Source organism: Mytilus trossulus, chromosome 9 (genome assembly GCF_036588685.1).
Source record: "Mytilus trossulus isolate FHL-02 chromosome 9, PNRI_Mtr1.1.1.hap1, whole genome shotgun sequence".
Lineage (NCBI taxonomy): Eukaryota > Metazoa > Mollusca > Bivalvia > Mytilida > Mytilidae > Mytilus > Mytilus trossulus.
The window spans coordinates 27,001,779-27,145,957 of NC_086381.1; the positions used below are offsets into that span (position 1 = coordinate 27,001,779).

The window sequence follows — 144,179 nt, forward strand, 5'->3', positions numbered from 1 at the left end:
TGTCTTAAGGAGCTACACTCGATAAATTACGCATCTTTCAAAATCCAGGGTCTGTCCCCTAAAGATCACAGAACTTTGAACAGTACAGTATATCTGAGCTAAATAATGCACACCTTTGCTGTGCATTATCCAGATTATAGCACAGTAAGAACAAAAAGATTTTACCAATGGCATGTGTTAATTTATAAAACCAAACAGTCAGGTGTTTTAATTTTTAACAGGGTTTCCAAAACCACGAACTGATGGTATCCCGTAAACTGTCAAAAATTTAAAAAAAAGTTTACTTAAGAAAACTTATACGAGAACACGGAAATCCCTGCATTGTATTATGCCGGAACATTATCAAACTCGCTAGTTGAGTGTTATTTTGAAGGTCAGATGTGCATAAAATATCAACTTCCTTTTTCACTTCAAACAAATAAACTAAAGAAAATGTTGGGGGAAATTTTTATACTAATTACATGGATTCCTAATGTGTACTTTTCTGCAACAGGTTTGTATATAGTAATAACAGTTGAATATTAATTATTGTTATTTTAAAAGACTTTCAAGTGTGCATGCTGAATCCATGTAAACACAATTTAGAACAAAATGAATTTTGTTTCACGGAGATGTTAGAAATTGAAAACAATCAGAAATATGTCTTACTTTTGCGACATGACGAATAAGAAAATAATGGTAATGCTCCAACGCGCTTAATCGTTGTATATACATGATTTATGTATATTTATACTGTTACGCTAATGAAACGTATCCTTTTTTAGATTGAAAAAAAAAAGAAAAGACATGTTTAAGTCAAATACTCTGTTTGAAATTGTTTTTGTGAGAGTAAAATTAAATAGTTGTAAACTTAAAAATTGTGACGATGCTTCTCTGTCTAGATTTATTTTCACTTCATATACTGTAGGGGATGTGTATATCAGAAATAAATACTAAAAATTCCAAAGATACAAAGTACACATAATCTTAATCTTTTTCCTCTTGCAAAAATTTATAATATTGAACATTTTTCTCTTAACCCTGTTTTTTTCCATTCGAAACTTATGCGTGCATTACAAGAATTAGTCTCACTTACTCTACGACGAGTTTATTTACAACCACTGGGTCTATGCCACTGCTGCTGGAGATTTTATTCCTCGGTAGTATCACCAGCCTAGTAGTCAGCACTTCTGTATTAAAATGAGTTATCATTGATATGGTCATAATTCTTAAATCAATGTTGCAAAACTTAGAATTTAAAAAAAAATAAAGGCCTTTCTACATCAGGAATATATTACCGTAGCTGTATTTGGCAAAACTCTAAGGATTTTTTGGTCCTTGGCAACGGCAACAACTTAATTATCAGTACTCTTAAACTAGTACAGGCATATGCCGAATATGGCGGGGTTAAAATGTTTGTTTGCTTACCACCTTCCCGTACGTACGACAATGATGTACCAGAATACCATTAGAACAAACTGTAAAATGACTTGATTATTAGAACGGCACGAAGATCAAAGAAACTAAAAGAAAACAACTACTATATATGGGCGCAAAAGACGCACAGTACCGATATAATATTTGCATGATTACTGAAACCTAGTCTCAAATTCAGCAACTACAAAAATGTAATTATGAATGAATTCCAAACAGGTAAGCTTGCCTATTATTTTGATTAACATCTAGGAATTACATATGACGGTTGGTTGAGAACAACGCCTCAAGTTTTATGGAATGGAATGAGCGTTAAACTTCTGTGTAGCAACATTTCAACAGGACCTGCGTATTGATTATATTCTCAAGTTGACACGGTATTCCATAGGTTGCGTTTTGTATCATGATAAACATGAAAGAGGATTCAAAATTTGAAAATAAATGATCTTTTCTACGTTCAACGGACGCCATCACAAGCGTTTTGACTGTTATTTTATTATAATATATTTAAATCACCATAATAGTTGTTTTTAACGATATGTTTTCTACCACGAATTTTCCGACTGATGGGTCTTATGTATACGAGAAGCTTGCCTAAAATCCCAAACTATGATTGTGGTAAAGTTTACGTGTATTTACAAATACGTATACTTGATTCAGGTATGTTTTCCTAGACTATATGACCAACTCAGTAGTTAGCTCTTTCGTGTGGATTTAAAATATCATTGATACGGTCGTTTATTTTGATAGTTTGATTATTCATAAATTGTGAGAATATTTCAAAAAGTCGAAACAAAAAGTTTTTTTTACCACATATATATATATAGACTTAGTCGTTTTTGTTACAACTTTGCGAACGTTTTATTTGCTATGGAATGCTCTTCAACTCTTTGTTGAAATTTCGTTAAGGAGACGTTATAGCCACTAAGGCTATGACAGTATTTAGATCCTTTGTGTTGACTTAAGATATTGAAAGGGGCAAGGGGGTCCCAATAACAGCAAAACAGCAAATTGATTTGGCTCATAACAGATAACAAGGAATTAAAATGGACAAAAACAGATAACAGTAAATGAAATATTAAAATAATTCGGTCATTGAAAAATCAGTATTTCTTATTACGGATATAAGATCATATAATCCTTTGTAATGCATTCCATTTTCTATGACTATGTTTTTAGTATAAATTTATTTATCTAAATGTGTTTAAATCACTTTATAATACTTTTTATACGCTTGTTTACGGAACGTATTTATGGTATACTGTTGTCCGCGTGTTGTCAACATGTCGGACATTAACTCAAAAACTCTTTAACCAATTTGCATTAAATTTTGGTAAATTGTTTAAATCTATTGAAGTGAGCTCCCTTTTTTTATATAAGTTTTAGATTTTAAGTTTCTGGGTAATGGGTTTTTATTCAATAAAATTGGTGGTTTTTTTTCAGTTTTCTGATAGATCTTATTTTAAAAAATGCTTTCTTAAAGCAAGGAATTTTGGTTAAGTGTTTATATCTATCAACATGAGGTCATTTTCAATTTTTATAAATTTTAGATTTTACGTTTCCGAGTTAACGGGTTTTATTTATTAAAAAGGGGGGATCTTCCAGTTTTCAGACATTAACGTCATTAACACAAAAATGTTTTCAGCAGTTCTAAATTGAAACTTTGCTGAAATGTTTATATCTATTGTTGTAAACTCCCTTTTGATTTTTATTAATTTAAGATTTTATGTTATTGAGTTAAGGGATTTTATTCATTAGAAAAAGATGGTATTTTCTAGTTTTAAAAAAAAACTCAAAAATTCTTTCAGCAGTTCTCATGAAACGTTGGTGTATTATTTATATATATTGACTGAGGCTCCCTTTGTTGCTAATAAGAAAGAGTTTGAATATTCTGACTTTTTCTAAATGACCATTTAATAAGATGTGTGGATTTTTCCTAATAAGACTATGAGGCAAAGTGGTTTATAGGGTAGAAAAATCAAAAGCACCAATTATAAGCATGCAATTTATCAAGTACTTCAAACAAATTTTTACACTCTAAAATCAATTTATTCCACTATTTTCAAAGGCCTTATTTGAACAGTTTTTTATCAGCTGAGGTTTTTGATTGTACCAAGTGTTCTAGTAAGTAGAATTCATAGTTTAGTAGGGAAACAATGGCTTGAAACGAAATAAATCTTTGTTTGAAATGAGTTATGTGTAGCTTCGGACCCAAGTACATGGTTGGAATTTTCATTGTACAATGCGTTTGGTTCTGCTAGACTCAGCTCTGTAAATTTTTTCACAGACTATGTTTCATATTATATAAAAGGTTAAGTGGTTGTTAGGACCTAGTCCTTAATTGAGATCCTTGTCAGATATTCCTTGCCATATGTTTACCTTTCTGTCATATTGAGAATTGTGTTAGTATGGAAAACAAAGAACATTATTCTCATACAAAAAATTAAGATAATTCTACATGTTCTAAATACACATTCATAAAAATTTGATTTGTCCTGGAACTCACTTTTGTGATGGGTATATGTTAATGGAATCCTCTGAATATGGAGACCCCAATGTCCAATGATCTTCAATTTATACCAAATATTGACTGTCAAATGATTTGCTAACATTCCAGTTTTCAATAACAGTTAACAGCAAATACATTACCACAATAACAGATAACAAAAACTAAAAGCCCAATAACAGCTAACAAAGAATAAGACAATAACAGCTAACAGCAAATATATAGATAAATATGTTTAAACTAACCCCTTCCCCCCCCTCAGATATCATTGATACATTATTTTTTGTAGACAAACTTTTTATATCAAATTAAAAAATAATTAGTTGAACTTCGGGTTTTGACCCACTTCTAATCAAACAATTAAAACTGATTTACAAAATGTATCTTGAGACATACAATATAACTGAATGATTAACCAAGTCCGTTCACGTTATAAATCACAATAGTCCTGGGTGTACGTAAATCTTTATTACAGTGTCATAACTGTGATATAATTGTAATTGTAAACAAAATCGGTTAAAATCATCACTCAGCAATGCAGAATTTCAATTTTGTAATTAGTATGTGTAATGTAAGGGTATCTAAATTGCACCAATTTTGACAGTTTGTTAACCTACGTTTCTTTATTCTTCAGACAACAGTTTTCATTGGGTGTTTATTTTGTAGATGTATCATTATTTACTATATGGTTTCAACGATTTAATTTTGAATTCATATGGAATCATAGAAACATTGGTCTGAACTGACCTCCAAACCATCAATTATTCTGCAATGAGGAGTACCAACAAATGGAAGTTTTTAACTACCTTGACTGGCTATACAGCCCTTGTACGGTTGGTGAGGAGTACCCAAATTGCATCCATGCTTGAATTCGCATCGTTTAAAGTCAGATCGCAGAGCTTTTGTTTCATTTCTTCAAATATTTTGATAAGTTGGATGTAAGTCCATGTTTGTCTTTAATATGTTTACGAAATGGATACTTGTAACATATTGTATTTGCTCATTTTAAAAAGATGATGTTTTGATGACGTCGCATGGAGATGTTTCCGTACATATTGCTTTTTCAGTAAACACTTCATCTGTATATACCCTGAACGTTTTGTGTATATCTAAATACGTTTACCTATGTTGAAAGACGTGCAGAGTATCAAATCATTAAAATACAAATTGTGTAGTCTAAAGGAAACCTTGAACGATTTAACCAGTTAACCTTTAGTGAATGAACGATCTTCAACACGAAGCCTTGCGCACACCGAACAGAAAGCTTTAAAGGGCCCCAAAAAATTACTGATGTAAAACACATCAAACGGGATGACAAATCTATATAAAAAACGAGTAACACTCATGATACACATCAACAAACAACAACTACTGGACATTAGATTCCTGAATAAGGATAGGTGCAAACAGTATCAAGTCACTTCTTTAAATACTTGGGCTTATAGAGAACTAACATATACACACGAAAAAAAGTATTGCAACACCTTGATTTTTTAAAACTTGAAAAAATCAGCCCTTTTCTTTGGATGGAATATGATAAAATATGAGTAAAATAATATTAAAACATAGTTATGATAGTATTGGCATTTCAACGAACAAAAAAATGTATGAAAAAAAATGACTTACTTAACCACAATTTTAATAACAAAATAAAGTGTTTTTGTACAAAAAAATACATTTTACAACTTTTACTGTTGTCGAACTTTACAATGTCAGACTTTGAAAAAAAAATCTTAAGATGATTGTTCACATCATGGTTGGTCTTTATACGCCAAAGAAATTAGTACTTTGTGCGCAGCCTCCATTCAAACGGATAACCGCGTCTTAACGTCTTCTGATTCCTGCCATAAATTGACTAATTTGTTTTTATGGTAGTATCAACAATTTCCGATGAAGGGTATTGTTTATTTCATGACGTGTTTGAACTGGGATGTCATTCCGCGCACTTTACGCCCAATAGTGTCCATATATGCTCGATATGGTTCAAATCCGGGCTACGATCGGGTCAAGAAAGATAAACCGAATTCCATTGGAACAATGAATCTTCATCCACGGTGCTAATTTCGAACTTTGGCAAACTCTACACTTCATTTGAAACGATCAACTTTGTGTCTGCTCGTAGACAAAGGTCCTCGGTATGGTCTTTTCGCACGATAACCAGTAGTGATGAGTCGATCTCGAACAGTTTTTGTTAAAAAGCTCCTGTATGCCAATCACTCTCTTTTTTATGATTGTATTTTATGCAATGGGTTTCCTTCTGACCAACCTTCATTATGCTTGGTTTTCCCTAGCAGATGGTATAGGGGGTCTTCTTGATCTTTGAAGGCCTTGAACATCGTTTATTGCCTGATTCTTATTCTCAAAACGATTTATAGTGGAATGGTGATGACCAACACTACTTGCGGTTGTCACAGCGACATACCTGCTTTTCTCATGCTGATAATCTGCCATGTTACTGCAGTTACGAGGACCCATTACAAGGTGACAGTCATATAACTTTATAAACTTGGTTATGTAAAGTGTTAAAAACAATGAGGATAAAAACATATGTTTTGCTGTTTACGGGTACAGTAGCTGCATGTGCAGATAAGAACTTATCGAGTCGTTATTTATTGATTAAACCCTGGTGATATTTGAATAATGTTTAACTAGTTCTATTTTAGCAAATTATATAAAAAAAATATAAAGAGTGGTTTTTTTTTATTTCAAGTTCAATTTTGTGTTAATACTTTTTTCCATGTGTATATATTGGGAGCGTTGTTGTGATTAAAACTTTAGCACTTCCCATTTTGGTTAAAGTTATGACTGTCCTTTCTACCCCCCAGATTGGGTTTTGAAGGAGATTCAAAATATATTTTTCAGTTTTTTATTGAAAGGAAAAAAAACAGATAAAGTTAAAAGAACAGTGGTTAAGTCCGGACATTATGATGGCGGTCTTAAGATGCCTAATATTTACTATTTTTGTTAAAGTGTAAAAATGTTCGGCTGTATAAATAACAAGCCCCTAAAAAGTACTCTCCTTGGAAAGATTTACTGCTGAGTTATATACAAAAAAAATGTTTTTTTTTTCAAAAATAGTCAATCCCTTTTGGCATGATATTCTGGTATATTTTTCAAAATTGAAAGAAAAGTTGAAAGTTGAAAACAATACCGATATTCTGGCCCAGTTCATACGGCTAAATCCAAACATCAAAATGGATGGAAGATGATTTCAAAGGGTAAATTTATTGAAAATTTTTATCAATGATCTGGTGTCAGATAATAATACATTATTCTCATATGAAGAATTTGTGAAAAGTATTATATCAATACTAATTTGTAGAGTTTTATTTTATTTTAAGTGCTATTCCAAATAGATAGAAAGAAGGCTAGAAGGTAGTTTTAAACTTGATAATATTGAAAATAATTTAGTAGATAAAGTTTAAAAAAGAACCAAAATCGTGTAATTTTTTCTATAATTTATTTCAGGAGGACAATAAAGTATTATCACTATCTTCCCGTGACTAATGGGAAATTCACTTAAATATACAGATTGAAGACTGGAATGCTCTTTATTCCATGCCCTTCATTATAACCAGAAATTCGTTTTACCAGATTTTCAATATAAAATTGTTCATAGGATTTTACCATGGTTTTCCATTATAGATTGGATTAGAAATTATGACATCTTCTTGCCTTTTAGTGCAAAAGAGGTCATTTTAGGTGTGTCTGAGGATTTTGGCAACAGTAAAACAGTTAATAATATCTTGTTGTTACTTAAATACTATATATACAAGTGTAGATGTAAGAACATACTGCCCACAAAAAATGGTGTGATAGAATATTTAAAGTATTGAATTAAAATAGAAGAATACTCTTTATGTTTTCTTACCCCTACACAGAAAACAAAAATGGATCAGAAGTGGCAATTGTTAGAAGCAGCATTTAATTAACAAAATCAATTGTTATATTTGTATCTTATTATACCATTATGTTTTAATCGATCTTACAAGTGTTAATTAACTTTTTATACTTTTTGTCTAATACTGTATTATTTAATTTCACGTGTTTCATTTTGAAAAATAAAATTACTACATAAAAAAGTTGCTAACAATTGCAGCAACATTAAACGTTTAAATAGTACCAAACCCTTTTCCCTTAACTGAAACAATAGTGTAACATCACATAATAAAAAGACACACGAAGGAAAATCAATTGAGATGACTCCTGAACCCCTATTTTGACGAATTCCTTTATTATGTCTGTTTAATTGACGCATCATTGTAAATATAACTGAATTTGATGAGACTATAATCAAAGTGAGAGACTTAGCGCTTTAAACCCAGGTTTTATCCACCGTGTGTATCCACTACATTTGAAAATGCCTGTACCAAGTCAGGAATATGACAGTTCTTGTCCATTCGTTTTTTATGTGTTTTGTCATTTGATTTTGCCATGTGATTATGGACTTTCCGATTGGATCTTTCTCTGAGTTCAGTTTTTTTTTTTTTGTGATTTTACTTTTCACTCAATCAAAAAAAAGTAGTAACACAAATGAACATACACTGAACGAAAAATTTGATCTATGATGCAATGTAAATACAAAATTAATAAAACAAAAATAAGGAATGAGTTATTAAAGTAAAAGTATTATACCGCTGTGAAATGTTGAACGCTACAGATAGAAAAATTACAACTTTGAAAAAATATATCACTTTTATTTCATATTTTTTTTCAGAATATTTAGATACTGGTTTTCACGTTCATCATAAGGGATGTTTTCGTGATGTTGAACACAGAATCTTCTGTTCTGATTTATTTTTGCCGAATAAATATTGAGTCTCTTTTTGTAGACGTTGCTGCAACGCTAGGAAGCACAGTGACTTTGACTTGTAAATATGAAGGGTATATATTATGGATGAAAACAGACAGTAGTGGAAAATGGTTAAGCCTTTCAGACAATAGAAAATATGGTGGATTATGGGGAACCATTCTAACCATTAAACACGTTGATATAAATGATGCAGGAGTTTATCGTTGTTCTTCAACGGATCGCATTGTTTTCGAGGAATATGGTTCCAATATAACAGTTACGTTACCAGGTACATCACGTATATTTGATTATATAAAACATCAAAAAAGATCTTTCATTTAACACTCCAAAACCGAATACATACTTTTTAGGCGAGTGTCATTTTTGAAACAGACGTCTAGTTAATAACTTTTTTTATTATTATTTAACAACAAATTACACTTTCTGCTGTTAACAATATACCTCACAAGGCCCGCATACCAGTGAAGAGTCCCTGTTTGTTAATACCAGAAATCCAGGCTTGCTTTTTGGTAAGCATCATTATATTAAATCAACATTAGGATTATAATCTAACAGCTAAGTTGTAAAATTATCAGCTATGAAGTTATAAACAAGTAAATATCAGCGAGACTTATTTGTTTACCTATATATATTATAAAAAAGAAAAAGTACTATATAATATATATATCATCTAGCAATAAATGACTTTTGAGTATTGTTTCCTAAAATTTTCCATATTTTCTCCGTTTAGATTAAATGAAAGAGTAATGATTTTACTTTGATTTTTACCCAGTCGTAACAAACTCGTACGATGCTGTTTTTGTAAAATTGACGTTTATTTTAAAAATTACTTGAAAATTATAAAATTACGACAACTTTTTCAAACAAAGAAGTGAGACTTATCTCTTTTTTTAAGCAGAATGATTAGGTGATTAGATTCTAAAAGTATCGAAAACATTATATACAACAATAAGTTCGCATAGTTGCATTCCTTCTAAATATTTGACATTTAAAAGAAAAATTTCATAATCCTGACCTTTTCAGGTCTACAATTTCATTTTCATTAAATATTTTTGAACTCTATCCGTTTTAGATCACACAAAATTACTGATCAGTTATCATATTTTTAAGGCTTTATCTCAACATTTCAGAAAATCACGAATTCATTTCGAAATGTAGGTAAAATTACTATAGTTTCCCAAAATTCCTTATCTACTTCGTTATCGTTTTTTTTACTGTGTTTGTTAGTCGATTTCCGCGAACTTATGAGTGCCATTAAAGTAGGGTAATTAATCATATTAAACTTAATTGGAGCTTACATAAATATAAAATCGTCCGAAATTAACATATAAATAAACTAAAACATATGTTGTTTATTTCTGTCGAATTAACCCCTTTCTAAAATAAGGAATCGTATCGGAAAATTTTAGAGTTTTTTCCCAAGCCGTATCGAACTTTTACAGTCGAGTTGAAATAAACCCTTCTTATGCTAAAACTATCGATTGATTAGCACAGCTGCATAGTGTGTCGGGTTTTTACTACATTTAAGCTATGTAGTTCAACACTTACAGGAAGATGCAGTTTTCGTTCTAGTTTTAGTTTTCAGTGCAAAAACGCTAAAAATGAAGTTACAGAAACATAATTGATGAGTATGAAAAATTGAAACATATGAAAGTACAAAATATAATTAGGTCTGCAATGAAAGCAATAAGAGCACAACTTATCGTCTTTTGTTTTGTCAGGACAAAGTCTTGTCGTCAAAGTCAGAGGTTTAGCGCTTTAAAACCAGGTTTAATCCACCATTTTCTACATTTGAAAATGCCTGTACAAAGTCAGGAATATGACAATTCTTTTTTTTTATATGGTTTGTCATTTGATTTTGCCATGTGATTATGGATTCATTTTCCTCTTAGTTCAGTATTTTTGGATTTTTTTGTTTGCGTACCATAATTACAAATTCTACTAATCCAGTCTCTTCGTATATCAACGATGGCATATAGATCTACAACCAACTGTATTGTTTGTATTTTTTGTAAAGTATTAAGCATATAAGCAAGTCAAACAACTTCATACATGTTGGGTATCCTATGAGAAGAGAGCTCAAGCTGTATCGAGTGTTGCTACACATTTCTCCTACAATCATCTGATTTACAAAATATTTCTTGAAAATTTTACTATTAAAGCTTTAAACCAACGAGCTTACATCACTAAATATTAGAAAAAAAAATAAAATAAGAAAGTAGAGAGCTATTTAATTCTGAACATGAAACATCTATTCTAACATTTTTGCAACGATTAAAGAAGACTTTACTGTACACAAAAAGGTGTTATTGTTAACAACTTTACTTGATACGTTTACCGGACTTAATTTGTGTCTAACGATTGCCGAGAAACACATCGGCTTATGCCTGTCCCAAATCAGGAGCATGTCATTCAGTGGTTGTCGTTTGTTTATGTGTTACATATTTATTTTTCGTTTATTTTGTGTACATGAATAAGGCCGTTAGTTTTTCTCGTTTGAATTGATTTACATTTTCATTACGTGATCATTTATAGATGACTATAGCGATATGGGCTACGACGATCATTGCTGAAGGCCGTATGGAAACCTATAGTAACTGTTGTTAATTTCTGTGTATTTTGGTCTCTTGTGGAGAGTTATCTCACAGGCATTTATACCACATCTTCTTTTTTTATATTCAACAAAAACTAAAAAAATATTTCGGTCACTTTATAGTAATACAGCCTCAGCAAGGCCAAGGTATCTGTAACCCACTTAGTTTCATTTCCCTTAAGTATGTTTTCCTGGAAATTTAGTACAGCATCATTTTAACTTTAACTGATAAATAAATCGTCTTCGTAACAGCAGCTTAAATCTGTACATGATTCGTCAGTAAACAGTAAACTCGATTTGGTCAAGTTTGACTTATAAGTACAATTTATACATTTGGATGGTTGAGGACTTAATGTTGACTTAATTTTGCAAACTTACTGTACGTTGGGTTGTTGTATCTTTTAGGTTTACCTAACATCTGAATGTATTCGTATATTTCATAATTATGATAGCAGTTCTTTTTATCTAAATAAAAATTAAATTGAGATTTGTTCTGTTCAAGGTGCAAGCAATTAAAAATATATGAATTTCTGTATTCAGTTTCTTTATTCAAAATGAATAATCAATATAAGTTTAATTTTAGTCAATGGATATTCGTGGAACTATTGTTCTGTAACGTGTGGTGATGGCAAAAGATTTAGACACAGTATTTGCAATAACCCTCCTCCATCTGGTGGTGGATCAATATGTAGTGGAACGACTCAACAGGCCCACAATTGTTTTATACACGGATGTCCAGGTAATATAATTAATGTTCATAGGGTACTGAGACGAATATACCTAAACTTGGTCACAATCATCATTATAGTATTTAGTTTGGAAACTGTGTCGATGACCGCGCTTGCCAAACAACACAACCGACACGGCTAAAAATAGAACATACATTGTAGATGTAAAATGCAGTTTTTTACTTAGATCTCTAAAACTAAAGCATTTAGAGCAAACCTATGTATTAATGTGTATCGGGTTTTAATCTATCGGTCCTAATTCTGACGAATCAGACAATCCATTGTTTGGTTGCTTGCCCTGAATTGGTAAATTTAAGGAAATTTTGCAGTTTTTGGTTATTATCTTGAATATTATTATAGATAGAGATAAACTGTAAACCACTATAATGTTTAGAAAAGTAAGATCTTCAAATAAGTCAACATAATGATTATAAAGACGTGATATCGATTTGTAATGTTTAAAGAGAAAATGACTTTGACATATTCAAATTTCTGTGTTTAGTAAGTGCATTTTTAATAAATAATGAACATCAATTTAAATTTTAGTTAATGGATATTTTGGAGAATGGAGAGAGTGGGACCATTGTTCAGTGACATGTGGAGGTGGTCAAAGGTTTAGACACAGGACTTGTAATAATCCTCCTCCATCTCGTGGTGCATCAATATGTAGTGGTGCCACTCAGCAGGCCGATATATGTTTAATAAATAAATGTCCACGTAATATAAGAAGCGTAAGCAAGGTATACACTGAGTGCCAAACAGGAATGCAACAACTAGGTATATTTCAAAATTGAAACCATCATATAGTAGAAAATATACCAGTCGTTTAAAGATTAAGCATTCTAAAAAAAACAAGCAATATGTTCACCTTTTCTATCTCAATTATCTGTTAAAGTTCACCTACCCTGAAAAATCAATTAAATTTAATCATTTGATGACTTAAAAAAAAATGTCAAATTTTGCAGGAGGTTACAGGAAATTTTAAAATTTGTAATGATCAGTTTCAAACATTATGTCGATATTGGCATCCAAAAATGGACAGTATGCTGAATTCCTAATTTTTTCGGCATCAACTGGTAAAGACTTTTTTGTAATAATTATCTCTACTAGCCATGGTTACAATCCATACCCTTCTTTTCCACCCTTAGCAGAGACATTGAATATATGTAATATTATTGCTGCGTCATCTATCGGTATATACATGCTAGTATATGAGAAAAACATGATTATGTATTTGAGACAAATAAATGCAAAAAAATATATTTTACTATAAATAATTTGAATCTTTTACTATAAATAATAAATTTGTAGACATATTCCGGGATACCATATTGAAAGAATAGTATGTCGCCATAAAGGGACAAGATATAACTCTAGAATGTAAAATAAAGACGGAACCTCTAAATAGAGATTTATACTGGCTAAAAGGTTCAACTATGCTGAGGCTGTATAGGATTGAAAAATACAGTGGTGGATCTCTATCCAAACCGACACTAACTATCAAGAAAATTGACAGAAATGATGCCGGATATTACACATGTAAATTGGAAAATGTGTTCGGAAATTTTGCGGATGTTGTTGAACTGAAAGTTCTATGTTAGTCGAAATTATAAAACTTAATGAGTCACATTGAGTTTCCAAACATATATCATAGTATAGACTATACTTTATCATACTGTTTCAATCAAAAATCAAATAACAATTGAAAGTTCAATGATTTTCATAAACTGTTGGGTATGTTTTGAGGTTAGAAATGCATTATCATATTAGCATTGAATAGCCAGTGGAATAAGGAAACAATTAATATTTTGGCAATAGGTTTATCCGAATAAAAGTTCACGAGTGACGACAATATAATCAAAACCAGATAAGCATTTATTGCTATGTTTGAAAAATTTGTAAAACATTGTGAGAGTAAAATTAAACAGACAGAAGAGGAAAACAATCCTAGTTTTAAATTAAAATTCTTACTTTTTGATTAAAGGCTGCGAGTCTTACCCAATTTTTCCAGTCACTTGGCGTCCGTTGTCCGTCGTCGTATCTGCCCTGAAATTTTCAGATGAATCGGACAACCGGTTGTTAGGTTGCTGCCCCTGAATTTTAAGGAATTTTTGACGTTTTGGGTTATCATCTCGAATATTATTATAGATAGATAAACTGTAAACAGTAATAATGTTCAGCAAAGTAAGATTTACAAATATATTAACATGACCAACATTGTCAGTTTACCACTTAAGGATTGTTTGCCCTTTATAGTCATTTTTTAGTAATTTTTTTGTAATCTTTTACAAAAATCTTCTCCTCTGAAACTACTGGGTCAAATTTATCAAAACTTCGCCACAATCATTATAATGGTATCTTGTTTAAAAACGTGTGCGGTGATCCAGCCAACCAATCAAGATGACCGCCATGGCTAAAAATAGAATATAGGGGTATAGTATATATATAAACCGGAGTGAAAATATGATACAAGTTCAAACGAAAAATATAAACGAGTCTAAATTGAAAACTACGTTCAAACCTATGATATCGTTATAAATACACACAGTTAATACCAATTTATTTAGAATTTTTTGTCATTTCTAAAATGCAACTTGATGAATATAGAAATAAACGAACTTGCATACATATACAATTATGCAGACTTTTCAGATATGGCAAAAAAGAATCCAGGATTTTCGTCGACCTATTTTTGTCCATTTAAAAAAAATTGCAATAGTTTCTAATCTCATAGGTACCAGTCTTGTATTACAACTCCAACTTCCGGTGCATGTCAAAACATGGAAGAAAACAAAATAGTGCATTTTTTCTGAATTTTTTTATGAACTAATTTTTTCTGTTTGATTATAGGTTTATGCTGAATTTAAACATATATAAAGACATTAAAAAAAATCTTCAACCCTGGAAAGTAGTAGGATATAATGTTCACTGAAGTGCCTTGTAAAAATAGCAAACAGAAAGTAGAAAAAAATGTTTTGAATTCAGGATTGCGTAACTTTTTATTCTTAGTGGCAAGACCCCCTTTTTTTCAATTAAATCACAATTTCACATTAATACATACATGATATAAACATGTTTTTTTCTATGTAGCATTTTTCATTTTTTTTATTTTCAAAGATCAGCTGTTTTGCATGTAAGCCTATGGAGCAGTCAATTACAAGACTGCAACCTATAGTCACCGTTATTTATGGTACTGATGGCATCAATTGCAACCCTTCTATAGACCGGACATTATTTGGACACATTTTATCATTCCAATCATGCTGCCCTCATTATATCAAAATATTAAAAAAAAAACGTAAAGAATGAATGGGTAAACTATACTAAAATATTGAGTTAAGTATGCACTTATTTCTTAATTTTTCCACTCTTTCCCTCTAGTTGTATAAAGATTGCAAAAATAAAACATTACAGCGATGTTATTTCTTTATTCAAATACAGGGAAAAATACTAGATGACATAAACATCTTCAAATTCATATATATTGAAAACAACTATATTCAAATACGAAATGAGTGTCGTGTTAGTGCAAAGTTCTGTAGTTTTAGAACTATGCTGTCATACTTAAATGCAGTATCTCAAAGTATTTTGAAATTTTCTTACTATGTGCTATGTACATGAAACATATTTCAGCTGTTCACGTTGATGGCCCAGTAAACATAAATATAAGGGCAAATGATACTGTAACGTTACAATGTGTTGTCACTGGGGGTAACAGGGTAGCATGGCGGCGAAACAATCAGATCATTGATACGACAAGTGGTGCGAGATACAGTGGAGTATAAACACTCCATCACTAACGATCTCAAATGTAACCAGGTACCACTCTGGGAACTACACCTGTGAAACATCTTACGATCTTGTAAAAGTCACCAGCAAGAAAACAATTCAGTTATTTGTGAAAGGCAATAAAGTGCTTTTTACCAAATGATGTTTATATGCTAACGGATTTGATTACAAATTTGCATTCCTCATATTGAATAGGATGCTCATATAATTTTGTTTCATGGGACTTCAGTCATTCACAAAAAATATTATAATAAAAAATTAAGCAGTAAAGGATAAATGGTTTTTTTTTTTTGTATCTGAAATGTGGGTGCATGCATGAACACCAAAACAAAGTAGTATACTTAGCCTGTATAACGAAGTGAAAATCATTTTTTTCATACTCCATATGTTTATCAACCATCAGATACTATCCAAGTTTCTACTGGTGATACTATGCAACTAACATGTGTTTACGAGTCATACCCGGAACCTTCCACCGTATTCTGGAAAAGAGATGGTGAAAAGATGAATGAATCAGTTTCAAAATATAACGGAAGTACAGTTAAAGAACCATCTTTAACTATTTATAACACAGAACTATTAGATGCAGGCACTTATGTATGTGTCGTAGTCAATGAAATAGGAACTGGGTACAGTAGCGAAATTCAATTAAAAATAAAAGGCAAGATATCAAAGAATTCAGATACTTTTTTTAATTAGAATGATTTTAGAAAGACGTTTTTATTATTGACATAGTGTTTACTATTGATTAAGACTATTTATGATGACACAGGTCAAACTTTAAATTAGCTGTCTACACACAAAACATCTAATGAATAGCACATAGTGCCCAGAAATGAATGAGGACCCGGACACGTACAAGAAGTCAGAACTTAAATGATCTTGTGTGTAAAGGAGTAATATAATGAGTAAAGTTATCATAGTTAACAAATGATAGATCTATTATGTAAATACTACGAGATAAAACAGTCATGTCTTGACGTAACTGTTTATTTAGAAATTTTCAAATTTTGACACCTAAGACTTTGAATGGCGGAATGAGAGTTTTAGATGTCGGCATTTCGGCCATTACATTTGAGGGAATTTCGAATTTGGCCTTTATTTGCGCTATAATTTAACCTTTTGGTTTTTTATCCAAGAAATAATGCTTTCGAAAAATTTCTATCATATCGCCCTTCATTTATACTTTTGAGAATAAGTGGGGTTTCTTCCTTATCCCTACTTTATTATGTTTTGCGATGTTGTACAATGAACTTCAAACTGAGCTGTTCCTTTAGTTGCGTTTTTCGAGATATCAGTTGTCAAGTAGCCAGTAGGTTCAATTTTAAATGATACATTTCTATTTGGAAATTTTAAGTGACATTCAAAATGTTTAATTTAATAACGAAAAATTGCGTTTCATCTGGCAAAAGTTAATCTTAAAACGACTAAAATAACACAAGTACCAACAGTAGAATTACTAAAGGCAAACACATGTATCAACAAAACTACATATATGTAGGTGAGCCTGAACGTACTTGGTGAAACTTTTTCGGGAAATTGACATCAAGTTGTGTTTACCAAGAATACTGAACTTCTTTTTATTTGTGCATCGACTAGCTAAAACATTTAAAAGAACTGCAAAGTTTTTGAAAAATCTAGTATAATTATGCAATTTCTTTATGTGTATTCAATACTGGAAATATCTGTCGTATTTAAATTTAGATAAAAATATGGTGTTGGTCCTTAAGCAAATAAGGCGTTTTATTTGAACTGTGTCGATTTTACAGTTGCTACATTTATATAATGTCAATTTAGTGGCCGCAGAGTTAAAATTGCATTAATTGATAAAGCGATGCATAGGACCACATTGGTTATTCATGTTCATGTCCAAGTAAAGGAATAGTTTTCTTTTTTGAAATATAGATAAACAACCGAAGTTTGCAGATAAAGTACCTGTTATTGTTGGTACCAGTGTTGCTGTATTGTTCTTGATATTGTGTACAGTCATTGTGGTTATAAGGTAAGGACTGGTAATTCATAAAGAGAAAAAGGTAGTTTTAACTATGTTAACGGTGAATTATTTGTAGCTTATGGAAACACATCAACTATAAAAGATAAATAACTGAACAACATAAACACTGAACTGCAACTAAAACCATCGTCAACATTCATAGTATCGAACTTTTACAAATTTATACAAATGGCTATATTAACTTGAACTTTAACATTGATTATAGGTATCAATGAAATACAATTGAGTAAGTAAAACCAACATATCACTAACAAAAAAGGGACTTATGTATATAATAAATGTCTTAGTCAAATTTTCAAACTATCAGATTGACTCTCTCTGATGACCTGCTAACAAAACAAAAACAGTAAACGAGTAGATAACTCCAATATGAAAAACTATTCGGTTAGAAAGGGTCAGTTTTAAGAGCACAATAACATTTTGAAGCATGTACAAAATATTTTATCGACATGGTGCGAAGCAAAAAGAAATATTTTAGAAACAAAATCGGTGAACAAAATGATAATCATAACAACAGCAAAATGTCTTCCACCATGAAGAACCTAATGATGAGTTACATATTTCGTAACATGTATTTGTTAATTCCTTTTATGGTATAATTTAATCAAACAAACTAACTAGTTACTTTTATAAGTGTAGAATTGGAATCCTAAGAGGGGCACTGTCTACGAGATGTATAAAAAAAAATCTAATATTTTTATTTTGTTTGCTCAATCAATAATGAAATGCAAATAGTGAGCTGGACGATTTAGAAATGAGGCTCCTGATGAACGACTTTGCACTTTCTGTGATGACGGATCTGTTGAAGATGAAAAACATTTCTTGTTGTACTGTAAAGCTTACCATAATTTAAGACAATTATTATTTGAATCATTGAACCTTTATAGTCATTTTATTGATAATAGAACATTTGCTAATTTAATGACACTTCATTAAAGACAAACTGCTAAATATTTAAATATATTTTTCTGTGAAAGAAAGGAACTTCTTTATAAGTAACAATGTCATTGCGTATTACAAATTTGATCATTAGGTTTAAAGTGACTTATAGGTCCATCGGGCCGGGTGTAAATTTATTTAACTACTGTATTCTTATTATGTAATATTATATTTACTACACATGTCACTATAATAAATGATATACTTACTTACTTACTTACTAATTAGCTTTTAGCTTTTAGCAGGCAGTGCGGTTCAATTTTGTCAAAATAAGCTAAAAAAAAATCATTATGAATTATTTACTTACAAGTGAATAATTCGACTTCATTGAATCCGTATTCAAGTGAACTTCATATAACCCCTTGGCTTGAGATGGATAACACGTGAATTGTATGTGTAAAGATATTTAAAAGAAAATAATGTCAACATTGAAAGTGAAACGAAGATAAATCATTTGATTGACTGATTCGATACACAAAAAATCATTCTTATAAAGGGAAAAACGAGGATTAACATTTAAATTTCATCTATAATAGGAAATTAGATAGACCTAGAATAATCCAACAGCACGAGTTTGCTTAATCTATTTATATCTTTATGTATGTTGACATCGCTTATAAGCTCATTGCATGACTGTAGAGGTCAACTCGATAATTAGTTAGATGGCGTCTGGACTAAAATACACACGACAAGATGCTTCGTTTGTTATGCTCGTGTTCTTATAATTATTTATTTTAGAATTTTAATAGTTTGGATAAATGTTTTACATTGTTATAAATCAAATATGAGAATTTGATTAAAATCTGTAAACATGTATTTGACAGCTAGTGCCCCTTTAAAAAATTGCGAGAAAGAATCAATATATATGTCAAGCAATTCATGCGACCAAAATATCATGAACGTGTTTTATTTTTATTGATAATAGGAGACGCGTTAGGAAAAGACAAGAATCAAACTACGAAACAAATGAGATGACAAATGGTAAGATTCACGTTTGTTGCTGAATTAGAAAAAGAATGTAATCTATATAATTACAAACATTAATATAAATATCAAAACACTGAATATATTATTGAAATAAATAGTTATATGTATAATTACTTATACAATTTATGTAGATAAAACATTAGACAAAAATATCAACAACCTAATAAACAAACATAACTACCACCTAAAAAACAAAAAAATAACAAACATAAAAGAATAATAATAAGGAAATGTTGTTGCAATGTCATTTACACAATTATACAATTAAGACCAAAAGGGGAAAGATGAGAAGTATGGCAGTTATGACAACAACGTGACTGTATATATAACTATGAGCAGAATATCATAAGCCTTTGACTTACCTCACTTTTTTTTTTTTTTTATCTCAGCGGAAACTCATGCGTACGGTAAAACGGACACTTATCATGAATATTGCAATTCCGCCATAAAGCAAACCCTGGCAACGAACAATGTAAGTATACAAAGTATAATTAATCTCTAGCATTACCTTAACGAAATCAAAATATGCATCAAATAGTATATATTGTCGACTATATTACAAATGAATAATGATAATAAAGATAAACAAATTTTTCACATATCAATAGAACTGTTTACCACATGACAAAGCTCATATTTACGAAAAAACGATTTCCAGTTCAAATAGTCAGTTTTGTTGGGAAAAAAATAGTTCATACGTATTTCTAAAAACAATTGTTTAGAATACGTTTTTGTCTCACAAAAAGGCCATACAAGCTACTTCCGGTTTCAGAAAGTCAGGTCCCTTTTCATATAAAACTTTTTTCGCAATGTTTATCAAAATATACGGTTAAGAAGAAGATGATTAAAGTGACTTTGCCATATATCAGTTTAAAACTTTCAGTAAAGGTCAAAATATGGAAATATACGTTTTACCTTGATCTAAAATTCAAGTTAATAGATGATGGATCTCAATAAGAAAATACCCTAGGTCTCTTTTATCTATGGTATAGGCATTATAATGTTAAACAATTTATTTCAACATTTTATGTGTGGAAAAAACCTATGAAAATTCTCTTAAGAACAAAATATATTTAACATGTTGAAGTTGCAACTGTTCGTAATCAACAATCTAACAAAGTCTTTTATCAAACCTTTTACACTTTCTCATAGAAAGCAATTAAACCACAAAACAATTAACGTACATGTAATTTGACTTTTGAAATTGAACTCTCAACCTTTTAATTCAACCAGTATCTATAATAATCAGACCCTAGGTCTCTATCAGTTACACTTCGTGAACTTCGATCAAATATCCCGTATTTCTTTTTTTTTTTTTTTTACATCTATTAAATAATATTCGACTATACAATTAAAAGATATCACTGTTAGGTGAAACGTATAGCCAATTTTACATGATTTGTTTATTGCTAACTCAGATTCATCACCAAAACCACTTTACATATGACGTTATGTTGGAATTATTCCTAACGTTATTGAAATATCTAAACTTTGTTACTTTACAGGATACTCCTTTGCAAGAAGGGGATGTTTTGCTTGAAAGATATAATGTTTCTGAATTAACAAAACGAATAGGTGACGCAGATTTACTTAAAGCTAAAATGAGAGAAGAATTTATGGTGAGTTTCACAGAAACAATAGCAAAACTTGAAACTACGAAAGAATAGGATGGATATTTTCAGAATTTGTCCATCAGATATTTCAGATCTATCACAAGTTATTGATGATTTTGGTATAAAAGTTATTCATTGGAAGTAGTATGTGATGCTTCTTCATGTTGTCCTACAGAAGTAACATAATAATGGCTGAATAGTGCTGTACGATTCCAACCACCAAACTTTCAACCCTTGTATCTTGCTTGCTACTTTGCAATAAAGCTGTTGAAAAAGTATCACGCCCGTCTTTGCTGATTCGCTTATCAGCCATATGTTTCTCAAGACGCACTAATTTGTCCTTTTTATTGTTGGCGGGAGTCCAAAGAGAACCCCCCGGCCTTCAACAGGAACACTGACAATCTTAGTCAATAAAAACTAGAGTTGAACGCACCTTCTACGTTTTGAATTCGAATTCACAACCTATGTGTTGACAGGACAGTGATACAATAGTTCGACAACTTAGAAGACTTGGCCCACCGAGGTCTGAAGTCCAATAATAAAGTAGTAAATAAAAACAGGTGATGACGTCATGAGATGTCTCGTTTGCTGAAGTTAACCCATTAACCATGTAATGTCCTTGGTCGCATCATGACATTGTAGTGAGGAGAATGACAGGAACGTAATAGCAACATCTGTATTGTTATAACTTGAAATGAAATATACATCGTAAAATTAGTCCGTTCACCTATAACATAACAACTCAGTCTATTCATGAATAATTCAGCAAATATATACTTTTTGTCAGTTCCTGTTTGTATAAACCAGGAACATTATCGCCATTGTACTAGATGTAACATTAACAATTTATCAATTTTTTTTTCAAAGTTCTTAGAATCCAATGGCTCGAATGTTTATGTCTTAATCAACGATAACGATGAAGTGGTCAATACAAACGAAACGGGTAAGTTTTACCAATCCTTACCTCTCTGTTATACTTGCAGTAAACGATATTCTGATATATTATGCGAGGGATCTCTTTGCTGCTTCTAAAATCTATATTTTTCTACTTATTTCTTAACCGATACCTCAAAACTGATTTGAATTCAACATATGAAATAAGAAGTTATGAGAGCTATGGTTCACTTTTGCTAATCCCAAAAAAAGTTATTCGGTATAAAAGGAAGTTAAAATTTCATGAAGGGATTAGGAATACAAACCCAAGTAGCATACAAAAAATGTTCCATATAAGACCGAGACCGGGTGATTCGACAGGGCAAATGTCTTCTGCTGTATTACATGTATTGCGAATCCACAGTTAATCGATAACAAGATATAATCGGTTAATATAGATTAGAGATTATTTTATGTATATAAAGATCCAGTACGTCGATCAAATATCGCGAGAGAGTTAAGAAACAAAATTAACGTTACGTACTAATGACAGTGACACTGATGCTGTGTCAGTTTCGTCAGTTTCTTCATCGTGGCACTATTGGAGCAGTTTGCCTGTAAAGAAAGTATGTATAGTATGAACATTTATGAGCGTAACAGAAATCAACACGTATCACAATGGGACAGGAAATATGTTACTGGTGAAGAATGGGAAGTTGACAATTGATCATCGCACTAGTCATAGAATTAGTTTGAGTCGTCGATCAACTATCGGAAATAGTTATGTAAAGTGTAGAACATGCAAATTTGGAAAGATCGCTACCGATTATTGCTCCACATATCTTTAGGAATTATAGAAATCTACAATCTACATCTGGATGACACAGCTGGTTTTAATATATTACATTGAAGGTCAGAAGCAGTATACTACTGTTTCCTTTATTTACCATAGAACATAGAAAGAATGTTGTTTGGAACTAGAAAAAATTTTTAGTCAAACATCTTTACGATCCGAAATGCGTCATTCTTTATACGGATTATGTTGTAGTTAACCAGTTAAAAACAAATGCAACGTCCTTTTTATATTTATGCAAGTAAGACGAGGACCAAGTTCTTTATTGAAAGCAAACGAATTAGTACTTTAAATCAATATTTAGTTCAAACAATAAGTTTTATTTTCCGTAACAAAATTAAATGCATTTTTAGTGTATTGTCACAGGGTCCCATATACATTTATACACATCAAACTACTAGTACTTTACAATAATCATTGTCTAATGTAAATATATGTATTTATTGTTGAATCTAGGAGCATCGACAGCAAAATCAAAGATGTTGTACATAAAGGTACGGTAAATATGTGTTCAATATTAAAATATTTCTTTAAGTTAATTGCCATAAAATCCGAAATGCATATAGTACCAGGTAATAAGATTTGCCCGACAAATGCTTGTTTGTAAATAAAATCCGCCAGCTTGTACGAATGTAACCTACCGAATGAGACTTATAACCGGTTTTGTACAAACACGAGCAGGATCTACTTACCCTTCCGGAGCACCTGATATCACTACTTCCCTCAGTTTTGGGGGTGGTTATGTGTTGCTCAGTCTTTGATTTCTATGTGGTGTTTTGTGTGCTACTGTTTTTTCGGTTTTTTTCTATTTAAGCCATGGCGTTTTTATTGTTTTTCCGACTAATAATTTGTAATGCCCTTCTGGTTTCTTTAGCCTCTCTTTTTCTTACTTGAAATTGGTGACTGAAAATTGAATGTACACTTTTACATGACTCTAATTTTTTAGTGTTCTTGACACAAGTATATATGAAAATATAGTATACAACTCGTCTACCCAACAATGTTAGATCTATATTTCCGTAAAATGTCATCAAGTATTTATTATTCTTTATATTAAAAAAGCCCATTCTTCGTCATTATGTATTCACTTCGACTTTTGACATCATTTATTCTTTCTATGATTGTAGCGCAGTGCAGATGATATTTTCGTATTTAGTAGTTTGCCTGATGATGGTAATATTGAACAGTTCTGGAGCATGATTATCAACTACAACGTCGAAAATATAATTATGATTGTACAGAAGAATGAAAAGGTACATGTTTTGAATGATAGACTTTGTTAACAAAAAAATAATGTTCAGTTTTCTATAAATATATAATGCACTTGGATTGGGTATGTTTAACGTTGAAATTGTTAGCATTGAGTTAGAAAAGTTTGTTTTTAGTATACTATTATCACATTTATAGCATAATTTGCTGACATGAGCTTAGATGTAACAACTTGTATTGTTTAATAAATAACGGTACAATTCTAAAGGAGTAGGTTCAGTAAGACCCCTTTTTGGCCCCAACATATAGCAGTTTTACAAGATTGTTTAAATAAAAACTTTAATTATTTTTTGGACGTTATAATGCCTTTTCTACATAAATATGGGATGTTTTTGGCATTACAATGCACAAATATCGAGTACTTGCACCATTAAGTCATGCTAAATTCCTGAAATCTTTACAATTTCAGCATTTTAGTTTAATTTTAGACCGTTTCCGTCTCAAATGAAAGTGGCCGCATTCGTGTTCATTCTTGATATTAAAATTTAAGTTGTGTTTTATGATAAAACATAACATATATAAAAGTCGAGGATAAACACGGATGAGGCCACCTTTATTTTTTACAAAAACCATATGAAAAGTGAAAGTTTTTGGCAGATTTGATAGATTTTTCACATTTAAGCTAGAATCGGAGCGTTTTAAATGAGTGAATCAGATAAAATCTTTCACAAAAAATAATTGAATCAATTGAAATAGACATTTAAGTGTTTAAAAAGTGTCCAAAATATTTCGTCAGATGAACTTGAAATTTGAGGCCAAAACCGGCCCTTACCTACTCCTTTGGTTTAGTTAACTAAAAAAAACACCTTAAAACATAATGATTAACCTTATATGTATTTATATATATTGATTGCGACAATTTATCTAGAGTTCCAGTTTTTATCCCAGTCAAGACGATGTTTTCAAGGTGGCAATGTTAGAAATAGAAGTTCAGTCTTCCGAGAAAATGAATGACAACATATGTTTGCTCAGGTTTTCCTTATATGATAAGGTGAGTTAAACGATGCTATTGATATAATATCAATTGAAAAGCATTGAATAGCGAAATAGTGGGTAAGTCCAAAAATCGAGAAACAAACGTATTAAAAAACAGCACTGTTTATAATAAAGCAAATGTCGAAAGAACTAAAAGGTAAAGAAAAACATAAGATTGTAACCTGCAACCATGTAAACTAAACAATATGAATACATGTAATTAGTTTTTTTTATGTTCAAAACACGTCGGTTCTATATATTTATCATATATTTAGTACAAAATACAGCTATTTTGTATATCTAATAAAGGTTCGTTTTTCCAGTCTGTATTACCTACCCTGTATCGCATACCCCGTATCGCATAGCTAAACCCGTATCGCATACCTGGTATCGCATGGTAAAACCCGTATCGCATAGCTTTTTTTTTTTTTTTTTTTATATATATATAAAGTCAGTTTTTTGGGGTTTTTTGCTTAAGAAAAAATTTCCTCAAACTAGGTAAATTTTTTGAATGACGTCATTGTTTGGTATGTAACGTCATGACAGTCAAGTTTTCATATTGTATGTGACGTCACGAACATCAAGTTTTCACAACATATTTTTTGCCACACTAAATGCAACTAAAAAAAATACAAAACACTCAAATACAATAATAAACAAAATATTTTTAAAACAACAGATTGTAAGGTAACCCAGGTGCTTCGTACAAATACAATTGAGCAGTTATTCTAAGGCTTTGAAACAAGACAAAAGCAGAACTGAAGGTAATCCAGTGCTATGGATCAGAAAACAGTTCATATAATATAATACTCTTCTGTTGAAATATATGATAAAGCGTATAATACATGGCAAAATCCGTATCACATGCCGTATCACCCTCGACCAATATCATCCCTCGGGCCTCAAGGCCCTTGGGCTGATATTGATGTCTCGGGATGATACAACATATGATACAGATTTTGCCATGTATTATTCTCTATATATTAACCAAATGAAACAAACGGAGGAAATGGCATGATATGCGAACAATGATGACCAATCACCATCTGTATCGGTGTCAATGTTTTCTATAACTGGATTTAATTTTTGTAACATTTAGCTCCAAAAGATGAAGTTAAGACGAGCAGGGACCCTACTGCCGTCAGTCGTGTTTATTTGTCAAAAGATTTTTTTATATCAATAAAAATAATAATAATATTCATGTTACAGAAAACAAAAACAAAGAAGCCTGTGAAAATCTTCAAAACAGTTAAACGGGATGATTTAACAGTCGAAAACTATCTGAGGTTAATGTTTTTCAAAACAAAAATGATGTACACATTCGCTAGTGAATGTAACACAGTTTTTAATTTTAACGAAAGAAATCTATGAACTACTGGAAACTCTTACACTAGAGTTATCGATATGACAAACTAATCAGAACATTTTCTACATTTTATCATCGGTACAAGGGTATCATTCGTAAATAGAAATCAACATGCAAACATAAATTTGTTTAGGGTATTACTATTTACAAAACACAAAAATGTCGTCAATCATCTCAAATCGTAACCAAACCTTTATACAGACTTTTTCAGAAGGGTTTGCTTCAATAGTCGAACTTATTATCTTATTGAAATTATTTTACACTTGCAGTTGCTATATTACTATTTTTTTCTGTAATTTAAATTTAAGCAAAGGGAAAGGCTTTTCTGTTTGTGCTGCTGTCAGTGTGTGTCTACATTCCGTCGGAGCTATCACAAGGGAAACAACATTTTCGTTGTTGGAATATGCAACATTACTCAAAAGAATTGAAGACGACTTTATCAAAGTATTTGTAAGTTTTTATGTCCTAAATATATAATTGTTTTTCTTCTAGTAACCTAGTTATAACGTGACAGTTTACAGTTCCCACTCAAGGGATGCACTTGTCAACCCTAGACAATAATCGCAGAAGTTGTAAACAAATAAAACCACGATAGCAAAATCTTGTGTAGCTTTTTTTTCAAAGTAGTTAGAATTGTCCAATTCCACGGAATTAATATTTTTCTGTAAAAGACCTACTTATTCCGAAAAAAACGAAAGGTCAATACACTTTCGGAAACTGCTTTCTTTCAACTTACTTAAGACAACACCAACACTCTTTGCAAACAAAATTGATATTCATCAGTTTTTTTCATTTAAAACAAATAAGTTTCTTAAAACCAACATGATCTAAGAATTATTTGCTATTGTACATCATTTGGTTCACAAATAAGTAGAACAATAAAATTTCAGAAGTTCTAGGCAAATTTCAAACGAATTGTCCCTTCACAAACGGCAAAATCAAAACCTGAAACACATCAAATAAATAGAAAACAACTGTCTCCTATAGTAATACAGATATTTCTCTATGTTGACTTAGATCTGGTTTTATACCTAGATAGACCTTTCGCTTGTACGATGGTTGCATAAAATTCCATTATATTGACAACTCAACAATGTGTGAAAAAACACAAACAAACATAATAGGTTAAAAGGTTTAAAGGTTTAAAGAAAATTGAGGGACAGCAGTCAACACTGTGTTATAACCTTAATCACTATAAAACAAACATGTATGTCAACAAAGAAAAACACAAGAGGATGTAGACAGTCTATAGAAATAGCACATGCAAAAAACATGAAAGACAAGAATACAGAAAGTGACTGTAGCACAATAACACAATGGCAGGATGTATAAATACCGAGTCACACAAAAGGGATAATACCAAAAATGGAATAAACAGTAACAATACAAAGTAAATACAAATAGAACTAGAAAAAACGCTATAACACGTTATAAATATGATAAAAAAAACTTCAGTTCCTAGAATCTATACTTCAAGACCATCGTGCATTTTTTTTTTAAAGTTTCTATGGAATATTTATCAACAAAGTCTTAATATCTTCTGATAAACTTTTTTTAACAGGACGAGACGTTCTTTGTTTGCTCTTTAACTTTACTTGTTTGGCTTTACAACTATTTTGATCTGAGCGTCACTGATGAGTCTCATGTAGACGAAACGCACGTCTGGCGTATTAATTAAGTATCGATGCCACTGCTGGTGGACGTTTCGTCCCCGAGTGTACACCAGCTCAGTAGTCATCACCTCGGTTTTAACATGAATATCATTATATGCACATTTTAATCGATATCATGTTGTCAAAACTTTATTTTTTTCGAATTTAATACCAAGTATAGTATTGGGCACAACTCCTTGGAATTTTCGTCCTCAGTACTCTCAAACTTTGTACTTGTTTGACTTTACAACTCTTTTGATCTGAGCGTCACATATGAGTCTTATGTAGACGAAACGCGCGTCTGGCGTATTGAAATATAATCCTGTTACCTCTGATACCTATTTGCTACTGATCATCATAAATTCTCTTAATGTGTGGCTTCCGAAGGTTTTGCCGTTCTCAAAATTTGTTTATACTTAAGATAGAGAGGCTCTTACAATGTGTTGATTCAATGCATCGTATGTTTTTGCAATTTGAAGCTCCATAAACTTAACAATTGGAGGTTCTATCAGCGTTTTGCCTTTGAGAATAATTCGGTCATAACATTGTGCTGCATCTATCACTCCTAAAATATATCACAATCCAAAGGTGCTTTCAGATTTATAGAACTTTACAAAGTGTTTGCTTCAAAAAGTATACAAGTTATATATCAATTCACCGAAGTTAATCTTATGGTGGTTTTCGCTTTAGATATACACATGTCTACCATTATTTAAATGCACATAATAACAGTTACACTAAGGTACTAACAGTTGATGAACGTTTCCTCTATGACACATACTCACAATTTGTATTTGTTTTATTGTACAATCTTGTCCAAACCGTTTTTTCAAATTTCTTTTCTATTCCAGGATGATTATAAGTTTTGTTACGAAGTGATGACACAGTACTTAGATACACTTCATACATATTCGTTTATCGAGTACCTTACCAAACTAGTTTTTTTTTATCAATATGCTGCAATCATTTTTTTATTATATAGATATATATAATAGGATGCAGTTGCATTACAATAACAAAACAAACATGTGAACACAGATAACGTGTTTGACCTCATGCTAGGAATTCCGATCCAACATGTAAAAGTGCTGGTCCTGGGCTTTGATATCAGAAGTAAATTCTTGCTTCAAATAGAATGCATAACTGTGATTTTGATATTAAGAAAAACAACAAAATGTATACTCCATTGATTAAGTCTGTTTTTGTTAAAACTCATAATTCTTTGGTTTCCATCATTTTTTGTATATATTTGTTTTTCAATTTTATTTCGTTTTTTTATATATGAATTATATATTGTATGATTATATTTTTCCGTTATGTTTTGGACATTGCCCTAAAGTGTCTAATACCCACAAACGTGGTTTTTTTTGCCCAAGTGTGTCTTTAAAATTCCAGATTGCATAAGCATGTTCAATTTGACTTCCCATAACCTTATCGGATAATTGTTATTCGCCAAAACATGTCCAATTTAAATTGCAGAACAACTCAGTTGGCTAGCTTCAAAACCAGATTCACCCCACAAATTTGTTTCTAAAAACGTCCTGTACCAAGTCAGGAAAATGGCCATTGTTATATTATAGCTCGTTTCTGTGAGTGTTACATTTTAAAGTTGTGTTCCTGTTGTGTCGTAGTTCTTTTCTTACATTTAATGTAGTTCCCTCAGTTTTAGTTTGGAACCCTGATTTGTGTTTTTCTCAATCGATTTATGAATTTCGAACAGCGATATGCCACGATATGCCTTTGTTGAGCGAGAATATGTCCTCCGTCACGTCAATAACTTTCACGTCAATTTTCAATCAGTGCTGGGGGACACGATTAGAAACGTCAGGTTTTATTTGCAAAATACAAAAAATATATATAAGCCGCTATCGAAGGACATCTTTACGTTTTGAATGTATGTGATTTATTCGTTTCAGGGCTAAATTTGAAACGTACTCATAGAACCCTTATTGGATTATTTCATATATCAACCTGATAAGTTACATATAGTGGAAACACGACACTGAGTGTAAACAGTTGATTAACAAAGTTGGATGACTCTCAAATAGTTTTCATCATATTTTGTTTCTAAAATAATGATATCATACTTTGAAAAGTTTTAAGAAAAAAATCACTGTAAGAAAGGAAAAGGATGTTTGGTCTTTGACTACTTTTGTTCCAGATGATCTTAGTCAAGTGAGTTATTGTCGCTGTAGCTCTTAAAAGAAATTTTGATTTTACAAGCAATCCAAATGTATATTTATTAAAATTATTTTACAATAACACTTATTATGCTTATATTAAGTACTAGTACGCTTGATAGGACAAAAATGTTTTAGACTAGTTGTTTGAAAAGCTAAAAATCAAAAGGCAAGCTTATGTTGATAATGCTTTGCGAAGTTTTGATGGACTGACGATTGACCACCATGTCATAACTGTGTACCAACTAGTATAGATAATTAAAAATAAATTCAACGGAATTTTTTCCGAACGATTCACTGTGCCACCTTGGAACATTTTAACTAATAAAGGTGTAAGACCATTAAATCATAGTACGTCACATCCGGTTGCATACGAACAAAGGTCGATATAAAATATTCCCTTGAATTTGAAAGTAGTCGGAAATTTATCCTGCATTGCATTGCAGTAACAGAAATTTGTTTCATAGACATATTTCTCAGGTGCTGTAGAGCACCATTATTTTTTTATTTGGTGTTTCTCTAGAATATTTTAAAAACTTAAGGTTACATGGTCACTAAAGCTTGTACACAGAAAGACAAAGGGTGAAAGATTGAATGATTGCCTTCCAGTGATGGTTATTTTCTTATATGCAATGAACAAATATGTGATTTTTTTTTCTACAGTACTGGACAGGTAAAAATTTTACTCATGCCAAGTATTTCTTTATTTAAATCAAAGATAAAGTTTGCATAATTTTTTGAAAAGTGCAAATTTAACAAATTCTAATACATACACTTATAACGAATCTATTGTATGGGTTTTCTTATAATTATATTGTGTGTTCGTTCCTGTTTTTTTCTTTTTATTATATTATTTTGTTTTGATATTGCATTTTTTTATTTGTTGTGCTTAACTGTTATTTGCATAAATAAAATTGTATTTCTCTCCTAGTTTTTTTTTCTTTAATGATAATAGAGGGTTTCAGGGAAGCCATACAACCGATTGAGTTCCAAGTTGAAAGATGAAATCATCCAATTGCAGTTTTACCGACGCCATCACTAGTTGCTTGGCCGGTGTTTGTTGGAGTTCGTATTTCACAGTCTTAAGTGAATGAAGTTAAAGAAGACTTTTTGTGATTGTCGAGTTTTACTTTATTTTCAGTTAATAAAAACAACTCGTTAGATTCTGTAGAAACAAGAGACCAGTTAACAACAAGTACGCACTGAGTTATGAAACACTATACAAAGGAATTGATTTTGCATTTAAAAAAATATCCCTTCTGCAATATATGTGTGCATAGAATGATTGATTGTTGGTTGCATAACGTCCAGTATGAAATGTTTTATTCATGTTCAGGACGAAATCAAATTTACAATAGATACAATAGAGTAGGCATGGCAAAAGAGGTGTACTTGGTTGCATGTCATGACAATTAGGAATCCGACGGGAAAATGACAGTATATTGGATAGGACAAGAATTTATCCTTTAAGCAGGCCACTTATCGAACCCTCAAAGAGTTGTTGCAAAGGGTCTTAACGTACAGAGAATGTGTGGTGATCTTTTTACTTACGATACAGCGGATTTAACGTTCCAATTCTGACCGGACGTGTTTGAGTAATTCATACATCCCGCACAGCCATTCAGACGACCTGGTTTGGTAAGGATTTTACAGCCGGTCAAAAGACGACCTGTAGTGACCCTATTTCTATTCCCTGCCGCCTATAAATTTGAAGATTTGGACATAGAAATATGGATGACATGCTATAAATTATTCGTATGTTCCTATATCAAGATAAAGATGAAAACATTGTATACAAATCGACTATGAATATATATTCCAACTCTTATTTATGAACCGGACAAAATAATAAAATATGGAATTATTGTAGTGGTAATTGAAGGAAAACTATCAAAGTAAAAATAAAATTTCACATACAAACACGGTACTCAAATAAAAAAGGTATCGACCTAGCAGAATTATTAAATCGAATGGTACTTGTATACAAATTAATTCTCGTTGATACTTGGAACCAATTGTTAAATGCCCAACTTTAAAAAAATTGCAAACTTTAAGGAAAATTCAAAACAGAAGTCTTGACAGTCACAATAAATTCTTTATCAATTTGCAAAAAACAAAAGCTTACACATATCAAACGTATGGAGACAACAATCGTGGTCATGGAATATTCAACGTTTTATATATCCTGAGTAGCAACTGCAATCTATTGAATAATGCATATACCATATCAAGTTGCATTTGGTATATTGCTGATAAAGTGAGGAAAATGATGCTTTTAAAGATGAAATCATCGTCTCGTTAGGCACATACACATTATTGCAAGGTGCTGTATTACCTTAGACTCGGGCAAATTGCATTTTATCCGTACGTTAGTTAATATCAATACATTATCAGTTGACTTGAAATAATTTCCTAGACTATATAAAAAGAAATTATAACATAAACCTTTCATGATCAGGCGTTGAACTAAAACCTTGCATATTACGAACAATTGAAATAAAAATGATCAGTTCGAGTATTCTTTAATATGTGACTGTCAATTCTTACAATATGTTCATGTTATTTTTTATCAGTTAAAATGTCGTCTGTTAGTGTACGTTTCTATCTAACTGTTAATTTCAAATACTCGTTTATTTCTAATATTATTACCTTAGATGTATATTTCATTATAATATGTTATTTTGATTGGCTAACTAGCTATCTCGTGATATTCCTTAATTAATTGCATTACACAATGCAACTTTTGATTCATGATGACACTAGATCCCACAATAAAGTGCACAGGTAAATGAAATAAAAACTTTATAAAAGGCGTGTTTTCATGATCCTATATGTAAAAATTTAATTATAAGTATTGAATGTTTTTTTTGTAACTTTTTAGGGTTGTGAAGCGCATACAAAATGTACATCGGTCAACGCTTTTACACCCCAATAAATTTACAAAAAGAGCATTCAATTCTTAAATATATACAAAAATATGGGTACATGTGTTTATGACTATATCCCTCTCCACATCCTTCAAGACTAACTGCTTTATCTTTCTAGTTTTTGAAACAAGTGTTTACTATATTTTGAGAAATTGCAAACTCATAATAATGTTTTTATTCAACTTTCATATCATACATTATGTATAATTTATTTGATCAGTTATCTTCGTCATGTATTATCATATAAAAAATACACTTGAAATTGCATTTTTCGAAAAACTAAGGATTTTCTTATCCCAGGCATAGAATACCTTAGCCGTATTTAGCCCTTCTTTTGGGGATTTTGGATCCTCAATGCTCTTCAACTTTGTACTTGTTTGGCTTTATAATTATTTTGATATGAGCGTCACGGATTACTTTTATGTAGACAAAACGGGCGCCTTATTAATTATGATCCTTATGGTACCTTTGATAACTATTTTATAGTCAGTTAAAACTAAGCAATTTATTGTTTTACGATACGGCTGAGGCTATTAGTTATTGAAAAACAACTGAAGAATAGTCAGATACAAAAAGAACGATTCATAGAAAGCTGAAGATTGAGGCAGTGAGATAAAATATAAGCGAAATCATTTTTGTTGGTAATATAAACTCAATCACTTGATCAGTTCATTCTTTTAAAGAATCTGCAAACGTAACTTATCCATGGTAATGATTCATACAGTTATTGTTCGTAGCATTCTTAAAAAAATAGTGAGAATGGTTTGTCATATAATGTAAATACATGATTATTGTTACCTTAATAACTGTTATGTATGCATTCAAAAGTGTACTTTTAAAATTTTTGAAATCATTGGATTGCAATCTTTTTACAAAGCATTCGATTTTCTCCCTTTTTTCTATTAAGCTATGACACAACTGTTCAACGTAAAGGAATGGTTTGTCTTTTCAGGGCCTGTTATATGTGATGATCCGGTATAGGGTTTGTTTAGTGTTGCAATATCGTTAATATTAATCTACAGTTACAGTTAATTAAATCATAGTCAGTTTTAAAATTTATGCATAGTTGTCACATTGAATATCATGTCAAATTTTCTCATTTTTTATATTTATACACATTAATAATCACACAGGGGAAAGAGTATCCGATATTTTGCCAACCTTGTATTTGAATCTACCATCTTCATAAATAACCTGTGTAATACTCAAACTGACAGTTACAATAACTTGACTGAACCTTTATCAAAAATACTTGCGTCTTCCTCTTTCTCAGCATATGGTAGCATATTTACCTGACGATATCAGGATATTGGTTTTTAGTAAAATCTTAACCGGAAATTTTGACACAATTAGACACATGTCGAAATGTTTAGGCTTGAAATAAATATATCTTTGGATAAGTTAATGCAAGCACACGAGGTGTATAGTATCTTATACGATAACAGGTTTGTAATGTTAAACAATCATATTTTATCAGTGTGTGAACACGTTAATTATGAGCTTTGAAATTCACCTAGTTCGAGCATTTTTCTGAGTAAGTGTTACAAAATTTCAAACAATTATTCTTTACTGTGGTTAGCATGAATTAGTCGTCAGTATCAACAGATTAACAACTTGTGGTTATATCGATAATTTAAAATCTTCCTTGAAAGTGGCGCACAAATTCGCATCTAAATAAATTCGATTGATGTGTCATTTGTATACAAGAGTTATATTCCTTTGAACTATGAGTCTATGTTCAATTTCATGAAGTCAATATGTTGATTTTCTACCTTGAACAGGGTTATAATTTTATCTTATTGAGTAGGGTTTTTTTATTGAATATAGAATCGTTACAAAATCTGTAATGTACTAGATACTCTACTTTTCATTAGTTAATCAAAGACATTTGTTTTGAAATGTTTAAAATTAGTCTAGTCAAACTAAGATTTAACTCAAACTAATTGCAACAGAAAATGTTTTAGTTCTAATCTATAGCTTTATGCCCTTTATATACACAGAGAAGAAGTCCCATTAAATCTAACTTGAGGAAAACTAAAATCAGCATATTTAATTTTCCTGTGGAAATTAACATTGGAAGTTGAGATATCTCTTGCAAAAATGAGTCTTTTTCGGTCAGATTTTGGTTGTATTTCTTAAAATTTATGTAAAGTATGATACTTTGATGGGGTTATAAGTTTGTATTTGACTAAATTATATAATCTTCTGTTCATGAAATGTACAAAACAAGGTGTTATGGGTAGTTTTATTTTTTTCATGCATTTTTTATTAAAGAAATTGCAAATTTTAATCTATGTAACCATTTTGAAAAAATAATGTGAAAATTTGGTTTTGTTTATATCTGTATATTAGATTTTGTCAGCAACTTACTTATCTCAAGAAACTTTAAACCACAAAAAGAAGAATACATGCTTAATTATTTTTCTTAAATTTGAGATTCTTTACCTTGACATGTTGAAAAATTCAACAAACGGTCAACTAATGAATTACGAAATATAGATTATAGCTTGATAAAATATATAGAAATACCTTTAGAGTTTTTTGTTATACTCTAAAGACCGCTAAAAAACAAGAATCAATACATTATGATTACAAAGAAGCGTAATTTTGTATCACTCTTTATTGATATGTCTGCCCTTTTAGCAAGGGTTATCTTCCTTTTAAATGCAAATCTCCAAAGGAATTTTAAATGGTGATTTTTTAAGTCTTCCTCAATTTAGATTTTATGGGGCTTTCTTGTTTATATTTAAGGTATAATGCTAAAGATTAAAACTTAAAAATCTTCTGTTGCATTTACTTTCGGATTGGGGTCAAATTAATGCTAGATTGACTGGACTAAATTAATGTATACCAATATAAAGAATTAATTTGTTATCTTATAAATATTTTTGTGTTATCTGTAGTATTCAATCCGTGTTTAAACGTCAAAAATAAGGAAAGGTCAAGATGAAAAAAGCAAGGTCAAATATGCCTTCATCGTCTCTTACTTTCTTAAAGCGATGAGACAAACTGCTCTTAATCACAGATTATACGCACTCGTTTCAGAATAAAAATTTCCTTTATTATACCATTAAGGTATATAGGTGGAAATATTCTTAAACAAGTGACTATGTCACAGAAAAAGCATCTTCCAAGTATTCATGAAATTGCTGTCTATTAAAGCCATATCCTTGAAATTATTAAAAAAAAAATACTTTTTTCCTACTTTTAATTTGAGGTACAATATGCCGATGAAAAACAATAATTGTGCTGTCAAGAATACACTGTTTCAAGTTGTGGTATGAGTAAAAAAATGTCCATCAGCATTCCTCCTTCTACGCGTAAATGCATTTGTTTGACATATAAAAAAAGGCATTTGACAATAAAGAAACATGCTACATATGGAACAGTTTATACATAGCTATACAAAATTTAAGTCATATCCACACATACATTTACAAAGACTTTGCTACATCGATTTGATACGTTTAATATATTTTTTTCCCAATTTTCGATTTTTTGAAAGGAAGCTTAAGACTAAGATTTTACATATCAAACATTTTGTTTGTCAAAAGACAATATTGATAAAAAGAATCGTTTATATATGAAAATGTTTGAGGTTTCCTGTTTTCGTTGAGCACCCGATAACAATCTGAGTTTTAGAATCACAATAGTTATTTATGGTTATAAAATTTTATCAGTTTCCGTTTTGTTGACAATAGAGTTATACTTGACAAATTTTTGGTTTCCCTTTTAGGAGAAATAATGATAAAATCTTATTGTTTCAATTAAGTTATATGTTGATAAAGTATTTTGTTAATCAATAAATGAATATTAATGTTTCCAATGTGTATATTGATTTTGTAACTAAACACAATGTTTCTAACCCGAACTCGTCCATTTCAACCACTATCAACTTGGTACACTTTAGGTATAGCATAAAATTGAGAATAAAAATTGGGAATGTGTCAAAGAGACAACAACCTGACCATAGATCATACAACAGCAGAAGGTCACCATATTCCTAAAGTAATGAACTAGAGAAATCTCGCTCGGACGCACACTCCATAATCTAGTATATTATAAGAGCATAAACCCGAAGCACGGGGAGGCACTCTAATGTCTACTGTCGTGTATACTGTACGAATATAGAAACGCAACACAAGATTATTATTTGTAATTACAATTTTCAAATATGCAAATTTTATTAAACAAATGTATTTATTAATAACTTCACTGTCCAACAATGTTTACTTCGAAATAAATGTGCAACCCCATATATGGTTTCTGTTCTTGATGGACTGGATAATAAATTGCAAATATGACTGCATAGAAAATATTATTGACTGAAGATGAGTTGTTCCGCTTTAACTGACCCAAACGTTTAGATAAAAAAAAATATGCAAAATTTCAATTTCAACAGACCATGACATAGGGATCAGAACCAAAATATCCCTCTTATTAGACCAAAGCAAATTATTTTATATATCATTTCCCTTATCTATTAGTGAAGTTCTTTTCCCTTATATATATTGAATGGATGGAAGTAAAACTATATAGGACTTGTTTTGTGAAAATCAACATTAAGGCTGAAATATGCTTTTATTGGTGTAAAGAGCGGTTTTTAATTTCTTGTCTTAAAATATACACCATATTTTTATGTATTGACGATACATAATTGCATATGCTTTTCACCTGATCTGACATTTTTTGAATACCAGACAAGTACTCGGGAATGAATTTCCTACCTTAATCTACCATCTTTTAAAAAGTTAACTAACAAATTACAAAACTGCATGAGAATTTCAAAACGGGAAGTAGAATCAAAAGCTCAAACATGTCTTATAAATGGAATACAAGTGTCATTTTCCTGACTTGGAACAGGTTATTTCTTAAGAAGAAATGGTGGATTAAACCAAGTTTTATATCTAGCTAAACCTCTCACTGTATGACAGTCGCATTGAATCCCATTATATTGACAACAAAGTGTGACCAAAATAAACAGACATGATATAGAAAATAAAATGTAATGACAGTTAAGTAAAGTTTCTTAAATTTGTCATACCAGTATGGTATGAGGTATTCATTGAATTTTTCAAACTTCTAGGATAAATGTCTTTTATATGATTCTGTGTTCAAAATATAATGAATGATTTTTAAATTTTGACCAGAAAGTTTATTAAGGAGTTGATTGCTGTATGTGAAACATTTGTGATAATTTTTTTAAACTCAGATACAATCAACGGCTTTTGTGATAAAGATTATAACACAATATTGACTGATGAACTCCAATTATTGTCATGTTTACCTTTTATGTCTGTTTGTTTTGCTGACACATCATTGTCAATATAAAAGAAATCCGAGGAGACTAGGATACAATTTAGACCTTTAACTACATACAAGAACCATGTTTTATCAATCATATTCAACATAAGGAAGTTTCTGTACTACTAGTAGTCAGAAATAGGGCAGTGGTTATTCATTCGTTTGTTGTACTTAAGCTTTTAATTTTTGCCTTTTGCAAGGGCCTTTTAGTTTTCAATTGTCCTTGGGGTTCGGTATTTTTTTTATTTACATATATTTTTTTTAATCTCACCTTTTTTTGTTTTTAAAAAAAAGTACGCATAAAATTTATTAAAAATATTCTGACTTCAATTTTTATTATTGTGGTAAAGAATGATATTAGAAGGGGGAAGATAGGCGAAAGATACCAAAGGGACATTCAAAATTACAATTCGAAAACTAACTCACAACGCAATGGTGAAAAACGAGACAACAGATAAACCCATCATAGAAAACTAAAGACTGGGCAAATCGAACCCCGTCAAAGTTGGGGATGAACTTAAGTGCTCCGAAAGGTTAAACAGATCCTACTGTACATGTGAATGGATCATATGCATTCCCATGACCCTCCATGGGATAAATGCCTCGAAAACATTTCAGAAAAAAAACATGAAATTGTCCAAAATATGTTTCGTATTTCAACGTACAACCAAAAAGTACGAATTAACGCATATACCGTCAACTGTCTATTTTATTTTAATTTAAATTAGCAAAGAAACCTTTACCACGCGGAAATATAAATAAGCCAACCGGTTTTTTTTTATCTTTCAAACAATTAACAGTACTGTTTCATTCCGGTACATTATCAAACTCGTTAATAAAGTGTCAGTTACAAAAACAAAAAATACTTCCTTGTTTAATCAAAAGAAAATGTTGGGAATAATTTTCGTACTGATATTTAATTTCTACATTTCTGCTGCAGGTATGTGTATATTTATAACCCTCGAATATGATTAATAGTACTGTAAGCTGATGTTTACATGTATAAACAATTAAAAAATAAATAAATTTTATTTAACCAGCTTGAAGTTAGTGAGAATAAAACAAATTGAACATTAGAAATAAGGCTCAGTTTATGGAAGAAGCGTATCGATAAAAACTTTTCTTATATCAATGAGCGATATTGTATAATATCAATTGTAAAAATGCACCCATTCCATGCGGAAAATGTTGTTTTCGGCAACGAAAAATTAAGAAAATACTAACTTTAAAACTTATTGTTCAAATATAAACAACAATTGAGTCTAAATATATATTCAGAAATAAGTTAGAAGCTAAAGTTTATGTCCGTGTAAAATTTGAAGTGCTGTGTTTTTCTTATATACATAAATAAACAATGCGATACTTTTAAAATATCAATGCGATACTTTTAAAATATCGTAGCAGTGTTTTTGCAATATCGATATTAGTAATTATTAGTATTAATATTTGACTGCTGTATCCATATTTTCACAATTTTACCTATTATGTCTGTTTTGTTCATGCATCGTTGTAAATATGACAGAATTTGATGATACTGTCATACACGTGACAGGTTTAGCGCAATATAACCAGGTTCAATCCACCATTTTCAAAATTTGAAAATGCCAGTACCGATGGGGTTCAATAAACAATGTCGTAATCAAATAGCTAAGTATCAAAACCATTGTTCACATTATATAACATTTAGCAAATTTATAATGAACGCACCGAAATAATATATATCAGATATGCTCGCAACGCATGCATGGAAGACTTTCTTTATTGAAAACAATGAAACTAACTTTTGACAAAGATGAATCATACTGTCCTCGTTCAGAATGATTCGACAAAATTTGGCCTGTGCATTTTTGAATCTCCTTTTTTTATACAAATTAGACTGTTGGTTTTCCTGTTTGAGTGGCTTAACACTTAACACGCTTAACACCGTTCGTTCGTCCATCTCCAGGATAAAGTTTTTGGTCGAGGTAGTTTTTGATGACGCTGAAGTCAAATCAACTTAAAACTTAGTTCACTTGTTGCTTATGATATAATCTTTCTAATTTTACAGCCAAATTAGACTGTTGACCCAAATTTCACGGTCCACTGAACATAGAAAATGAAAGTGGGAGTTTCAGGTTAAAGTTTTTGGTCAAGGTAGTTTTTCATAAAGTTGAAGACCTAACAACTTGAGACTTAGTACACATGTTCCATATGGTATGATCTTTCTTATTTAATGCCAAATTAGATTTTCTACCTAACTTCACGGTCCATTGAACATGGAAAATGATAGTGCGAGTGGAGCATCCGTGTACTTAGGACACATTCTTGTTTGGAGCTGTATTGGATTGGACTGTTTGAAAGAATTTTTTTTTTAAGTAATGATATGTATGGTCCGCAACGAAGTTGTCGGTGCCATATAGCTTTACCCTTGTTCGAAATTCCGTTATTCCGAAAATCCAAAAAATCCGTAATTTCGAAATTCCGTCATTCTGAAATTCCGTAATTTCGAAATTCCGTCATTCCGTAACAAACCATTATACGGAGTTTTTTTTTTTAAACGCCTTCATATATTAGGCTGATTTTTGTTGTGTGAGTTAACCATGATGAGTTACAGATCAAGTTTAAGTTTTGTTCTGCTTGGCTAATTTTTGCCGAAATTACGGGCTATGGACTTTGATAAATTGTTGAAAATCTCAGTCATACAGACTTTTTTTCTAAATACTTTCAGATATTGGACTGATTTTTTTTTGTATGTGAGCTAACTATGATGATTTGCAGATGAAATTTTAAATTGTTTTGCTCCGCTAATTTTGGCCAAAATTAAGGGTTAACAATTTCGACGATTGTTGAAAATCATGTGAGACTACCATCATATGTGTGTCCACATTTGTTATTGAAATTACAGATTTTTCTACATTTTAAGACGGGAAAATTCATGTTGCTTTGACATATCTAATTTTTGTCTGTTTCGATATTACCCATGTGGATAGGCTATAGCAGTGTGACCTCAAGGACAGATCCAGCCGTTTTCAAAAGGGGGGTTCAAACCTATGATAAGGGGGTGGGGTCCAACCATATGTTCCAATTCAAATGCATTGATCGGCCACTGGACCTATATTAGAATCTAATAGGTTGGTAGTCTATTTACAACCGCATTTAAATTCCACCATTGCATCATCACTTCAAACAGAATTAGTCGGTTAAACCATGTGGTTGAAAACAATAGACTGAACAGTATGTTAACACTTTCAAATATCAATAGAGTCAAGTAACATTTTTAAAACGATAAGATCGTGTAAGCGTTAATTTTGTTACAGATACGAAATTTTAGTGATATTGATTCTTAAACATTAAGCCGACCATGAACTAAGTTTGTGAAATATGTTTGCGGTCCTTTTGACATGCATTGTGACGTGCCATCGTATTAATTTTATATTAGAAAACTATTAACAGTTATTTTAAAAAAGTATCGCATTCATAGGTTTTTGATATTAAAAAAATATCGCTATGATATAAGACAAACATCGCATTGATATTTTAAAATATAGCATTATCTTTGACTTATAGGCGATTTTGGCTTATCCAACAATTGAATTCATCTCAATTGCATTCCACATACTTTACTACATGACATTAATTGAATTTGTACAATTGATAAATCGTGCATTTATGTCTCATTTATTCAACAATTCAATTTTCTCGTTTAAATACACTTTGTTTGGTATAACTTAAAATAATTCATGGAAATTATACAGCATACGTATGTCTTGTTAAATGTCAGCCTGTTTTAAGAAAAGAATCATAACTGTATACCGAGAAATCTTCGTTCCTTCATAAAAATGTAAACATTCGTCTGAGATTTCCCACAATGCAACTCGTTGATATAAGACAATATCGCTCATTGATATAAGAAAAGTTTTTATCGTATCGCATAGACTGAGACTGAGTGACACGAATATCATTAATTATTAACAGTAATTTAGATGTACATTATCGTAGACAAGTGTTAGAAAATATCACTTTATCACCCATAACACCACTATTCGTATATCAATTTTAGTTCGAAGAAATTAATAAAATAATAAAAAAGCGGCTTATTTTCCTTTGTTTAAATCATTATTTTTCGATTCTTCCTGCAATGTGCATCACATAATTATATATATTTATATTTTAACTATCTTTTAAATTGATGTTTGTACATCGACCAATACATATACGGATATTTTAACTGTTACGCTCATGAAACGATTTTATTTTCTATCAGATTGAGATATAAACAATACTATGTATATAAGGCAATTACTCGCTTTGATTTTTTTAATTTTGTATGGAAAAAAACAAAATGATTGTTAACGTACAAAAAGAACCTAAGTTATAATATTTTGTAGAAATAATCAATCGGAAAAAAGTGCATCTATGGTATATAAATTAACTCATCATACATACAAGACGCGCGTTTCGTCTACAAAAGACTCATCAGTGACGCTCGAATAAAAAAATGTTAAAATGAAAAGAAAAGTACGAAGTTGAAGGGCAATGAGGACCAAAAACTCCTACACGTTTTGCCATATACAGCTAAGGTAATCTATTCCTGAGGTAGACAAGCCTTAGTATTTCCAAAATTCAAAATTTTGTTAACAGTTAATTTATAATTAGAAACATACCAATGATAAATCTAGTCAACCCAGAAGTGCTGATGATACCTTCGGGGAAATAAATCTCCACGACGAGTGACATCGACCCAGTGGTTGTAAATAAACTGATCATAGATACCAGGATTTAAAAAAATTATATACCTATATGGAGTTATTTTCTTTCAGAACGACAGGTCATTCTTTTTCAGAATCAACCCCGACGATACCATATTTCAATGAAACATGCTCAAAGGCATAAAATAATGACCTGAATGAGGTCATTATTTTCCTTGATAAGAATGCAATCTATAATTTACTTCAAAATTTTATTCGTCTGATTGTTTTTTGTTGCCGATTTGGAAATTTATATTTTAAAGTTCAATTGATGATAGATGTGAAAGAAACCTTCATTGCCCGCATTTTAATTTTAGAAACAAATAACGCGTGAAGTTTTGTCAATCTATCGCTACAATCAAGAAACATTATCATATATGGGAGATGAATTTTAATATAGACTTTCATTAAGAAAAAGCCAGATTTAACATATTCGTGTGTTAGATTTTGAAAATCTTATTGAGTCACACTTAATAGGTTGGTTGAATTTTGGTTGCTTGCTTAACGTCCAGTGGCAGATATTTCATGCATGTTCAGGACGATGAACGCTGAATAGGAAATCATACTGTGACCTGCAAGTATTTATATTCGTTTTTGTGTCAGTTCTTAACTTTTTTAAATTTATGTATACCTTTACTCTATCAAATGGTCAGCTAATAAGATAATCTTATATTCTATTGAATAACATTAACGTAACTCAGAAAAGGGTCGGGTGCGGAGGGTATATAATTATATCCTGATTATCTATTAATAAAATGTATTGCTACTCAAAAGACAATCTTTCTGAATTTTTCATTCGATTCAATTAAAATTGTTGAAAAAAAAATAACCACTTTTCCCCGATAGAAATGAGATTACAAATAGAAAAAAAAACATACCCCTCCCCCTTTTCCATAAACTAAGTGGTACAATACATTACTTACAATGTGTCTTGTATTTGCCATAAACCGTTATCGGATGGTAACAATATATTTGTGTCTTACTTCATGCAGTTACAGTTATATTTTCATTGTGTATAGTATGGATAATAAATTTTAAAAGGTTTATATCTCGATTTATTAGTGAGTTTCATTTCACATTCTAAATAAGCCGTAGGGCGTATTAAAACCTGAACGCATTAGAAAGGAATATCCCACTTTAGTGTTGTCGGTAATATAGGATACTAAATTTTGTAAATCTTTATAAAAAATAAAATATTTTTTTGACGGTATATATGTTACATAATGCATATTTTAAGGTTTTTCTTGTCGTAGAACACACCTCGGGGACGGTCTTTCATTTGATCAATCCTGACACCCCTCGGTACGACAAGAAAAACCTTAAAATATGCATTATCTATAACATATAAACGCCAGACGTGCGTTTCGGATACAATAGACTCATCAATGACGCTCGAATAAAACAAATGTTAAAAGGCCAAATAAAGTACGCAGTTAAAAAGCATTGAGGACCAAACTTTTCTATAAGTTTTGCCAAATTCAGGTAGGGTAATCTACTATATTTTATTTTTACATAAAATATCTTTCTTCTAACGAATTTATATATTCGTGCTTATCCCTATTGAGAACTGATTTTTTTCTTAGATTATCATCAGCCGAGTACTTTTATGTTTGAATATAATAAAGTCTTAACCTTAGTCGTATTTGCACATTTTTTTTCTGAATTTTTGTTTGCAATGCACTTCCACTAGTAACCCGAATTTAACTTGATCGGACAAAAACGCATTAACGCTGTTTAAATGAAATTAATCGTCATTTGATAAAGATTGACAAAAATTAAAAATCATTTTTAATTTATTTCAATGTATATCAAATCATTTTAATGCCAGTCAAATAGCTTCGCTTGCAGTCGTTCAATTTAATTCAAGTTGGCGGTAAGTTACGTTAAACAAATAGGCCACGCCCCCGTTAAACTATTTCAAACTTGTATCAATTCGTTTTAAACCGTGTTGCGACCCGAGCTTTTAACACGTAAATCACTCAAGCAAAACAACATCGATGTATCTTTCGTTTATTTGTTTCAAACTTTATCGACTTAAAATTATATATATAAATGCGTGTATTCTTATTAAAGTAATATACTTCACAATTTAAACAAATGAATGATCAATACACGTAACATATAAGGAATTTAAATAGAAATAATAAAATATTGATGCACGGTTTCATAAAATCAAAACTTATGAATCTGTTAAAAAAAATTGTTAGATGTTTAACATATTTTTAATTTGCCCAAATGCAGTAGATCTTTATCTCACATATTCGTTTCAAAACTCGCTGAGTGCTATGAAAACTTGTGATAGTAAGTAACGTATGGTCCATTGCAATGTCTTACGAAACTTTAGGTATTCCTGTATATTTCCGTTTCTCCTTTTCTGTCTTACTATAGTGTACTCGTTAATTAAATATAGACACGGAAATTAAAGTAACTTACAAAAATTATTTATTTTTCACATAGTTTAAATCGATGTATCTTATAGTTTCGGTCAACAACAAATATTCCCTAGCTGCATACGGATATATGAAATAGCTTGTAATAAAAACAATGATGTGTTAAATAATAAAATTAATGAAGATAATGTTGACATTTGTTGAGTCTTGCACACAACATTGTAAATGAAGGAACAGCTCAACAAACTTTTAAAACTGTGTCAAATTGTAATATCGGTCACTGACGCGAAACGGGCGTTAATTGTGGAAAAGTACACACTACGAAAATTGTGAATTGTGGTTCCGATCTGTAAAGGGATTATTGTGTTGTCATGCACCGTGACTTACAACAAGTCTTGCTATAAATGAACATATATTCAATCTGTTTATTTGAGATCAATTTTAGTCTGCGATAACGATGGGTTGGTTGATTTAAGTTTTACGACCTTGACTTGCTCTAAGTCGACATTCTCTTACGTCTAATGCATTTAAAAAAAAACCGTATATTTACGTTCATGGCATATGAGTCTACCTACAAAATTAAAATCAACATCAACATTATTAAAATAAACAAGAATGGAAAAGAAACAATCATGCACTGTTGCTTTGATATATTTTTTATTACCTATATTTAAGGGGTAATGTCTAAATAAAACTAATTGTCGTACAAATAAAATATTTCATCTAGGTGCTTTCGTTGAAGTTCGCGTTACATATCAAAATGAATGTCATTGGTCGGAACTTTTGCAAACTTTCAATACAGGTGTTCTCATCGAGGTCCGCGTTCATTTTTCAATTCAATACACAATATTTCATCTAGGTGCTTTCGTTGAGGTTCGCGTTACATAGTAAAATGAATTTCATTGGTCGGAACATTTGCAAACTTTCAATCCAGGTGTTCTCATCGAAGTCCGCGTTCGTGTTTCAATTCAATACACAATATGAAGTCCAATATGGTAAAAAAAAGAATTTTAAACTCTACGATGTCCGAGTAAATAAATAGATTTTAGAAAATAAAACGATTCTTCAAACACAATACAAATACTATCCTTTTCGCTGATGAATAATTATTACTATGATTTGTTTACTATTCAATTTGGGAACAGTATACCTTACAATATATATGTTCCTGATTTGATTTATTCCTCGACAAAATAAATTTGATTTATTCACTTAAATCATTAATTGATCAACTTGAACTTTGAAAAAGTTACAATTATATACCTTTTCACATCCTTTAATTTAAGGTAATTTAATCCAAAAAACTAAATAAAATTAATTGTATTATTTAATTTAGATTCTTTATTTCTTATAAAACCAAGTTAACGGTAAAAAGAAAGATATTTTTACATATGATATTAACATACAGATTTTGCGTATGACAATTTGCACAACTTGAAACGAGCAACAAGAATGAGCGATTGGTGATCAGACTTCAGAACATACTTTTATTTATATATGATTCAAATTAATTTACACAAAATTTTCAAAACACAAAATTTTTTTAAATAAATAAAGTGCCCAATTTCGAAACATTTACTCTGCTTACATAGTTAGGTTTAAGAAAAGGTCTTCTACTTTCTGTTAGAGCTGTGCAGTTTAGAATATAGTGAAATATATCAACCAATCTCTTGAGAGTTACAAAGTACATAGTACCTTTCCTGTCTCATAATTCTACGCCATCTACCGGTTTCTATAGGTAACCGATGATTTTCAGTTCTAAACCTTCATAACGTTATCTTATCTTTATAACACAAGTACGTCTAAATATTCTTCAAATTCAAAGTTTTCTTTTAACAGTTTTAAACATATATATAATACTTTTGGAGAATATTCCATTTCTGATTTCCAAGTCTGCTGAAAATGATAAAACAATCTCTGTTTAATGCTCAACTTTAACCCTTTTGGATTAAAACTATAGTTACTCTGATTTAACCAAATATTTTAAAATCCATATTTTTTCAAGATATTTTTTATACAAATCAACCAATCGAAAGAATATATCTTTATTACCAAAGTCTATATAAACTATAGGTATACAATTATATCAACATCAATAATACATATAATACATACATAAACACAGACTATGTGACAGCAGAAGGTGTTGTAGAATAAACAAACATTATTTTAACATTTCGGATCTAAGCTCTAAATGTAAATTTACCTAAATTACACAATTCTTTTACATTATAAGTACTCATCAGTTTAATAAATTTGTACATCGACGGTTTTTTCCAATAAAATGGCTTAATATAAATTGTTCTAAAACCTTGAAAACGTGGACATTTGAGGATGAAATGAAACTCATCCTCTATATCATTTTTACAAAAAGTACATATTCTATTATTTCTTGCTATACCACAAAATCTTCCATTTTCTATAGCTAAGTAAATCCACCATCTACGTTGAGTTTATGAATATATCTATATAGTTTACTATCAGAACTGTTTACACTGTTAGACCAAAAAATATACCATACGGTGTTCCACATATACTGACATAGGATAAGCGCCTAGCTCTCCATAAACCACAAAGCTAGGGTTGATTTTTTCAAGTTCAACTTTCTAATGCATCAATAAAACTAAATCTCCAAATTTCACAGCCAAATAGCAATATATAGGCCTTACAATCTTATCAGAAAGATCGTACTGACATTTAATTACTGGTAGATTAACTAAAATAATTGCTTCGTTTTTTTTATTAATCAATCGATAAATTGAAGATCTGAATGGAATAAAAACATAAATAAAGAAAATATCTGTGTAACGCCATTATCTTTGACTATCCTACATGTATACAAGCCAGGAGACTGTACAATGGCGGATCCAGGTTTTGTTCTGTAGATAAGAACTCCCGTTTGTTTGACGAAATTATTTTTCGATTTGGACATATGGTTTGAATCCCCTCTTTTCTGTGACAAGTAGTTGTCGTTTTTGTATATATTTTTCTATAAGTGTTTTACATCAATCAATCAATAACTGCCATATTCCGAATTCCCGACATTCATTTATGTAAATGAAGAAAAGATAACTATGATCGGTATCTGTGTGAATCTACGTCTCAATCAAGCTTCATACAGAATATGAATTTTCTTGAATATGATTGCCAATGGAATAAACCATGCAGGAGATTAAACTAGCCCAATTAATTTGTGTGTGAACTATAACAACTGAAATCGTAATTATGCTGTAGTGTACGCTGGTGGTTTCTGTAATATGAAGGCGTATGGCAACCATTCTACCATACTTAGTTCTAAAGTACACCACAATCCTTTTCTTTGTCCATAATACGCTCAGGAACATACATCTTACTATTGTGCATGGATTGGTAGTAAATGTAACTTTTTAACTGTAGTCCATTTGAAATCAAAGTATCATACTACTACGGAGGCTATCGTGCAATACCCCCACTTCGCATGCATAATAGTTTAAACATACATAATTTAAATTTTAGATCCTTCCTTTATGGTTTAGTTCAACCTGCAACACATTTTATTTGATGTTATCAATGGTAAACATGTAAAATGAAACAATAACTTACTGTAATCATGGTAATACTAATATAAATATGTTGTATGGTCATACAAACCGAAATCACTACTAGACTAGGTGTTGACACGCTCAAATTAACAAAATTGTGTTTCAAAAAACCAATGCACCAAATTGATTTCATAGGATTTAGTTTAACATTTGAACCAGTTCAAGGAATGTATTACTTGACAAGAACAATTAAAATGTAGGACAAATTCGGCTTACAACACGAACTTTGTTCAAATAATAGTACCAAACATGTGACAAAATGACGGGTGTGTAACAGAAGTATCGCAATCACTGATGGATTGGTGGATAGCTACTGTTTGTTCAAAGTTCAGTGACAAGTATCTCATGTGCATATTACAATAGCAAATTAAACTTGAGCAGACGACAAAAGCGAAATTGTGACAAATTTTATTTCCTAGTGTTATTTAGGAAGTCAAACATGTACATGGAAAGTAAATTTTACCATTTTTTATTGAACAAGATAAGAAGATTACTATTATTTATTGAACAAAACAAGAAGTTCAAAACCGGTAAAAGAAATTAAACCCGGTGAATGACACTCCTTATTGCTGAATTTGGGTTTGGCTGACCTTTATTTCTATTATGTTTTAAAACAATTATTCAAATTAAATATACAATTATTTTAGTAGTTTCTTTGGGGGGGGGGAGAGTCATTGACCCTAAAAAAATAACAACAATACAGGCCTTTTTTATATTTATAAAAAAAATATACTATAAAATATATAGTGTGTTCTTTGTAAACGTAAACCAGAATGCATATAGTTGTCTATACTTATAGCAGTCACAAACCATGTCTAGAAATAAAAATCAGCAGTTTACCATCCATACAATAATATTTTGTCGACAGTGATCGAGATAACTTTATCAGATAATTCAAATTATCGGACACTTAATTTTTTTCAGAACATTTTATTGATAATATCCGAGCCATAAAATACATGTATTATATCTGGCATAGTCCCAGATTATATTCTCTGGTAATATGCATCCTTCATTTAAAGTCTTGTTTTTCTTAAACACTTTACATCGTATATCAGGGGCACTGCCGAAAATAATCTTTCAAAAAGCAAATTCAAGTTGTAACCTTTAAAACTTGTATGTCTGATAATTTGCTCACATGACAAGAAATTTTACAATAAACATTGGTCACGCACGATAGATTCTGAAGTAAGACATGTGCCGTTACAATAGCCAGTTTGCACGCATCAGCGCACACATGTTTGTCGAATAGGCCAGTCGATTGGAGGAAAGTTACCTAAAACCACGCCTACCTTTAACTAATATCCAATCAAACGCCTTTAACTTGTAACTTGTATACCGTAACTTCCTCCAATAAAGGAGCACCTCAATCATGAGTATTCCACCACCTTGTACATGTACATGTTTATCTCTAAATGATTAAAATATAAAAGTCACACTGGTAGACATCTATCATCATTAAAAGGAATATTAAAAGTGGTTGTATATACATATGTATCGGCATAAAAACGTGAGGTAATTCAATGTCATGACATTTAAAATCTAAAATATATTTTCTCGATATTTACAGTTTATTTACATGTTGATCCGCGGAAATCGGTCTTCTGTATATTTGCTGGTTTTATTTAAGATAGTTAGCTTTTATCTGTATACCACAGTGTAGTGTGGCCACGTACCCACGCTTACTGCTTCAAAGGATTTTATTGGGCTAAGTTTTAGTAAGTTTCAGTAAAGTGTTGCGAGATCCACGCTTACTCTGTTATAAACAATGACAAATATTTAGCCTCTTCAATAAAGTGTGGCGAGATCCACGCTTTTGTTGTGTTGACGTATATGTGTTTGTATAAGAAGGCATTATGGATCAGTTAACAAGTGTGGCGAAATCCACGCTCATTTTGTAATAATGTTGAGGTCGCTTCATAGTTGTGTCCCAAGAGTGTGGCGAAATCCACGCTCATTTTGCAATAATATTGAGGTTGCTTCGTAGTTTTATCCCTAGAGTGTGGCGTAACCCACGCTCAAGGTATCTATTAAGCTAACTTCATGTTCGATCGATATCATTGAGAATTCTTGACCTGCTTGTGTGTAGTAGAAAGCACAGTCTCCTTGATTGAAATTCTATGTCCATTAGGATTGATTTGTCACATGTGGGTTCCAGTAATCCAATTGTGCTTGAATCAACTATCACTTGGATAAGGCCTACTTCGCTACCGTTGTTTTTGAATTGAATACGGACCTTTTCGTGTAGCATTTGGATATTGCTCAAGATTGATTTTCTCTGGTTCGACAGCGCAGGACAAAGCAGTAGGAAATGTTCCAAGGTTTCATCTGATGTTTGGCACAAAGGACAAGTTCCCAATAATCCTTTGTTTTTTGAATGCTTTGTTCTGTCAGCCATGAGTATATAACTTCCTGTTGCTATTCTTAATTTTACGGGTATTCTCATAGCTTCTTGCATGGAATTACTAGCAGATAGGTTTACTAAAACATGTGTCTTCCCCGGTATATATTGAATATTTAAATACTTTAGTGAGGGGTATAGTTTACAATGACCCTCGATAAAATGTTTCAAATACTTTGATACTTCTTTATTTACCATGGTCTTCCATTTTAATTTTTGAATTTGACTGTCTAATACATGTAAAGCTGATGGTAAGTTGTATTTCGCTAGAATCGTTTTAACAATGATAAACCAGCTGTGACTTTCATCCGTTTTCATAAGTAGTTGTCTGTATGCAATTTGTTTTTCTAAACTATCATGTGGTTGTCTAGATATATTTCCAAATAATGACAAGATCTTTTTATGTATTTGACCCTCCTGCCCTCTATTGGTAGTTGTCCAGACAGAATGTATATGGCGGGCGTAGCTGTACTTGTTGGTAAAGAAAGTAACTGCTTAATACATTTTTTGTGGAATATGTCAATAATATCAAAGTTTTTTCCTGTAGGAGTTACTAATTCCAGGCCGTACAGAAGTACAGGGATGACATAGATGTTAAATATATGTAGTAATGACTGTATGTCCAGTCCATTTTTCCCATGCAAACCAGCTGGCATAAGACTGTACATGGCTCGTCTAGCCTTTTTAACGTTTTCATACAACGGATTAGGATCATCTGGTTTTGATGTGCGCAAGACCCCCATATGGGTTGTTTGGCTAACTATTGGCATTATTGAGTTACCTATACTCCATGGAAAGGAAGGTTCTTTCTGTTTTCTACGATTTGGATATACTGGTAGAATAACACTCTTCACTGGTTGAAGCTTATATCTCTCCCTTCGACTGTAGTTGTATGCCATGTTAATGAGTACCTGTAGTTCCTCGGGTTTGTCACTCATTAGTGCCACATCATCTGCACAAGTTGGAGCTGCGCAGCAAATAGATCCTATTTTTGCTCCTAATCCAGAATACTCGATATCTGTTAGGAGATTGTTGATGTACAGCTTGTACAGATCAGCGCTCAGTATACCACCTTGTTTTACGCCTTGACATATTGAGAATGGTTCAGATATTAGACCATTAAATTTAACTACACTGCTAGAGTCCATGTGAAGACTATGTATAAGTTTCCATAGTAGTCCATCTACACCTGCTATGTATAGCTTTCGTAGGATACTCTCGTGCGTTACCACATCAAATGCCGATTTAGCATCTAGAAGCGCTATATATATTATTTTACCAGCATCCCTGCATTCTCTAATAAATTCTTCAATGAAGAAGGAGCAATTCATTGGAGCTGAGTTCTCAGTAAATCCTCTTTGTAGCCTATTTTGTTCTTTCAATATTTTAGGTTGGACCTTAGCCTTTGCTACAGACTCAATTAGTTTCAGCAGTATTGGCATGATAGTAATCCCTCTGTAGTTGGTAGCATTCTTGTTACTTCCTTTGTTCTTGAATACAGGAGTGAGGAGACCCATTTTAAGTATTTCAGGTAATAATCCTAATTTAAATGATGATACTATCATATTTGTTATTACTGTTTGCAGCTTTTCCCCACCATATTTGATATTTTCAGAGGATATGCTATAAATGTCTGGAGATTTGTTTATTTTCAATCCATTTATGGCGTCTTGAACATCTTTTTCGGTTACAGAGATGGTATTAGTTTGATTGTTACATATATCAATTATATTGTCTAGATCTAATGCTAACTGTTTGAAATATTCGTCGTCATATTCAGTATCAATTGCTGGTTGAGCTAATTTGTTGAAATGATGTTTCCATCCAACTATAATTTCATTGTCAGATTTATAGATATTATCTTGTACATTCAGTTCGGATATACAATTCTTCAGCTTTCCTTTTTTTTTACCAAGTAACTTGTAAAATATTTGATCATGTTTAGTTCTAGCATCTAAAATTTCTTGTCTATCATTGAGGACTTCCATCGCTATCTCTATTCTACATGTTATTCGAAGTTGATATTTCGCAGATTTCATATCACAGTATATTTTGTTGTTTGGTGATGTCGGTCTTTCATTTGCTTTCCATTTTGCAAAAGCTTCTTCACATCTTTTACTTGCTTGATTTGTTTGAAAGGATCTTATCTTAGGTTTTTGTTTCTTTCTCTTGTATACCTTGGGTTTAGGAGCTGATTCTATTGCTGCATTTTTCATAATGGTATTAACTTGTGTCATAACTTTAGTTAGCTCATCACCCGATTGAATCTCACTTGAAATGGCTGTTAGTGACTTGTTAATATTCTCCTCGTATAGATTCACGTCAATAGTACTCCATTTAATTTTTCTATTGGTAGGCAATATTTTTGTACTTTGTTGCCTATGTTCTATTTTGACGTTTAGTCTGCAGGTTATAGGATAATGATCAGAGACTAAAGAACTACAGGAGTCAAGTTTAAGATAACTGGAATGGTTCTCAAACAGCTCTTTGTCTAGTAATATGAAATCGATAGAAGATATTTCTTCATGCTTGTAGTTTATGAATGTTCGGCCCAGATCTTTTGTATATAAGCTATGGTCCTCCATTAGTGCTTTGACTGCCTCGTAACGTTTTGATTCACTTTTGTCAATTATGTTTTCATTTATATCGCCACCTATAACAATATGATATGTTTTATTGTATTGAGAGCAGAGCGAATGAAGTTGTTCAGTACAATCTAGAAATTCAATCAATTTTTCAACTCTATTATCCTTGCATGGCATATAAACGCAAATCACTAGAATGTCTTTACCACATGTATTTGTTATTTCAATACATTGGATTCTGTTATTAGTACAGTCTACCTTAGTGATTTTGTGATCGATAGTCGTTTTCCATAATATGCAAACTCCACCGTATCCTCTTGGTAAGTGGGTAGGTGGTAGCGGATCATCGGAATCAACTGCTTTTCCAATACCATTAAAATCAACATGAATATTTTCTAAAAGTGGTAGCTGACAGTCGAATAGCCAGTGTTCTTGCAGCAACACAATATCATAGTTAAAAAGAATTTCAGAGAATAGTGGATCACAGGTTTTAATATTTTTACAGTTAAAAGATAAAATGTTTAAATGGTAAACTTTAAAATCGCTATTTACATTTCTCGTTGCTGTAGGTACTAACTTCCGTTGTGTAAAAGTCTTTCCTGATAAAAAAAATTTTGATCCCTATAATTGTTTAATCCTGGCCTGGGCACCTCGGTAGGTGTGTATAAAATTGGACAACCATGAACAAGTTTCGATCTATCTTGCAAATTTATCATACCCGGTGTAATCATATCTGAGTTATTCGTTAAAGAAGGTTGATGTTTTTGCATTGCTTTCCCTTCTTTATTGCTTGGTGTGTAATAATTATATTGCAATGATTGATATACCCGATTTTGAGGAGGCTGTTGTACGACATTTATTGCTGGAGGTGGATGAGAGACATGATACTGCGGAGGCTGATGTGCTCTTTTTATTGTCGGTGGTGGATGAGAGACATGATACTGTGGAGGCTGATGTATGACATTCATTGCCAGAGGAGTAGCCTCAGAATTTCCAACAGTGCCTCTATGTACTGTGTTTGTGTTGGTATACACATGTTCCTTTGCAAGTGTTTCATTTGTGTTCCCTTTTGGCAGCATATCATTTATTACGGTTGACTGTACAGGTATTTGTTCGCTTTCGAGTTGGTTTATTTGAGCATCTACTTTCTGCAGTATGAGCTTTGTCATTCTTTCTCGCATAGCTAGTAGCAAATTATCTGATTCAGTGACACATTTCTGGTGACAGCAGTTTTGTACTGGTGAGTTGGTATCTGTTCTTTTGGCTTCAGACTCGGTATCTTCTAGTACAACTATTTTTCTGTTAAGAATTCTTATTGTGTTGTCTAGTTCTTTTATTTTAGTTTCTTGCATGAGATTGGTAGATTGAAGGCGGATATTTTCAGCGTCAAGTTCTGAATTTTTCATTTCCCTCAATCGGATGTCGTCTTCTCGTTTCTTTAATTTTAACTCTAGTTGTCTTAAGTCTTTAAATTTAATTTGTTGGTCATCAGTAGGTTTGTTCTGATTTGTACACACATCTTCTGTTTTGTTATTAGGTATTATACTTTGTTCAGCAATTATGCTGTTTTTTGGTTTGCTGCTTGTATTTGAGTTCTTTTTTGTTTTTTTTTTGTTCTTGAAATATTGTCTACTTGTGCTTTTTCTACTGTCATATCATTGTCAATACAGATTAATGGAGTTTCAGTTTGACTACCATATGGTGTTTTAATGATTGTTTCATCATGCTCATTATCAAGTTCCTTTGATGTATCATAACTTGAGTCTTTCTTGCCTTGCTGATCTTGTATTTCTAGACCAAAGCATGCTTGACATTTTTGTGTTGTGCAGTTTGTAGCTATGCATGTTAAGTGTACAATATTGTTACAGCTATCACAGACAGTTTCATCTGAATCTAATATATTATTGTCACAATTAGAGCATATTTGCTCAATTCTTTCTTCATTCAGTAGTATCTCTGCACTGGTTGCCGTTTGTGAATTTATTAAGGCTAAACATTTTTGTGTTGTATTCATCATGCTAATGTTGTCAATTTCATGAGTATTAGTTTGGAGTGATGAAATTGAACAGGTGTTTTCAATAGCAGTGCTAGTTGGATTTGGACAGGATGAACATGTGTATGACGTGTTGTTATTACTTTCAATTTTGTCAATATCAATCCGCCTAAGACCTTCACACATATAGTGCACCCACATTTGGCAATTGTTGCACTGTACAGCCCTTGTGAAAACATTTCTATTGCATTTTCTACATCTGGTTTTCATGTTGTTATCGGTTGATCTGTTATCTAATATGTATTGCAATTGATCTTCCAGCAATTTATTAAAAGTACTAGTATTCATTTGTTGGTTATTTACATAGGTATTACATATCATGCCGTGGATTATTGGTAATTCATTTTCAATAAAATGAGTTATGGATTTTCCATTAATCAATAAGGTAGCTTTTGTTGTATAGGCATTTATGGTATAGGATTGGCCGCTTTTTAGTTGAACCTTAAATGTTTTTTGGACTAATACACCTCTTCTATCGTGTTCAGATTGAAATGTAACTTCACCTGTCGAAATCGGATAGCATTGATAATAGCTAGATATTGCAGCAATAAATAACTCGAATGTTGCCAGATCTAATGTAACTGTGAGCCCTCCACTAGTCATTTTATATGAGATATCAGTCCTCTTTGCTGATTCTAGTTTGTTTTGTAGAACTTTATCTATATCAAGAGAGTATGTTTTGGTTTTAGTCTGATTTTGTACTTGATTGACATGGTTGTTATCCTGTATAGTTTTTGAATCAACAACTATTTTTTCACTGTTATTAGTGACTAAGGCCATTCTGATAAGTAACCTGTTTCAAAGTAGAATAATTTTATTCAGCTAAGTGTGGCGTAACCCACGCTTACTTAGTGTTGTTGGTTTATTTTGTTGTTGTTTTTTTTGTTTTTTTTGCACCAGTTCTGTCGTTTTGCAGTTTAGTGTAGTGAAACCTACGCTCACTGCTCTAAAGTACGAATAGGGAATATAATTCAAGGTTATTCACAGCTTTGCATATAGCTTACAGCAAAAGTATCTATTGACCAAACTCCTGTTGGTAGACTAAAAACTATGTACACACATATATATATATATATATAGCAATAAAATCTTTCAAGTGTGGATACAGATGTTAATAACAGTTTTGAACATGTACCAATATAGTGTGGCGTAACCCACGCTTACTATTATAAATAAAGAAGCAGCATAACTAAATGTTGTATTTATTGGTTGTATCTAAAATATATTATACAGTGTAGTGTGGCGTAACCCACAATGCAGGTACACAGCTTGTTTAATTAGAAGTTTCCCAACAGTCCTTAATTATTTGTTGTTCAATTTTTCTTTACCAAACTTTTGACAGTAGCTGTCGTGGATGTACACCATCAAAGTACAGTTCAAACCTATGCTGCACCCGTCTTGTGACTCTGTGGCGATCACCTTTCCTGTGCTTTTGTATTAATGTAAGATCAGAGCTAAATTTTGGAGAGTAGGAGATATTGCTTGTGTTAACTTCTCTGATTTTTCTGTTAACACTGACTATTTGTTCTTCTAAATCTTTGTCGTGTTGATAGAAACTTTGAATCTGATTTTTACTTATTCCAGCAGCCCAATTCCAATTGACAATTGAATATAAAGGTATTTCCAGTATCGTTACTTTAGACCCTGGGTGTGCTTTGATGCATTGTGAAATTAAATTAGCTTCGGCTATTATATCGTCTACAACTGAATCGTCATGGGTTCTTAATGATATGTATCGCCCGTTTTTTTTAACATAAACATAAATAATACATGGGTAAAATTACAGAGATTTTGTTGCGTATTCAATATTTGAAAAAAATTAAACTCTTTATAATTCAAACTTAAAATTATAGAATATGCTCGTAATGCATTTTCGCAATTTACAATACATTTAATGTTATACATAATTTCACCTACCTAGTGAGGAAAAATTACAAATAAAAATTGCAAATTACAACCAGGTTCAAGGTTCAGTGTTAAGTATTTCATATATGCGCAGGTCCTGAGGCAGAAAATCGAATTATTCATTCACTTATATGATCTTCAAAAATAACGATTGCGGGATGATGGACAGGAAGACTTCAAACGTAAGAGTGTGAACTATAGCTGTCAGTAACTTAAGTACTATTAGCTAGACTAAATTATATATATAATAAGTGTCTTTTTGTTGTTCTGGTAAGGGACGACATCAAAAGTTCAATGAAGGATACAAAACTGAATTCATATAGGTTTTTTACTGACCTCCACACCCCCCCCCCCTTTCTAAACTTAATTTGGTAAAAATTGATTGACCAATAGGGATATATGTAAAATCGATTTTAGATTAACAAAACTTGCAGCAAAGATGATCCCCCCCCCCCCCCCCCAAACTATTTGATTTAAGTTTTTTATCCTACATCGATCTTTTGATGTCATCCCTAAACAAGTGAATCTTTCATTGTTGAAGACCCTTTAGGGAATATAAAGATAAACAGGAATACAAACGCTGACCATTGATTATTTGTATTTTTGTTAAGCATTGACTTTGTGTGCGATTACTGGTCTCGTGTACGTTTACTCCATATTCCTTTATTTTCTATAAAAGCGTCTGTCTTGACAGTAAGTTGACACGACTTATGACATTACGCCACGAGTTATCGTTCCTGACGTTATCGAATAACGTTCACACATACAAGCCAATGCAGCAGGTTCTGCAATCACAAAGTGATAGAATAATAAACAAAAATATTTTTGGAAACTATTTAAGAAATAATTCCTTCATGTCATGCTCTATGCTCATTTTAACATGGGTAGGCATTATATTTGTCTATATTTTACACTGAGCGTAAGCGAGGTGTAAAATGTGGTCAAATATAATGCCTATACCCATGTTAAAATGAGCATAGAGCATGACATGAAGGAATTATTTCGATTCTAACATGACAAATGCAATATTTTTATAGGTCAAATCGTACGAAAATACCGTAAGACTGTTTTGCTTTTCCCGTTTCTTCCGAGAGGAGTCTGTTTATTGCATTTCATATTTGAAAAGTTTAAAAACTACGAGCAGGGTAAATATATGTTGTTTGATAAAAATATATAATAAAAGTTTATGTTAGCTGCTTAAAAGTAAATATTATAAAGGATATCGATGGAAATAATTTTAATAAAAAAGTACGTGCGCATGTGTCAAACATCTTTTTGTGCTCATTAGAACACGGCTTTGTTAACAAAGCGTAATAAGGACGTCATATTAGAATTGACATGTTTATGGTAACTTTTTCTAGATGCAGAGTGCAAAGTTTTTATGCAATACGTAGCGGTTAACTTTTTGACATAGGTTGCTTTATCGTGTTCCAGCAATTCTTCTGCTCATTTTTAACCTTTAAAAATGAATTACTATATACTTTTAATTTATATTCTGCTTTTTTTAATATTTAAGCATCTGCACGATTTATCTATATGTTCTTATGCAAAACAGACTGAGTTTTATCACTTTATTTCATTCTTAGTTTATTTTGCAATAGATACTTTTCATGATGCATGCCGTATCCCCATGAATTATTTTTTTTGAAAATAGAAATCTTATATGTATCTATCGAAACTTAGGATGATGTGTAAAAAAACATACGGGAATCCGTACAACTATTAATTCGTGTTAAAATGCTCGTCAAAATCACCGCTCGGGCAAAATGGAAAAAGGAAATTTATTTTGATAAGAATACGTATAGAATAAGGCGAAAAAGTACAATACAAGCAGACTTTGAAACTCAAACAGAAAATAGTTTGTTAGTATGGAAATTCAATGTAAAAAGGGTTAAATTATTTTGCTGAATAACATTATATGTGTTCCAAATGTAAACAGTCTCATAAATCCGTTATAGTTTCGGAAACATTTTAAAAGTAAAGTGCTAGCTAGACCAAGTCTATACACAGGACATACAGTTACATCGGAATCAGGCCTGAGAAGGTTACCGTAGGCTGAAAATACAAAGCAACTTTATTCGGAAAAAAAATAATAAAAAAAATCAGGTCCCGTTAGAGTCTGATTAAAGCCAGTCCCAAGTATCCACTTGCGTCTATAAACGCAAGCTAATAGTTGGGACTGGCTTTAGTCACTAAGTAAGACTGGTTCCGTTACAAAAAAAATCTTGAAATTTACAAGCAAACGACTGACGTATTAGTATTCAAATAGCAGAAAGAGACTGACATAGCTAGATCTTGAAATCTTTTAGATTTTCTATTCGTGTTAATTCCCGCTTGCATGGGAACTCGCTGGTAGTGTAGTTTTTTTGTGTGCGATTTCAGTTGGAAATGATGAACATGTACAAGTTCGGAGACAAAACGACTGAGAGAGCATTAACATAGTTGCCTTTTTATGCCATGAGGGGCATATTGCTCATAATATACCCTCATTGTCCAGTGTCAGTCCAAATTTTTCTCAAACATCTTCCCGGATCGGCTCTATTACAAAACCTACCTAGTATTGTATTCAAGTTAGTGTTCACTTGTTCTCGTCCTGAACATGCATGAAATATTTGCCACTGGACGTTAAGCAACCAACAATCCATCCTACAATTTACACCCGTCACTTGAAACTTTAGTTGTTAAAATTTAAATCATTGCCTCTAATTTTTTCAAAGAAATCGACAAATTCTACGAACGTTAAGACAAAAAGAAATATATACGTTACCGCTTGCTAATTATGGAAATGGGGTTACATGAGACTTTATTTATAAAAAGTACAAGTATTATAACAAAATAATGTTGAATATTCGGGGAGTGAAGCATGGTCTGTTTGATGTGCTTTGATCTTCAGACTCTCGACAGACGAACTACATCTGTGAGAGCTGAGTCTGGAATCTTACATTTTGTGGGGGAAACTTGCTGTGAACATCTGGATGGGAACTAGCTGGGAACAATGCCTTGGATGGTATTTGGCATTGCCGCTGTTAAGGCAAGCCGCCGGCCGTTGTTGGCAATGTAGAGGCAGGCATGGATCGACTGACACCTATAAGTTTCAAAATTCAAACTTTTTAATAAAATAAATAAAAACAAAAATAATACAAAACAGTTACAAACAACAATAAAGTAAAACAAATATTTTCAATTATTTCCCTAACAGAAAACAATAAATATTTTGATAAAACTTTATTTATGATTACTATTAATTTTCTTTATTTTAGTTAAACTTATTTAAAAATAATTTACTTTAAATCTTAATACTTTAAATCATGACTTACCTATAAGTTTCAAAATTCAAACTTTGACGTCTCAAAGCAGAATTCCCACTTATATAGTATTTAATTAATATTTGTAACGTCAGCTATGTCCAATATTTATGTCAAATATCTGTCACAATACAAGTACTAATAAAATAAAATATATATATATGTTACATGTTATTTGTACACTAGTCTGTTGTTAGAATGATGAATAGAGATATGGGATATGCAATTTATAAGATAGCTACTTTTGGACATTTAAATACATCAAAACCAAATACACCAAGCAAATTGTGACTAATGCTAATTGGACGAGTAGCTTTTTAATTCTAATTTGCATGTAGTCAGTTTACTAAACGACGGTTCCCTAAAAAGGAAAGTATAATTATCACAGTAACATTTCAGTCTCCTAGTACATATTTGTTTAAGTCCTAATACTTTTGTTCTTCTGGAGAAAATTCCAACCATAATGAAATAAGGAGGTGCGGTAAAATTGCCAATTAATCAACTTTCTACCAAATACAAAATGACGGAAATGTTAGCTTGCTTACATTGCTACTTCATTTCATATCTCAAAATTACCATTCCATTATATGAACTGCATATTCAAAAATATGTTTTGTCACCAATATCCTAAAAGAGCACGTATCTTCATACTGTTTCACCCGTGTCCGTTCTAACGTCAATCGCGCACTTGGTGTATACATATAGGGTTTATACGGCTTATTATTAAGGAATGAATGCTGTCTTTTTGCTTCAGGTTTAAATTATGTACCTGGTGTTACTAAAGTGTACTCATATTAAAGGTGCGCATATCGTCTTGGTTTCCTTTATTTTTTGTTCATGACAGGTTGCTGGATTAGAAGTTTTGATAAAATATAAAAGGCACGCATACTCCTACATGTGGAATTTCAAACTGGACCTTTTACATTTCGCATTTGCAGTTTGGTTTACTTAAAGAATGCATGTATGATCTCATGATTTGTTTCGTAAATAATTTTCCACAAATGACACGGTTGAACTTTGTGAAATTTTACATACGATTTGCAATGTTTGTCCGACTTGCTGAGCTTGTATTGTATCGTCCCGAAAATGCATGCACTATTTGCCACTGACCGTAAAACAACCATCAAAAACCGAGCAATTATAAAACTTTTTACTGAATCATATTTTTAAAGTACTCTATTTCTGCATGGATGAAGCAACGACACCACCATTGCCTTAAATGATGGAGTAAAAAACTCAGTAATTCAAATGAATCACACGTGAAATTTTTCATGTTATTTTCACGTGAACTTTGCAAAAATATGAAGGTATTTTTAATGATTTCAATTAAATTTTAGAAAAAAGATATTATTTTAATAATGTAATTTTAAAAAATTACGTGCATTTTACGTGTACCAAATTCCGGTGATTTATGCATGAACTATTATCATAAGATTCACGTGGAACCAACCAGTATAAGCAAGTTTAAAGTATTTCAAATGACAATTAACACTAAGACTATAGTCATACAGTAGGACAGTAAATGAACAAAAGACAAGTAAATCAGAAACATGCATGGATCACGCAAAAACTTGCAGGGGCGACACTGAAGTAATGGGAGTTTGCTTCTTGCAAGAAATTCGCCGTGAAAACAATTTGATATGAAGACAAGCCTTTGTTTCAACTTTGTTTTAAAATTTCCAACATAAGGCTCAGACATGGGGTAATCGTAATCAGTAATCGTAATCAGCTGTAATCGATTACATTTTGTCATGTAATCACATGTAATCAGTAATCATTCATTTTCTGATTACAAGTAATCGGAATGTAATCGATTACATTGCAAAAAACAGGTGTAATCATGATTACTTTTAGATTACTTCTAGATTACATTTATATGATTACTTGATGATTACAAATTTTAGAGACATATTTTATTTTTAAAATAAATCATGCTTGCACATTAAACTTAGGTTTACAATGTTTTACATTGTCCAATTGTCATTGATCTTTATTACTGTTTGAAAAAGTTTTGTATAACTATGGTTAAGATTTGAGATTGATTTAAGATTTAAACTATTTCATATATACCGAATATATGTTTATTTATAGCAAGACTTTTTGTAATTCACGGTGAATGACAGCACAATAATCCCTTTACAGAATCGGAACCACAATTCACAATTACCGTAATGTGCTGCTTGTCCGCAATTAACGCCCGTTTCGCGTCAGTGACCGATATTAGAATTTGACACAGTTTTAAAAGTTTATTGAGCTGTTCCTTTATTAACAATGTTGTGCAAGACTTAACTGTTTATTAAATTCAACAAATGTTAACATTATGTTCATTCATTTTATTATTTAACACAACATTGTTTTTATTACAAGCTATTTCATATATCAATATACAGCTAGGGAATAGTTGTTGTTGACCGAAAATATAAGATACATCGATTTAAACTATGTGAAAAATCAATAATTTTTGTAAGATACTTTAATTTCCGTGTCTATATTTAATTAACGAGTACACTATAGTAAGACAGAAAAAGGGAAACGGAAATATACAGGAATACCTAAAGTTTGTAAGTCATTGCAATGGACCATACGTTACTTACATTCACAAGTTTTCATAGCACTCAGCAAGTTTTGAAACGAATATGTGAGATAAAGATCTACTGCATTCGGGCAAATTAAAAATATGTTAAACATCTAACTATTTTATTTTTAACAGATTCACAAGTTTTGCATTTTTGAAACCGTGCACCAATATTTTATTGTTTTTATTTAAATTCCTTATATATGTTTACGTATATTGATCATTCATTTGTTTAAATTGTGAAGTATATTACTTTAATACGAATACACGCATTTATGTATATAAGTCGATAAAGTTTGAAACAAATAAACGAAAGATACATCGATGATGTTTTGCTTGATTACCGTATCACCATGGTGATACGGTCTGATTAGTCAGAGGCTAAACGTCAGGTTCGGGTAAATCTGTTTACGGTATTTCTGTAATTTCATTGGTTATAAATACTATCTAATGGCTGCTTCGTGGCTGTTTCCGGAATGATTCTGCGGGAAATGAAGGTCATTATAACGTCTGATTGGCTATTAATGAGTGGCATGCATAATATGTTCCACGCGTCCGTAAGTGGGGTCGGATTAAAATTTAATTTATCATTAAGCTATTTGTTACTCTGATTCTCTGTTTTGATCTGAAAAGGCCGAGTGAAGAATGTTAAATGTGACAAAAAAAGTTAAAAAAGATAAAAAAAATCAATGCATAATATATACTGGATATCAATAATATATGTTCAATAGAGGGCAACACATTTCCGTGCATACATGGACAATAATTATCAATGAATCTCGTAAAAAGTATAAGCTATTATTCACCAATAGAAAATCTAGTTCAAATCTCAAATGTTCTTAAATAGAAGGTTAATTCAATTTATCTTCGTTGTGCAGGATACTTGAAAAATATTAAAGCTGACAATAGACTGACGTGCAAAGAAATTTGTGAAATTATTATACCTCAGTTATCATTTTCTATATGAAGTACACAATAGAATTGAACTATTGGACTGGTCGATGAAATTATTTGACCACAAGCGTCCATTTATTTCGCGGAATTTCAAATGCAGCGCAGCTACATAATTGAAGGATGTTGAGAATATTGCGGTAGTTGCGACGTCATGATTTCATAATGTATATATAGTTGACATCATTTCAATAGTAAGTTTATGGTTCCCTCAGATACAATGATAACCCTCGGCTACGCCTCAGGGAAAAGGTTGAACCCCGGGGAACAATAAACTTAATAGTCCACTCATACCCAGTCAATAAATATAACCTATAAGATACCACCATAATGTATGCCATAACATGATAAAAATGATTTGGTTTTGTAACAATTAACAATTTTAAATCTCACGTCAAACAAGCATCGGTAATCTGTAAACTACATCAAAGGTACAACAGTCTAGATAATGAAGACTATGGCAAGCCATAAAAGTATAGCTGGAAGTGTATCACAACATTTCTTCGATATATTATAGAAATTATAGTGTTAGGATTTCATGAACTTATTTACTTGAGGATTTTTTTTTCTAAAACAACTATACGACCCGGATATAAGGAACATTTTGTGAGCTTATATATCATTGTTGTGCCTTTTTTGTTTTTGTATAATACCAGAGGAAAGCCAGACGGATGTTTGTCTTTCTAAATCTTCGGTTTCGTGAATAATTCAAGGGTATTATGTATATATATAGGAATACACTCATTTGCTATCAAATAAAATTTATTAGCTAGACATTACAAACAGTGATTTGTATAATTAATGAATATTGTCTATTTCTTTGCCTGAATAGATATTCTGGAGAAACATTGTATTCATATTGCCTGAGTTGATCCTCTTTCGAGGTTATAGTAATGACATTGTCACATTGATAAATGTATGTTTCATTTTGAGTTACATACTATTTGGATACTGATTTACAAGTTTGCCATAATTGATTGTTTTGGTTTTGTTGAAAAAAAAGAATCTTTTGTTCTGATATTTGTTTTCGAATAATTAATGTGGTTTTTTTTTTGTAGACGTGGCTGCAACATTTGGTGGCACATTGAATTTAGCTTGTAGTTTAACATCAGATGTAACGAATGGTGTATTTGGATGGCATCAAAAAACAGTGCGGATAAATGGTGGGCTACTATTTCAAACAAAAACAAATATGGAGGCTACCGAGGAACAAATCTAACCATTAAAAACATTGATACAAATGATGCCGGGGTTTATCGTTGTTTTTCATATGACGAGATAAAAAGGCTCGCAAAATATGGTTCCAATATAACAGTGGTGGTACCAGGTATATAAAGTATAATTTATAATAACAGCACCGAAACACTTTTTCATAAAACAAGAAAACCAAATATATGTTACCCTTTATATAAAAAAAATACATTACCGTACTTCATGTAGCAATTTTACCTGACCATATCGGAAAATAGGTATTTAGTCGGATCTTAACACGTACTTGTGATTTGTTTAGACCGGTTTTCGATAAAATAGACGAAGAAATGTCAAAATGTTTAGGACTTAATTAAATCCGTATTTCGGTAAGATTGTGAAAGCATACGATTTTTATTGCGTCTTACACTTTGAGAAGCGAATAATCTGTAACTACTTTATTAAAATATTCTGTAAAAACGTTAATTTTGAGCTATGAAAGTCAAGTGGCTCGAGAATTTTTCTGAGGAAGTTTTAAAAAAGTGCAAAAAATATTTTTACAGTGGGTTAGCTTTCATTAGTCTTCACTATCTATAGATTAACAACTTTTGGTTATATTTATAATTCAGAATCATCATTGAAGGTGGAGTACGATTGCGCAGTTAATTAATTATATGGATGTGCCATTTGTATGATGAGTGACATTCCGTGGTATTATGTGCCAATTCGAAAAAGTTATACGAGAATTGTGTCCCCTTAACAGGTTCATTTTTTTTATAATTATGTTTAGGTTTCTGATATAATTTTGAATAATTACAAAATGAATCAATGCAATATATTTGAGTTTTTGTTATTGATGTATCAAAACAATTGATGTACGAATATAATTTCATAAATTTGAAACGTTTAAAATGTTTACATACCAATATAAAGAACTTTTTTTATCATTTTTGAAATAGACTATGAATGAAAATTGTTTTAAATTACTTCCCTTCATGATATATTGATTGGGAAATGAGCCAGAGTTGTCTACTTGTGATCACAGAGAGGGGCTAGCAAGCAAATTTTAATTGTAGCTAATTCATTGTTAAAACAATGTTCCACTATAAACGAATGTTATTTTATACATATATAAGGACTTAGTTAGCTAAATCTACAAATGTTAACTGAAATTATGAATTTTCATTGCAATAGATTAATATGCTACTTCATGGTTTTCTTTTTGTTCTATTTATCATATTTCCAATCTGAAGTAAAAAAAAAATATTAGTAAATGATAGGCAAAATGTGAAATGTGTCATTCACACAGTTATTTTGAAGTGCATTTCTTTAGAAAAGTAACTTCTTTATTTAAATTCAATGAAAAACGGACGGCGGTCAACGACGACGACTTATACTGACATCAAGTATTGAATATATATAGATTATTACATGTCATTTTCCATATGTCCCTGGTATCAGCCCTAGACTCCCATATCAAGCTAGAGGACTTTAGCCCGAGGGCTTGATATGGGTCGTGGGCTGATACCATGGACCATATGGAAAATGACATGTAATAATCTATTTATCACATATTTACAAGCAGGAGAAAACAAATAGCTTACAACAAATTATGTTTGATATTTCATCAAAAATCAAAAAGATATTTAACGCCAAAAATAAATAAATGTATCACTGTCAGTTAAAATAAAGTTCGTATCACAGTAGGTTAACATCGTTTTGTGAAAAGTTTCGGAAACAATAGAAATATTAATTCTAAGAATTTCAAATATAAAACGACTTTAAAGTGTTACATTACAAATGTTAAAAAATGCTTAGGAAGAATCCTATAATATATAAAAACAAGAAGATGTGGTATGATTGCCAATGAGACAACTATCCACAAAAGACAAAAAATTACACAAACATTAACAATAAGAAGTCACCGTACGGCCTTCAAATACAAAATAGGTGATAAATATATATATTAAATAAACTACTATTCTCCCGTTCAAGTGACATAAAATAATATATATATATCATTATCACATATTTTGTACTGATATGTACGTTTTTGCATGGCCAATAAAAGCCGGAAGTCAAGGTTGGTTATCAGCCCTCGGGGCCGATATCGATATCAGCCCTCGAAATCCATATCAAGCCCCGAGTTTAACTTCCGGTAACCTGTCAATCAAAGGCTACTTGTAAACAAGTTGAACACAATGAAAAGAAATTTAGAAAGTTGAAAATGTGCTGTAGAAGAAAAAAGTAGAAATCAACAATGAAAATCACAAAAGTTCCCGTAAAATTTTGACGTCATGAAGAATTTAGAAAATATATGACGCCACACTGGAATGAGTAGCGATATAGGAATCTTCCTAAGCATTTTTTAACATTTGTATAAATGTAACACTTTAAAGTCGTTAAATATTTGCAATTCTTAGAATTAATATATTTATTGTTTATTATTTAAGAATTGAATGCTTCTTTTTGTAAATTTATTGGGTGGTAAAAGCGTTGACCGAAGTACATTTTGTATGAAGCGCGGAAGCGCTTCATTCTAAAAATGTACGCACGGTCAACGCTTTTACAACCCTATAAAGTTTCAAAAAGAAGTATTCAATACTTATAATTACATTTTTTTAGCTAAAATCATGAAAACACGATTTTTATCCAGTTTTATTTAATTCACCTGTGCACTTTTTTGTGGGACCTCGTGTCATCATGCATGATAAATGTTATTGTCTGATGCAATTGTTTACGGAATAACATGTTAGCCAATCAGAATAACGTATTATAATGAAACTTACATCTAATGTAATTATTTCTGAAACTTTTCTCAAAACGTTGTTAACCTACTGTGATACGAACTTTTTTTTTAACTCACAGTGATAAAAAAAAATTATGTTTTTTCGTTAAATATCTTCTTTATTTTCTATGAAATATCAAACATAATTTGGTTTAAGCTATTTGTTTTCTCCTGCTTGAAAATATGTGATAAATAGATTATTACATGTCATTTTCCATATGGTCCATGGTATCAGCCCACGACCCATATCAAGCCCTCGGGCTAAAGCCCTCTGGCTTGATATGGGAGTCTAGGGCTGATACCAGGGCCATATTGAAAATGCCATGTAATAATCTATAATTATCTAATATGTCTGGAGATTTTACGGCCAAACTTATCTTTTCTAACTCCTCCAAAGTTGGATAAGAAATTTCAGATGACAGAAGGTGAAGACGAAAATTACAAATGTTTTAAAACATAGTATTCAATCAAGCTCCGGATTATCTTTACAATGGTGTTCCACTAAGTGTATATGTTACAGGCATTTTCTAAATTAGGCATTTTGTAAAATGACTAAATTTTCATGCAATTTAGAACATGCCTAACCTTGACAGGCATTATACAAAATGACTAAAAATACGTAGTCATTTTGTAAAATGACTGAAATTTTGTTGCAAAATTCCACAAATTGCCTGTTGAGTTTGAGGCAATTTGTAGAAGGGAGATATCCTTGAAATGCATATGACAAGAGGAGACAAAAAATATCTTGCAAAAAGTAACTAATGGTTTGTTAGAATTAATTGATTCTCCTTAACCCTCATGGGAAGATTTTTATGTCTTATGCTATGTTCTTTTTAGTGAAACTACGTTAATAAGTACGTACTCACTCTGTATTTCAGATTCCAATGGTTAATTTATGATTAGTTTGTATAAGTATAAGGATAGATTGTTTTGTCAAAAAAACAGAATTTGTAATCGGACAGAAGTTTAGACTGCAGCTTGCAATTGAAATAACAATATTTAGGACAGGAACAGAAAATTCCCCATGCAGAACAGCCATAGAACTCTTAACGTGCAGAAAGTGTTGATTGAAAGGGCAATATCTCCGTAAGGAGTTGATTGACAATTGACTTCATTGTTGATATTACTTTGCTGAATATAATTGCTGTTTATCTCTCTCTCTCTTTTTATAATATTCAAGAATAACCAGAAACTGCAAAATTTCCATAAATTACCAATTCATTTACAGAAATCCAACAACAGGTTTTCCGATCGTCTAAAAATGTAAGGGTTGATAGATCTTAACCTGATGAACTTGTTAACCCCCATGTCAGATTGCTCTAAATGAATTATATTTATAGAGATATATTAAGCCCAAAACTGTATTTTACCCCTTTATTCCATTTATAGCCATGTTGGCTATGTTTGTTTTGCAATCGGAGATTAATTGGACAGATTTTTTAAACAAGATTCTCCAATGAAGATTGTGGTGAAAAATGGTTAAATTTGACTGAGTAGTTCCATAGGAGAACATGTTTGTGAAAGTAAACAGACGAAAACAAAGACTACAGCCAAGTAGTGAGAAAAGATCACTTGTCCCCTTTGGCTAAGAGAGCTATAAATTGACAAAGAAAAGAAAAATAACAGTGCTTTGACAGGAGCGTCTCCAGGTTTAAAGGGATTTACTCCAGTCCGTTAAAAGCTATAAGTCAAAAGTTTCAAGTTAAACGAATCATGATAATATACTTTGATTTTTTGGGAACATATGAAAAAGAAAAAATGCATGCATGCGTGACGTATGTGCTTATTGCAAACCTGATGTTGTCTAACTTTAAGTATTTTATTAGTAAAGATAATGAAAGAGCTAAAAGTGTGAAGATCCAGATTTATACAAATGTGGTTGGAGTACCCGGCCACCTCCACTTGTATCTTTGTCTATCTGATGAGTTAAGCCTTTTTCAACTGATTTTTATAGTTCGTTCTTAGGTTGAACTGTTAAACCACTGGCCCAGGTTAGCGGGAGGGTTGGGATCCCGCTAACATGTTTAACCCCGCCACATCATTTATGTATGTGCCTGTCCCAAGTCAGGAGCCTGTAATTCAGTGGTTGTCGTTTGTTTATGTGTTACATATTCGTTTTGGGGTTCATTTTTTACAGAAATAAGGCCGTTAGTTTTCTGGTTTGTATTGTTTTACATTGTCTTATCGGAGCCTTTTATAGCTGACTTTGCGGTATTGGCTTTGCTCATTGTTGAAGGCCGTACGGTGACCTAGAGCTGTTAATGTTTGTGTCATTTTGGTCTTTTGTGGATAGTTGTCTTATTGGCAATCATACCACATCTTCTTTTTTATAAATAAGATTTTACGCCAAAAAATTTATTTGCAAAAAATCAGGAGAAATATTGTGTAATGGTCACTCATCCAAACATTTTGAGAGATTTAAAAAGAAAATGTCAAGTTCTGTACTCTTTCATTTTATAAAATAATTTCAGGCATTTTATAAAATGCCTAGAAAATTTAGTCATCATGTATAATGACAGATAACAGCCGAAGGAAGCCAATGGGTCTTCAACGCAGCGAGAAAATCCTGCACGCGGAGGTTGGCCTCAGCTGACCGCTATATATAACTTTGTACCTGCCTTATATAAGCTTACATGCCGTATACATAATTTGTAGAAAGTCCTCTTTTACCTTCTACAACTACCGCTGCAATAACGACTACAACTCAAACTACTACCACACCTATTACCACAACTACTCCAGCTACTACAACAACTAATCCAACTACGACAACTCCAACTACAACAACTACTCAAACTACTATGAATCGTCCACCAGGTAAGCTTATAAATACAGCTGCAAACTGTATTTGTTTGAATTTCGACTCACAGTTATATCACAGATTGCCGTTGCAGCCAGATTATTAAACACAAATACGTATCGATCTGATGAATTAAGCCATTCAACAGAGTTTAGGAATTGGGTCTTGTGTTGTACTGTTACAGCATTCATCATGGTGCAGGGAGGGACTTTAGTGCAATCAAACATGTATAAACCAGCTTCGTTCTATATGAGATTTTCCCTAGTTATGAGTCTGAAAATAAATGGTTATCGTTTGTTGATGTATGTCATACTCGCCCTTATTTAATTATTGTGTACACAAATCAGACTATTCATTTTCTCATTTGCATTATTTTACATTTGTCATATCGGGGTCTTATAGTTTACTATGCATTATGGGTTTTGCTCTTTATTGAAGACCGTCAGATGACCTATGTTTTAAAATTTTACTTGAATCAGTCTCTGGTGGAGAGTTGTTTAATTTGCATTCATACCATATCTACTTATTTTATTTATTTTGTGTGTTTTATCTTAGTAAATATACATTATATTACTTACTGGTAGATGGAACGCTCCTTTATAATAATATTAAAAAATGTGAAAAATTGACTTTAAAGGGCAATAACTCTTTTTGGGGTAAAGTTATTGACACTTTTGGTCACATTGACTTATTTGTTAATCTTTCTTTGGGGAACAATTTTCCTATTTATAGTTTATCTGAATCTATTATTATATTCACGAAAATAACCAAAAACTTAAAAATTTCACTAAAATTACCAATTAATGAGCAGCAACCCAACAAGGGGTTATCTAATGCATCTGAACATTTCAGCGTATATAGAAATTGACCTGATGAACATTTTTACCCCATGTCAGATTTTCTCTAAATGCTTTAGATTTAGAGATATTTAGATTGAATTTGGCCCAGTAATTTCATAGAAGATTTTTGTAAGACTTAACGGACGAAGACGACAACGACGACGACGACGATGGTCGACGACGAACGATACAGGCCTAGTGAGCTAAATTAAGGAAGATATATGTGTTTGTTTCTTATTAAACGGAAATCAATACATCACTTGAAAAAGATCACAACTTTCTTTGAACTACTTAACAAGGATTTCTGATGAGCCAGGTGTACCGTGTGTTGCGTTTTCAAATTCACCGACCTCCTGTTTATCGAACACATACATCTTTTAAACATGACATTTATCGTCACATTTTTCTCAGGAACTACATTACAAGGAACCCTGAAATTTGGGGTTTATGTAAGACGGCTTTGTTGTTTGAAGCGTTATTTGATTCACCAATCACCAACTTCCTTTTTACGAAAGACTTGCATCATATAACACAAGCCATCTATATTGAAAATTTTTTTGTTACATTCTTCTAACAAAATTACAAGGGTTTCTGAAATTTATTTTCAGGGTTTATATATAAGTCAGTACTTCCTTTACTTAGTAATTAAAAGACTTTTCGATTTTGATCATATGTTTTAAACAATAGACTAAATATGTTAACGGTAACGCAATGCACATAAAAAATAAATCAACACAACAACACGATGATACAAAAGGTGATATGCATCCATTGATTAGTGATCGTGATCTTCTAATGTTTTAAAGAGGAACAAATAATGTCATCATATACTACCAAAGACCTGTTATCAATATTGTTTATTCACTAACAGACAAACATTTGATGTGTAAGTTTAACTTGTGATTGTATATACCCAGTGATTATGGACTTTCCAAATTGATTTTCCTCTGAGTTCAGTATTTTTGTGATTTTACTTTTCTTCTTAAGTAACTAAAACCTATCATTTTCAGACCAAGAGAAGACTGGTGATGACATAGACCCAATTATCCCAATCGTTTGTGGTGGAATAGGAGGAATAGTTGTATGTGTTGCTGTGTTTATCATCTGCTTTGTACTCCAACGGTAAAACATTTACGAACATTGTGTATTAAATAATTCAGATTATTGCAAAACTTATGTGAATATTTTTTGAGAATATTTGGAAACAATCTGAAATTATTTTATTTATTTTTAAACAATTAAAAAAGAAGTTGTTCAATGCATTTCCAATACAGATATAATAATTTATTTATATAAAAATAAGGCAATGTGGAATGATAGCCAAAAAGACAATTATCAACCAAAATGTAATTATAGGCACCCGAACGGTCTTCCGATTTGAGAAAAATTTCACATACCGTAAAATCGGCTATTGTTTTCAGCGCTCAACCACCAAACTAAACTGAGACAAACTACATAATTCAGATCGATACTAAGAAAAACATCAAACAGAAATACTGGGTATGTATATATCCCTCAGCCCTAAAACATAACAGAAATTAAATACAAATCTAAGGGTACTCGCACTTTTCATTTTTTTTTGGTTATTTTTGTCTGTAACTTTGATTTGTGAAACATGTATTTTTCAATAAAAATAGATTCAGCGATCACTTAATATATCCACGTGAACTTGAAAGTAAAGATCCTACCAACACATATACATCTGCTTCATATTTCGACCTTTTTCTCGAAACGACTACTGATGGTAGGTTGAATACCAAAATTCATGACAAACGCGACTTTCCATTTATGTGTAGCAACATCTCAGCGGCACCAGCATATGAAGTATATGTGTCTCAATTGATTCTTACTCTAAAACTAGCTAAAAGTACGTTGATTTTGTTGACAGTGGAATACTGCAATCTCAAAAGTTGCTAAGACAGGACTACGAATAAATCAAATTAAGGTCATCACTCAAGAAATGTAACGGTCGCCATCTTGAGCTGATTTGCAATTATGGAAAAAGTGTGTCATAAATCATATCTGATATACTTTCTCAGTCATTATAACCTTTCATCATTACCGAACTGAACAACGAAATAACACGACGGGTGCCGTATCCGGTGCAGGAAATGCTTACCTTTCCGTATCACCTGATTTCACTCCGGTGTTAAGTGGAGTTCGTGTTGTTTTTAAATTATAGTTTATAACTGTTGATGTAAATGTCCTTTGGTTTTGTGAGTCTTTGTTTACTCCTTGGTTTTGATTGTTATTGTCTTCATACAGTTATAGACGAATGATTGCACTATATATGTATGATGAGATTTTTTTTATTATTTTTTTCTGTATCACTACAGACAACATCTCCATATTATCATATATCTGATAAAAGGTTTTTTCAATTGAAATAGTTTTCAACAGATGGTAACTGCAATTTACTAATAAAAACGACAACTGCGGCTATCGGGTAGCGGGTCATATCTCTTCCAATTAAAACAAACGGATTTTCGAAAAACAAAAATAAAAGGTCTTCTATCAGTAACTATTTTGACATTTGTTAATTCTCCTTCTTATAACGGTTCAATCAAACAACCTCATTAGGGCTCAATCAACCAACCTCATTAGTTGACTTTACAAATATATCTTAATAATCATTAAAAAATAAGTGTTATAGAATCATAATAAACATACAACTTATGCGACAAGAATGTTAAAAACTTGTTTTATTGTTATTGATTACAGGAGACGCGTTTTTAAGAAAAGACAAGAATCAAGCTACGAAACAAATAAGATTATAAATGGTAAGATTCACATTAGTTGCTAAATTAGAAAAAGAATATATATAAATTACAAATAATTTAAATAAACAAACACATAACAAACTCATGCACATTGAATATGTCATGGAAATAAATGTTATAATTTTAAAATGAATACAAACAGATAAAAATTATTAAAAAAAATATAAAAAAAAATAAAAAAATAATAATAATAAGGAAATATTGTGTGTTTGTCACTTACAAAATTATACAAAAAAGACCAAAGGAGAAATATGTGAACCATGTCGATTCTGTTAGAAATAAAAGCTCCCTGTATATGTAAATGTGAACAGCATACCATAACTTACTCCACTGCTTTAATTCTAGCGGAAACTCATGCGTACGGTATAACGGACACTAACCATGAATATTGCAATTCCACCATAAAGCAAACTACAGCCACGAATAACGTAAGTATAGAAAGTGTAGTTAATCTGTATTATTACCTTAACGAAATCAAATAATAAATGGTTTAAAAACAATGCCGTGTTTGCCAAAACTTTTTCAACTTTTGATCTTCAGTGCTGTACAACTTTGTACCTTTTTCACGTTCGATCTTTTATATCTAGGCGTTATGCATTCAGGTTTAGTTTTCTGTAATTTTTAATACTTCAGTTTCTTTATGTATATCTCTTTCATATTCATTTGATAAAATTTACTGTTTGTAATAGCATGAATTGTTCTATATAATAAGAATGTTCTTATCCCGTGCATAAAAACAATGCCGTGTTTGTCAAAACTTTTTCAACTTTTGATCTTCAGTGCTGTACAACTTTGTACCTTTTTCACGTTCGATCTTTTATATCTAGGCGTTATGTATTCAGGTTTAGTTTTCTGTAATTTTTAATACTTCAGTTTCTTTTATATATCTCTTTCATATTCATTTGATAAAATTTACTGTTTGCAATAGCATGAATTGTTCTATATAATAAGAATGTTCTTATCCCGGGCATAAAAACAATGCCGTATTTGGCGAAACCTTTTCAACTTTTGATCTTCAGTGCTGTACAACTTTGTACTTTTTTTCACTTTCGATCTTTTATATCTGGGCGTCACTGGTGAGTCTTGTGTGGACAAGGCGCGTTTTTGGCGTATTGAATTTTAAACCTGATGCTTTTTGTTATCTATTAATCATGTTTTTCTTTGTCTAATATGTTCTCCTGTGAAATTTTTCTGGAATATTTAGGACATTTCACGAACAGATCGTGAAGGTGATTTAAAACTAGCAGGTAAGATGTTGTTGCAGAAACATATTTATTTCAACACAACTATTAAAGTTGTATAACGTAGAATAGGTTTTGTCATTCAGTTCCGTCATATTGAACTAAATTCCACTATGATGCTTTCTTGATGCGAGTCATGTTAACTATGGAATAATGATACTATACTTTCAATTTCACTGTAGAGCGACACATTAGTATTGTATATATGCGGTGCATTTTCACTACATGAATTTTATTTACTTATCTATTATTGCCTCAATTTAGACGAGTTGTTCGAACAATAGATAATGTAAGAGAAGGATTTGACAAAGTTTAACTTCAATTCAATAGAAATAACGTTTAATTCAAATGTATTCCATTTAATTTCTTATAAATCGTAGAGATCTTTATCCTTGGTTTTATTTATCCATTTCCATGACACTTCATCACTAATTACGTACATCTTGATATAGATTAAACAGTTGGGTTTCCCGTTTGAAAGATATTACACTGGGGCCCTTTGGGTTTCCCGTTTGTAAGATTGTACACTGGTGCCCTTTATAACTTGCTGTTTGGTGTGAGACAAGACTCCATGTTAAAGACCGTATTTTTGACTAATAATGGTCTACTTTTATAAATTGTGACTCGGATGGAGAGTTGTCTCATTATCACATATGATATATTCTTATGAATCTATCTATGACTCAACCCGAAACGAGACGGGATAAAAAGGGACAAAAAAACACTAACTACTTTTCTGATATATTTATAATGGGCTTAGTATGAGTGTTGTCAAATCGTAGAATTTTGCCTAACCGGTTATTCGGATAGTCGTTCGACCCAATAACCGGTTAACTGGAAGTTTTAGTTCATGTTGGAGAGCCTTACCTATAGAACACTACAAATGTTTGTTTTCATAATACGATGAATTTGTATTTCAATTTGAAAATATCATAAAAACTAAAGTCATCGACTAAGTTTTTTCATTTGCTTCAAGTCCATTCATCACATAAATCTACAATAAAAAGTCCTCGCATTTTCGAAAATTCTACATCAGAATTGATTGCACTAATAGTGATAATTCATCGCATCAATAGTTAAAATGGGTCGCTTTCAATAATCGATATTCTATATTATGTTGCTTTTATAACACTTATTTGAACTTTAATGCTATGTTTGTACATTAAAAAGACATACCACAATGACAAAATGTTGAAACTTACTTTCAAATCAATTATTGTGGTATTTTCAAAACGTAAACAGTTTTCCCTTGATCCTTTATTCTACAATAGACATAGTAGTATATGATAGTGAAAATGACCTAGCTGGATTCGCACTTTATATACACTGTTTGCCATATACCTGTTTAAAACTTCAGCAAAGGTAAAAATATAGAAATTTAAATATACCTTTGACAATTATCTAATTTTCAAGTTAATAGGTCATGGATTTAATACGAAAATACCCTAGGTCTCTATTATCTATAGTTTAGGTACATGTAGTATTATTAGTTTAAACGTATAGCCATTATACAAGACTAGGTATTTTGTCATTCCTGACCGCATATGTTAATGTAAGACATATGAAAAACATATGGTCAACTCAGTGTCATCGGCATAACAACATTACATGTTACATTAAGTAGGAATTATTGCTAAACATTATTAAAACGTCTTAATTGTGTTACTTTACAGGATATCCCTTTGATGGAAGGGGATTGTTTGCTTGAAAAGTATAATGTTTCTGAGTTAACAAAACGTATAGGCGACGCAGATTTACTTGAAGCAAAAATGAGAGCAGAATTTATGGTGAGTAAATAAAGTTTCACAGAATCAATAGCAAAAATTGACAAAATGAAGGTTATTATAAAACTACGGAAGACTAGAATGGATAACTTCAGAAATTGTCTATCAGAAATTTCAGATCTTTCACCAGTTACAAATGATTTTAGTAAAATTCATTGGAATTTGTATTTGGTGCTTCTTCAGAAGTAACATAATATATGATGCTATTATTTTCCAACAAGACAACTTTTCAACTCGAATGTTTAGCTTGCCATACCTTCAAGCTGTGGCAAAAGTATTACTCACGGAATTACTAACATAAGCAATATCGTGACAACTCAGTCTATTCATAAATAATTTAGCAAACATAAACTTCCTGTCTGTTTAATAATTAACATTATCGTCCATATACTAGATGTAAGATTTAAAATTTATCATTTTTAAAAAGTTCTTAGAATCCAATGTCTCGAAAGTGGATGTCTTTATCAACGATTACGACGAAGTAGTCAATACAAATAAAACGGGTAAGTTTAACAAATCCCTATTTCTCTGTAAATTTGCATGAAATGATATTCTGATATTATGCGAGGAATCTCTTTTGTGCTTTTAAAATCCATATTTTTCTACTATTTTGTTAACTTATACCTCAAAATTGATTTGAATTCAACGTATGAAATAACGTGTTAGCTATGGTTCACTTTTGCTAATCCCAAAAAAATATTTTGAAATAAAAGGATTTCATGAATGGATAAAGAATACAAATCAAGAAAGCAAACTAAAATATTCCACTATAAGAGTGAGACCGGATGATTCGACAGTGTAAGTGTCTCTTGATTTGCATGTATTACCTGTATTGCGAATCCACAGTTAATCAAGAACAAGGCATGATCGATTATTATAGATGAGAGTATAAAAAAGAAGATGTGGTATGATTGCCAATGAGACAACTATTCACAAAAGACCAAAATGACACAAACATTAACAACTATAGGTCACCGTACGGCCTTCAACAATGAGCAAATTCCATATCACATAGTCAGCTATAAAAGGCTCCGATAAGACAATGTAAAACAATTCAAACGATAAAACTAACGGCCTTATTTATGTAAAAAAATGAACGAAAAACGAATATGTAACACATAAACAAACGACAACCACTGAAGTTTATTCAAGGAACTAAAGATCCAACACGTCGATCAAATATCGCTAGTGTGTTAGGAAAGATACTAAACGTGTCATACTGATGACAGTGACATTGGTGTTGTGGCAGTTTCTTCATCATGACACTGTCGGAACAATTTGTTTGTAAAGAACCCTACGTGTAACAAATACAGTACATATAGTATGAACTAGTCCGAGCGTAACGTTACAAATCAGATATGCATACGGCATACTATAAAACAGAGGGTATGTTACTGCTGAAGAATGGAAGTTGGTAATTTGATAATAAAAATAATCACACTAGTCATTGAGTTAGTTTTCAGTCGTCGATCGACCATGGGAAAATTATGTAAAGCGTAGAAAAATAAAAAGTTATGAAAAATGGCAAATTAGGAAAGATTGCTATCGATAATTGTGCCTCAGTGTTTTAGGATTTTTAGAATTCTAAATCTGGATGACACAGCTGGTTTAAATACATTACATTGAAGGTCAGCAGTGGTAAACTACTGTTTCCTTTATTAACCATATAAGATAGAACCAATGTGTTATGAAATAAAACAAAATTTAGTTAAACATCTTTACGACCCAACATGTATAATACTTTATAAGGTTTTGATGTAGCTATCCAGTTAAAAGGAGAAACTTTAACGTCATGTTTATATTAATCCAAAAATAGAAAATTACCGAGTTCTTTATTGTAAGACATCCCAAAAAGTACTTTAAAACAATATTTAGTTCAAAACAATAATATGTAAAGTTTTAGAAAACACTCAAGATGGCTCTCATTCCGTAACAAAACCAAATGCACTTTTAGTTTATGGTAGCATACAAATATATACACATCAAACTATTTGTACTCTACAATTTCTATTGTCCAATTTAAATATATATATATTTCTTTTTGAATGTAGATGTATCGACAGCAGAATCAAAGATGATGTATATAAAGGTATGACAACTTTGGGTTCAAACATTAAAACATTTCTTCTGGTTAATTGTCATTAAATCAGTAATGCACATAGTATCAGGTAATAAGTATTGCCTGTCAACTTCTTTTTCGTAACTACATTCCCGTCACCTTACACGAATGTAAGCTACCGAATAAGACTTATAACCGTTTTTGTACAAACACGATCAACACGACAGGTGTCACATGCGGAGCAAGATCTAACCCTTCCAGAGCACCTGAGATCACCCCCTTTCCATATCTTTTGGTGTAGTTTTGTGTTGCTTAGTCTTAAGTTTCTATGTTGTAAAATGTGTAATACTGTTTCTTCTCAATTGTTTTATCCTCTGGTATCTTTTGCCTCTTTTTTCCTTACTTGAAATTTGTGACTGAAAATTTAATGTACCCATTTACATGACCCTAGTTTGTTAGTGTTCTTGATGCAAGTATCTATGAAAATATATTGTGGTTGTATGTTTCCGTAAAATGTCATAACGAATTTGTTATTCTTTATATTAAAAACAACTATTCTACGGCACTATGTATTTACTCTGACTATTGACATCATTTGTTCTTTCTATGATTGTAGCGGAGTGCAGATGATATTTTCCTATTTAGTACTTTGCCTGACGATGGTAATATTGAACAGTTCTGGAGTATGATTCTCAACCACAACGTTGAAAATATTATTATGATGGTACAGAAGAATGAAAAGGTAAATAATTGTTTTGAACAATAGACATTTTTAACAAAAGCATTACTAGTAACTTGGAAGATTTCTGTAAATATATAATGCGCTTGATATTTATATGTTTCACGTTGAAAATGTTAGTATAGAGTAAGTAAACAAAGTTTTGTTTTCATATTCCAGTCTCACATTTATGGCATAATTTGCTGACATTAGCTTATATGTTATAACTCGTATTGTTTAATAAATAACGGTACAATTCTAAATTTAATACGTTTAACTAAATAACTACCTTGAAACATTTTCCTTTTATGTATATATATATATTTTGATTGTGACAATTTATCTAGAGTTCCAGTTTTTATCCAACTCAAGACGATGTTTTCAAGGTGGCAATGTTAGAAATAGAAATGCAGTCTTCCGAGAAAATGAATGACAACATATGTTTGCTCAGGTTTTCCTTATCTGATAAGGTGAGTCAACTGGTGATATTTAGAGTACATCAATTGAAAAGCATTGAATAGCGAACAATGGTGGGTAAGTCAAAAAAAAAACGAAAAACAGACGTATTTAAAATTAAACATTGTTTATAATATTTATTGGAAGAATGATAAAGCGAATATCCAAAGAACTAAAAGGTAAAAAAAATGCTGAAACCATGTAAACATTATGAATTATTATTGTTTTATGTTCAAACTATGTATATATATATTAGCCAGGTGAAACACACGGAGTAAATGACATGATATGTGAACAATGCAGACCAAGTGTGGCAACCGAGTTTAGTTTCCTGATATACAATCACCAACCATAATTCGATTTTAATGTCTTCGATAAATGGATTTTTTTTTTTTTTTATTATTGATTTTTATATTCAACAGATGAAGTTAAGACCAACAGAGACCGAAATGCTGTCAGTCGTGTTTATTTGACAATAGAAATTTTGTATATAAATAAATATAATTAAAAAAAAATTATATTACAGAATACAAAAACAAAGAAGCCCGTGAAAATCTTCAAAACAGTTAAATGGGATGATTCTGATACACATCCTCCGTTAGAAACCATCTGTTCATTACTTGATAAAGTTAAAGTGAAAGAGGGTCAACCAGTTACGTTAGTTGGAAGGTAAAGTCGTACTCTAATGTATTACCCAAACAGTTACTGGTGGGCAGCAGAGAACAAAAGCAGGACGAAAATGGGTGATGTTTGCTCAAAATAGAAACCCCAATTAAATGTCATAAGTATCCTAAAATTTAAAAATCAAAAAACATCTTTATGTTTTTCGAAACAAAAATTTTGTACACATTCGCTCGTGTATGTAATCAAGTATTTGATTTTAACAAAAGAAATCTCTGTATTACTGAAAATTTATTACATTAGAGTTTTCTGTATTACAATCTAGTCAAAACAATAAGTATATTTTATCATCGGTACAAGGGCATCATTCGTAAATATAAGTCAACATGCAGACATAAATACGTTCAGGTATTTCACATCGAATTTGTTTTGGTATTACTATTTAAAAAGCACAAAAATGTCGGCATTCACCTCAAAACCTTTACACAGATTTATTTAGAAGGGATATAGGTACTATACTAACGTTTTGTTTCCGTCAATATATGTACTTGTACGTTTTGAATAGCTTTCTCAATATCATATACAATATAATCTTAAATGTATTAACAAATTAGTTGTAAACGACATTGAAATTTTGTCACAAGAAAAATTCTAAACGAAGAGAGAAATTTCTACAAAAATCTGTCCTCATCAAAAGAAGACCCTGACAAATATTCAGGTAATTCTAACTTTTTTTATTTAAAATTTATTCCTAAGCTTACAGATCTGAAAAAGGATATTTTCGATGCAGATATTTCAGAATCTGAGTGCGTTAAAGTTTTAAAAACATTTAAAAATAATAAAAGCCCTGGGTACAGATGGGCTTACTGCAGAGTTTTACAAATTTTTCTGGATTAATATAAAAAAATATGTTTTAGAAAGCTATAGATATTCCTTCTAGACCGGAACCCTGTCAATAGACCAAAGACGGGGTATACTGACTCTTATTCCAAAGAACGATAAAGATAGAACACTCTTGTCGAACTGGCGTCCTCTTTCTCTCTTGAATTTTGATTACAAATTATTAGCCAAAGTTATTGCGGGAAGAATGAAAATATTTCTTCCGAAACTTATAGATCCGGACCAGACGGGACATGTGGCTGGTAGATACATTGGTGAAAATCTACGACTCATTGCTCATACCATATTGTTTACTGCTTTAAAGAATTATCTCGGGCTTATATTACTAGTCTATTTTGAAAAGGTGTTTGATACGATAGAATGGAAATTTATTCAAAAAACATTGGTTTGTTTTGCTTTTGGTAGCAAGTTCCGGAAATGGGTCTCAACTTTATACTCAATTATATCTAGTCGTGTTGTAAATAATGGATTTAGTTCTAGTCCATTAAAAATTGAGAGAGGTGTTTGGCAATGGTGTCCTTTGTCTCCTTTTTTTGTTTATTTGGCCGTTGAACTGCTGGCAATAAATATTTGTAAGAACAATCAGACATCTGGTATAAAAATTGGGGATACTGAAATAAAAATTTCACAGTTAGCTGATGATACCACTTGTTTTTTGAAAGATGTATTTTCTGCGCAAATTTTGTTAGATTCGTTTAATGATTTTGAGAAGTGTTCAGGGTTAAAAGTCATTTTTTTCTAAAACCGAAGCAACATGGATTGGAAGAAATAAATTTAACAAAGAAGGTTTCCTTCCTATTAAATGGACAGATGGTTTTAACATTTAACGCTTTTGAAGAAATGGTTTGTTCAAATTTAGATATATGCATAGACAAAATGGAATCAATAATTAAAATGTGGAGGATCGGAAACCTTTCCTTGATCGGTAAAATCGCAATTCTTAAATCACTTGCAATATCGAAGCTTATTTATGTCATTTCATCTACACATGTACCAAGAGCTTATGTAATTAAAATACAACGTGACATTAATAGTTTTTTATGGAATGGTGGTACTCCAAAAGTTAAATCGGAAGTTATTCAAAAGTCTTCTAGCGTTGGGGGACTGAAAGCCCCAAATTTTAAAGTACAGCTGTTATCATTTCGTGTTATGTGGGTAAAAAGATTTTTGTCAGAACATGACTCCAAATGGAAACATGTTTCCAAAGCATTCTTCTCCCTTTTTGATTTAGAGGATTTATTTATGAGCAGATGTGAATTTGAGTTTTTAAATTTAAAAGCACCTCTTTTTTATATAGAAGTGTTATCTGCCTGGGAACGTTTCAAGGGTTTATTCATCCCATTGAATGCATTTCATGTTAGAAAATAATTCATTTGGTTCAATCCGTTTATCAAAGTTGACAGAACACGTATTTTTTACAGATCTTGGTAAATGAAGGGCATACGGTTCATCAATGATATTGTGGATGATACAGGCGATGTTTTGTCTCATGATGCTGTTATTAAAAAATATAACCTGATTGTTACTTTTGTAGACATTCTTCTGCTGTTGTTTTTTATTTGGTCGGGTTGTTGTCTCTTTGACACATTCCCCATTTCCATTCTCAATTTTATTCTATCTATTAAACTTGCTATACCACGTGACTGGAAAGATTTGTTATTACAACAACACTTGTCACCTAACAGAAACTCATTTGGATTTGTTTTTGAGCATGAGAAAAAAAATGCCTTACAGTAAATTATTCCCTAAAGATGTATATTCACTTTTTATCGATCGGGGTGGTGTTTCTCCTATTTCACAAAAAAGGTGGGAAGAAAGTTTTGATATAGAAATTAGTGACGAAAAGTGGAAAAATATTTATTCACTAGCTTTTAAATGTACTATAGAAAGCAAACTACAAACTTTCCAATAAAAATGTTACACAGAATAGTCTCACATAATTATCTTCGTGAAAAATATAAACTTTCATTAACTAATGAATGTGCCAGTTGTAAAGAAATAGAAACCATAGAGCATATTTTTTTTAAATTTACAGAAATAAAACAATTTTGGAGAGAATTTTCTAATTGGTGGTATTTAGTTTTCGGAGTAAAAATATTTTTGAATACAGACAGTGTAATTTTCGGTGTATTAAATTTTGAAAACTTAGTTTTAAATTATTGTCTTCTACAGGCAAAGTATTACATCAACTGTGCTAAGAACACACAATTATACAAACTGTTAATATGTGTGCAAGCGTTTCTTAAATTTATGAAAAGAAGGCTGATGATATAAGAATATTTATATTTATCGAAAGACAAACACGAGTCATTTGGGGGATTTATGGAAGTTATTTAATCAAATTTATTTTTGATATGATCATATATATTTAATGTATTCCAAAGTATCCTTAAGAGGTACTATATACTGAGTATTCACATCATTCACCTGTAAATTTTTACTGTATTATTCGTAAAACATCAATAGTATAACATTGCCATAAAATATCATGTTATTTATGTATTGTAAAAATGTATGTATGCACTGTAGTTTAGAAAATTAAAAAAATATAATCTTAAACCAAGGAAGCTGTATTTTAACTTGAATAATCGATTTTATTATTTTAATGAAATTATTTTACACTTTCAGTTGCTTTATTGCCACTTTTTTCTCTATATATACTATAGCAAAGGGAAAGGCTTTTCTGTTTGTGCTGCTGTCAGTTTGTGTCTATATTCTGTCAGCGCAATCGAAAGGGAGACGACATTTTCATTGTTGGAATATGCAACAGTACTCAAAAGAATTGAGGATGACTTCATCAAAGTCTTTGTAAGTTTTGTAATGTGCGGAATCCATTATTGTTTTCCTTCTAATAACATATGTATAACGCGCATGGTTCAAGTAACCACTCAAGGAATACTTTTGTCAAATTCAAGACAATTTTGTTTGGCCTTCAATGTCATTAAGATTAAGAGATAGTTACTTATTACAAATGTGCTTATTAACTTTAAAAAAGACAAACACGCTTACAAAGAAAAAGTGGAATAATCGTACAGGTTGTAAATAAATAAAACCACAAAGTTTTATTCACAAGAAAGGTTTGAATTTGTCCATGTCACGGGATAATATTTTATCCTGTGAAGAAAGTACTTATTCCCAAGAGATGTCTTCTTGCTTTCTAAACATTATTTTTTACTACTGACTTCAGACAACACAAACATTTTAAGCAAACATAAGTGATCTTTCTTAATTTGTTATTTGAAATCAATACATTTGACATTATGTTGCTACTTAACAAGACCTCTGAGTTATTTGATATTAAACATAATTAGGTTCACAAATAGTATAACAAAAAAATACCGAAGTCCAAGACAAATTCAAAAACTGACGGTCACTAACAAACGACAAAAAACCAAAACCTGAAACACATCAATAAAATGGAAAAATCCTATCTTAGTACCGGCATTTCTCTTTGTAGAAATTTGAAGATTAAATCTGGGTTTATAGCTAGATCAAACTCTTACTTGTATGGCCGTTGCATACACTGGCATTATATTGACAACAATGTGAGAGCAAAACCAAAAAAACATAATACGTTAAAAATTAAACAAAAAATAGCAGCAATTAAAAAGCATGCCAAAAGGATATTGCAAAAATGAAGTAAACCAAAATATACAAAAAATACAAAGACAAATAAAAAGAAAAGAAAAGAAATCTAAAACACGTTTTTCTGATGAGAAACAACGTCAGTACCTAGAATCTATACGTTTTGACCATCATGTTGATGCAGAATATTTAACAACAAAGTGTTAATATCTTTTGATGAACGTTTACTTTTTATAGGACGAACTTTTTGTGTACGCTTCTGAACATCATAAATTTCCTTAATGTGTTGCTACCGAAGGACTTGTCGTTCTCAAAATTTGTTTATACTTCAGATACAGAGGTTCCAATAATGTGTTGATACTGAGCATCGTAGGTATTTTGCAATATGAAGCTCCATAAACAATTAGAGGTTCTATCATCATTTTGCCTTTTAGAATAATTCAGTTATTACCTCGTGCTGCATCTAACATTCCTGAAATATATCACAATCCAAAAGTTCTTAATGATTTATAGAATTTTACAAAGTGGTTGCTTCAAAAAAATTCTACAATATTTAATAATATATTTCTATTCTAGAAAGATTATGAGTTTTGTTACGAAGTAATGGCACAGTACTTGGAGACACTTCATACATATTCGTTTATCGAATAACTTACCAGACTAGCTGTTTATCAATATCATTCAATCATTGTTTTCTTCTATAAATATATTTAAGAGGATGCAGTTTCATTACAATATCAAGACAAACATATGAACACAGATAACGTGTTTTGACGTCTTGCTAAGAATGTTAAGACTTCCTATCAAACCTGTTAAATTGCTGGTCTTTGGATTGCCATCAGAAGACAAATCTTGCATGGAATATAATGAATAACTGTGATTTTGATATAAAGAAAAACAACAAAAAATTTACTCCATTGATATAGTCTTTTTGTGTTCAAACTCATCATTCTTTGTTTTCCACTATATTTTGTATGTGTATGTTTTTCAATTTTATTTTTGTATTTCTAAATATAAATTATATTATTTTGTTTGATTTTTATTTTATTTTTCTGTTGCGTTTTGAACATTCTCCAAAACGTATCCAATACACACAAGCGTGTTTTTTTTTGTCCAAATGTGACCTTAAAATTTCAGATCGCCTAAGCATGTTCAATTTGACATCCCCTGTCAACGTATATTTTGATTCCGCCTAACAGAAGTTCCACTAGAAACATTGTTATAAACAATATCACAATACCTATTCATGATGGAACAAATATTCTATATCATTTATTCCGTTAGGAAATTATACTGTAATATTTATTCTTGTGGAAATAATATTCCACAATATTTCTTCCTTTTGGAACTTATATTATGGAGGAACTTCTATTCCGTCACACCCCAACCGTATCTGATAATTGTTATTTGCCAAAAAATATCCTTGTAGCACCAAAACTTCTCCGATCTTTTAGTGATAATATGTCCTCCGTCTCGTCAATTTCTTTAACGGCAATGTTCAATCAGTGATGGGAACAAGATAAAAGACGTCAGGTTTCATTTGCAAGATTCTAAAAAAATATCAAAGCCGCTATCGAAGGACATCTGGAGGATAGACGTAGTTATCGTATAGACAATTGTCAAAGACATAATACATTATCCTAGGTGAAATCACAGAGTTCTGTTTTTGAATTGAACACAAGATAAGAAGAAGAACTGCACAAAACAAATTCATCTGTACTTGCAGTGGTTTTATTCAATCATATAAGAAGGTATAGCACGGCCTTTGTTCTACATTTTTGATATATCTGCTTTTAGAGTGACTGTCTCATTTTTATTAAAAAAAAATCAAAACTAAGTTTCCTGTAATAATACCGAACGGATTTTTATTTAACCATATAAGTGATCACAAATCACAATAAAAAAACGATGGATACATTTTTGGGTGTTTTTGAAGTATAAACACGATTGAGTGTTCATAAAATGGAGACATCTGTGACTCATTAGACACGTTTAAATGTTGTGTTTTCAAAATATTTACCAAGAAGATACGGTTTTGTTTTGCAGTTGACGACATAAGACGGTGAAATGACACGTCTGGGACGGGTTGTGTAATATATTGTGATACGTTTTTATTGTTAGTCAAGAATGTTGAAGACCAAAAAGTCGTTTTAAGTTGAAATATATCACATAAATACATTTGAACATATTGATTGTATAACACTTTAAATTTGAACTTTTGGGATTTGCCTATATTATCGAATTTGCGATATTTGCGACTATTTTAAAATAAAAAAATTACGTCAGATGACTGTTTTCAAAATATAAATGAGCGGAAAAACAATAAAAATTACTCATAACGGTTTGAAAAGTCGGTGATATATACTTTGGAGGGCTATTGTATCTCGTGTGTTTCAATATTACAACAGCGGCTGCTGATAGAGTGTCTTTCCCGGTTTGCTACGCTTTCCAGGGCTTGCGTTTTCTATAATGATTATAGAGGGTTTCAAGGGAAGCCATTGAACCGATAGTGTTTCAAGTAGAAAGATGGAAATCATCCATTTACAGTTTTACCGACGCCATCACTAGTTGCTTGGCCGGTTTTTGGTGGGGTTTGTGTTGCTCAGTGTTTAGTATCTATAGTTAAAGAAGACCTTTATTGTGATTGTAATCGTGAATTTTTTATTTTAATAAATACAACTCGGTAGATTATATAGAAACAATGGACCAATAAACAACAAGTACGCACTGAGATATAAAACACTATAAAAGGATAGATTTAGCATATCAAAAAAATCCCTTCTGTTATATATTTGTGCGTAGAGTGATGGATTGTTGGTCGCTTAACGTCCAGTATAAAATGTTTGATTCATGTTCAGGACGAGATAAAAATTTCAATAGATACAATAGGTACGTATAGCAATAGAGGTTCACTAGGTTGCATGTCGGAAAAAATTTGGACTGCCACGGGAACATGATAGTATAATGAATAGGGACGAGAATTTATCATTCAAACAGGCCACTTATGGACCCCTCAAAGAGTTGTTACAGGGGTTCTTAACGTGTCACGATCTCTAAACAATGCTACGGCTTTAACGTCCCAATTCTGGCCGGACTTGGCTGCGTACTTGATACATTCCGCACAGCCAATTGAACGCCCCAGTTTGGTAAGGGTTTTACTTCCACTCGAAAAAAGACATGAAGTGATCCTATTTCCATTCCTCTTCCACCTTTGAATTTTGAGATTTTGACATAGAAAACTTGATGACATGTTACAAATGATTCGTATGTTCCTGGATTAAGATCAAGATGTAAGCATTGTGTTCAAATCGTTTATTTATCATTTATTTCAACAATTGTTTATTAACAGGACATAATTGTAAAATATGCAATTATTGAAGTGGTAATTGAAGGAAACTATTAAAGTAAAAATAAGATTTCACAGACTAACTCGGTACTTTAAAAAAGGTATCGACCTAGCAGAATTATCATTTCGAATGGTACCTGTAATCAATTTCATTCTAATTGATACTTGAAACCAATTGTTAAATGCCCCACCTTAAAAAAACAAAGTTCCAATCTCTAAGGAAAATTCAAAACAGAAGTCCTTTATCAATTTGCAAAATCAAAACCTTACACACATCAAACGTAAAGAGACTAATGTCGTGGTCATGAAATATTCAACTTTTACAAAGTCTGAGTAGCAGCTGCAATCTATTGAATACCGAATGAGTTATGAATTGCATCAAGTTCAAATTGATATATTGCTGATAAGGTGGAGAAATATGATAATTTCAAAGATAAAATCGTCTCGTTAGGCACATATACATTATTGCCAGGTATTGAATTACCTCATGCAAGATTGTTCGAGGTCAATAAAGGCAAGCTGTATTTTATCTGTTCGTTAGTTTTTACCTACCAATGGTAATCAGTCATACAGTTATCCTTTGGGACATTCCTAGTAAAATAGTGACTTTCCGTTTTAACTTTCAGAGAGTTCAGTTTTTTTATTATTTTACTTTTATTGTTACATAATGTAGATACATGGTAAATGTTAACTTACCGTTATATGTAAAAAGTATACTCTTGAAAACATTGGAATCATTGCATCATGAATCATTTTTACAAAGCATTCAAAATGTCGTCTGTTCAGGAACTGGTTTTTATCTGGCCATTGCAAATAATAAATTAATGCTTCGAAGAAAATTCTACCGTATGATCTGCTCGAACACTTATTAATATTCAATTTCACACTCGATAACTGAACTTATTCCATTATTATTAACCAGACCTGATGATCTGGTATTGTGTTTGTTTATGTTTGAAAACTCGTTTATGGTCATTTACAGTAAATGTTTTTTTAAGTTTTCTTGAGTTTTGAAATTGATGGATAGTTGTCTCGCTTATGATTATATCAAATCTCCTTATTTTTTATATTCAGACACACTAATAATCATACAGTGACCAGAGTATCCAATATTACGCCGCCCTTGTACTATAATCTACTAACTATAAATATATAACTTGTGAAATACTCATACGTTAACAGTTTGAATCACTCGAATGAACCTATATCAAAAATACTCGCGTCTTCCTCTTTCTCAGCATATATATGAAACAATTTATACATAGCTTTACGAAATTTAAGTCATATCCATACATACCTGTACAAAGTCTTTGCTACATTGGATTTGATTCATAATATAAATTTGTTTTACTTCTTTTAATTTGGATATTTTTTCAGAAAGCCTGCTTAATCTAAGAATTTTAGTATAAAACAATTTGTTTGTCAAGAGACAATATTGATTATAATAAATCGTAACTTGCATTGAATTTCAATTTTAAGTTTCCTGTTTTCGGCGAGCACCCGATTAAAATCTTAGTTTTAGATTCACAATAGTTATTTCTGGTTATGAATTTTTATCAGTTTCCGTAATCAATTGTGTTTGTTTTGTGGATAATAGAGTTATGTTTGACGTATTTTGGGTTTCCTTTTTAGGAGAAATGATGATAAAATCTTATTGATGCCTGATAAGGAAATGTTGTCAGTTCCCTTCTATGAAGATAGTCAATTGTTTCAAATAAAGTTTTTATATGCTGATTCATCAATAAATGAATTTTAAAATTCCATTGCTTTATTGATTCTTATATCAAAACACGATGTTTTTACAATTTAATGGAATTTGATGCGACTGTCATATAAGTGAGAGGTTTAGCTAGCTATAAAACCAGGTTCAATCCACCATTTTCTACATTAGAAAATGCCTGTACCAAGTCAGGAATATGACAGTTGTTACCCATTCGTTTGATGTGTTCGGACTTTTGATTTTGCCTTTTGATTTTTGATTTTCCTTTTTGAATTTTCCTCGGAGTTCGGTATTTTTGTGTTTTTACTTTTTATCCTTACTCGTCATGTTCCACATCTTTCAACTTGGTACACTTTTTGTGTTGATTTTTTTTTTATTTTTCTATGTTGTTATGTTATGTGTACTATTCTTTTAGCCATGGTGTTGTCAGTTTATTTTCGATTTTTAAGTATGGTTGTCCTTCTGATATATTTCGTCCTTCTTTTACGTATAGCATATATACTGAACGACTAAAGAAACGCAACACTAGATTATTCTTTGTAATTCCAAATTCCAAATATGCAAATTTTGCTAAAAAAAATGTATGAACATAAATTTCATGCATCACTTCATTGTAAAACAAATTTCAGCTCGAAAGGGGATTTGATTTTAATGTTTAAATCAATTGGTGCATGGGTATGCATTAAAAATATTGATGATTGTTTTACAGTCGAAGGCAATGACTTCATGTAACAAACGCAAAAATGATTAGCAAAAAGTTCAGTCAATTCTTTTAGGCATGTTTTGAGATCTGTTTTGGACCTTCTGAATTTGCCTGTATGCCATCCATTACAGTAAACGTAGTGATCGATAGTTAGCGTTATATATCGATTTGATTATTCGGGTTACCCATTACAGTGTGTTTTGACAATTATGAGATTTGAACTTTATGGCTAAGAATGTTTTCCCACCCCATTCATTCGCATTAACACATCCCGTGTGTCTGTATCGTTGAAAGGAAGACAGGTAAACGAGTACCCGACGTGAATTTGTATAGTTACAGTACGTTCACGTTTTTCTGCCTGTCTTATAAGCTGATTCAAATTTTCATTCAATCTCAGAAATATGAGGATGCAACAGTTTCAAGCTTATTTAAGTGTGGTTATCGATTGAATAAAAGTATTGTTCCATGAAAAAAAAACAGTTTAAAAAATCATTTATTTGTTTCAAGTTTCGCTTTAAGAAATTCGTGCGACTTCAATAAGCTGGTATGTTAAATAACCTCAAGTACGTCAGATATTGGGATTGTTTCTAAACACAAAAAAAGTACGGAAAGCATGATAAGTAGTTAATAAGGATCAATAAGGATTTAGTATAAACAATTAACAAAATGTGTTGCGTTTTTCAAAGTCCGTCAGTATATTATATCATCCTGGACACAACAACTCTCAGATAGTTTCTGTTGCAATGTAACTGAGGTTTACGCCTCTTCGTCATATATTACCTGGACCATAATCCATCAGCCTCCAATTCAAAATAAATGTTGCTTTACCCGATTAAATTGAAAGCAAAATTATTTTTTTTAAATGTTGACACAGCTAGGTTTCTGTTCTTGATCCATTTGGTACCAAGTTACAGATAGAGCTGCATACAAAGTATTATTGACTGACAATATAAAAAAGAAGATGTGGTATGAATGCCAATGAGACAACTATCCACAAAAAACCAAAATGACACGAACATTAACAACTATATGTCACCGTACGGCCTTCAACAATAAGTAAAGCCCATACCGTATAGTCATCTATAAAAGGCCCCGATAAGACCATCTAAAACAATTCAAACGAGAAAACTAACGGCCTTATTTATGTGAAAAAAATGAACGAAAAACAAATATGTAACACCTAAACAAACGTCAATCACTGAACTACAGGCTCCTGACTTGGGACAGGCACATAAATAATGATTGGTTCCGCTTAAACTGACGCAAACAATGAAATAAGAAATAACCAAAATTGCAATTTCAATTGATCATTAAAGAGGGATTACAGAAGAATCAGATCCAAAATTCACTCTTATCAACTGTTTTGATATGAGCGTCACTGGTGAGTCTTTAAGTAGACGAAACGCGCGTCTGGCGTATTAGGTTATAATCCTGGTACCTTTAATTACTATTTTATTATACCGAAACAAATTCTTTTGTATATCATTTCCCTTATCATTAAGTTCTTTTCAGTTATATAAATTGAATGGATTGATGTAAAACTATATAATGACTAATTTTGTCAAAATCAAATTAAAACTAAATTATGCTTTTATTGGTGAAAGAGTGATGTTTAATTTCCTGTCTTAAAATATACAACATGATTGCTATTATTGGATATGAATGATTTCTTTTATGATTATCCCCTGGTCTGACATTTTGGGGATACTAGTCAAGTACTCGCGAATGAATTTCTTTCTATCATCTTTTAAAAAGTAAAATTCAAAACGGGAAGTCGTTTATAGAAAAGTAAAATCAAAAGCTTAAACATGTCAAACGAATGGAAGACAAGTGTCATATTCCTGACTTGGAATAGCTATCAAAGGTACCAGGATTATAATTTAGTACGCCTGGCGCGTTTATATAGGGCATGTTCTATGTAGAAAATGGTGGATCAATCATGTTTTATATCTAGCTAAACCTCTAACTGTATGACAGTCGGATTGAAATCCATTATAATGACAACAAAGTGTGACTAAAATAAACAGACATAATAGGTAAAACAAGTTGGATGATGAACAGAAATGACAATTAAGTAAAGTTGCTAAAACTTGGAATACCAATTTTTTTATTTTTTTTTCATGTATTATATACACATAGGAAAAAGTATTCCAACACCTTGATTTCTTAAACCTTGAAAAATCAGCATCTTATTTTGGATACAATATGATAACAGATTTTGTCCAAAAAAATCATTTTACAACTTTTACTGCAGTCCAACTTTACAATGTCAGACATTTTGAAATTAATCTTAAGATGATTGTTGACATCATTATTGGTCGTTAAACACCAAAGAATTAGAACTTGGTGCAGCCTTCATTCATACGGATAACCGCCTATTAACGTCTTCCGATTTCTGCCACCAGGCAAATCCGGTCTACGATCTGGCCAAGAAAGATAAACCGAATCCATTGGAACAATGGATCTTCCTCCAGGATGCTAATGTCCAACTTTGCCGAGCTCTGCACAACATTGGATACGTGCCCCAGTATGTCTGTTCGTAAGTAAAGGTCCCCAAAATAGTCTTATCCCACGATAACCAGTAGCGATCTGTCGATCTCGAACAGTTCTTGTTTAAAGTTTAATGTATGGCAGCCACTCTTTTTTTTAGCATTGTATAGTTTAAAATGGGTTTCCTTCTGACCAACCTTCATTATGCTTGAATTTTCCTACCAGATGTTAAAGGGTTCTTCTTTGTCTCGACAGGTCTTTAACATCAGCTGTTGCCTAATTCTATTCTCAAAACGACTGATAATGGATGGGTATGACCAACCATACCTGCTATTGTCACAGCGACATTCCTGCTTCTCTTATGCTGATAGTCTGAATTGTGGAGGACCCATTACAAGGTCTCAATCTCACAAATTTTTAAATTTGGTTATTTAAAGTGTTGAAAACAATGAGGATGAAAACATCTGTTTTATTGTTTACGGGTACAATAGCTGCATGTGCAGATCAAAACTTATCGAGTCGATATTTATTAATTAAACTCAGGTGGGATTTAATAATGTTTAACTAGTTCTATTTCAACAATTATATCACAAAAAAAATTTAAATGTTTTTTTTTATTATTTTTATTTCACGTCAGTGTACTTTTTTTCATGTGTATATATGTTCAGAATATGATGAATGACAATTGTTTATCAATTTAGACCAGAAAGTGTATACTTTCGTTGATGATGTATATGCAACAGTTGTGATTTAAAAATCGATGACAGTTCACTTCTTGATAAAAAAAAATATTGGAAGTATCTCAATATAATTGTTTTGAAACTCAGATACAATACAAGGCTTTTGTGATTTAGATTATTACACAATGATGACTGCTGAAGCCTAATTGTTGTCATGTTTACCTAATGTGTCAGTTTCTGTTGCTCACACATTGTTGTCAATATAAAAGAAATTCGAGGAGACTGAAGCCTAATTGTTGTCATGTTTACCTAATGTGTCAGTTTCTGTTGCTCACACATTGTTGTCAATATAAAAGAAATTCGAGGAGACTGGCATACAATTTACACGTTTACCTTCATACACGACCATGTTTTATCAATCATATTCAACATAAAGAAATGTATGTACTAGGTCAGGAATATGACAATTTTTTTTTCATTCGTTTGATGTGCTTAAGCTTTTTAATTTGCCATTCAAGGGCCTTTCAATTTTCAATTGTCCTTGGGGTTTGTTATTTTTGTTATTTATATATTATTATTTTTAATCTCACGTTTTCTTGTTTTTACAGAAAAGTACGCATAAAATTGATTAAAAATTTTCTGACTTCAATTTTTTATGATAGTGTTCAAAATTTGTATTAGAAGGGGGAAAGAGAGGCGAAAGATACCAAAGGGACATTCAAACTCACAATTCGAAAACAAACACACAACGCAATGGTAAACAAACAAGACAACAAACAAAACCTAACATAGAAAACTAAAGACTTGGCAATACAATAGATATTAAGCTCCAAAAGGGTAAACAGATCCTACTGCACATGTGAATATATATTAAGCATTCCATGACCCTGCATGATAAATGTATCTAACGAATTTGCGGAAATTGCATAAAATTTACAAAAAAGCTGTCTTTTTCTTATTTCAACGGACAGTTACAAAAACACGAATCAACGGATATCCCGTCAACTGTCTAGTTTTCTTTTCATTTAAATTAGCGAGGAAACCTTTAACGGCCACGCGGAAATTAAAATATAGAAATCGTTTATTTTATCATTTCAAACAATTTACCACACTTTGTCATTCCGGTACATTATTAAACTCGTCGATTAAGTTTCTTTTTTTAAGGTCAGTTACAAATACAATAACTACTTCCTTATTTACTATACAGAAATGAAGGAAAGAAAATGTTAGGAATAGTTCTCGTACTGATTTTGAATTTCAACATTTCTGCTGCAGGTATGTGTATAAGTATAACCCTTGCATGAATCAAATGTACTTTAGCCTTATATGTATATACACAATTTAGAAATAAACTAAACTTTATTTAACGAATATGTAAGTAATAGAATATAAATATTGGAATATTATAAATAACTTCAGTGACAAGACGAATAGCATCATGCATTCACCGTGACTTAGTTGTACATTATCGTTAACGAGTGGTAGGACATTTCCCTGTTTCACCCATACCGGTATCACTATTCGAAGCTAAATTTGAGTTCGAAGTAAAGAAGAAAATGAGAAAAAAAAATAATAAAATAACAAAGCGGCTTACTGCTCCTTTGCTTAAATCATTATTTTTTGTGTCAAAATCTACTCTAGAAATGTAATAATTCAATATATTTAACAACAGTGCGAATATGTATACCATCTATGAAGTTGATGTTTGAACATCGCGTAATCATAAAAAATGTATGGTTTTTTTAGAAGAAAAGAAATTAAAGACCACTCTTTACACCAATAAAATAAAATTGAGAAAGGAAATGGGAAATGTGTCAAAGCGACAACAACCCGACCATAGAGCAGACAACAGTCGAAGGCCACCAATGGGTCTTCAATGTGGAGAGAAACTCCTCGGATGCGTTCTTCAGCTGATCTCTTAAAAAATATGTATACGTTCAGTGATAATGGACGTCATACTTAATTCCGAATTATACACAATAAACTAAAATTAAAAAGGCGTATTTCAGCTTTAATTTGATTTTGACAAGAATAAGTCATTATATAGTTTTAAACCCATTCATTTAATTTATAAGCTGAAAAGAACTTAATGATCAGGTAAATGATATGTAAAAGAATTTGTCTTTGTATGTTAAAAGAGTAAAAATTATTACATAAACTATGTTGAAGTCAATTACTGTGTTTGATTCAATTTTTTTGTGGTAATAAACCGAATGATTGTTAGCGTACAAAAACAAAAAACTAATAAATAAATATAGTTTTCGCAATATATGTTAGAAGAGAGTCGATCAACTTCAGTCAAATTCATTTATTGTCAATCATGAAATTGCATCCAGGGTATATAAATTACCACTACATTTTAGATTTACATAAAATATCATTTTAGCAACTAACTGAGATAGTCGTGGTTAGTCATATTGAGAACTCTTTTTTTCTTCGATTATCATCAGCACAGTCCTTCAATGTTTGAATGTACCAAAGTTTGAACATAAGTCGTATTAGCACAATTTATTTGATGAGTGTTTATCACTTCTCATACATGGTCGATTCAAACCATGAGAGGCGCATTCCAGACTGTATCAATAGCCTAGTAGTCATCACGTTTGAATTTAAATAGCATTGCAACATAAATTGTAAGAATATTTCATAACGTCAACACTAATAGATTCTTCTACCACATGAAATGGACTTATTCGTATTTGCTATAAGTTTGTTTCCTTTTTTTTTTTTGCTTTTTATTGCTCTACAATAGCAATTTTGTGTTTGAAATACTTGATCGTCTATTTTAATAAGTGCAAAATTTAAACGAAACGCGCGCGTAGCGACCCAATTTCTGAGTTACACTTGACAAAAATAATAGGTACTTATAAATCTGTATTACAGCTTCGTAACTTTGTAATTGTAAAAAGATTCGATTAAAAACACCACCCGGCATTAATTTAGTATGAACCTTTTTTTTCAAACTGGACATACAGTGTAATAGTTTACAATTTTTTTTGCAATATTCGAATCAGTTTTTATTTCTCTTTCTTACTATTTTAGTTATCAAGTTTGGTATTGCTTGCTGCCTTGATTTATTATTTAGCTTATATGTAACTCTGGTTCTCTGTTTTGATTCGAAAAGGTCGAATGTAAAATGTTAAATGTGACAAACTAAATGCATAATATATACTGGATATCAATAAATGATGTTCAATAAAGGGCAGGCAACACAATTTGCGTGCATGTATGGACAATAATTATCAATTAATCTCGTGAATAGTATAAGTTATTAGTCATCAAAGGGAAATCTAGTTCGAATCATAAATGAACTTCAAAGGAAGGTTAATTAAGTTATCTTTGGTGTACAGGATATTTGAAAACATATTTTAGCTGACAATAGACTGACACGCAAAGACATTTGTCAAATCATTATACCTCAGTTATCTTTTTTATATAAAGTAAGTACACAACAATTTGACTTTTTTTCAAATAGCAAGCATTGAACTATTTGACTGGACAATAGTTCAAACTATTGGACCTCGATGAAACTATTTGACCGCAAGCGTCAATATATTTCGCGGAATTGCAAATGCATCACAGCTACGGTATAGCCTATAGGGGAATGTTGAGAATATCGCGGTAGTTGCGACGTCATGTTTAAACACTGTATATACGTCTGTTGTATAGTAAGTTTATAGTTTCCTGAGATACAACTATATGTCTGGGGTACGCCTCAGAAAAAAAGTTGAACCGCGGGGGACAATACACTTACTATTACATTCATAACCAGTCAATAAGTATAAAATAAATACCACAATAATGTAAGCCATAACTTGATAAGAATGATTCTACGGTTTTGAAACTATTAACAATTTTAAATTTTACTTCGAACAAGCATCGGTAATCTGTAAACTACATGTCTGGGACATCAGCCTATATAAAGTCAATGAAGCCCATGTCAAGCTATACCAGTACATCAGGAAAAGTCTCACACTATTTCTTTTATTATAGAAATTATAGTGTTAGGATTTTTAGGAACTTATTTATTTACGGATTTTACTATACGACCCAGATATATATCGCTTTCAATGAAACTTTTATAAACTTATTTTGTCGTGATATCATTGTTGTGCTTTTTTTGTAGAATACAAGAGGAAAGCCGGACGGCTGTTTGTCTTTCTAAATCTCCTGTTTAGAGAAATATTCAATAGTATATATAGGAATACATGCTATCAGATTCAATTTATTAGGTAGACATTTCAAAGAGTGATTTGCATAGTCAATGAACATTGTTCATTGCTTTACCTGAATAGATATTTTGAAGAAACATTGTACCATATTGCCTGCGTTGTTCCTCTATTAAGATGATAGTAATGACATTGTAATATTAATGTTTCATTTTGAGTTTCATACTAATGTGATTCTTTTTTCAAGATTTTCATAATTGATGTTTTGATTTTTTGAAAGAAAAATCTTTTTTTCTTTTTTTCATCGAAAAATTAATGTGTCTTTTTTGTAGACGTGGCTGCAACATTTGGTGGCACATTGAATTTAGCTTGTAATGTAACACCAGATGTAGCACATGGTGTATTTGGATGGCATAAAAAGAGCAGTGAGGATAAATGGAACACTATTTCAGACCAACAAAAATATGAAGGCGTCAAACGAACTAAATTAACCATTAAAAACGTTGATAAAAATGATGCCGGGGTTTATCGTTGTTTTTCATATGACGACAAAAAAAGGTTCCCAAAATATGGTTCTAATATAATAGTGGTAGTACCAGGTATATACAGTATAATTGATTATAACAATACTTTTATATAACACTTCAAAACCAAAAATATGTTACCCATCATATAGAATATGAAAAAACATTACCGTACTGCATAGTATTTTTTGTCATGTTTATCATATTTCAAATCTCAAGTTTATTTCTTTTTGTAAATGATTTGCTAAATGAAAAACAATATGTGAAATGTGTCATTAACACAGTTATTTTGAAGTGCATTTCTTTAGAACAATGACTTTTTTTAAATTAAATGACAGACGGACGAATGACGGTCAACGACGACGACTTCGACTGGCATCAAGTGATGAATATATATATATATATATTGAATTTACTGCTATTCTTCCGTTCAAGTGACATAAAATAATATATATATGCATATATATACTAGTATATCATAATCTGGATGTCTGCAAAGTTCACGCCCAAACTTATCTTTATCCACTCATCCGAAGTTTGATAAGAAACTTTAGATGACAGAAGGTAAAGACGAAAATTACAAATGTTTTAAAACATATTATTCAAGTAAGCTCCGTATTATCTGTACAATCTTGTTCCACCTATTGTATAAAAAACAACTGTATATCCTTTCTGAAATGACAATGATATCATTGTTCCTTTGTGTAGACTTTCCCTTACGAAAGAATAGTTTTACCACCAACTATTAGACCATGGAACTACACCGATTTGTCTCTACGAAAATCAAAATATAAAATCCGATTACAACCGCTAAATATTTAAGTTTAAAGATGTACCTGAACACTTTTTCCATAAACCAAGAAAACTAGTGTTGCCTTTATTCATATTTATTCAATACTAGATTAAGTCGTACAGTGTTATATATTTTTAAATATTTCATTGTTATGCATTGTTATTTGGAGCGGAAATCATACGTGTGGTTTCCTTTTGTCCCATCCATTTTACTTTGAGTAAACAAAAAAATGCTTAAACCAAACCTCGTTTTCTTATGTTCATATCTTGAATGATTCATGGGTTTTTTCTCTTACCTTTTTAGTTACACATTGACCATGCATGCTGAATACAAACTCTGGAATCTTTTTTACACATTTGATTGATATCAATGAAATATGAGGCTGTGATAATAGATTAGAACTCAGATAGAGTTCATATCAATATCACAAACCCATAAATGTAAAAGCAAATCTGACTATAGCTAATAAAATAAAGCTGTTTATTAAATTGAGTTTGGAATTGTGGATTAAGCCAAAGAGACAACAACCCCACCAAAATGCAGACAACAGCCAAAAGAAACCAATGGGCCTTCAACGCAGCGAGAAAATCCTGCACGCGGAGGTGGGCCTCAGCTGACTCCTATATAAAACTGTGTACCTGCCTGATATATGCTTACATGCCGTATACATAATTTGTAGGAAGTCCTCGTGTACCTTCTACAACTACCACTGCATCAACGACGATAACAACTCCAACTACTATCACAACTACTATCACAACTTCTCCAACTACAACAACAACGACTACCACAACTTCTCCAACTACTACAACAACAACTCCAACTACAACCACAACTTCTCCAACTACTACAACAACAACTCCAACTGCAACCACAACTTCTCCAACTACAACAACAACTAATACCACAACTTCTCCAACTACTACCATAACAACTCCAACTTTTACCACAACAACTCCAACTACAACAACTACAACTACTACGAATCTTCCACCAGGTAAGCTTAAAAATACAGCTGCAAACTGTATTTGTTTGAATTCTGACTCATAGTTATATCACAGATGGCAATCCATGAAATCCATGTTGAAAATTGTCTTTACATTCTTCTTACTAAATTACAAGGGTTTATGAAATTTTGGTGTCATGGTTTATATATAAGTAAGTTTTACTGTTTAATGCGTTTTCAGATGCTTAAATGTCATTTATTTGGACGGGGTTTTTCATCTAGCAGTTGCTTGCGGTTTCACTAGGTGTTTTTTCATTCTTTCTTGATTTCCTTTAGAACATGCCATCAATTAATCCAGGATGTTTTAATCTAGAAGCAGGTACAGGCACTAGTTCTATATAAAAAATAAACCTGAATAAGTTGGTGACGAGGGACCTTGAAAAGTCCCAAGTTGAAGAAGCATACAAAGAAAAATACGGTGACCTATAGTTGTTAATGTCTGTGTCATTTTGGTATATTGTGGATAGTTGTCTCATTGGCAATCATACCACATTTTCTTTTTTATATTGGTGAGATAATGGATAAATAAAAGCAATCGTAGTATACCGCTGTTCGAAATTCATCAATCGATAGAGAAAAAAGCAAATCCGGGTTAAAAACTGAAACTGAGGGAAACACATCAAATATAAGAGAACTACGACACAACAGAAACAAACTTTAACATAACAATGGCCATTTCCCTGACTTGGTACAGGGCATTTTCAAATAAAAATGATGGATTTAATATGGGTTGGTGGCATGCCAAACCTCCCGCTTTATTGGCGATGTTAATCATAACATTAAACTGACAACAGTTCATGACAGGACTACAATACAAATAAATTGGAGAACAAATAGGACAAAGAAACAAATGAATAATAATCAACAAAAGGTACCAGGTTAAACAAAATTAAATTACGCCAGAAGTGCGCTACGTCCACACAAGACTAACTAGTGACGTTAAGTTTGGATGCCAAAACAAGTACAAGATTGAAAAGCACTGAAGTCAAAAGTCTCAAAAAGTTGTAAAACAGATACAGTAAAGTCAGCCTCATATCTTGACTTTAATCTAAAAATATGACAATGAGTACCCTTCCGGAGCACTTGAGATCACCCTTAGTGTTTGGTAAGCTTCGTGTTGCTTAGTCTTTAGTTTTTTTATGTCGTGTCATTTGTAGTATTATTTGTCTGTTTGTCCTTTTCATTTGTTGCCTGGTCTGTTTCTCTGGTATCTTTCGCCCCTTTTTTTAATACCTAGACGCGCGTTCGGTCTACATAAGACTCATCAGTGATGCTCCGATTAAAATAGTAATGAAGCCAAACAAGCACAAAATTGAAGAGCATTGATGATCCGAAATTCCAAAAAGTTGTGCCAAAATGATTGTGTTTTCATTGGGTTTTTTTAAAAGATGTTCCACTCGTATATCAACCATCAGATAATATCAAAGCTTATACTGGTGATACCATTCAACTAAAATGCATCTATAAGTCATATCCTAAACCTTCAGCTGTATTCTGGAAACTAGATGGTGAAAAACTGAATGTGTCAGTTGCAAAATATAGCGGAAGTACAATTAATAAACCATCTTTAACTATTTATAACACGGAACTATAAGTTGCAGGAACGTATGTGTGTGCCGTAGTCAATGATATAGGAACTGGATACAGAAGTGATATCCGAGTCATAATAACAGGCAAAATATCATAGACTTAAGGTACTTTATTTACTTAGTAATTAAAAGCCTTTCGATTGTGATCATACGTTTTAAACAATACACTAAATATATATTAGTTAACGCAATGCGCATCAATAATAAATCAACACAACAATACAATAATACAAAATGTAATATGCATCCAATTAGTGATCGTGATCTTCAAATATTTTAAAAAGGAACAAATAATGTCATCATATACTACCAAAGACCTGTTATCAATATTGTTTATTCACTAACAGACAAACATTTGATGTGTAAGTTTAACTTGTGATTGTATATACCCAGCTTCAATACCTAAACACTTATCATTGTCAGACCAAGATCAGACTGGTGATGACATAGTCCCAATTGTCATAATCGTTTGCGGTGGAATAGGAGGGATAGTTGTATGTGTTGCTGTGCTTTTCATCTGCATTGTACTCCGACGGTAAAGCATTTACGTACATTGTGTATCAAATAACTCATATTGTCGCAAAACTAATGTTAATATTTTTTAAGAATATTGGGGACCAATCTGAAATTATTTTATTTATTTTTAAACAAATAACAAAGAAGTTGTTCAATGTATTTCCAACACAGATATAATTATTTAGTTATATAAAACTAAGGTGATATGGAATGAAAGCCAAAGAGATAAATATCAACCAAAATTTAAACGAAGTGGACGTATGCAATTATAGGCACCCGAACGGTCTTCCGATTTGAGAAAATTTCACATACCGTGCTCAACCACCAAACTAGCCTGAGACAAACTACATAATTCAGATCGATACAAAGACAAACATCAAACAAAAACACAGATCGCTGGATATGTATCCATCCCTCAGTCCTAAAACATAACAGACAGTAAATACAAATCTAAGGGTCCTCGCACTTTTTATTTTTATGAGTTATTTTTGTCTGTTACTTTGATTTGTAAAACATGATTTGTATTTTTTATGTCACAAAGAAGACGAAATTCAAATCAGAAAGACACAAATGAACAGAAAGAGAACACAGAACTTAAAACGAATGAACAGGCCGTTCAATACACCCCAGGTACTAATTCGTCTAACTGAAATAGTTTGAATTGAAAAAAAAGAATCTATGATAATATTTGAATGTTCACCTTATGATAATTCATTTTCGATTATATTAAGGATGTTCCTTGTCATGTTTTCGAAATTTCGGAATCCTCTGTATCCATTTGAGTGCCTTGAAAAAATTGCCCAATGGCCCCCATTTTTCTTTTTATAAATCTTTAACATGTATTATAACAAGCCATCTGTAAAAGTCGTATAAAATCTTTGTTATTTTTTTAATAGTTTTTGAGAACTTAAACTTGTCAATGATGAAGCTATGAAAAATCAAGACAGAACATTGTCCCGCAAAATTTTTAATTGTTAATATCTCGAAAACAAACACATTGACCTATATCTTTTTGGGGTTTTTTTTCCTTTAATTATCCCCTATCAATATATACTTGTGTTATTAAAAGCTTGGTATTTTGAAACTGAGTAGCAACTTCCTTAAGTCAGAGCACATATGATAAAAACAATAACTTGATAATGTTATCAACCATAAAATGTGATACTGAACGTTATAACACAACAACAATGTTTTGACATCGAATATCTATGTGTCTATGGCTGGACTTCCAAATGATACAAAAACCACGAAGACCATAGACATGACAAAATTGATGTATTGCTCTTAACATTTCGATGTAGTATCGTTTTGTCAATATGATAACAGTTTGGTTAGTATTATGGGGTTTCATTTTTTCATTTTGGTCCAAGGATATTCGAATTAAGAAATGAATCTCCACGTATTGTTAACTTTCCAGATACTCTATTGAAAGATGACGAAGCTGCATCATAGCTAGTCGTTACAGTTGGCAGTGTTATACACCGATAAACTACTGTTGCTTTCATCTATGTTGCATTATACAATATAAAAAAGAAGATGTGGTATGATTGCTAATGAGACAACTATCTACAAAAGACCAAAATCACACAGACATTAACAACTATAGGTACGGCCTTCAACAATGAGCAAAGCCCATACTGCATAGTCAGCTATAAAAGGCAAGACAAGACAAGGTAAAACAGCATATGTTTCAACAAACCAAGGGTTTATTTGTTTGTTTTTTGTTTGTTTTGGGGTGGGTTTTTTTAATATATACCCAATTCCATATAAATACGAACACATCGTATGCATATAACCATCACTTGTAAAACATGATTTTCCCTTCTGATTTTTATAAAGTTTATACAGAGGTAATTCTACAACTTAGGCCGTGTTCACATTGACCTAAATTCGGTGTAGTGTTAGTGTAACCCACACGTAAACTAAACACAATTGCGTTCCCATTGATAAAACTCAATGTTTACATGTAGTTTAAATCATGTTTTATCTACACACAGTCGATAGTCAATGTAGGCCTAGTGTAGGTTGAGTGTACACAAAACTAGGCATTTAGGACATTAGCTTTACCGTGTATATATTTAAGGAGGAAACTATTTTTGAGTAAAATTGACATTTTTGATAATTATTAGTAAAGAGTGGTCTAAATTTTACAGATTTTTTTTGTTAAAAAAAAATTAACGTACTTTATTAACCCCTGATCAAGACTCAAAGCAGCATCGTTTCCGAACCCATAAGGCAGCAACCAATTGAATTTCGGGGGGGAGCTATTATAGTTGAGTATAAAACATAAAGGCAAGGGGGTGGGGTGGTGAGCTATGGATTTTGTTTTGGAAATAGAAAATGTTTCAAGTTTTTGGCCCTGAAAAAAATTTGTTTGTTTCACCCTCAGCTGCCACTATATATAATGCTAAAATTGATTTCGACTTGTCACCAAAATTTGTTCTGAAAAAAAACAATAGCCCCCCGCTCCCCCTCCCCCTCCCCAAAAAATGAAGTACATAGTTGCTGCCTAATTCATTTGAAAAGGTCTTCCCGAATCGACTTGACGTACACAGAAATATTCGCCACTGGTCTTTACTCAAACAAAGATTCACGCATACATGCATGACTAAAAAATGTGTGAGGTAAATGATATATTTGTCTAGTATCTCCGATCCGTTAAATAACATTTTAAATAAATAAAAAAATTGTTACCCTATTCCTTTACCAAATACTCCTAATTCAGTTCTACGTAATGAACATTTAAATGTCATACAGTTTACAAGTGGGAACAAATCTTATGTACAGGTAGCTAAACAAGGTGTATAGATGTGAACAAATGTAATGTGAAACCAGTGTACACTACACTAAACTAATTGTAAACATGTCTACTCTACACGGCGTTTGGTGTGAACACGGCCCAAGCTAATTTCAAATTTACATGCAAATTATCATTTTTTATTGATGAGATAAGTTTGCCCTTTTTGTTTTTTCTCATGATTTAAAAACTGAATTTATTTATGGCATCTTTGCAAAAACAAATCATAAGGGTAAATGCACATGCTTATATAGGACATTTTTTCATTTACAGACCCGGGTGAGGGTGAAACCTCAACTTCAATTCTGATCAAACCAAACCCATCTACAGATGGAGAGAGTAACGACAAGAACATGGACCATGGCAGTATAAAAGTCAACGAGCTGAAGGATTATATTTCCCAAAGACATCTGAATGAAGTGTTGAAAGATGACTATAAAGTAAGGAGTTATTTGATTAAATGCTTCACGATCAAAAAAAAAATATGTATATATGTATATTTATGTATTAGCATATAACTAGTTGTATTATGACATGTTAGTTAATATTTCGGTTGTTGTAATTTACGACTTTGTTAAAAATGATGAATTATATCTGCATGTATCCTTTTGGGTTTATCAAGGTTTCTATCAAAATGTATGTTATAATTGTATACTGATACAGAAAAATAAATCATGTATTTCATTCAAAGAATAGAGTCGATTAAGGCTTTATCAGACCACAAGTTCCGTTAATTTTGCTATTGTTTCACTCAGAATACATTAATCACTTAATCTAAACACCTTTTTTGTTATCTTATATGTATGTTTAAACGTTTTATTATTACCACTTAAGAAAATACCATATGGAAATCTACACCCAACTACAAAGGCTCAGCAAAAAGTAAATCTTCAAAAGAACAGATTTAAAACAACATTTCCATGTAAGTATTTGTTAAGTTTTCAAAGATTTTTAACATGTATTTATTTGTTTGTATGCGTACCTTTAACCGTTTCACAAATGATATCGGATATGTTCCGTACGTCGTAACTACAATCCGCTTCCCTTTCATGATTGTTACCTACCGAATTAGACTATTAACTTGATTTGTTATCACATAAGCAACACGACGGGTGCCATATGTGAAGCAGGGTCTGCTTACCCTTCCGGAGCACCTGAGATCACTCAAAGTTTTGGGTGGGGTTCGTGTTGTTTATTTTTTAGTTTTCTATGTTGTGTCATGTGTACTATTGTTTGTCTGTTTGTCTTTTTTATTTTTAGCAATGGCGTTGTCAGTTTGTTTTAGATTTATGAGTTTGACTGTCCCTTTGGCATCTTTCGTTCCTCTTTTAAACAACCTCATATGACCAAATTTGTATATTTTACAAAAGCAAGGATATCGAAATAAAGACGAATATTGACGATTTTTTACGTCTATGTGGTATTTGTAAAGTCATGACTATACCGCATACATTATTTTTTCTTGTAGACGACCATACACGGGTTGTGTTAGAACCAGGTCATGGAAAGTCTTCAGATTATATAAATGCTAACTACTTAGATGTAAGTGAACGTGTGCAAAATAAGTACTAAATAACCTAAAATTTCTGCCTGAAATATTGTCATAAGAATTCAATAATGTTAGTATGCCCCCGCCGTAGGAGACGAGGACATTCAGTGTTATCCTTGACAGTTTTTCCTTCTGTCTGTCAAAATTTTGTTTCCGCACCTTAACCTTTTTTCGTTATCCAACATTTTTGAATCTCATACACAATGCTAGAACTAAAAGACCCAGACAGAGTTCGAATTTGGGTTGTGTGTCGTTTATCGTTTTGAAATATGGTAAATTTTAGCTTGGAAATTGCAAAGAGGGGGTATTCTTGCTGAAAATGTCTTCAGCAGGCATGGTTGTAGGGTGAAAAATGAGAATAGTGAACGTGCTATAGATCTTTGTGTTTGCAATAAACTGGTGATTGGGTCTCCATCTTTCCGCAAAAAAAACATCTATACACCAACATGGAAATCACCTGATGGAAGAACAGTTAACCAGATTGACCACATATTGGTGAACAAAAAGTGGTATAGATCGTTAAGAGAAAAACGAGTATTCAGGGGTGCAGACGTACCTATTGATATCAGGGGTGCAGATCACTATCTATTGAAAATCACCATCAAATCAAAACTTAGAAAGGCACCTACTGAAAACCAGAACAGAAAGAGACTAGACACAACAAGATTGAAGTCACCAAATGTCAAGAAAGCTTTTTGCTTAGAATTGAAAAATCGGTTTGGTGTGCTAAACAACTCTGATGATGGAGAAGGTAGTGTAAACGAAAAGTGGTATAACATCGAAGATATTGGCATAAAGGACAGTTGGTCACAGGTAAAAAAAAAAAGAACAAAGATTGTTTATTATCGGAAACTTGGCAACAGCTTTGAATACAGTATCATCCTTGATAGCTCTTTCTCAGACTCTTTTCAAATTAAATCTGGTGTAGAACAGGGATGTCACTAATCCTATCCTGTATTGGCTATCGACTGGAAATAAACGCGGTGTGTCAGTGTAAGATCACCCCAATGGCCGGAGGCCAGAGGGTGATCTGAAACTGACACACCAAGTCCGACTTGCAGAACTGTTTTACATCCCAGCTGTTTTAGATTTGACGAAAAACCATTTACAATTCATAAAATCGAGTTTAGAACGCCACACAACCATAACAATATACTTAATGTATTACTATGTGATGTATACCCTTTCTGATCCCCAAACACGATGCGTAGATATCAAACAATGTCAACTCGCCCCACATGTCAATCGGCCCACACTATATCGCCATTTTATCACAAAAATCGTCCACTGTTGTTAACCGACTTGCCCACTTTGAAAAAGTGTAAAATCAAATTGAACACTCAGTCTGAAAACTCACTTATTAACTAAAAAGGTTAAAACCCCACTGAATAAAGGTCTGACAACTCGCTCCCCTTATAAAAATATCTAGTTTCCTTTAAGTGTGTCAAATTACTATCATTTCATATCCAGTCGTCCTGGTGTAGTGGTATGTGTCGAGGCTTGATATGGTAAAGGTCTTGAGTTCGGATCCCAGCATATACATTGGATTTTTTCTACGTGAATTTTGATAGAGAGTCTTTTCCGTATAATTAATTATAACTTTTATAGTGGATTTGACAATCCTGCCAAAATGTTACAGGACAAAGGAAAGCATGCATAACAAAGAAACTCAAACTGGTGTGATCTGGTAGGGGTGATCCGGCTCAGATCATCCCTGTTAGAACAAAGGAGCTGGGATGTAATACATAAAAATAACGGGAGGGAAAGGATATACCTAAAGGCAAGACTGTGTAAAAATAGTTTTTATTCAGTGAATAATTACAAACAGTTTGTATCAATGGCGGAGAATGACAACAAATAAAATAAATAATGAAATATAATATGAATATTGAATCTTCTCAGCTAAATAAAGGTAGATACCTAGATTGTTAAGCTCTTTAATGTTATGAACAGTCAATAATTGTATAAGTTTATAACAAGATGTTTTTCCATAAAAACACACGTGCAACATTTGCTGCACTTCATACAATCTGAAACTTCTAATAGTACAGTTTAAGGACAACACTGCGAATCTACAACATCAATGTAAAATCTGTCCTATTGTATTTAGCTTGTTTAAGTTATTGATCTTCAAACGTAAATGCATTCCATACTAGATGCCTTAGAAAGATCAATAAAATATTCTGACCAAATAAGATAAGCATCAAGAGCCTTTTATAGAATGTGATGCTTAAAGCATAACAGCAGAAATCAAATAACGAAGATTTAGATGGTTCGGCCATGTATTGAGAATGCCACAACACCGCACACCTAAAACAGCTCTTTATTGGACACCACCAGGAAAAAGGAAACCAGGGAGACATAGAATCACCTCGTGAAGAACTGTTACAGTAGAATTGGAAGCAATGGGTTACACCTAGGCCCAAGCCCGGTACATGGCTAAGGGCAGAAAGAAGTGGGTTGGGGCCTTATGTTCCACTCGCTATGGAAAGGATAAGTGAAGTAACTATTATTGTCCTCAGACATATTCTTCTTTTTTAATGTTTTCGAAATAAAAGAAAGCGACCTTCACATTTTGCATGAGGCACGGAATTTAAAAAAATCAATACTTATTATTCCAGATCTTCAAAATGAAATAGCAATGTTATAAACATTTTGAATTTGCAAAGTAGAACTTTAAACAATGAAAGTGTGTAGTGGTACCAAGCAGCACCACGTGACTTCAATTCAGATATGTTTTTGTCATTAAGACAAAACTTGCGTTATGAAGATGTTGTTTTCGAAGAATATATTTCGAAACATTTTGTTTAAAGCATTATGCATGGGAAATTAAACTAGTTGTTTCATATTTATAGTTATGATTGATAATTTTAATATAACATGTCAATTATCTTTTTAGGTAAAATTAAAATTTTCAAATTGCATATATAAAGACAATAACAATAAGTGAAAATAAAGTTGTGTAATGAAATGGACGAAACATTTAAATATATTCTTGGGTGGCTCATACATGATTGAAAATAAAATCACGGAATGAGATTAATTATCTTGCAGTCACAAAACATAGCATCTGAAAACAACACGCTGATTGACAAAAAAACACAAAATTTAAGGCCAACACAAAACTTTAAAAAGTCTAAGGTCAAATGTTAGTAATCGATTTAAAATCTTTCAAATGCATTATCATAATGTAATTAAAAGCTATGTATTTGTTAAACTAATCCTATAAAGAACCATTTGGTACTGGCCAGATATTACCTACAAAAGCATTTTCTCAGTCACAAGTATATAAAATGCTGAATACACAAACGATTCTCTTTCATACAACACATGTTCAACAGATAGGATTGTGAAAAAGTTTAAAGAGAGTACAATGTAAATGTTGGATAGTAGAAATAACATTAACAATTTGAAAGTAAATCAAAATTTAACAAGCTGATAAATAATCCGGTAGCATTGCAAACGGAACATGTGTTTAAAACAGAAAAGTAAACAAAATAACGTTAATACAAGTTTCGATCATTTTATATGTAATTTAGTAAAATGTCATTAACTGCTAATTTCATTGCCTCAAAATTGACTCATAATCGTTAATTTGAAAAATAACATACTACAATATATACGTATATGACAAAAAATAATGTACACACACAAACTAAATAACCATTGAGATGAACTCGAGACATGTACTCCGAATATTGTCATGTGGCCATTTATACACATGAATAGTCATATGAATAGTCATATGAATGTAATTAAGATTAAACAGACCATCGTATTTATTAATTTAAAAAGACGAGTTCTTGGGTCTTACACAAATCAGGAAATCGGTTAAAAATGCAAGGTCTTCATATATCAGAATAATTTGTTGCGGTCCTTCCAAGTGGCAACGTTGCTTCACGTTTTAATTTTGACTTTTTTTTCGTTTTCCAATTTCTTAACATGCTGGTCGTAATGGTAGTCAGATGTTTTGCATATAATATATTATATCAGTGATGGTTATCAGCCTAATATTACCCAACTAGATAGTAATAGTGAATTTTTTTTCTTTTCTTTTTTCACTTTCATAAGTAAGTTGGCTGTTGTTGTTGTATTGGGTTATTTTGGCGAACTTCAGTTTTCCTGTTCTCCCTTTGTTGTCCTCTTGTAGTTGACAAGTTTTAGTTAGTAACCCTGGTTTGTTTTCTCTCAATCGATTGATGACTTTTGAACGCCGGTTTACTATTGTTGCATGTATTTATTTTAACTGAATATGGGCCGTTATACTAGCAAGCGCCCCAAACATATATGATATGCTTTTCAGAGCGTCAACCTACCATCGACAAATGGCTTCGGGATATATTTTTACTTCTTCTCTTAAAAACGAAGATAGCGATATATTAGTTAACATTGTTAGCTGAAGAAAATGTTTTCGTAACATTTATTTGAATATGCTCATCAAATGGAGCTTTTAAAAACAAATCCTTAACGTTATGAAAGAAGATTTATAGTAACAACATCTTACTTACGGAGACGAGTAGATCTAGATAAGCAGCCGAATTTTTGACCCATTTGTAGTATAAATATCAACGGTACCAGTTTTACTGCGGAAACTCGTGTAATTCGGAATCAATGGATGCGTGGTGATTCTCAGCGTCAAATGTTTTAAAAAAAATATTCAAACTTCTGTTACACCTTTGTCTAATACACAAGGGACAGTTTAAATACACATATTTATACTTTATGTTCCCATCTCTCGTCTTCAATTCCGTGATTGTGGTTCGTTTCTGTCTGTCTGGTTTTTATTGATTTATAATATCAGTCCTTTGGATTTTTTGTAAAACTTGTTTTACATTTATAGCTATTTTCAAAGTATATCACGGTATTTTATCTCATTTGCGTTGTCAAAACGATGAATTACGATGATTGTTTACCTCCTCACCATTTCAACTTTTCGTTGATGGTTAACTTATTTGTCATTATATAAAATCTCCTTATTTTTATTAAATATATATTGTGGAAACTCTTTATGTTAGCATCCTTTTATTTCAGGGTTTCAAAAAGGAAAAGTGTTATATAGCATCTCAAGGTATACTAGTTATAATTCATGTTTAAATATATATCAGGTTACGATATAATAATACGTATACCAATTAACGAGTCTACGGTTTAATCTCTGAACCGGTATGTAACAGATATTCCCTTGTCAATAGTGGGCAGAAAATCCATCATCTTTATTAGTTCCTGGATGATACCAGTTTTGAAATACCTAATTCATTTTTAAACAACGTGATGTTCAATCGTGTCGTGGTTCTGACTGCAGTAAGCTACATAACCCTGCTAAACTTTGAAGACCTACAAAATCTAAAAAAACGGCAAAAATGTTATTATAGTAACGTTATTATAAAAACGTCCAACATATTACCGTCTACAGTTACACAGGTGAAAAGTACACCATGAATTGTAAACACAATAATCGAAATTAAAGCTTAATAACTTTTCTAAATTAAGATCATTTTGCGATTTACTGTATATCTTTCATTTACAAACACCAATTTATAACATCAAAGTTTCCTAAGATATTTTATAAGTCTTTCAGAACTCAAGGATTTTTTTTTAATTTGTCAAGAATTTGCATGATCGTTTAGTTATAAAATGTTTTGTATTAATATTTTATATATATACTGCAGCTGTGCTATTTGAGCAGTCAAATTGCATTGACCGTATATTCATATGTCATATACAGTCACTGACCGTCTATCACCTTGTTTATGACGTTGACAATGCGTTTCCGTAGAGTTTTATTTATGACGTCAATAAAACATACAGGTTCGCGGAAATTTTACGTCGTCCGCTTCAAATTTAAAAATGATGTTTTTTCCCTAAATATTTCATTTAGAACAGTTTTAAGAGCTGTAGCATATAAAGAATAACCATACATTGTCTCGAAATATCAAACGGATATTTGTTCTCGGCTCGAAACAGGTAAAAATGCTCGGCACAGCCTCGCTTTTACCTGTTTCTAAGCCTCGTACAAATAACATTGATATTTCGAGACAATGTATGGTTATTCTATATGTATGCACATGTTGCAGGACCACTAAAGAATACTATCAATGACCACTGGAGAATGATTTGGCAAAATAATACAAGAAAGATTATAATGCTGACAAATCTGGTAGAAGGCACAAATGTAAATATAATGCAGTTTTAATATATTTAGTTAAGTATAGCAAAATATGAGAAATTATACAATTGCAGTTATAGGTTAAAAAACAGAAACACAACAAAAACAAAACGGAACACAGAACCATCATATTGAGCAACACTAACTAAAAATATGGGAAATAAAAACATGGATAAAGTGCGGGTATCCTATCTTCTAATTTAAAAATACTGATTTTATCATAAATAACATTAGCTCGTTAATGAGTTATAAAGTATGATTTCCTGCTTTTGCTTTTGCTTCAAAATTATGTTCATATAACTTTACTGTAAACAAAACTCAAGACCACAGAAAGCTAGATCTATAATTTTGTTTAATAAAGGAACAATAAAATGGAAGATTTCATTTCTGTATTATTCTGAAAAAGATTTGACAGCATTATATCAACTTTAAAGAATTTTCTTTTCATAATCCCTCCAAGATATAAAATATATGCATCAAATGTTCAGTCCATCTAAGATTAAATATTGTTTTTGCTCTGTTTTGTATGTAGACATATCCTATTGCAGCTGCAACAATATTACATCAATTAGTCAACTTTTAATGAACATCTGTTAATTTAAATTAGTAGTGCATGGTTAATAGATTAGTTTTGCGATTCTGTAGACGCTTAACATTACAAAAGTAACTGTAAAAATATTTAAAAAAATAATGTTGAAATTTTTGCCAATAAGTTATGTTATGTAGTTTTATGTCCAATATACTAATGGCTATCAAAATATTAAAAAAAAATGGAGGTCCAGTATGTTTGCTAATAAGGCAATTATCAATCATAGTTCTGATGTCGGGATGTAGGCAAGTAAATATTACCGTACAGCCTTTCTCATTCGCACAATTTTTACATGATTTTAGAAGAAATGTGAAAGATACTGGCCAAAAGGAGGAAAACCAATGACCTGTGGTAACCTTGTTCTCACCTTACAAACAGAAAATGAACGAGCTGCATATATCACGAGGGAGATAGAAGTGGAAGACAAAAAGGTATGACAAAATGAAAAAAAAAAGTAAGGATTGAAATTAAAACTGCGAATTATTTGTTCATTCGCTCTACATAACCAATACCATTGACTTGTGTAGTGTCTCATCAGATTAAAATGAAGACAAACAGTAACGTCAGAGACAGTAATAGTGTAGATTCGTGATTGTATAGATATAAACATGTTAAATACACAGTGTTTCATCATACACATACATATATATCTTATAAAACGTAGTTCGCATCTACGATGCTTTTTAAATCAATTAGCGAGCATCACTAGGTATGTGTCTTCAAATTTTATTTTTGAAGAACATTTAATCTTACCTACGAGAAAACGGGTATATATATTTTCTTGGCAGTCATGTAGTTCGTCAGTAAGTCATGCATTTTCGTTACCGGATGTTCGCTCAAATTCTATATATTGTATTGTAATTCAATTGGATATATGGTCACCAATGTATAGCGGAAGATCCTTTTTGCTAATTTCAAGGTAAAAGTCAAAGGTTCGGAACGACAAAGTTTGCATAGAAAAAATGTTATTCGATGCGTACAATAAGATGCAAACTTAGATCGATAAAAATCGATAATGGTTGACATTTTTTAATTGATAAATAAGTTATCAAACTGTTGTTATTCTTTCACTTTTTTCCTTCTTTGCGGATTTATAGTACGGATTTATAGTTGGAAGTAGTAATTAATATGCTTAGTTTTTCGTTATTCCAAATGTATTATGGCCAATGTCCGTTTTTGTCAGCTGTCTTATCTTAAAACAATTGTGTGAATTTGAATAGTTTGGACATAATGTATGCACACTTTTTTATAAATTTCCTGTTAACAAAACTTTTAAGTTTTGGAAAAACTAAGGATTTTTTATCCCAGGCATAGAATACCTTAGTCGTATTTGGCACAACTTTTTGGAATTATGAATCCTCAATGCTCTTCATCTTTGTACTTGTTTGGCTTAATAAATATTTTGATATGAGCGTCACTGATGAGTCTAATGTAGACGGAACGCGCGTCTGCCGTACTAAATTATAATCCTGGTACCTTTGATAACTATTTACACCACTGGGTCGATGCCACTGCTGGTGGACGTTCCGTCCCCGAGGGTATCACCAGCCCAGTATTCAACATTTCGGTATTGACATGAATATCAATAATGTGGTCATTTTTATAAATTTCCTGTTAACAAAACTTTGAATTTTTCGAAAAACTAAGGATTTACTTATCCAAGGCATAAATTACCTTAGTCGTATTTGGCACAACTTTTTGGAATTTTGGATCCTCAATGCTCTTCATCTTTGTACTTGTTTGGCTTTATAAATATTTTGATATGAGTTTCACTGATGAGTCTTATGTAGACGACACGCGCGTCTGGCGTACTAAATTTAAATCCAGGTATCTTTGATAACTATTTTCACATTTCAGTGAGTCTCACATTCAAATGACAAATTGACAATGTCAGCTTTCCCAAGTCAATTTCCCATTGGTCAGCAGTACTATTTTATCGACCAAAAGTTTTATTAAAGAGCAACCAAATTCAAAAACTACCGAGTTGATACGGAAACCATAATTGATTGCTTTACTTAACTTACAATATACATGTTTTGGGGTCTTGAATCATTGAAGGCAAGATGTGATGTCTTTACAAATTCCTCCAATGACAGAGAACCAAAATCCGTTTCACTAACAAGAATATTATATTGACCTTTTTGTGTTAAAAAAAAAACATTAAAAATATAGTCTTATTATGGACTTTGTAAGTCTGGTATGATATTTTTATTTTAGTTTCTTTTATATATTTCGGAGTTAAGTATGACGTCCATAATCACTGAACTAGTACACATCTGTGTGAAGGGACCAGCTGAAGCATGCTTCAGGGTGCGGGATTTTCTCGCTGTATGGAAGCCCTTGATGTCCTTGTGCTATTTACCGCTCTTTGGTCGGGTTGTTGACTCTTTTACACATTTTCCATTTCCATTCTTAATTTCATGATGTCTACCATGTCAAAGTTTGTACTTTATTGTAAATATGATTACAGACAAAAAAGAAGAGATGTATTAGCCAGTACCATTTCACTGCGTGGCCTGATCATGGAACACCAGATCCTCTGTATCTTGTATTGTTTCATAGGCATGTCATATCTGATCATACAAGTACTGAAAATAATGGACCACTTCTTGTTCATTGCAGGTATTAAAATACGGGTTTTTTTTATTTTGTTTCCAGGTGTATGTGTTTTAACAATGTTAGATAATGCCATTCTCTTTTAAATCAAATGTTTCTTCATGCATTTAAAACAGCACAATTTTTTTAATTCCTCATATAGATCTAAAGAAATGAAATACATTCAACAACATGACGTTAAGGGGTATATATTGAAATATTGCTTACAGGAAAAACATTTCACTAACACATTATGATTAGTCTTTCTCTTTATGTATGCATTCGAAGATAAATTTTTTTGTCATCATTAAGAAGTAAAACCTATTAAAATTTCGATAAAAAAAACAAAAGGATTTTCACACGATGTATTAAGTACATTTACTATGATAATATTATGTTTTCCCAACAGTGCTGGTATCGGTCGAACTGGAACATATATCGGACTTGATGCTTTATATGAAGAAGGACTTGCTACTGGGTTTGTGGATGTTGTCAAGTTTGTACAGAAAATGAGGTACAGCAGGATGAACATGGTACAAACACCGGTAAGTTTATAATACGTTAGTAACACTGGAAAGTCGAATCTAGAATTATTTAAAAAAGAGTACCTGCTGATATTATAATAGCTATAGCAAAAATGAAAATACTTTTTGAAATTTTAACACCTTAATAAACATTTATGTTCATTGGTTGCCTCTGGTTTATGTGTGTCATATTGGCTTTAGTAAATAGTTTTGCTATACATATGCCGTTCGTTTTCCGAATTGAAATGTTTTATATTTTTCATTTCGGGGCCTTTAATATCTGACTATACGGTATGGTTATTTTTTCTCATGGTTGAACGTTGTACGCTTACCTATAATTGCAAACATAAACTTCATTTTAACTTCTGCGGGTGTCAATCATAACTTATATACTTATTTTAACTTAATTAATTTATCCTATCCTTTGCATTCTTTGTAGAAAATGAAACATTACCGGTTTGCAAATGTTTAGGTTACAGTGTTTCTGATGCAGGTAAATTCAAAAAACGTCCGGGAAGCATGATATTTATAAATTTTTATTCCGAAAAACTAATACTCAATGATTTTTTTTTATATTGTAGGGTCAATATGTTTGTCTTCATTATGCCTTACTTGAGGCTTTCACAATGAAGGATACAAACGTTGGAAAGAAGGAATTTGGAAATATCTGGCGGGAAATTTCAGAAGATAAAAGTCCTGCAAACAGACGACGACTGCATGAAGAGTTTGAGGTAAAGTAATATGTGGATAACGCGGTGATATGATGTTTTTCAATATTTGCATATGAGGATGTGTGCTTGACCTCCGTTCAAATGAGCATATTCTACGTTTGAAAACAACATTGCTTGTTCTACAGGGCAAACTGTCTGCACTCCTTTTTACCTTTATAATTCCTTTATTATTATTTTATTCATCACGTGTTTCTCTTTCAGTAAGCCCTCTTCTTGATTTAACATAAATTAAACTTAAATATATATGAATATTTCGATTTCAAATATTATAATGCATCAAATGTAGTAAATATAAATACACACTTATGTGATTAATTAGATGTTAGTTTTATATTGTAGATGCTTGACGCTAAGAAATCTGACCAAGAGAAAGCTCAATATGTTGCTGCAACAAGCCCAGAAAATGTAGGAAAGAACAGAAATGAGATTATTGTTCCTTGTAAGCTGATATGCAACTATTTGTTTTTTTCTCTTTTTTTTCATTTAACAATATAATTCATTAAGGGTTCTGAGAGCCGTGATTTCAAGATTTTGTATAAAAGTTTGTGATGTAGTAATAATCTTAATACACTTATTGTAGATACCAGAACTAAAAGAGGGGCGAAAGATACCAGAGGGACAGTCAAACTCATTGATCGAACATAAACTGACAACGACATGGCTAAAAAATAAAATATAATAATAGAACACAAGACACGACATAGAAAACTAAAGACTAAGCAACACGAAACCCACAAAAACTTGGGGTGATCTCAGGTACTTAAGGGAAAATTGTGTACGCAAAACGCTTGTTTCGTCTATAAAATAATCGTCATTGACGCTGGAATCAAAAAATTTAAAAAGGCAAATTAAGAATAAGGTACATAGTTCAAGAGCATTGGTGACCCATAATTCCCAAAGGTTTTCTTAGATAAACCTATTCCTGGGGGAAAATGTCCTTAGAAAAAATAATCCAAATTTAAGGATCTGTATGTATTGCGCAGGATTTCACTATCATATCGTAATTGTGATTTTCTGGCAAAAATCAAAGATGTTTGTGTTAAAAATATAACAAAAAAATATATTTATGAAAAATGATTATAAAGCTATCTATTTTTATTAAAATTAAATTGAGTTCTTTAAAACAAATCCATAAAAATACTGACGAACATATATAGATTTTTTAAAGATTGATACATTAAACTTTATATAGTGCAATTCATAGAGCATTTATACTTTCGAATTCTTGCATTCGTCTTAAAGGGGCAAAAGATACCAGAGGAACAGTCAAACTCATAATTTGAAAATAGACTGACAACGCCATGGCTAAAAATGAAAAAGACAAACAGACAAATAAAAGTACACTTGAAACAACATAGAAAACTAAAGACTGAGCAACACGAACCCCCAAAAACTGGGGGGATCTCGGGTGCTCCGGAAGGGTAAGCAGATCCTGCTCTACATGACTTGTTGTACCCGTCTTAATTCTTTACGCTGTATGGGTCATTAATTTTACTTAATAATTAATTTTACTAAATAACAGCGGTATATCAATAGATATACAATGTGGTATGAGGGCCAAAGAGAAAACTCTCGCTAATTCTACTTAAAGCATCATAAGTTTAGATTCTACGAAGTTTAACATTGTGACAATGAACAGAACAATGTGTGCAGCAAGATCAAGTCCTTAAACCGGTGGTTAACTCGAGGGATCAAAATGCATGCGGTAATTGGACTAAAATTATAAATAAAATCACAGCATTTTTTTTCCTCTTTTCTAGCGGACAAAAACAGACTGTTTCTTAGTTCATACGACAAAGGAAGAACTGATTATATCAACGCTGTACAAGCTCCAGTATGTATAGATACATATATACAACTCGTCTAAACATCAACCCAGCAATGTTAGATCTGTAAATTTGCTTTGAAATTCGCTAATTTTTTGTTTTTGTTCTTCCCTCGCCGGGATTTGAACCCATGCTACTGAGATATCGTGACACCAAATCGCCAGTACTGTAGCCGTCCCGCTAAACCACACGACCAACTGGGCTTCATAATATAGAATAATGGCATTTTTTTAACTGACCTTATTAGAAAGAATATCAATTGAAAGTGCAAGGGTCAGCTGATATTCGAGCTGATGAAGTTCGTATCAAAAAAATTAAATACCATTATTATTTTTATCCGAAATTTGTCTAGGCAAAAAGGTTTATTTTGGTTTAAGAAAACAGAAGAAAATGAATAAAGGTGTTGACCTATCTATACGTTCAGTTCTTCGTGCATGCATACAAAAGCCGACACATTTATTGACATTTGCGGCTGTGAAGTAAAAAAACACTTTTAAATCAAGGAATATGGTTTCCTCAGACACAGCTCTGTTCTTTGACATAAACATTTATTACGTTTACGGTACACCAGCTCATCAACGGTACATGGTATCGGATATCGAAATTCTTAACTTGTGCAGTAAACTTTAAATATTTTCAGAAGATTTGTTTATACGGCAATATCTTAGATCTGATTATTTCCTGTTGGATTATCGAGTTTCTCTTACAAATTCTATGATGTAATTGTAACTTGGGTTTTACTTGTATTAACAACATGTATAAATATAATGTTTTGAAATTGCAGTCCTATACAAAGTTCGTTGGATATTTGACAACACAGCTACCACTACCCGACACCAAAGTTGACTTTTGGACTATGGTTAGAGATCACAATTCGTCAACAATTGTTGTGTTTCTAAATGACGCAGCTGAGGTATACATTTTTTATATCTATTTAACTATGTCTACATTATAAGTTTTAATTTTATTTATACTATATATATTTATATTTCTTTCACTATGATATTATCAAAAAATAATTAGTTTTATCATATTTATTTTAGAATAATTTACATACTCTTTTTATGCGATGCTTTTGTGCACTATTTAATTCATTATTTCAAACAAATGATTTTGGGGATTCCACTCGCAAACATTGAACTTTGTAATATCTACATCACGAGGTAAAGCGGGTTTAGAATGAATGCAACGTAGAATGAATGTGACGAGATATTATTGCTAATGAGATACATATAACAAGAGTCCAAATGAAGTGAATGTAAGCTACTATATGTCAACGTATATATACCGACTATAAAAGTGAACTAACAAACACCGTATATTCACCAATATAGCCCGACATGACCAAATGTGCAACAATATTCAAGCTACAAAAACCCATCATCCTAATGAATGACAAAATAATTAATTATTTACTTATATGACTGACATCAACAATAACCAACCACTGAATTACTAACTCAAAAGAACGTGGAAGGGAAAAACGTGTTTGTAAGTGGTCATACCCCCTCCCTCAAAAATTTCAAATTCATATGTAGAATAATGTTTGATTTCCTATTTTTTCGTGAAAACGTACTAAAGTATTGAATTCTGATCCTATGAGATATATCTATACAGGCTGATTTAGTGTACTCAACATCAGAAGACGCCTTTACATGCGGGAAATATAGCATGGATATAACAAGTAGAAAACAAGAAGATCTGGATGTTACAAGTGGTAAAGTCGTTCTATCTAAGAAGGTAATTATTGATGTAATACGACTTGTAAACCAAAAATATAAAGTACATAACAAGTTGTACAATGGCAGACTGTTTTGGGAGTTAAGTGTTAAGCTAAAATCTTTTTACACAAAATTCAAAAATATATTGGAAGTTGTAACAATGTTTAAAGTAAATTTTAAATATTATTTTTTCATTATTAACATTTTTTTTTGAGTCGCTCAACTTTTTAATTAACAAAAAAATATTTCAAGTATTTCAAACATTAAAGGGTGACCAATCGAGAGAAATAGCCATGTATCTTGCAGTATCCAATGGACTTCCTAATCCACAGGTTCTATGTAAACTTGTTAATTGTATATCTACTCGTGTCAGAATGTCCAATGATCCAGTGACCATTGTAAGCGGGTAAGTATCAAATGAAAATATATACTTATTTATTATTTATACACTAACTTTTAATATAAAATTATTAATCAACGTGCGAAGTACAACTTAATATCACATGTTGAATGTGTATGTTAATCAATCAGAGTGTGTGCATTCCATAGTTAGTCGGTATTCAACGCTGTATTAAAAAGTAAAATCACAAAAATACTGAACTCCGAGGTAAATTCAAAACGTAAAGTTCCTAATCAATTGGCAAATTCAAAAGCTCAAACACATCAAACGAATGGATAACAGCTGTCATACTCCTGACTTGGTACATGTTCTCTCTTTTTTCTTAAAAACTAAATCTTATTAACATATTTACATTTGTTAATAGAAACATCAAATACCGGTACCTTATCCCGGTCTCGTTTATATCAGTATAGAACATGTATTATGGCAAATGTAGAAAATGCTGGATTAAGCGCATTTGAGATGCATATGAAATACTTATTATGTGGACGCTTTTTCCAACTAAAATCAAAGTTTAAATTACATTCACATGTCTCTTAACGTGATTCAAATTGGGTTGCGAGAAGATTTAAGTAAATTTAACATAAGAATTAATTTTTATCACTGCACGAAACAAAAAAGAAAAGGGTTGAAAGCAGTAATTTCATATGAGTAAATTAAAATGCAATGCAAGTCATTTTGTAGATATTGTACGAGGATATGCATATGACTTCGGTTTTTTAAACTGATAGCGTTGCTCGTAAAAAAGTGAAATTGACCTTAAGATTTTGTTAATGTTTCAGTGATGGAGCTAAAAACTGTGGGGTTTTCTGCACTTTTGCAAATGCTGTTTCAAGTATGATAATTGATAAAAATGCAAACATATTTCAACTTGCCAGACTGTTACAGTTGAGAAGACCCGAGTTCTTTGCAGATTTTGTACGTACTTATTATTAATCCTAATGATCTTTATAAGTGCCTTTAACATCCTTCGGAAGCGTTAAAAACAAAGGTAAATATTATGACGGGTCGGTTGTTTTTTTAACAGACTATTATGATTTGGAGGAAACATAAGGTTTAAACAACATTTGTTAATAAGTAACTATTCTATGTGTTTACTTACAAAATGAATTACCATTGAAACTATTACAGAGCATTTGTAAATTTTCATAAAGCCATGACAATGTTCCTTTAAAATTTTGCTTCGTTTCTTAGCCTTGATATACAGGTTATCCTTTAGACAGATATGGTATTCATTCTGATTATTTTCGGATATTAATTGAGTATATACAAATATTCTCTTTGTTCATTTCAGGAGGAGTATCGTCTGTGTTATGAAGCTCTGAACGTCTATCTAGTGTCTTCAAACGTATACGAAAATTTCTGATTTATTTAGAAATCATTTTACACAGATGACAATAAACATCGTGATACGATTAGGAATGACCCTTTTGTAAAATTGAATACATTTCATTTACAGTACATCTTTTATTTTTTACTTTTTTTATAGAACATATTTAATTTATATATAAGACTCTGTACTCTGCTTATTATTGTCATAGCTACATTTATTCATTCATGTGTATACTGAGATCCTTCTACCAACTATCAACAATATTGTGTACTTCTGGAACCGAAGGCTTATTTTTTATTGTACCTGTCCCGGGAAACGACCTTTTACTTCTGTTTATGTGGCTGTTTGTCTTCTGGCATCCTTCGGTGTTTCAATTTCTTTACAGTCAGTTATCTTATATATTTAAAAGACTAATCTAAGTTATAATATTTTCTCTTTAATGGAGGTCATATGATGACTTGTAGTTGGTAACATCCTAGACCTTTCTGTTTTAGTTGTCTCATTGACAATCGTACGACAATTCATTGTATTTGTATGCTGACTGCATTGGAAATCCTTTTCATTACATTCAGTGAATATGCTTGTCTTTTACTCCATTTCAATTAACTAAGATAACTAACGTTAGTTATTTTACTCTTTGGCACAAAGAGATATGTAAGTTGTGAACACATCTTATAGTTATAAATACAAATATATTCATATAAAAAAGAAGATGTGGTATGATTGCCAATGAAACAACTGTCCACAAGAGACCAAAATGAAACAGACATTAACAACAAATCCCATACAGCGTCGTCAGCTATAACATTTGTTTGCATAAACTTGTTATATTTTAGAGTTTTGAGTTTGAAAAAGGTATAAGATAATAAAAATACCGAACTCTGATAAAAAATCAAAATGGAAATTTCATAATCAAATGGCAAAATCAAAAGCTGAGAACCTAAAACTCCTAATATTCCTGACTTGATACAGGTATTTTTGTAAGTAGAAAAAGGGGAATTAAAGCTGGTTTTAAAGCTAAATATATATCTCACTTCTATGTCAAAAAAAAAATGTATGACAGTCTCATAATATTCCATTTTAGTTGTTAAGAGATGGTGAAGCTATGTTGGCTTTGAACATGTTGAACCGCAACCTACGTTTGCCGTACAAAATATACATGGTTACCTTTAAATGTTGAAATATGTTAGTTGTTACGTGTGTTTAAGTTGATAAACATTTTATGCTTCACCTTTATCCCTCTTTATCAACGTTTTTATTAAATAGTTGAAAGATTTTCAGAGGTAACTAGCATTTAAAATAAAAACATTAAAGCACAAAAAAGCAACCATCGTGACAAACAATTCTAATACAATATGGATATATATCCTAAATATTGCAAATCAAATGATAAATTCTTCAGAATAATTATGATTTTCTCTACGTCCTTTTCATCAAACTATTCAATGCTTGTGGCTAAGTGTTTTTTTCTATATGATTTTATTATTTTTGTATTTGTTGAACATAAATATAACGTTAAAATGCTCCATGCAAGGAAAACCATATTATCAATAATGTATTGCCATTGTTTTTGCTGCATTTGTTATTTATAATATATTGTTGAAAGCTTTTAATAAACATTTTCGTCTTTTATAATGTTTTTTGTTTGTTTTGTTTCAGTCCTTTTAACGTTTAAGTACAAAACGAGTGATGACCGAAACGTATACTGCCACTTAGCTTACGAAAACAAAAGGCTGCACAAAAATTGTGCAGACGCCAAATGAACCATATACGAAAGATAACTTTTATCATAAACCATACACCCTTTTTGCGTTAATTGTATCGGTCACATCTTGTCGTGTATTGACACCTAGTATCCAATTATACCCTGTTTATGTGAGGCACTTTGGAAATTTAATTTCCTAATTGTTGAATTTAGATTAACAGGCATAAGGGTAAATAGTTACCAAAGGCTTATAATTTAATACGCCAGACGCGCGTTTCGACTACATAAGACTCATCAGTGACGCTCGGATCAAAATAGTTAGAAGTTGATATGCATTAAGGACTCAAAATTCCAGAAAGTTGTGAGTTGTGTCAAATATGGCTAAGGTAATCTATGCCTTGAATAAGAAAAATACTATTACAAACAGTAAATTTATAAAATTTGAACATTATTCGATTCGGTATGTCCGTGTGTGTTCTGATGTTATAGATTTTAACGAACGTAATCAATGCATCACTGGGAAATTATTGCGTCAGGGGTTTCGATACCTTAAATTACATAAAACTTTTACTAAATTCTTTTATAAGATACAAATATTTTATCAGTAAATTTGGCTGTACCTGTAGAAAACTTATTAAACATGGTATTTCACACCCTAAATGTTACGGTAATATTGTACTTAAAGCGAGGAAATCACTTTGTGATCCATGTAAACTCATCAAACCTTTAAACAAACTTATAAGTAAAGGTTATCGTACCAATATTGTAATTAGATCTCTAAATATAGTTTACATGGACACCAAAAAAAAAATAATATCGATTTTGTCATTAGCAAATTAAAACATAACTAAATTGTATCTTCTTTTGAGGCGGGATGTATAGAGACACAAACACGTTATTTTTTTTATCTCTAAAGAAGTCGCTCCTCACTATCCTACTACCTGTCGATACATTTATTTTTGTCATTCCACAAGACATGTCTTCTCTGACTGGTCCATGAAGTTAAAGTAATAAATCCCTTGGATGTGTTTTAGTTGATTTTAGTCTCTGATGCATGACTTTTTTATTATTAATTGTGTTTGGCTTTTAACTAGCTGTCAGTAACTGCGAGTACTCTCAAATTGATTTTACTGTTAATTTGACCTGTTGATACTTTTTATAATGTTTTTTTTTTATATTAATATGGATCTTGTCTATATACCAGCTTTGATTATTTGGAATATCTACTAATTTTCGCTTCTTCGTACTACATTTATATGAACATCAAGATTATTCTCCTTAAATATGTACAGGGAAGTTTAAGCTAGCTCTAATTGTATAGTTTTATTGTTGATATTCACCCCAATTTGTATCTAGTGTTAAATTATGTATTTATATGACATAACTTTCTTTTTCCTAATTATTGGAAGAATTTTATACACAAAAGTAGTATACCTAAAACGACAAAGTCTTTTTTCATTTACCTGTAGATATTATAAAAACCGTGATTATTTTCGAAGGGTTAAATATTTCGCGGTGGTGTTTTGTCATGGCTTTGTTTGGACTTTTTTATACGTATTATTATACAGGACATCGTTTTGGTCAAATTCTTCATGCTCGCTTAAGAATGGATTCAAGTTCATTGAATTCCCACCTTTTCGTTCGTAATTTAGTAGACTCTCCAAATTGTCGTTGTGGTGATGTAGAAACAAATACTCACTTCATGTTATCTTGTCCTATATACACTAATTTAAGACATGAACTATTAGATTCTATTTCAGTTCTTCTTGTCCAAGTAAACACAAAAACTTTGCTTTTTGGATCAACGGTACTCTCAGATGAGCAAAATAGTATTTTATTTAGTTTGGTGCAATATATTATTAACCCTTGATGGTAATGCTTCATCACTCAATAGGAACCCAAGCATTTCACACTGTATACATTACAATAATTCATGTGTATTTATTATTATTTTTATTTTATTTTTCTCATTAAGTTTTTTTTTCTTCTTCTTTCACCTTTTTCATATTCATATATTTATTACAGAGAATGCCAGTATTTATATTTATGTACTGTTCAATAAGTGTATTATTTTTGTAAAAGGAGACAGATTTGTAAAAGGAAATTGCTTGTTTCTGAATCCTTTATATTATTTCATTTACATAATATCGTGTAATGTTGATTTATCTGAAAAAATATTGTTTAAAAAAAAAAAAACATTGAATCTGATGGGGATAAAACAATGGACAAAGAAAGAACAGATCGACACATTTTATAGTACTATAAAAACCATTTTTAACGGGTAAATATATGTTTTGACATCTCCATTTATGAAATTTAGATCGTAGGTATTCCTGTGGGCACTAATTGCTCCCCTTTGATAGCTTATTGTGTACTGTTATGAATCAATGTATGACCAAACTCAATTAATACCTGTATCAATTGCATATAATTGATAAATTCAACAACACTTTGTTTTCGTTCTCTATTGTTAATTCTCTTATTTTTGAAAGATTATGTTCTTTTAACACCATCTAACAGTGTTTATATTTCACATCCTTTGCTATGCCCGTGTCTGTTGTGACGTTTTGATTGTAATGAACGTAATCTGTGTGTCACTGGTAAGTCAAGGATTTGTTACCACAAATTATTAAAGCCTTTTCTTAATTCTTCCATAGATGTAATGGTTTGGTTTTGCAGTTTGGATGTTCCTGTAGAAAAATTCTTTCATACAGGATAACACATCCTCATTTCTATGGAGATGTTGTTTACCGTGTCCGAAAATTTCGAATCAATCCTAGGGAACTTATTGATCCTTTAAATAAATTTATTCTGAAATTTTATCTATTCAAAACTGTAATTAGATCTTTAAATATTGTTTTTATTGGTATTTACTGTTGATTTTGTTACCAGTAAATTAAAGGCAAGCTAAATATTATTGTTAAATACATATGCACATTTATGAATACACAATCTGGCGCGTCTGGCGTAAATACACAATTTAATTCTGTTATCTATGATGTGTTTATCGATACAAATATATTGGCATTGCACAAGATCGTGTTTTTTCTACATGTTTATGACGTCTTTACACCAAATCCATTGGATGTCGAAGTGTAATTAAGTCGAAGATACAGAAATTTTTGTATTATTTATAATTGGATTTGAATCAGTTGTCAGTAACTGCGAGAACTCTCAGATATATACTTAGACTCTTTTTTGTTGTTGGGATGTACAAACAGAATCAGTTATTGTTCTTATCGATCTAGTTAATGCTACGATAGATTGAGTAATGTTTGACCTTCTCTCCCTGTGGATTACACTTTTGTGTTTGTATATGATTATATTTTATTGTGTGATTTCTGTGGGAAATATTATATTGCTATGCAATAATATGTCAAAGTGCATTTTAAATTCGCTCGAAATGTCACGATAATCAGTCTAAATCATCTCTCTATATTGTGGTTTTTTTTAAATTAGCGATTTGAAACAATAAAGGTATGTTTAAAAATTTCTAATTAACAGGTTCCCCTTTTCTCCCTACTTCCAACTATAGTAGAACATTTTGCTTTCTTTCAAAAGGAGGTAAGGCAAAATTTCCACTTAAACTATTTCAAATGACTGTAATTTATTATAATCATGCAATCTTTACTGATATATTCATGATATATTTTGAAACTTAAGGTTCTTGTAATATGATTTATCATTTCTTAACATATTACCAAATTATAAACGCCTCAAACAGCAATTTTAACAGATTTTGACCTTTACTAAATATTTGTCTCAAAAATGTATCGGACGAACACCGTTTTCTAAAACCAAAATTCTTTTGAAGGTACGTATTGTCTTGTGTATACACATTAACTGGATTTTGATAAGTGACGTCTTTCGATACAATATGTCCCTGTGTTTGGTTCTGTAAGTGAACCAAATAAGGGGGAAATTTGACATACTTCTTCTTTTCTTTCTTTGTTAGAGAAACATATTCATGGTTTTACTGGTTTTAACGTTATATGTAGTGACTGTTTTCATTTTCCCTCAATTGGAAGTTCGGAAATATAATTCTTCCTTCCCGACCTGTTGCTAGAAGTTGATCCATCGTTTCGTAAGTTATAGACTGGTGTGATTCAGTGGCAACAATAGTTTACAGATGTTCAAAACATATAGAAGATATAAATCAAAGTAAAACTAAAAATACATAAAAGTAGAGGATTCCCAATTGGAGCGAGACAGAGAGCGTCGACAGGGTAATGGTTTCAGGTGAACATGTAGCACCTGCAATACGAGTCTACATTCTGACTGTGTCACTTTCAAGAATTTTGACATATCTGTTGGTATCTTTAGATCTTAGACCGTGAAGACAAATAGCTATTGAGTTGAAACGCATACACATCATATCGAATTATTCGTAATGGTCACCGTATATTGTATGTAGCATCGAGTTTAATCGTTCTTCCTCTTTAACTGTATTTGATCCATTTTGTGTCAGGAACACACCTCTGTTAATGTAAAGTGAGAACTAGTTTACCCGTCATTCCAAGCCGATTTGAATAGATGAAATCAACAGTTTCACTAAAGATTTTGTTTTATCTTTATTCAATTATTCAACATTTAGGCCTATATACAATATATATATATATATATATATATTACATATAACACAAAAATATCACAAGACACTGTTTTAAGTATAATGGCATATATACTCAACAATTCACTAAAGATTGATTAATGGTAGAATACCAGCTCTTGATCGGAACTAAATGATTTTTAATAATAGTTTCTTTTCATTATCTAGAGAGGCCCTTGTCTAAAAAAAATATTATAATAGAGGAAAATTATCACAACAATTTGTTATGTTGTCGATTTATTGTTCCCTGGTCTTATTCGATATATTAAGGATTTAGTTTTATAAAATAAAATATGTTTCAATTCAGTTGCAATGTAAACTTGCGAAATAATTTGTGAAATAGAATAGTAAGGGACATAACTCTTACTTTAATAAAATACCGCTAGCAAGCGAAATAAGACTTGAGTAGTTCACAATGAGTGTCTTTGGTGTAATTCAGGATGTAATTAATGAAAATAAATTCGTCTTCTACATGTTCTTTGGATTTTGTAAGTAGACTAGCATATCATTTCTCTAATATGCTTACCAAGTTTGCATTTTCTTTATTAAACTTTACACCTTTGAAAAACTGAGAAAAAAATTAACATACTGTATTTTAATTTCCTTTTTAATGTGTAGTATTTTGCTATTTTTTGTAAAGTCAAGGCTGTTTATAAATAAGTTGATTTAAAACACACTTGACGTTGTTATTCAAGTAATAAGCAGGAAATTGATCTTTAAATTAAATTGAAAACTGATTTTTTTTTAATTCAATAATTGATAGATGGTATATATGTTATATGTTGTACAAATGTGAACGTGATATGCATGAGCCGGATATATATTGACAACAACATATATATTTGTATATTGTACAATATTTGTCGTATCAACTATCATCATACAAATCCGACTTAAAACACGATTAAACATTACAATAATAGAAAGATTTGATATGCAATGGGTTCCGTCTTAGGTCAGGGGAGATCTAAAATTGTTATATGTTGTCAATTTATAATTTGACAAACACAGGAGCCAACAATAAGTTCTGTCTCAGCGATGATTCCATAATTGGATTTTACAAATACTTCTGTTACTATAGATCATTGAAATGGTCAACTTGCACAGTCGGTTTTTTTCCAAAATAGGAAAAGGGAAGGTCAAACAAATATGACAAAGTAATCTATTCATTTGTGTGTCAGACCATGCAACACATTTAAAACGTCTGTTTCAACATTGGGTTTAGACACTTTATTTGTTCATTTTGCTTGAATCGTAACCATTAGACTAAAATTGAAATTCTAAATGAAATAAGTTGTTATATGATTGCTTAAGAAACTGAGATGAAATGACGTAGGTGTAAGCACCTATATGGCGCCGTAGGAAAAACATTGACTGGAGATACCTTGTGTGCAAAATTGTATACCGCTGACCAAACTCAGAAAATATTACCCTCCTTTCGAGAACAACTGAATTATGTTCGCAGTATCAAAATTTCCAGAAAACAAAAAGAATTTTAATGACAGTTAAACATACCAATAGAATATAAAAGGTAGAAGGTATTGTCAAATAGAAACCATCTTTAACATTATCAAGCTTACCAAGCTGGCACTTATTCCGATGAAAATTGAAAAAACTAAATGCAACGTCAACCAATGTCAAATAAAAAAATGCTCTCAAATGTCACTCGTATATAAACCACAAATACTAATAGGAATATATCAACTGTTAATTTGGTAATGACATCTTATCAAGCAACATTAACATGATAAGCGGAAAAAATACAAAACCTACAACATTTTTATAGTTATAATAATGGTTTATGTAAATTAAATATTTCATACTACCAATTAATTTAGTTTTTGTCTTATTACAGTAATTGAATTGCTTTATGTCCGGATGTCTCTTACATATCGATTTATTTCCAAACTTATACCTGGTCAAGATAATGAAGAAAATTTTCGGTTTTTGATTCTTCTTTTGGCATTGTCATTAAAAACATTTTTTGCGTTTTCTATTCAGGACAAGATTGTGAGATCAATGCGTTGAAAGGGAACGAATTTCAATACGTCATGACAAAATTTTGAGATTAATGGGTTGAAAAGGAAACAAATTTCAATATATCTAAAAAGTTTATGTATACAATATGTGTCAAAAGGTTCAGTAACACTAAGAGAAAAAAATAACAACAGAAGCCGCATGCGTGTTTGATCACTTTGAGCGATCTTCTTGTAATGCAATTACACAAAAATTGCATAAAGCCTTTACTGAATGCTTCTATAAAGATTTGAGTCGGAAAAAGAAAACTTATACCAAACCGGAGAGGACATTCTAACGTTTACGGTGATGTTGTTTACTGAACCTATAACTTTGTATACGATCCAAGTGCTATTGATGTAAAGTTAAATAAACTTATTATCTAAAGTCACAAATTCAACACTGTATTTAGATCTTTGACTATTGTGCTTTTTGGCATAAATATTGATTTTTTTCCCTTAAATTAAAACCAAAATAAATATTATAGTTATATACTTAGTACATATTTTCATGCAATGTCCACCAATCAGTCGATACCTATATTTTGGCATTGCACAAGCTCGTGGTTTTTATTTTCTCATACTGTTATGACGACTACACTACATTCATAAGATGTTTGATGTCTACTGATCGATATTCTAGTCTTAGATGCATGATCTTTAATTTGATATAAATCAAAGTCAGTGAAAATGATTGCAAAAACCTAAAGACTCGGTATTAGAGGAATATACACATTCATTTTAATGGAAATGATAAAATTGAATTTAGAAACATTAAAATAGATGATCTAAACTGAACTTTCTTGGCAGTTATTGGTTTCCTACTTCTACGGCAGTATTTATATGGAACAAGGTATACCGGGAAAGCACGACTAGATGACAAGACAGTGATTATTACGGGCGCTAGTTCAGGAATAGGTAAAGAGGTGGCAAAGAACCTAGCAAAAAGAGGTAAATTGTACTAAGTCATAAGTGCTAGAGGGCAGGGCATTGTTTTTCCCTTTCAAATTTATTATCATACACATCAGTTTTTGAATACATGTATATATGTTGTGATGTTACACTGCTGTGTCAGGTAAGGTGTCTTTTTATATCTATTTGTGTTCGTGTCTAAAAGTCTCAAGACACACGTCTCATATTATTGCTGGTCATTTATTGAAAATACGTGTAGTAGAAAATACAATTTATCTTGTGAATAATGTATTATAAAAAAGTAGATGTGATATGATTGCCACAGAAATTAATAACTATATGTTACCTTACAGTCTTCAACAATGAGCAAAGCCCATAATTCATATTAGAGTTAGCTATAAATGACACCGAAAAGAGTTAGAAATGCTTTCTAATTATGGTCATATAAGAAATATAAAGTTCGTTGTTCTACCTTTCTGTTAGTTCTATACAGATGTAATACTGGTTAAATTTTAAATGTAAATAGTGACTTGAAATGATATTTATACTGATAAAGTAATCCAATATTGTGCTTTTGTTTTGTTGATAAAAGTAATGTATTCAAACCTGCATTACTATATATTTTGTAGGTGCAAAAGTGATATTAGCCTGTCGAAACTTGGAGAAAACCAACAAGGTTGTTAATGAGATAAAAAGACAGATACGATATGCTAAGATTGGTGTTAAACATCTAGACTTGGCCTCACTTAGGTCAATTAGACAATTTGCTAAAGACATCAATCAGAATGAGGAGCGACTGGACATACTGATAAACAATGCTGGTCAGTATACTCCTACCAATATTTGATTTAACTGAAAGTTAAGTAAATATAAAAAGGAAAAGGTGGAATGATTGTCAATGAGACCAAATGACACAGAAATTAACAGCTATAGGTAACCGTATGGCCTACAACAACGAGCAAAGTCCATACCGCATTCTCAACTATAATGGCCAAGAACGAAAAATTAAAAACAATTCAAACGAGAAAACTAAAGGCCTAATGTATGTACATATAAATGAACAGGGGGGATGTAACACAGCAACAAATGACAACCACTGAATTACAGACTCCTGACTTATGACAGACTCATACATACATACATACATACATACATACATACATACATACATACATACAGAATGTGGGGGAGTAAAACATGTTAGTTGGATCCCAAAACTCCCTTTACCTGGGAAAATGGTATAGCAGTAAAACATAAGAACGAAATATTAAGAACAGTTGAAGAGTGCGTCGCTCAACAGATGGATATAAATCAACATCTAACACCGAGTGGACGTGGCCGGGTATTTGTACATCCCAACAACAAAAAGACTGATTGACCGGAACATAATGAACTCATTTAATGACACAAAAAAATGATATATACATCGTAATATGTATTCAAGTTATATCATTTGGTGTTCATGTCTGATCTTTGGTAATCTCTGTTAAATCTGTTTACAATTATTCCAAGGTATTTTAGATCTTAAACATACTGTTTATTGACCTTTTTTGTGATTTGATGCGACTGCCATCCAATCGAGAGGTTTAGATAGCTATAAACCCATGTTTAATCCACTATTGTCTACGTTAGAAAATGCCTATACCAGATCAGTAAGTTATCTATTCGTTTGATAAGGTTAAGCCTTTGATTTTGTCATTTGATTACGGACTTTCCATTTGGAATTTTCCTCGGAGTTCGGTATTTTTGTTATTTAACTTTTTACTGACTTTTTTTGTATTGTTGCGTGTTGTATGCTGTTATCTTATTCGGTTATATTCCTAATTTCTTTTTATTCATATAAAGAAAGATCAAATAAACTGCAATAGAATGATATAGAGTTCAATTATTTTTACAAATATGAAAACAGTTGAAACGTGATCAGGAAAAATACAAAGAAACAATTATTACTAAGAAAGCAGCCGTAATTCCAAGAATACAATATGGAGCGTATTGGTGTATGTCACATGTGTGACGTGTTATTCATACATCACCCAGTTGCTATCTTTATTTGAACGACCGTTGACGTATATAAAAAAGAGGTATGATAACCTGACATGTAAAATATGAAGTAATATTAAATTAAGAAAACTACCGCCCTAAATTATAACAAAACAATTTACGAAAAATATTTGTTTTCTCATTTCTTTTTATCAGGTGTGTTCTACTGCCCGGATGACTTGAAAACTGAAGATGGATTTGAGATGCAGTTTGGTGTCAATCATTTGGGTCACTTCTTACTGACTAATTTACTCCTTGATTTATTGAAGAAATCCGCGCCAAGTCGTGTTGTAACAGTTTCGTCAAATGCCCATGAAAGTTTGTATAGTATGGAACAAATATCAAGTATTGTAAATGATTTGAACGTTATTGATGTTGCCCTCTTTCGCGATGATTTATCTTTTGGGCAAATTATATTTGTTTTTTATAGGTAATACCGGTATGAGCTATGATGTCAATTTCTTAGAGAAGAAAGAGTACCTTGGATTTCGGATACTTTCTTTTGTATTTTATTTTTAAATTCATCATGTGTGCAAAGGGGGAAATTCACAAACGATTCTTATCTTATTTTTTCATAAGTAAACCATGAAATTTGTGTTTCTTGACTTTTAAATAGTGTGTAAGAGTGGCAAACCAAAAAAAGTGATTGATAAGTACAACTTCGGAAAGGTTGGTAGTGCATTTTTTTTCAAATTGAGTTCTAATTCTAGCAGTTTTGTTACAAATTACATAAACCAAAAACGGTGTTGGTTTATTCTTAGTTGTAAATATCGTTTGGCTTTTGCCTTTTTTGGACTAAATAAGCTAGAGTCAAGAGATAAAGGTCTATGGTCGACTTATTGTTAATCCTCCCATTTTCATCAATATGCACACTTCGCCTGTAAAAGGAATTTTAAATCAAATTATATATAATATATACAGTTTATGCCTGTTTCAGAGGGAAGAATAAACTTTGATGATATGAACAGTGAAAAGAACTATAAACCGAGAGCCTGTTACGATCAGAGTAAACTGGCGAATGTGTTGTTCTCTAGAGAGTTGTCTAAACGATTAAAAGGTATGTTTGTCGTCATTTAAATTCATCAGGTAGATATAGGAAGATTTGGTATAAATGCCAATTAGAAAACTCTACATTCAAGTCACAATTTAAAAAAGTGAATCATTGTATCAAAGTATGTACATGCACGTACGGCCTTCATCATGAAGCCTTGCAACGAGAAACACTTTTGAACCGCATCAACACACGACAACCACTGAACATGTTCCTGGTTTAGGAAAACTGCAAACAAACGTAGCGGGTCCTGCATGTGTCATCATACACTAACAAGTGTACTTGTGTCCACTTAAGTACATGTAGTTGATTTGTTATACACAGGTTCACATTTGGAAGAAAAAAATCAACTGTGATAATAATGATAGTCACTATGTATCCATAATCCAAAGACACCATAATAGTTTATATTAGTAAACATTTGGCATATTGGTAGACATGTAATGAAACAAGCTGGGAACCTGTACTAAAGTTACGTGTTTTTTGTTTGTTTGTTGCTGTGTGTCATAATTGTTTTTCGATTGTTTTTTTTAATATAAATCAGGCCCTTGTGGTTTTTCTTGTAAATTATTAACATTCTATCATCCAAAGCTCTTTTGGCTTACTTAACGATATAAGGGCTGATGGTCGTACGGAACCCTGTAACTGTGGAAATCCAAATCCTTTTGATTTTGGTAGATATATAGTTATCTATGTGACAATCATACGACATGTCCTTATTTTTCTTTTTTGCAATACCAAGAACATTTCCGAACGGGATGTTGTTTTGTAGACACTTCTTTTTAGACCAGACACAAGTTGTTTCCTTCTTTCTAGAGGTATTAAAATAGTACGCAGACATTCACCAACTCTAACAAAGTTGCCAATTATAAGCATTCTTGTGTACAATTTGGAAATTAGTATGGCGTTCATTATCACTGAACTAGTATATATTTGTTTAGGGGCCAGCTGAAGGACGCCTCCGGATGCGGGAATTTCTCGCTACATTGCAGACATGTTGGTGACCTTCAGAAGTGCTGTTGTATTTTATATGGTCGGGTTGTTGTCTCTTGGACACATTCCCCATTTCCATTCTCAATTTTAAGTAATGTCTCAGTGATCTCGTCGTTTTATATCATTTTTGTACTGACTTTTTTTATTATGTGTTACAACATACAGATTGGTTTCTATTACTTTAATGAAATTGATTTTTTCAATAGGTACTGGTGTAACAACATACAGTCTACATCCAGGTGTGGTACGAACAAATATTTCCAAATATTTACGACAACAACATTTTTTTTCTGGACCTATAATTGACCTTTTTTTGGTTCTTCCTCTTTTCAAAGACAGTGAGCAAGGTATATCCACAATTATATACTGTGCAGTTGACGAGTCATTGGAGAAAGAGTCGGGCAATTACTACAGGTAAAGATACCATTATATTCGTTCACCTTGTAGTACAAAGCATACAAGTACTGTGCTATGGTACACGATTTATAATGCCCCACCTACGATAGTAGAGGAGCATCATGTTTTCTGGTCTGTGGCTCCGTTCGTTCGTATGTGCGTCCGTTCGTCTGTGCGTCCGTTCGTTCAGGTTAAAGTTTTTGGTCAAGGTAGTTTTTGATGAAGCTGCAGTCCAATCAACTTGAAACTTAGTGCACTTGTTGCTTATGATATGATCTTTCTAATTTTACAGCCAAATAAGACTTTTGACTTCAATTTCACGGTCCACTGAACATAGAAAATGAAAGTGGAAGTTTCAGGTTAAAGTTTTTGGTCAAGGTAGTTTTTGATGAAATTGAAGTCAAATCAACTTGAAACTTAGTACATATGTTCCCTATAGTATAATCTTTCTAATGGTAATGCCAAATTAGATAATTACCCAATTTCACGGTCCATGGAACATACAAAAGGATAGTGCGAGTGGGGCATCCGTGTACTTTGGACACATTCTTGTTTTCTTACTATTTTGAAATATGTCATTGCAATGGTTTAAACCATAGCATATATGTATTGCATATGGATTATTTAAAATTGATAAAAGGAGATGTAGGGTATATGACAACTAGATAGCAACTGAGAGATTAAAATAAACAACAAACATGTAGAAGTTACCAAGGGTGTTCAACAGCAGACAGTGTGCGTTGAGCTATAAATCGTCTAGATTGTATAAACATTGAAGTCTTTTCAAATCTACTGAATATATGTCGCATCGGAAACATGAATTATTGAAATAAAGTTTATACCTATTCTCTCCTTTTTACCTTTTCAGGGAATGTTCAGAAACATTGCCAGGAAAACGAGCGTTAGATGACGGAGTCGCAAAAAAGTTATGGGAATTATCAGAAAAGATGGTTGGTCTTACATGATTAGCAGGAGTATTGCTTTTAACCTACTTCGGATGGACCTTTCTATGCTCAGCATGACCTATTGACATACATGTAATTAAATATAAGTTTACTATAGATATAAACAATGTTCCAAATGTAGAACTGTGATGTTGATTTCTAGTATAGATATAGCCGCAATATGTTAGGTGTATTCAATAGTCTAAACATTATCAGAACACAAAAAAATAGTTTTTCAAATGAAATAGCCTTTTATAACTTACTCTGTGTTATGAGTTTTGCTCATTGGTGAAGGATGTGCAGTGACCTATTATAGTTGTTATCGCTATTTTGTGCATTTTTTCTTTGATCTTTTTTTGTGATAATTTTTCATATCATGCTACTAGCTTGAGATGGAAAATCATCGCTTGAAACTAAGGAGGTACGTGGCGTTGCTTATGAAATTGGCATGAAATTGACAACGTCGTTATAGGTAAAATAACGATAAACAGATTATCAACGATAATCTATAATTATTCTGTATCTGTTTTAAGAGATGTCTCATTGGCAATCATACCACATCTTCTTATTTCAATATTGTTGAATACTGTTGGTCAAACTGAATAAGATTCGTTAATATCACCATGGAAGTAATATTTACTTCCCTGATATCACGTACTGTGTGTATGGAGATTTTAATCACTGTCAGTCATTCAAAATTATTAAAGTTCAGTGAAATTACAATTTGTATTTCCTTGCAAACACAGTCTGATAATACCAAAGAATGAATAAATTATAAAAAAGAAGATGTGGTATGATTGTCAATGAGACAACTCTCCACAAGACACCAAAATGACACAGAAATAAACAAATATAGGTCCCCGTACGGCCTTCAACGATGAGCAAAACCTAGTTTGATAGATCTAAGACTTTTAAACATCTTTGTAATTTTTTATATCAGTGAAATTGAGTGTATTGCTGCATTTCATTTGAAAGTTCTATTGAATTATATATGGTATTTGTAATAAAAGGAAAAGGCCAAAGAAGATAAACTAAAGGAGAAATCTACAACGACGTCCTCTGTGTTTAAGTCTATAAAGAATCATGTGATTCATGGGTTAAAAGCTTTCAAATTAGATTTCTCGTTTTGGATCATTACTAGGTGATATGTAAATTCTTTAGCATGCATCATTAAACTCCAATAACTTATTGTAAAACGTTTTCTAATTACCTGTCCTTGTCGAGCATTAAACGAAGAAATATTACTCATTCCTTCCATCTACACTCATATTGCAACTGACACAAATAAAACATTAAAACATTGATAAGATAATACAGTATCCATTATAATATGTTTCTGTATCAATCTTATATAATTTAATTTTGGATGTAACGCGTCTTCTGATTGGCTGACGTTATTTTGTTATCATCCAACAGACATAATTTAGTCATGTAACCGTGACGTCATTAACGTTTTTTCATGGTTTTCTACGGTTTCAAATGAAATTTAGAATTAAATTATTAAGAAATGACTGTAATATTTTTTCTGTCTTTTCGAAATAACATATAAAAAAATGGGATGCACACTGTAAAATAACCCGCTACGCGCGTTATTCAGTGTGCACCAATTTTTTTATGTTATTTCTTTATAGTCAGAAAAAAATATTAGTCATTCCTTAAATAGTTCTCCAACTAATTTCTTTAAAACACACACAAACACACATTATGCTGATAATCATCATGGTAATTACCTGTTCAGTTTATGAAAAACTGGTGCACTAATACACATGCTTATTATTTTATTATTAGATATTTATATAAATATACAGGGCAGGTGCAATAGGTTCTACTCCAAACTTTTCGGGGTTTTTTTTCTCGTGTTTCTGACGTATGTATAGGTTTTTGCTATTTGTCCTAAGAATTGTATATATTTCGGTATATTTTAAAATCATCTATTTTGTATCATGATTAATTAATTTGTTTTTGCTAAAATTCCAGTCTCAAATATTTCTTTATAATCAATTGGAAGCGAATTTTAGGAATCAATCTCTGTCACAATCTATAGGTTAAGGAAATCTAAACATTGTATACTAAAGCACGAGATTAAAATATGTTATTTTATGAATGCTTATTATTATATTGTTTTGCGTCCAGTGGCAAGAATTTTAAACGGTTTCTTAAAAAGGACAAAAATGATGACCACTCAAGCCAATCATATATTAAAACATCATTGATTTTATTCCAAAATTAATCAAACAAACAAAAACTCTGGGTCAATGGTTTTAATTACTGGCGCCTAATAATGAAAATAATCAATATTAACGATTTTAAATTATTGTTTTTGATTAATGATAATGTCGTCCAAGCCAACATAAGCAGTCACTAATCACGAGTAATTAGAAATAATAATTGATATATTCTTCTCTGTATTATGTATTATGCCATGTGATTTTAGATGTTTTGTATTTGTTCTTCTACCGATGAGCATATTATGCTATAAGCAATAAAGAATTTTAAAACATTCACACTTGTTTTTTCTTTACTTCTTGTTAACAGTTTTTTTTTAAATTCTTGCAACCAATTAGAAAATATCAAAATAATAATTTCGACTCCTTAATGATTTTTAAGTAATTATACGACCATAAAAACAAACAAAAATATTTTCGTCGTTTACAAACTACACACCATGTAAAATACACATGTACTCAAGATTGTCGTGTGTGTACTCCTAAGCATTGTTATTACCATTGATATCAAGAGTTCGTGTAATTATTGTTTTTACCATATGATTGAGATCTGAATTGAGATCTGAATTAGGCGAAATATTTAATTGATGCGAGATATATGGGTCGGAGTTACTTGCTTTGGTAAAAGGACTTCTCATGCAAATGCGTTCTTTATAAAAGAGGAATAGTTGAGGAAGGTCTATGCCAAATTTCATGCTTGTAGCAGGATGTGCACAATTCGCCTGAAATATGCTTGTAGCCGCCGGACTATAATTCGTTTTCTCCCATAATTCCATTCATATTGCTAAACAAAAACAAAACCAAGAGACATTATATGAATAAATTATTTTGGGTCTATTTACGTCATTAACAGTAAAGCACAAATATACAAATTGGAAGCACATTATATACTGTCAAAAGCTTTACATTTCCTGTAATGTTTCAATGTTCGGTGATTAACTTCTGTAGAACTGCTGAACATAACCAGGATAAGCGAAAGATGACAGTCCAGTCATATACGGCGATAACATAGGGAATGTTGAGTATGACTGCAGACTAATGTTCTCATTGGACCCCAATGTTAGCATTCGGGGAACAGGTTTACCTACACCAACGAACTGTGACAACTCTCGTGGACTGTTGAGGCTTGTACTTTTGATGTGACGCTTTTCTTTCATTCTCCGATTCTGGAACCACCATTTAATCTTATGTTGGCTGAGTTTGAGTTTCTTTGCGAGCTTTGGGCGGTCTTCAATTTGCAGGTATTTACTATTGCTGTAGTATCGTTCTAATTCCATCAGTTGTGAGTTTGTAAAGATAGTTCTGGCTCTCTTTGGTTGTTGGTCGGACTTGACTGAGTCGTCTGAGCAGGAACCAGGTGAAGTACAATCTCTTGATGTAGAGTCTGTATAGTGAAAACTGGTATCACTAGAATGTGATAAGTCGTCCAATCGATTCCTCTGGTATTGAGTCGGGTAGCTCAGTTGAAGGTTTATCTCTGCTGTACATGATTGGCTACTGCTTGGTAGATATAGGTCGTGGATATTGTTGACAACAGCGTCAGTACAGACGGTATCTGAAACTCTGCTGCTCTTTGACAATTCTGCAATGTTAAAGGACATCTTTGCGGATGCGTTGGGTTTAAAAGCCATGTTAGACAGTATACTCGTAGTTTGTAGTTTGAAGACACTTTGACAATGAGCTACTCTTGTCATTTTGTCTGTTTTATACTCTCCTTAGTTGATTACTCCTAACGAGTCATGATGATTCTTGTCAAAGCAATGAGTGGTCAATAGAAGCAAACACAAGCCATACTAATTACTATCTATTTAAAATAGGTAAGCTGTGATTATTTTTAATCAGTCACACTCATTAATTGAGACAAACAATTTAACGATTTTAAATCAGTCACACTAATTGATTTCGACAAACAATTTAACGATTTTAAATCATTTTGATAGAAAACATGATTATGCCATCCAAGCGAACATTGTGTAATACTCAGTTGTCATTATTTAAACAAACATATCTGTAATTGATAAGAAGGCACCTCGGAGTCCGTTTCACTCAGTCGTATTTAAAAAAAAAAATGACAAAAAGATTATGTGCAAACATTTTAACTTTATACCTATAAGCTGTATTGCTTTTGTTTTGAAATAAACTAAAAAACAAGATCTGTCTTGCTGATCATTTTGTGTATTGATTATCACTTGTAAGATAAAAAGCGGATAATTAAAAAGGGGTTTAAAATTGTGATTAAGGGGTAAAAAACATCCTGTAAGTATCTTAGGCTCCTGATAATTTTTGTCACTCGACTTGAGTTTAAGTGTATTTTTTATAATGTTGGGGGGGGGGGGGGGGGGGGAGTAAGAGAATATATATTTTAAGGCAAAAACTCTTGTAACTAGTCTGGCTGATCAAGAATATTTAAAAGGTTGCATATTTCAATATTATTGACTATATTGACGGATATTAGATTCATTTTTTAGGGGGAAATTCGTTTTATAAAAAAACTGA

At 31.6% G+C, this 144,179-nt stretch overlaps 5 protein-coding genes and 2 long non-coding RNA genes across 8 annotated transcripts; 6 read left to right on the plus strand and 1 right to left on the minus strand.

Moving 5' to 3' along the window:
* Positions 1–24,246: 24,246 nt before the first annotated feature.
* On the plus strand, positions 24,247–25,381 carry LOC134683752 (uncharacterized). Its single transcript, XR_010101079.1, has 2 exons — positions 24,247–24,374; positions 25,259–25,381. It is a non-coding gene; the product is annotated as an uncharacterized LOC134683752 (long non-coding RNA).
* Positions 25,382–39,679: 14,298 nt separating this feature from the next.
* LOC134683753 (uncharacterized) lies at positions 39,680–88,057 on the plus strand. 2 transcript variants are annotated; one of them, XM_063543066.1, is made up of 14 exons: positions 39,680–39,734; positions 66,326–66,594; positions 71,899–72,060; positions 73,893–74,004; positions 75,604–75,662; positions 76,008–76,090; positions 78,577–78,690; positions 79,115–79,190; positions 80,739–80,776; positions 81,363–81,488; positions 81,812–81,934; positions 82,447–82,589; positions 86,070–86,249; positions 87,603–88,057. In XM_063543066.1, exons 2-14 carry the CDS (start codon positions 66,402–66,404, stop codon positions 87,628–87,630), a joined length of 1,437 nt encoding a protein of 478 aa, XP_063399136.1. In that variant the 5' UTR covers positions 39,680–39,734; positions 66,326–66,401; the 3' UTR covers positions 87,631–88,057. The 2 variants fall into 2 exon arrangements, with proteins under 2 accessions (XP_063399136.1, XP_063399135.1); XM_063543065.1 differs by having other exon boundaries at positions 86,108–86,249.
* Positions 88,058–101,212: 13,155 nt separating this feature from the next.
* Positions 101,213–108,132, plus strand: LOC134684432 (uncharacterized). Its single transcript, XM_063543717.1, has 6 exons — positions 101,213–101,222; positions 102,131–102,448; positions 104,440–104,581; positions 105,104–105,192; positions 107,633–107,799; positions 108,115–108,132. Exons 1-6 carry the CDS (start codon positions 101,213–101,215, stop codon positions 108,130–108,132), a joined length of 744 nt encoding a protein of 247 aa, XP_063399787.1.
* Positions 108,133–108,189: 57 nt separating this feature from the next.
* On the plus strand, positions 108,190–113,984 carry LOC134684187 (uncharacterized). The gene is made up of 3 exons (XR_010101196.1): positions 108,190–108,281; positions 108,828–108,901; positions 113,940–113,984. It is a non-coding gene; the product is annotated as an uncharacterized LOC134684187 (long non-coding RNA).
* Positions 113,985–117,842: 3,858 nt separating this feature from the next.
* Positions 117,843–125,566, plus strand: LOC134684433 (receptor-type tyrosine-protein phosphatase zeta-like). Its single transcript, XM_063543718.1, has 11 exons — positions 117,843–117,851; positions 118,134–118,285; positions 118,668–118,803; positions 119,364–119,513; positions 119,853–119,952; positions 121,274–121,347; positions 122,124–122,252; positions 122,957–123,079; positions 123,330–123,466; positions 124,243–124,378; positions 124,755–125,566. Exons 1-11 carry the CDS (start codon positions 117,843–117,845, stop codon positions 124,824–124,826), a joined length of 1,218 nt encoding a protein of 405 aa, XP_063399788.1. The 3' UTR covers positions 124,827–125,566.
* Positions 125,567–131,479: 5,913 nt separating this feature from the next.
* On the plus strand, positions 131,480–141,943 carry LOC134685394 (retinol dehydrogenase 14-like). The gene is made up of 7 exons (XM_063545115.1): positions 131,480–131,595; positions 133,933–134,073; positions 134,664–134,855; positions 136,231–136,392; positions 137,012–137,131; positions 138,325–138,532; positions 139,383–141,943. The coding sequence occupies exons 1-7, from the start codon at positions 131,523–131,525 to the stop codon at positions 139,477–139,479; spliced, it is 993 nt and encodes a 330-aa protein (XP_063401185.1). The 5' UTR covers positions 131,480–131,522; the 3' UTR covers positions 139,480–141,943.
* A 675-nt stretch (positions 141,944–142,618) lies between these two features.
* Positions 142,619–143,382, minus strand: LOC134684434 (homeobox protein ceh-30-like). The gene has a single exon (XM_063543719.1). It carries the CDS (start codon positions 143,375–143,377, stop codon positions 142,619–142,621), a length of 759 nt encoding a protein of 252 aa, XP_063399789.1. The 5' UTR covers positions 143,378–143,382.
* Between the last annotated feature and the right edge of the window lie 797 nt (positions 143,383–144,179).

Excerpts from the sequence above, each read along its gene's own strand:
- LOC134683753 (XM_063543065.1), top strand. The coding sequence starts at position 66,402 with ATGGCATCAAAAAACAGTGCGGATAAATGGTGGGCTACTATTTCAAAC. Across the intron at positions 78,691-79,114 it reads AAATGAGAGCAGAATTTATG|TTCTTAGAATCCAATGTCTC; the intron begins GTGAGTAAATAA and ends ATTTTTAAAAAG. Across the intron at positions 82,590-86,107 it reads CCAGTTACGTTAGTTGGAAG|CAAAGGGAAAGGCTTTTCTG; the intron begins GTAAAGTCGTAC and ends TATATACTATAG.
- LOC134684432 (XM_063543717.1), top strand. Across the intron at positions 102,449-104,439 it reads TACTACGAATCTTCCACCAG|CTTCAATACCTAAACACTTA; the intron begins GTAAGCTTAAAA and ends GTATATACCCAG. Across the intron at positions 105,193-107,632 it reads GGCCGTTCAATACACCCCAG|ACCCGGGTGAGGGTGAAACC; the intron begins GTACTAATTCGT and ends TTTCATTTACAG.
- LOC134684433 (XM_063543718.1), top strand. Across the intron at positions 119,514-119,852 it reads GACTGCATGAAGAGTTTGAG|ATGCTTGACGCTAAGAAATC; the intron begins GTAAAGTAATAT and ends TTTATATTGTAG. Across the intron at positions 121,348-122,123 it reads TCAACGCTGTACAAGCTCCA|TCCTATACAAAGTTCGTTGG; the intron begins GTATGTATAGAT and ends TTGAAATTGCAG.
- LOC134685394 (XM_063545115.1), top strand. The coding sequence starts at position 131,523 with ATGAGTGTCTTTGGTGTAATTCAGGATGTAATTAATGAAAATAAATTC. Across the intron at positions 131,596-133,932 it reads CTACATGTTCTTTGGATTTT|TTATTGGTTTCCTACTTCTA; the intron begins GTAAGTAGACTA and ends CTTTCTTGGCAG. Across the intron at positions 134,074-134,663 it reads AAAGAACCTAGCAAAAAGAG|GTGCAAAAGTGATATTAGCC; the intron begins GTAAATTGTACT and ends TATATTTTGTAG.
- LOC134684434 (XM_063543719.1), bottom strand. The coding sequence starts at position 143,377 with ATGACAAGAGTAGCTCATTGTCAAAGTGTCTTCAAACTACAAACTACG.